This window comes from Macrosteles quadrilineatus, unplaced genomic scaffold (genome assembly GCF_028750875.1).
Source record: "Macrosteles quadrilineatus isolate MER2022 unplaced genomic scaffold, UCM_ALF_1.0 Scaffold_3__2_contigs__length_128488019, whole genome shotgun sequence".
NCBI classification, from domain to species: Eukaryota; Metazoa; Arthropoda; class Insecta; order Hemiptera; family Cicadellidae; genus Macrosteles; species Macrosteles quadrilineatus.
The window spans coordinates 16,193,627-16,306,704 of record NW_026542596.1 but is presented as its reverse complement, the minus strand read 5'-3'; the positions used below and the strand labels follow the sequence as shown (position 1 = coordinate 16,306,704).

General features: G+C 35.3%; 2 protein-coding genes across 6 annotated transcripts; both read right to left on the bottom strand.

The window, feature by feature from the left end:
* Positions 1-4,269: 4,269 nt before the first annotated feature.
* On the bottom strand, positions 4,270-25,238 carry LOC128989587 (pre-mRNA-processing factor 17-like). Its single transcript, XM_054411504.1, has 10 exons — positions 25,010-25,238; positions 22,067-22,283; positions 18,813-19,039; positions 18,391-18,487; positions 16,931-17,145; positions 16,046-16,154; positions 12,293-12,447; positions 9,341-9,474; positions 6,285-6,506; positions 4,270-4,502 (listed from the first exon to the last, which is right to left on the bottom strand). Exons 1-10 carry the CDS (start codon positions 25,157-25,159, stop codon positions 4,325-4,327), a joined length of 1,704 nt encoding a protein of 567 aa, XP_054267479.1. The 5' UTR covers positions 25,160-25,238; the 3' UTR covers positions 4,270-4,324.
* Positions 25,239-38,253: 13,015 nt separating this feature from the next.
* On the bottom strand, positions 38,254-103,329 carry LOC128988348 (CREB-binding protein-like). Of its 5 annotated transcripts, none has more exons than XM_054409556.1 (35): positions 102,800-103,329; positions 95,215-95,325; positions 89,467-89,708; positions 86,981-87,140; positions 86,346-86,480; positions 85,737-85,891; positions 84,855-85,023; positions 84,143-84,417; positions 83,037-83,232; positions 81,664-81,852; positions 80,945-81,108; positions 79,215-79,369; positions 77,971-78,088; positions 77,079-77,133; positions 71,892-72,068; positions 70,941-71,128; positions 70,244-70,546; positions 68,960-69,167; positions 68,223-68,333; positions 65,527-65,816; positions 64,947-65,104; positions 62,444-62,548; positions 59,782-59,916; positions 57,760-57,975; positions 55,627-55,887; positions 54,991-55,156; positions 51,469-51,636; positions 49,535-49,771; positions 48,350-48,580; positions 46,899-47,018; positions 46,327-46,533; positions 44,533-44,657; positions 43,867-44,020; positions 43,241-43,404; positions 38,254-40,284 (listed from the first exon to the last, which is right to left on the bottom strand). In XM_054409556.1, exons 1-35 carry the CDS (start codon positions 102,882-102,884, stop codon positions 39,393-39,395), a joined length of 6,825 nt encoding a protein of 2,274 aa, XP_054265531.1. In that variant the 5' UTR covers positions 102,885-103,329; the 3' UTR covers positions 38,254-39,392. The 5 variants fall into 5 exon arrangements, with proteins under 5 accessions (XP_054265531.1, XP_054265533.1, XP_054265532.1 ...); XM_054409558.1 differs by having other exon boundaries at positions 62,444-62,524; XM_054409557.1 differs by having other exon boundaries at positions 89,467-89,705.
* Positions 103,330-113,078: the final 9,749 nt, after the last annotated feature.

Genomic DNA, 113,078 nt, shown 5'->3' with positions numbered 1-113,078 from the left:
AATCCCAGACCACTTCCAAACATTTTTGGGTAGTAAGTACTTCATTTTGACAAGGTGGTCATTTCCGGCCACCATCTTAGATTCGCCATATTGGATAAAAAATATTTTTTTCAAATATAAAGGTGGAGTTGTGACCCATTATTTCGAATTAGATTTTTACCCTGATTACAATGCCACAACCCGTTTTTGAAAATCTTGATCAAAGTTATGAAGGCTTTTTATCACTTTTTTAGCCCATTTTAACACTGTGCATTAACAAACTAAGACCATAATCTCAAAATAATGCTAGATAAAGATAAGTATACACCACCAGTCATTATCGACATATTTTCACTTAGTTATGACGGATGTAATTTTTTCAGTCCGCATCTTGGATCCGCCATTTTGAAATGTGATAAATGATTTTAAATATGAAGGGGGTGTTGTGACCCATAATTTCGAATACCTTTTTTTAAGCTGAACTCAATGCCGCAATCCATTTTTTTTATCAGGTTTTCTTTATTAAATATTGAAATTTTTTGTTTAAAATGTCAATATTTCAAAATAAAAATATGAAAATGAAAATGAAAAAAACGGATCTTGGAATTGAGTTTAGCTTATAAAAGTAATTTGAAATGATGGATCACAACACCCACTTCATATTTTAAAAAATTTATCACATTTCAAAATGGCGGAACCAAGATGGCGGCCGAAAAATTACATCCGTCATATCCAAGTGAAAATAAGTCGAAAATGAGTGGTGGTGTATAATTATCTTTATCTAGCACTATTTTAAAATTAGGGTCTTAGTTTGTTAATACAGAATGTTAAAATGGGTGAAAATAAAGTTATAAAAAGCCCTCATGTGTAACTTTGGAATTAATCAAGATAAAAAAAGCGGTTTGTGGCATTGTAATCAGGGTAAAAATCCAATCAAGAATCAAGAGTTTTATTGTCATTGACCTTTCTTTGTACAAAGGAATAGACATAGTCAAAACACATACAAAACATTCCAAATTAACAAATAGAATACAAAGTTTTACAAAATACTTAGTTGATTAAAATACGACATATCTAGAGAATATGGATCATGTAGATACACATCAAAATTCAATATCAACTTTTGTTTTTAGAAATTCATGGATGCCATAGAAAGGATTACTTATCAACCATTCACATAATTTAGATTTGAATATCTTAAAGGATACAGTTCTGGCCGAATCAGGTAATTCGAAGTAATGGGTCAAAAACCCACCTTTACTTTTTAAAAACATATTTTGCACCCAATATGGCGAATCCAAGATGGCAACCGGAAATGACCACCTTGTCAAAATGAAATTTAGTTATTTCATCCTATGCTATTAACGTTTGGTCAAAAACACTTTTTATTCTCCCCATAGTAGTAAACCTAAGCTCTCGTTAAATCTAATGTTATTTAAATTCAGAATAAATATGCCTTATTTATGGAAATATGTTTGTAAAAAAGTAATCAGACAAGTTGAAATTCGCTTAGTCTGCAGGTTTGCTGCGGCGGGGGTATTTACAACTGGTGTTTAAGTCATAATAATAATACATGTATACTGTGCTTGTTTGAATTTACTCAATTTTCTCTGTTTCCGAATTTTAACCCATTGGGGGAGGAATTGAATTAATGCGCTGCCTGCAGCACCCTCTGTCGGCAATTAATTTTACCAAATTTATAGACTTTTATTCTAATAGGTAATAAATTAATAATTCCTTCGCCATTTTGTTCTCAGTAAAATTGTCTACAAATAGTGAGCAGTACTGAAACGGCCTAGACAACATAAATGTTGCCCTGGTCGAGTCACACCTCAGGTATGGTCTGGTGGTCTGGGGAAGTACAAAAAGAGTCCACTTATCCACCAAAAAAGAGCTATAAAATGTCTAGCAGACCTTAAATATCAAGGAAGCGGCCGTGATGCATTTAAGGAACTAAAAATCCTCACACCGACATAAAAAAAAAATAAATAAATAAAATAAAAAATCTAAAATAAAAATCATTGTCTAAAATGTAATGAATTTTATTAAGTGTTTCTCTGGTACACCAGCTTTTCAGAACAACTTTCGTCATTATTGCTAAATATCTTATTCAACTATTTGGCCGTTATACACTTGGACAATAATTACAATTTTTTTAAAAACATATCTTTAAGTTTTTCTTTAAATGTTTTTCTAGATGCAACAACCATCAGGCCGTTGGGTAGACCATTGTACAACGAGGGGCCAAAATATGAGAAGCTCTTCCTCCCTCAAACCTCATCGCGAAGAGAAAGCCTCTCGCGTAAATAGTCGGGCTCACAAAGAGACAATACTCGGTTGCTCATGCAGCACGTCAACAACCTGCATATGGCTTCAACGGGAAGCAGACTAGCTACTTCTCGAAAGGGAGAGACATGATCAATTTTTTTCAAATAGAAAAATGTAACGGATTGTGGAGTTTTGCAGACGTTGCACCCGATACATGTCTTCCCGAGAAATGTTGTTGCCATATGCAGGGAAGCAGTAGTATAATACTGACAGTATTAGTGACTGCAGGAGCTGAAGTTTTGCAGCCTGATTGCATCACTTTACATCCGTGAGGCAATTCTCCATGCCATCTCCACAAATCAATCAAGAAACAGAGACATTCACCATCACAATACACGGAATGCCTCAAGCTTTACAATACCACCTCACCATCTAAGTTTCTTTGAAAAGAAGCCATCCTACAAAGAGGCCCGGTATTTCAACAACCTACCAGAACAACTTAGAAATGAACAAACTCACCGTTTCAAGAACCAATTAACAACATGGCTGCAAGAAAGGCCATTCTACTCAGAAAAAAAATCCTTGACAACCAGCTTTTACAACACATTAATTTCACAAATTTTATTTATTATTCTGACGCATGTACTGTTCTCAATGAACATGTCAATAAAGATTATTGTCTATTGTCTATTCCCATGTTATACTTATGGAAATTAGTGTAAACTGTTGTAGTTTGCTTGTTTATGGATGGATAGATGTTGATAAATCATGGTGAATTTATTTATTTTATACTTAGCTATTAATATTAAAAAAAAAAAAAAACGTTATTACCCTCTCTGTAGCAACAAACATAAATATTTGTTAAACCTAATGTAATTCAAATAGATTTAAATGGGTGTCAAATCAGGCAAATGGGAATTCGCTTAGTTTGCAGGTTTGCTGCGGCTGGGGTATTAAATAATACTGCCAAACACTAGACCATCAATTAAAAATGTTAAATGTCCTGTACTAAAATCCATACAAAGTTATACAAATTGTTAAAATAGTTAGAATCTAATATTGACAGCATGTTGTGGGTGCTAATATCGCATATATTTACAGCTAACACCACAGCTCTCAATTAAAAAAGTTTTTTTTAACGTTTTGAGTTGTTTCCAAAAGTAACAAATCAATGTATGGTTTTTAAAAAAGCTAATATTACTTATAGTCGACAGATTTTGTTTGAAAAGACAAATAATCGTTGTATGAGTATATCAGGACAAATTTGAACTAGTTTTTAAATTTTGTACTGTATGTACACATTTCTTTGGAAATCAACATTTGTCGATTATGGAACTCTTTGAACACATCCCTCAACTTCCATTTAGTTTGATTTATTAAAGTAAAGCTAGTAGTCCTACTAAATTTTATCTTTCTGAATGAACAATAGATTAATGTAACAATAGATGAATACAGTTGGCGTATTATTGGGTAGAATTTAGAGGACAGAACTTCTTTCCATGAGTCCCAGGTTGACACCCTGCCAATCTACAATAGCTTTAAGCTATTTGACAAAGCCCAGCTGTTTGGTCTCACATCTAAAGCTACAGCTCCACCTGTATTGAAGATCAATAAGGAAAGGTTTCTAAGGTAAGGAGAACCTTCTCTGCATTGTACAAGCACAAAGGTGTGTGAAAATCCTGAGTTCTAAACTACGACATTAGCTTGAATTTTTTAGTCAGGAAATAACAAAACTCAGTAACCTACCTAATTAACTTTAAACCTACCAAAATTTGCTTGTAGTAACCCACCTTATAAGTTAGTTATATCAGTGAGTCGACGTTTAATAATATCAAAAGAAATAACGAGTTGGACTTATTCCATTTTTCTTGAGGACCTAATTACTGAACTACAAAGGCTTATGAATGTGTGGTAAATTAAAATTGTGACATTTGATATAAAATAAGGAAGGTCTAGCAAATTGAGGGAAAACTATGTAAAAGAAATAACACAAATTTACTCTAGGTAATCTTTATACGGCAATAAATTGTATAAATTATTTATTAAAAACTATATACAAAATGTCTGTTGGGTTAGTTTAGTCCCAGTATTTGATGAGACCGTCCCAGCCCGCTGTGGCTAGCTTGCTGGGCTCGTGAGGATGCCAAAGAACAGATATACAGACGTTGTCATGTGCCTTCCATTTGCTGAACAGTTTGGTTGTCTTCCAGTCCCACACGTAGGTCTTGCCATCAGCATCTCCTGACACTATGTAGCTGTAACAATCCAAGCAATAGACAGGTCTAACAGTTGTAACTTACGTAAAACAAGCTTAGTTAAAGTATGAAGAGTTTTTTTGGGAAACCAGGCTTACAAAAAAAGGAAAGTGTCAATTTTGGTACAAGAAACATAAACACTCTACACAAAAATTTGAATATTTCATTGTAAACTGACAGCACTTTCAACCAAAGAAGATTTGTGTTAAAGAAAACAGGATGTCTAAGACATTAAAACATCTTTCTACCCGACACAAATATTCTGTCAGTGAAGCAGTGCTCCGAAACCTGTCAAGGTACAGTTCCGGAACCTCATTTTCTACAAATCGAGCACTGCAGTGAAGTATTATAACTTTTGTTTGCTTCTAGTGTCAGGATTACAGTTGCCAATTTTGTCATATTTTGACTGAGCAAAACGCAAAAATTCAAAACGCACCTGTGGGAGGAGGTTTAGAATAAGGGCTAGTTAATAGCTATAAATGAAAAGAATATACAGGTAATGTAATTTTATTTTGTAAAACAACTTATTATTACCTTGGAAAAATTTATTTTTTCTCGTCAAAACAATGCCATAGTTTACCTTGATTTTTAAGTATTTTGTTAAGGATAGGTTTTAATTAAATTAGTCAAACCTAACATTAAAAACTCTGGCCCAAAGCCATTTTTTACAAAAACCTCATAACCTTAAAGACCCAGTTTTCACGTTACGTTCTAATTGTTTTCTGTCCTATTCTTTTTTCCTATCAATGTTTCCTTTTAAATTTGTATGTACGAAAAATACTTCTAAATGTCTGGTTAAACAATTTACACCTTTAGCCAAGAGAAATCCACATTTCCTTTTTCTTTTCTATCAATCTAGGCCTAGCCCCCAAATGCCTTTCCTGCAAACCACCAGTATCAGGTTGTCATAATTACATGAGGCCTAAAATCACCCTAATGCATCAAGGAGACCACAATACTGGTTACTAAATCCTACAAAAGAAAGCATCCAGAACTATCTGGTAAATTAAACACAACAGCCAACACTATTTTATCACACTACCCCTATCTCATTGAAATTACACTAGTTATATATTGAGTAGACTCTGTTGTTAATGAAGCAAACAAACTGCAGGATGACCTAGCCAAGATAAAATTAATGAAACTTTCTCAACTCCGTGTTAGCCAGATTTAAAAGGTAGGCTTCACAGCCACTTTTTGTCAAACTACACATAGACCTAACCACTGTTCTTTTTTACGCGAAAAGCCACTTAATCAATCTTATCCACCCCAGTTGGTCAACTTCCAAGACTATCGAAAATCCCAAAGGCACTCTGCAGTGCAGACCTAACACATATTTTAAAACCAAGGAAAACCTTCACAAATCTAGTCGGAGCTGAATCCAGCTTATTTTTCAAAGGTCTAACATTCACCCCAGTGCCGAGATCGTTTTACTCTTGGGAAAGATGTTTTCACGTTTGGTAGAAACCTAAGGCTGGCTGAAACACTACAATTCACAACTACCGTAACTCAAACATCAAACCATTACACTAAACCTGAACACAATTTTCTTCCAATGTATGGCAACTAAAGCCAGGATGGAATCTTCCCCATTCAGGCAAACCTTTTCCAAAAAAATCTTTCAACCCTAGGCTCTTAAGCCCATACACAATAACCTTGTTACATGATAATTCAAGCCTAACCTGTACTTATAAAATATTTTTGTGTACTAGATTTGGATATGGAATTATATCTTTCCCCTTTAATATTACCATCACTGCAACAACCCTCATGTTTCACTACCTCATATCAGGAGAGAAGTCTAGAGAGCAGGCATATCCAGCGACCATGTGACCTGTAAATGTCTTCTTGCGGTTAAGTTTGAACCGGTTGAGAGCTGAGAATATGACAATCTTGTTGTCCATGCTCTGACATGCCAGCCACTTGTGGTTGGGTGACGGAGTGACAGCAGGCATGGAGTGCATGCTGGGATCCGCTATGTACTTCATGTCCACTGGGATGTCCCTGAAAAAAATTATTATATCATCAGAAATCCAGAGGTCTTTAACAGACCTAAAAACCACGTGTTGCAAACAACTATGGGTCTGTAGTTCCTAATATTTTTGGGTTGGGTTCTGCCAACATCAGGCCCGGTCTGGCTCCATTGGAGGCCCTCGGCTAGATAGTGATTTGAGGCCCCCCACCAGAAATAAAACTAGGACCATGGGGTCCTCTCACCACGGCAACAATAGTTAGCCTATGTTTGCTGCATGCCGCAGGTGGATAAAAAGGGTTTAAATGCTTAAAATTTTTTTATATTTTGGATTAAACTAATAATTGCAAAATGACCATAAATTGAAAATCTTTGTATTTATAAATCTAATTCTAAGGTATCAATCAATTTAAATTTGATATAAAATTTTCTCGTATTTCTATTCACCTCTATAGCTGCAACAAAATTTAAAGGCATATTATTAAAATTGTTTAAGTATTCAATTCAAAAATAAGACCAAAACCTAGTTCTTGGAGTTTTTGCCATACTGTTTATCACACATTTTACTCCATAGTTGTACCTCAGCAAAAAAGACAAACAGACAAACAGAAACAATCAAAAGTATTTTAAGTTAAGGCTTACAAAAATCTTCTGATGTTCTGCATACCTGTTTGCAACTTCTCAATTGTTAGCAGAATCGGAACTGAAACCAGCTAACCATAAGTTAAAACTTTTTGACTTTAATTTGTTTTTATTTCGAGGATTTCCTATCTTTTTTTTCTTTTACTTGTGCCACTTGGGCACACACGTTTAATTTATAAACTGATTTAAGTGTTAGTACTCTTTCAAACAATACGTCATAATCCTCTACGTAGTAGGAATGACTGGAATAAAACCACACATCGGTGATTGAAACTATTCGTAAGCACCATACTCGACTTTTTGGTATTGAGGCTGACTGGTCGAATGAAATCAGCTGTAGATCAACTGACGTATAAGAATTGGGAAGAGTTTTTAGGGATATATAAAATGTAATTGTATGTATTTTTATTGATTTAAAAAATATAAAATTGCCAAATCACTGTGTTTTTTTATACTCATGATAGTTAATGCCTATAATAAAATTTGTTTTAAAAACCAGGTAACAAATAAATAGGAATATTTGTTTTACTGAGAGACATTAGGCCTGAAAAATGTAAAACTTGTCAGTCATGTAATAAACTATAAATTTCAAAATTAATTGTAAATGTTGTCATTCCATTACGTTTTATACCAAAGTAATAAAATATTAATGCAAACGACAACAAACAATAGGAATCATGCGCAAAAACTCCAACGTTTAAAGTAAAATTATAATCGATCATTTAACTTGCAATGACAGAAACTACTGAAACCACTGTGCCGATTGAACGCCACCAGTTGTTGTAGTGGAATTCACACAGTTTTTTATTCGACAGAAAAAACAACTGGTTTTAAAAACAACCGATTGAATAGTCGATAGTTTTGTTCCAGTCGGTTGTCTCGTCACTACTAGTACAAGCGCTAAGCTGTCTGCTTGAGTCCAGATACTAGACTCAATTGCACAATGCAGACGCGCCTGCACGGCAATATCGCGTCACTATCACCATTGACTAAATAGTTTTATATAGTCAATGTTACCACGTAGCGCTGGCCGCTGAGCTGTTTCGAACGGTGCGGTGCGGTGAGGTGAGATCGGGGACTAGACTATCTCTAGTACTAAACCCTTAACTGTAATACAATAATAAACATGTTATTGTTTATTAAAAATTGTTTTTGCAAGACTACGTCGCTGTGAAACAGTAAAACAAAATAATTTTTCGTAATAAAAAACATTGTTGACTTGATTTTTTGGCTCTTGGAGGCCCCCTTGAGCCGGAGGCCCTCGGCGATCGCCGACCAGCCGGCCTGGCCAGACCGGGCCTGGCCAACATTTGGCTAGACAGATCGGTTTGGACTGGAAACAATCTTCTCCAAGATGGTCGATCGAAAAGTGACAATATGCTGCGATCAAGTGTGATATTCAGGATTTTCCCTGATCATGAGAAGATGATGTTACCGTGATCGTAGAAAATGGCATATCGTCACTTTTCCGCGGCTGAAGATGTTCACAAATTCACCGCGATATAAGGAAGATCATGTACAATATTATGTAGACAATAGACAATTCCTTTATTACAATTTCAAAAACGAATAAAGATATTTGAATTGAATTGAATTGAATTTACTAATCTATCTATGTAAAGGTGTATTAAAGTAATTTATTTGTATCATATCAAATGTGTTACAGTTTCTAAAAAGAAAAAAACTAAACCAAAATGAATGTTTGGATAGATTCCTGAATGCTCTACCAAAAATGCCTTCACATTATTGTCAGAAGTCTTCATCCCGTTTGTACATTGAGCCTACATTTGAGTCAATGACTCACTTGTATGATACTTACAAAAAACATTGTCACACTGAAGAGATAAAAGAGGGCAAACCGGAGGGTTCGTTAATTTTGAGTAGACATTCCTTTGACAGTTCTTTTCATAAGAAGAATCCCTCCATTTTTCAACTTAAAAAGGACAAGTGCGATGTTTGCGCTTCATATGAAGTTGGAAACGTCACAGAAGAAACCTACCAAGTCCATATCAAGATAAAAAATGATGCCAGACAAGAAAAAGAATCCGACAAAAGAAAAGCCAAGGATAAAGAGGTGTATGCGTTTACATCTGACGTAGAGGCCGTCAAGGTGGCACCTTTTCTAAAAGCAAGTGTGCTTTACTATAAAACAAAGCTCGTGGTGCACAACTTTACCATGTGTAATCTTGGTACAAAAGAAGTGAAATGAAAATAACTATCTTACCATTCCCAGACTCTGAGACTCTTGTCATCGGAGGTGGTGACAAATCTTCTGTTCTCATCTACAAAGGTAATGGAGTTGACTGCTCCAAGATGCCTGTCATACTCCTGGACAATCTCACCACTGCGGGTGTCCCACTGAAACAACACTAGTTGTCAAAATGGTTTTGTTTTGAAAAGACAACTTTTTTTTACATAACAAAATCTAAATAAAAAATTAAGTTGTGGAAGAAAACCAGATATTGAAGGCTGACTAACCATGCTTGTAAAATGAAATATGAATCTCATTCATAGGTCTACCTCTAAAACTTTGTTTTTAATAATAACAACAAAAGGCTATCCAGTTTTATAAATTATCCATATTTTACTTCGCTAGCCTATTTTTCCACTCTCCACGCTATCATCGTATCATGATCATAAACTCCAGTAGTCTGGCCATGAAGATAAGCTTTGGATACATATCTTGTAATCAAAAAGCAATTCACTGTGACAGGGTGTCTACTACATTCTGGATAAAAAATTCATGGACAATTCCCGTACATTTAAGGACACTTTGCCGTAACCTTTGTCGGTGTCATTAGGCCTACCGAATAATTTTGATTTGTCAAACTGTATTAATCTTGTTATTCACTGTAGTTGCACCAGAGAAAAAGTAAACAATAATAGATAAGAGTTAAAAATTTCAAAATAGAAATTTATTGAAAGTTAACAAACATAGGCCTACCTATACTTTAGGTAAAGCTTTTATAGTGTAACAGAGAAATGCAATCATTGTCTCCTGCGATAGCGACAAATATCTCCATCGGTCACGTAAACTTCATAACATAGCTTATCCGATCCAGGCGGATTAATTTGGCATGATTCGCCCTGGCACAACGTTAGGTTCTCGACTACTTTTGAAAAAAAAAATCTTTAATGCATATTGTTGCTCAGTTCTTAGTAAAAAATCAAGGTATGGTAAGCGGCTACCAATAAGCAATAAGCACAGAGTAAGATTATTGTATTTTCATTTGCAAAGTTAATATCGACACATAGCAGTCATTAGTTGTTTATCTTGGGCTCAATTACATTTTCTTAATATATTTTACAGCTCTTTCAAGAATCAAAATACCCAGGCCTAGACCTAATTATTTAGGAGGGCCTATATAAACTGAGTAATAAACAATGAGGTTATAATAGCAGCAAAGTCCCTATCATCATTCTAGTTCATAATATTTAGATTGCTTAAAGCATACAACTCAATAAATAAATATATGGGAAACAAAAAACATTGAAACCTGAATAGCCAACAATATAAGACAAAGATACAGAAAATGCAATGGCATAATTTGAAACCAAGCAGGCCTACATAGTGATAAAACATTAATGCAAACAACATTGCTTGTGGTTTTGTCAATTGAAAGATAAAATATCCATAAAAAAGGGGTTAACTTACAAAATAAGACTGTAGATTATTTACATGTTTAATATGAAGCCATAAACAGTTTTATGGCACTAGGCAATGGCCGCGGCAAATTGAATCTTCAAGCCTAAAGTACGAGTAAGAAGTGAAATTTAACAGCCATTATAAAGCTATTATTTTCACGATAAAATAGGTTTGGGATCTAATAATAATTACCCTAGTAATAAAAAAAGAAGTTGTAAAGGAATAAAAGTGATACAACTTTTATGAGCTAGCTGCTGAGTCAACAGTTCTTGGAAGTACTTGACTTGACACTTGATTGTCGTGATAAAGATTAATGGGTTTGAGATTGCTAATGGGATTTTTATTGCATAATTACTCTAGTAATAAATTATGAAAATGTAAACAAACATCTGATAAACCTTTTATGTGCTCCTAACCAACTAGCGATCAATAAAATTATGGCCCATTAAAAATTTAAGGACATAGTCTGGCATTTAAGGACAATTCCCGTACATTTCATGGCCAGTAAAAAATTAAGTACAATTCCCGGTTTTCCTGGATTTCCCGGTTGGTAGACACCCTGTGTGACCTTACCTAGGACGCGGAAGGGGATTCAATGGTTTAAAAAGTTTGTAAAACACACAGCGAGCGTACATGACAGCTACAGAGCTGCAATTTGTGTCATTCTGGTCACAAGTGATGCCAGTAAGTGGGGTGAGGAGCCTCTTTGTGGCATACAAGCAAACTATGGATTAATACATAAAACCGGCCTTACTTAAACCGCCCCTAATTTCAATATATCTATATATAATAGGCAAGCATGTTTCTTTCAAACCTTTTTTTCTAATCTCGTGTGCATCACAGGAAAAGTCTATGCATACTGCTAGAAAGATATTTTCCTGGGGATGTGCAAAATCCCTTTATAAATTAAAATAGGCTCAAAAATAAGCACAATAAATTAATTTAAAATTTTAAAAATTAACATTGGCCTTGTGGGTTGTCATGCTGGTGACAAAATAAAATAACAACAAAATATATACAGAAAATAAAAACAAATGGAAGAAATTCCAATCACATATTTTATTACAGTGTGGGGTGAAAATAGAGAAGTCTGTACATTACATATTTTTGGTTGAGTTTTCGACCACTGCAAGGAGTGGTTATGAATAGTTTGTTTAAAATGCAAACTACTGTACTTGTTTTGTGATCAAATAAATACTAACAATGGCTTAAACAATGTCGGTTTGGTATTTGTTCTTGTGCCATGTGTAAACTGTGACATAACTTATTCTGGTAACACATTAAGAAGTGGTTTCTTTAGTTAGACTGACTTTTGTTAGACTATGGTGAATTGTAATAACATCCAAAACATATATAGAAAGTTTCACCACATGCTACTCTAATTGTTAAGGATTGTCTGACAAAGTAAGTTTTACCTATTATTTGTAAGTACTGTAAACACAATCCTGGTGTTATAAAAATTAATTCTACAAGATTACTATTGTCTAAGCCTAGTAAGTCTAGTTTTAGCCATCACCATAATGAACTTACGCAAATAATCTTTTTGTCCGATGTTCCCGCTACAAAGAGATGTTGTTTATCTTCGTCAGGATTGAATTTGACACAATACGGTATCTTGCGGCTGGTGAAACGAGAGATACATTCTCCTGTTTCAGTATCCCATAACTTGATGTACCGATCATATGCTGCATGCACAAAAAAGGAATATTGAAATCTTGGTGAGGTATCCACACTTCAATACTGTACATCCACTGCAGACGGCAGATGACATTTTAAATTAATAAATTGAATTAATTTAATGTAAAAGTAAATATGTAACTGCTAAAGTTAACTTGACATTTCAACCAGAACCAAGTTGAAGATATTTAGTAGCAACGTCAAGTCTGTGTTGCTATATGGGTGTGAGACTTGGAAGGTATCTTCATCTTTGACACAAAAGCTCCAAGTTTTCATCAACAGATGTTTGAGAAAAATACTGAAGATCTACTGGCCGGAGGTTATTTCAAACAGAGAGCTGTGGAAAGCTACAGATGAAGAACCTGTAGATACAGATTAAAAAACGCAAGTGGCGATGGATTGGACACACTCTTCGTAAAGATCCAGATGCTGTAGAGAGGCAGGCCTTGAACTGGAATCCCCAGGGGCATAGACGAAGAGGAAGGCCTCGAATGACCTGGAGAAGAACTATAGAAGAAGAAATAAGAGATGCAGGGAAAAACTGGAGGGAAGTGAGAGCCTTGGCTGCCAACCGAGTCCGATGGCGTTGTTTCGTGGAGGCCCTATGCTCCGTGCAGGAGTGAAAGGAGATAAGTCAAGTCAAGTAAGTCAAAGTTAACTTAGGGGAGTTTTACTGAAAAAAATAGATGGACTGCATAGTAAGAGATTATCGATAGATACATTTTACTTTGCGTAGCTCAAAACTTCAATTGAACTCCTCATGATTCCCAAGGAGATTTTTGTTAAGGGATGGTGTTTAGCTACTGTAACTTACCTGAGAACGCTAAAAGTCCAAGGGCTAATAGATAGGCCTACACAATATAAGGTCTCTGAAGAGAATTCTCTTCAATCCACTCTCTGAAGAAGTACTATTTTATGACAAAATATCAATGTTATCAGGCTGGGCGCAGACTGATCCAGCATTTCTCCTGAAGCAAAATGTTGCACAACGAATTGCTTGAAGCATTTTGTTTCTTTGCTTCTCCAGTGTGCGGGAGGTTCAAGCATAATTCAGAATTTGGTTTCAAGCAAAATTAAGAAAAATAAATATCATTTTTACTGGTCATCTGCTATAGTATTGTTTGAACATGTGTGACGAGGAAGTCAACATAGCTATTGTTGTATGCCAGTTTTTGCAAAATGCTGGACTAAATAGAAAGAAAACATTGGGTTCGCCCAATCAATCTGATGATGACAGTAAGGCTTTCCTCTTGAAATTAAATCAGATTCAGGGAAATTTTACAATTATTGTCGAATAATTGCTATACTATTTTATTAGAAGAGTTTTAAATACCGTAAGGGATATTGTAAGAAATTATCATTAGATAATGTTGTGATGGTTATATAAAATGAACTGAGTAACCATAAAATTTCTTAATTATTTTACTACTTTGCATGGGCTGTGAGACTACCAAAAAGGTAGCAAGAAAAAATAAACAACATTGTTCAATGGAAATTCAAAATATAATTGTTGAGTTATAACGAAACTTCAAAATTCATTTTTCAAAGAAGAGTTATTTTTTAAACAACAAACGGTCAATTGGATATTAAAAGCCACAAAGCTTTACCATACAGGGTTAGGCAAAAGTCTGGAACATCCCAGTTAACTTTTTAACGTGTTGCAGTAGGAAAACCAAACTTGGCACATATTTACAACATAATAAATTGTACTTTTTCATCCAAGTTACAACTTTGCCCCAGCCCCCAAAATGAGGTATTTTAGGGGCAGCCCCAAATTTTCAAATGTACCTATCATGTGACCCCTCATTTTAAAGGGTTTATTGAGATAAATTGAATGGCTCAAACTAGAGGTCAATATCACATCCCTAATCAAAATGGCAGCCATTTTAATTATTTAAGATGAGCAAGTCTTAAGCATAAAGTCTTGACACCCCCAGTTAACTTTAAAAAATTAATATTTTAATACTGACCAAAAGGTGAATTCTCTTTTTTTATAAAGGCATGCTGAGTTTAGTTTTCCTGCTATAACCTGTTAAAAAGTTAATAGGGGATATTTAAAAATGACTGCCATTTTGATTAGGGGTGCAATATTGACCTCTAGTTTGCCCCATTTAATTTTTTTTAGAAACCCTTTAAAATGATAGGCCACATGATAGGTGTTTACATTTGAAAATTTGGGGCTGCCCCCAAAATACCCCATTTTGGGGACTGGGTACAAGTTCTAACTTTAAAGGAAAAAGTGCATTTTTTTATGTTGTAAACATGTGCCAAGTTAGGTTTTCCCACAGCCACACGTTATTAAGTTAACTGGGGGTGTCCAGACTTTATCTTGCTTGCTCATCATAAATTAAAATGGCTGCCATTTTGATTAGGGGTGCGATATTGACCTCTGGTTTGCGCCATTCAATTTCTCTTGATAAACCCTTTAAAATGAGGGGTCACATGATCATGATAGGTGTTTACATTTGAAAATTTGAAGCTGCCCCCAAAATACCCCATTTTGGGGGCTGAGGCAAAGTTGTAACTTTGATGAAAAAGTGCAATTTCTTACGTTGTAAATATGTGCCGAGTTTGGTTTTAGTACTGCAACGCATTAAACAGTTAACTGGGGGGTTCCAGACTTTTGCCTAACCCTGTAGATAAAACTTGTGTTGGTTAGTCTATGGCCTTACTAGCTAGAAGGGATTTGGCGCATGCGCAGAACGTTTTGCTCCTTGAAACATCAAACATCGTGCTGTATGGGATCCATTCTTCGAGCGGCTGCTCAAATGTTTCAAGGTGTTGCGAGACGCCTCGTTTGATCAGTGTGCGGCCTCCCATTGAAATACATGGGGCGCTCGTACCCAGCTAAACATTTTGCCTCGCAACACTTGCGTCAGGTGAAATGCTGCATCAGTGTGCGACCGGCCTAAGTAACCATAAGTGTGTTATCTATTATCCCCTGAACTGGGACCGTGTTGTCGTCATGTAATCCAGCTACCTGGAGGTCAAGAATTTTGGATATTTATAGGCATGATCTGTAGATGTGATACTCTCTGGTGTAGATTAACAAACTAGTGAGCACTACGACTATAGGCACTAGGCCCTACTATCCTGATTATTAGACCAAAATTGGTAAATTCCAAGACAAAAATGTAGTTCGATTCCACTATAAACTAGTCAGTAAAAAAAGTATAAAAAGTATAAAAGAACTCTTAATTTTTTCATGTAAGCTAGCTAAACCTATTTGTTTTGTTGGTAAATCATAAATTTTGTAAACAAGTCAATTCATATACTTAACATTTTACAAAATATATGTTGAAAATGGTTGAATTTGAAACAATACGGTATATTGCGACTGGTGAAACGAGAGATACATTCTCCTGTTTCAGTATCCCATAACTTGAATGATGTACCGATCATATGCTGCATGCACAAAAAAGGAATATGGAAATATTGTTGAGGTATTTCAATACTGAGGCTTCAAAAAGTGAAGCCGTTTTTTATGTAGGCCTACTAATAATATTCATTTTCATTTTAACTCCCAAAATTGTTTAAATTTACTAATTTTTTTTCATTTATGAATTTGACCCAAACATATTCTCGTCATTATAATTTTCCACTCACCTGCTGAGAGGAACTGTGTGCCAGGATTGTTGAAGGCAATGTCTCTGACAGCCTGACGGTGGCCGTAGTAAGTCCTCACACACCGTCGGTCTTTATAAACTTCCCACAGCTAAAAGGAAGTATAGGCTGTTATTTTATTTGCAGCTTATAGAAAACTTTTAATACCGTACACCATTGAAATCTAACCGAATCATTGAACCCAGGGAGTTTTCATAGATTGACAATTTGTTTTTTCCTCCACTTTATAAACAAAAAAAAAAAAAAAAAAAAAAAATGAAACCCGTTTTTTAGGTGGATATACACATAGTAAGAACAGTTAAAAAGTAGAGAAATGCCTTATTCAAAGGAAAAATGCAGAAAGAATTTACTTGTCTTGTCAATACCTTTTATTTAACACTAGGCCTGAGTGAGAACGTATCCAAACCCTTTATCTATGCGACTGATTCCTGGCTGGAGAAACAATCCTTTAGACTGCTCCGCCATTGATCAGGCTACAGTCTACCACACTAAAAGACATACTCAACCCCGAGCGTAGTAGTTCAAAAGTTGACTAACAAGTTTCAGCACAAGTCGGGTAAAGCTTTCAACCATTTTCCGAATGTCCCGAGTTCAAATCCCATCAATCACAAATGGATTTTATCCATATAATAATGCCGCAACGTTTTAGGTCTAGCCTGAATTATTGAGTATGACAGTTCCAAGCTAGATACCAAGCTGTGTCCTATGTGAAGGAAGAACATAACACCCCAACAGGGTTTTTAAATAAATAGCTTTTTAGGCTGGTAGATATTCTTTCAGAACCTGATATTTATATCAACAATGTAACACATGGTGTAAAATACTGGAAACACTTCAATGTATGACGTTGTGATATGACAGTTGTACCTTGACCCTACAATCCATACTGCAAGACAGCAGCAAGTGAGCAGAGTGGGGGAACCAGCGGATGGCAGAGATTCCCTTGGTATGTCCCTGCCAGGTGTGAATGTGAGATTTGGGCAAGAAGCATCTATCTGGAGGTGTCTCTGACTTGAGGTTAACACCGACGTCCTGAGGAGGATGTATAAACGAGCGACCTTGGTAGTCTGTACTGTCCTTGACTGCAACATAGTGGCACCAACGTTAAACATTTGTATATTACAATGGTATATTTTTTCACTAGAACCTGGGAGTGAGCTGGTCTAAAAGCGACTTGGGTCCCTGAGGTTCCACGTTCAAATCACGCCAATCACTAATGGATCTAAGTGATAAGGCCTAGCCTGTTTGAAGTAATATGATAATGTCAAACAGTTCTGGACTAGATCACACGTCCTAGGATGTGAAGGTGGGACTAAAGAAGACTCCTTTAGATACAAACTTAAACTTGACAACAAAATTAAGCGGTTTTTTATTTAGGCCTACTGATAATATTCATTTTAACTCCCAAAATTGTTTTCATCTTTGTTTCTGCTAATATAAACCCACGCCGACGATGATCCCCACATGGCCGCGGGAGATGATTACCATTTTGACACAATCACGGGAGGCGATTACTATGTCCAAACGACCGCGGGGAAGGTATAATGATGCCTTCACGGCCACGAGGGGTGTTCAGTATTTTATCGCGATCGCGCAAGACGATAATAATGCCCCCACAATTGCGGGAAAAGATCAGAATTTTGCCTCATTTACTGTGACGTTGATGATCTCCACAAGACCGCGAGCAATGATTACCATTTTGCCGCAATCGCGGGAGGCAATTATTATGATGCAAGGGATTATCAGTTTTAACGCGATCGTATGCAAATACAACCACAAAATATTTTACTTTTCAATATTTTGGCGTCCCCAAAAAAGCCAATTGCCTCGTGTCCTAGGCACTTGCCTACTAAATTTAAATAAAAATGTGATTAATCTTTTATTTAGAACTATTTGCTTCCTCTAAATAAGCTAAAAAGGTTAACAAAAGAGAACATGTTCAGCTGATGTTCTCGACTTTCAGCTTATTTTTAATAATTCACACTGGATCAATCTCTTCCCAAAAAACAATACGACTTAAGTAATGCAAACACCATGGAACCAGTAAAAAGATTCGAACTAGCCTAAATTTCTATTATTAAATACATTTAAGTTTTGTAACAAAGGCATTGAAAATCGAGGAGTGGGAAAGAATTTTTAAAAACCACTGCTGTCTATATTTTTTTATCCGATTTTCCAGTTAGGCCTACAAAGAGATGTTGTTTTTAGCAATTTGTCAAGTGTATATACGTGATATCTTAAGAATAAAGTTTTTTGTTAGAAACCTAACTACTGTATTCAATCTTAAAACCTATTCCAGAATTCACTGCAATTTTAATCCTACTTACTGTGTAAAACGGTTTTCTCCTCCAAAGGTTTATCATCAGATTGCTTCCCGCGTTTCTGTTTCTTGGCCAAATACTCCTCTAGCTCCTCAGCTTCAGCCTGGAATTAATAGCCTACTTTGAATCTGAACCAACTCCCAAAGAACACTTGAATTGTAGAATGATGAAACTAAGTCTTTAACTAAGTTTAGAGTGACTATTTTATTGAGGTCTAGCAGTTTATGTTTTTGTTCTTTATCCTTTTTTTACAAGTTGCAGTTTTGCTCGATTTTCAGCAACGGGTTATCTAGTATCATTAAATATAAATAGTACATGCTTGGATAAATATTTTAAAGGCATTAGTTAAAATTGACTAAGTATGAAATTACTCTTGTTAATATTAGAGTCATCCCTGCAAAGTTGGTTATCAATCAAAGTTGTTTTACCTCATTAGGTTTCATAACTCGCTGCTCATCTTTAAAACCACCCCAAGGACCAAGAAATCCCTCAATGTCTCCTGGATCATCATTTTTCTTTCGTTTTCTCTTGTCCAATGGTCTTTTGGTTGTCGCCTCAAACACAGTCTTCATCGATGTCTCCTCTGCTGCGAGCGTGGCCCCAACAATAGTTTTACCTTCATTTTCATTGTCAACAGTGGGGTCAATAGCATAACCTGAAATATCAAATATTATATTTTGGAGATTTTTTTTGTCAGCTAAACAATATTTTGAATAAAGATTCTGTTCATTCACAAACACTTATTAATTTCTTGGTTTCTTTTTAAGTAATTAACCCTGAACTACTAAAATGTAACTAAGAAATATATTATTTGTAAATATTTTACGGTGCTTGTTCTGTTCTCAATGAACATCAATAAACTATATATCTTCTATTTTCTACAATGGTGCTTGGTGGAAGGAGGAAACTGCATGAATTTGTAAGTGTTTGAAACAAGTTTAAAAATATTTAAATGACACCTAATTTTCTTTTTAGGGAAATCAAATCAGACAATAAGGACTATAAATCTTAATTTTAATTAGAATTTTATATATTTTTAGCGAATTTCCCATATAACTTAGGAAGTTAGCTATTACTGTAGGTCTCGTGGTAAGACTTGGTACAAAGTTACAGGGCATAAAACTATATTTTAACACATATTCAGTGATCCAATAACTCTTCAGGGGGACGGCCCACAAGGAGTCGGAAGAAAATCTTAAATGGAAGCATAGGTCAATATGCACATCAAATTAAAGGTCTTCTTTAGTAGAATACAATGCCGCAAACCGCACTTCAAAAGGTTGATCCTGCGCAAAATGGCAGATGTTCAAAGATTTCTTGAATCCGCCATTTTGAATCTTTGAACGACTGCCATTTTTTACTCAGGCATTCTTTTGAGCTTGAATTTACGGCATCGTAATCTACTAGTGAAGACCTTTAATTTGATGTGCATATCGACCTATGCTTACGTTAACAATTTTCTTCCGATTCCTAGGGCTGTGCCCCCTGAGGATAAAGCGTATAATAGCAATGTAAATTAAATGAATCTTTGAACAACTGTCATTTTGTGCAGGGTCAACCTTTTGAAGTGCGGTTTGTGGCATTGTATTCTACTAAAGAAGACCTTTAATTTGATGTGCATATTGACCTATGCTTCCATTTAAGATTTTCTTCCGACTCCTTGTGGGCCGTCCCCCTGAAGAGTTATTGGATCACTGAATATGTGTTAAAATAGAGTTTTATGCCCCGTAACTTTGTACCAAGTATTGTAGCTCTATCTGCATTATTTTTTAAAATATTTAACCGTCCAGGGACTTTTTTACCACCCTGTATATGTAACTGTATTGAAAAAGTTTTCATAATTTATATACGTGTATATATACATATATATATATATATATATTCTCCAAAAAAAAAAAAAAAAAAAAAGACAAAAAAATCTCATTTTTTGGAGAAAAGCTGGCTTTTATCAAAATTAATATGTTATGGTCCTTACAATTCTAAAAAAATAGTACAACACCCCATTGCTGTAACAATTATGGATCAAAAGTTATTGCAACTTTTGTGATTTTTAACTATAAAATATCATATTTACTCTCACCGCTTACCCATGATAAAGGTTGTTGACAAGCTTATGGAAGAAAGTATGTGTCAGAATGCTGATGCCGGTTATTAAATATTGCATTATTTTTAAGCATATTATGTAAATTTCATTAAGTTCAAAGGACATACAACCAAACTATATTTTAAAAGCTCATTTTATTTCTTTAATGTACAGTTATTTATAGGTGTCTTACATAAACTATTAAAAACAATAAAATAAAACTGTAAAACAATTATTTAAAAATTAATTTTTGTGTTACAGAGCCTAGCCTACTGAAATTGGAGTTTATTCCAAATAAACCTTTCTTTATTTTTAATGTTAAAAACGAAATCTATAACTTTTAACCATAGTGATAAGTTACTTGTTCTATGAATAACACTTTTCAATGTCAAGAAATTGTCCTTTGTCATTATGCATAGGGCAAATTGTGCTTCATCAAACGTTACAGAAAACAGTATTCAGCAACTAATCCTAAATCGGCTTTTTAATTTAAACATGTTGAAAATTGTAAAGTAAAGTAACACGTAGGCCTACTTGGCTATGTAACAATTAGCTATAGTAGGCTTACAAGGACTGAACAGATATATTCCTAATTATTGAACTTGGTATGCATATTAATCCAATAGCATAGCCTTGACAAGAGCTGTTAGCAGGAGCAAACTATGCTATTTTTTCAATTAAAGTTTAATGTTCAAGTATATGGAGATTTTTTTTGTTACAATTATTATGTTGTCTAGGCATATCTGAAATCTCATCAGGTAATTTCCTCTTCTTTAATTTAGTAAACCTTTGAAAAATCTTTGTAATCCAACCAAGGAAGGGCTTGTGATGATGAACCACAATCAACAGCTGAAGCAAAGGTTGATAGACCAGCTTTCTCATTATTTTAAGATTTGGTGTTGGTTTCCATTAAATCCAAGTTGAAAATATCGATAAAATAAAGAAACTAAATTGATTACCAATTTCCCTGTCAATCACTTGCAAGCATTCAATAGTTTCTCTTGTCACCGGTAACACTATTACATCGTCTGCATCTAGCGATTTTATTTTATCTAACAGTTAGTAATCATAGAGTAGCAAATGAAGGAAATAGGAGCCAAAAATGTGGATAACACTCAAATAATGGCCTCCATGTCCACACTCACACAACGTTGTAATAGGTAATAAAACGGCTGCGACCAGCTGTATGAAGCCAAGAAAGTAGGCCTAATTTTCTTGAAAATCTCAATTTGAAAGAGGTTGTTTTACGTAAGGTTGTGATAAAAATCACTATCTCAATCAATGTTAATGTAAGGAGAAAAGTAGCTAAAATTATGCTACAACTACTTTAAAAACGTAGCTAGCTACAGCTAAAGCTACAAAATCTTAAAAGTGTCGTAGCTACAGCGAATGCTACAAAAAAAGTGGCGCGCTACTTCCCAACACTGGGCAGTCGATACAAACACTGCTGCCACGGCCCGGCCTCAATGACTGCCTGCTAAGTGTTATTTTTGCATATCCTCTCTTTAACAAATTGTTTAAGAAACACATTTTACGCATAAAAGCAAAAAAGTCATATTCATAAAGCTATATTCATCAATATTGGATACTGTAACTCACCATAGCTACTAAACGTTCTTCTTTGGTTTTCGAACTGGAATTCACTAATATGAGCTTTTTCTACAAATCCAGAAAGTGTGTTTTTCTGTGCTCTTTGTTGTTGAGTCAAAAAAGGGTTCTCTGGCCCCAATTCAGGAGCAAAAAGTTCTTCATACTTGAGATTTTTAGTAAGTTCCTTTGTAGTGACATCTACAAACTTCATGCTATCAGATGGACCCTAGGAAACATGAAACATGTTTAAAGAAGTTCAACAATAAGGAATAAGATTTTTATTAGTAACACAAAGTTGATAAATAAAGATGAAGGTAGGTCCAATAACAAAATTAGGTTTTGAGTTGCTGATCTATCAGGCTCCTCTTTAGGCGGATACTTGGGAAATAAAACACCTGAATTAAATCATTGCCTCTTGCAATTTATGATGTGATTTCATAAAAATGAATGAATGTAATAAATATATGTACAACATTGAGTAAATAAACAAAAAACCGGGGCTTCCTGAAAGATTCACCATGGCCCTAATGTTCTACCACTGCATCCAAACCATAGAAAAAAGTGGCCCAACAGACGTCGTCCTGTCCTATTGTGTTTTATGAAATCCTCTTTCATTTTCAAGATGAGCTCGTTCGCATTGCTCAATCACGTCCTGATTGAAGTTTGTTTGCTACGCTTACTCACCTTTGGGCCGCCAGCTAAAATCTCCTCTTTTTTATACATTACCAAATGGCAACCCTAATCAATTCTAATATCCAAGTTAAGATCTTATGGCGTTATGGATCCTTTGTTATCATGGTTGTGAAGCTATATCTGGAAGACAATCAACAGTCAGATTTGTAAATAACTTTTCTGATCCTTTCAATGTGATATCAGGAGTTCTACAGGGCTCCCTTCTGGGTCCCTACTTGTTTAATTTATTTATGAACGATATTGGTGAGGCGATTGAGTGCAAGTTTTTTTTGTTTGCAGATGACATTAAGCGGTTTCATGCGCTGAACGTTTCGGAAGAGTAACGTACTGCAACGCTCTCTTGATAAGGTCAGTATATGGTGCAATAATAACATGATGCAACTTAATGCTAATAAATGCATGGCTATTTCGTTCTACCGGAGAGATTCCTGTGTTAATATAATAACGCATAATTAATTATGAAATTCAAGGTTATGGTGTTCCACGCTGTGAGACTGTCAAGGATCTTGGTGTCCTACTTAACTCATCTCTTACTCCTGATGACCAAATAGAAGCTATCTGCAGACGAACTAGCAGACTTTTGGGGCTGTTATGGCAAGGTGCGTCCAGTTGTCTTCTATACAAAAGTCTATTACGACCTACCTTTGAATACGCATCAGTGGTGTGGAAGCCCTTTTACAAAAACCACCTCATAAGATTGGAAAGGATACAGAGAAGATTCATTAGGTTGGTTGGAGTTAAAATGGGTCTTAGATATCTTGAGGTCCTTGTTGCTGACTTAATGAAGCACTTTGATCTTCTACCTCTGGAAGTTTGTTTCAACTATGCTGACTTGATTTTCCTCTTCACACTTCTCAATGGTTCTATTGACTGTCCGAATCTTTTGAGTAAAATCAACCTTAGAACACCAGGTCACACTGACATAAGTTACTACATAGTTATTACATAAGTTGTCAGTCTTTGTTAATCCTTTTTAATTAGTTTATCTGCCCTTGTTAACTCTTCATTGTTTTTTTGTTTTTTTAGTACCGTAACTCCTACATAGGTATGTCAAGTCTTTTGTCTCCACATCTGAATTAGTATTTTGTTATCAACTTCCTTTTTGTCTATTCTTGTACATCTAGACTGTTAGGGCCTATCTATGTTTGTTATATTCGCTTTATGCTACCAGATGTTCATAGTTTATCCTACCAACATTTTGTAAAGTAGCATAAGCTGTCAGTCTTTGTTATTCTTAACTTATTTAGGCCTACTAATTATTACCTGTCCTTGTTAACTCTTCATTGTTAATTTTTGTAACTTCTATCTCAAGTCTACACAACTGAATCTAGCCATTTGTTATTAACTTCCTTTTGTCTAATCTTGTACATCTAGACTGTTCAGTTATGCTTTCCACCACCTTGTATACAGCACATAGTATTACCCCTATTGACATTGCCGTTAATAAATTAGGAAATAAATTGAACATAAGTTAGTTAGGGTTTTAAACTCTTTGTACACAGAGAGTCGGATAGGCGTATTATAGAAGTTTTACCCGGGCAATTATCTTACCAAAATATGTCAGTGGTGATTAGTTTTATTGAAAACCCCTAAAACTTAATCAGATATGATAACTTAGGCCTAAGTTACCTACTTAACATTTAAACTAAATGTGTGATCGATTAAAAAATCATAATATTTCAAGCGTTATACCCCTTGGGCCTTGACATAGGGTAACTTACCGGTAACTGAATTTGAACTTAACACAGATAAATAAAGGTGTCTTGCTAGCCTAGTGGTTAGCACCTCGAAATAGGGTGCGAGAGGGATAGTGTTGATTCCCGGCACACCCAAAAACCATATGAATTGAGACCGCTTGCCCTACAAGTGTTTGAAAACCTCCGATAGTGCAATACCTCCCTTGCACGATGTGGAAAATTCCACAGGTTGTTGCAAACAACATTCAATTTAATATAATTTTGAGTACGGTAAAAATAAACCATGGGTGTGGAGCTTTGGATGCAAGAAACACTAGGGGTAGCGTACAGTTTCTTAACTGGGCTACACTAATATCGATTGAAACTATCGAATTGAAAATATTGATTAATAATCAATATTTTTAAGTAGACCTATACAGTAGACCGAAAGTGTCATAACCTAACCTTTACTAACCAAACTTGCTGATAATGAAAAAAATCTCATGAAGGTTTACTAATCCATTCAATAGTTCAAATTGATATTAGCATAGCTCAGTTAAGAAACTGTTCACTAATTTCTTACCATTGGAGTAACATCTGGTGCTGCACAAACATTACTAAGTGCAATTTTTGCAATAGTTTTCCCATCGTCCAAAGGTTTCAAATGAGCAGTAGTAGCATTTTCATCAAAATCAGAATCACCACTATCACTATATTGTTGAATTTGAAGCATTATTATTATTATAAAATCACGACAACCAAAAGTGTAGGGCAATACGGTTCTAGTCAAAATATTTGTAAACAACTAACGATTAACGTAACGAACATAACCTACAAACAACTAGAATGATGACCAATGAACCAGTGTTTCCATCCGCAAGAAAAAAATATCCCTGGGCCAACGTCAAAAAATCCCTAGTTATCCCTAGTCCGTGTTCTAATAATCCCTCCAATTATCCCTCTCCATCAAATCTAGATAACTTATTATTTTTGCAGCAATACCAATGGATATCATGTATAGCCACCTAAAATATGGTAACTGGTGATATTATTCTTCAATATCCAAAATTATTTATAAAGTAATACTATATAAAAAACATTTTTGCACCACTAAAACCGCGGCCATCTTTAACTCCAGGCAGGCCACGGCCTGAGAATTGGCAACGTTGCAAGTACCGTAGTATTGTTTAGCGCCAGACGTCCCATAAGTTAACATGGAAATAAAACATAATATAGAATCGAAAACCAAAACAATATAAATTGAAAATCTATTTCTGTACATTCAATGTGGAGTCAACATTTCCATAGCTCCGTAACCAAGCTTTCGTATTCTTAAAAAAATACATAAATAACATTAGTTTAGCGTTCTCCAAACAAACACCTTTTACAACACTATTCTTGCAACGGCCACTTCGAAGGCCGCGGCCTCCGGCCTGGAATTAAAGGTAGCCGTGATTAAAAACTGTCTATGTGGTACAAAACAAGATTATTAACATGGCCACCATGCCTTGGTGAAAAGGTTACACCAAGTTACTTACTAACCAAAAAACATCACAGGAATCACCGGTAAACAAAATCAAAACGAAAACAAACATTCGACATTGGCACAGGGCACAGGGCTACTAACAGAAGTAGAAGAAACATACAGTAATCTAGATCCGCCATTCCATTCCACCGACCAACTCCAGTCCTTCGCTTGTTTCGTGCAGTGTTGGCTGTTACTCTTCCCCTTGTGTGTTCCGACTTTGAAACACTACGTCACTACCACTACCTACAACCATGGATAAAACATCCTCCTTGAGGAGTATCTTTTATCTATGCTACACCGATAGCATAATCAATTTGTTACCAAAACCTAGGGAAAAAGTAGTACCTATAATCAATTCAATGTGTTATCAATACCTTGCAAAATTAGCCAAAATATGTCCTTAACGTTGTTGAAATACAGCCATAATGTATTATTTTATCAATATTTCAATTTTATAATGTCAAAGGCCTGAAATCCCTAGAAAATCTAAAAAATCCTCCAATTTCACTGATTATCCCTAGTTATCCCTCAATCCCTTTTCAATCCCTCGAAGGCCCTAAATATCCCTAGAAAGGGATTTTTATCCCTCAAATGGAAACACTGCAATGAACTAAACCTGAACCTGAACTGAGCAACTTAATGAACTGAACGAACATCGGGAGTTCCGTGTTTCCATTTGAGGGATAAAAATCCCTTTCTAGGGATATTTAGGGCCTTCGAGGGATTGAAAAGGGATTGAGGGATAACTAGGGATAATCAGCGAAATTGAAGGATTTTTTAGATTTTCTAGGGATTTTAGGCCTTTACCATTATAAAATTGAAATATTGATAAAATAATACATATGGCTGTATTTCAACAACTTTAATGACCTATTTTGGCTAATTTTGCAAGGCTAATTTTTCAAAGTAAGAGTAACAGCCAACACTGCACGAAACAAGCAAAGGACTGGAGTCGGTCGGTGGAATGGAATGGAGGATCTAGATTACTGTATTTATTAAATACAGTATTGTACTATGTACTGTGTATTTAGATTACTGTATTATTGTGGTTGTGTTTGTTGTAGCCATGTGCCCTGTGTCAATGTCGAATGTTTGTTTTCGTTTTGATTTTGTTTGCCGGTGATTTCTGTGATGTTTTTTTGGTTAGTAAGTAACTTGGTGTTTAACCTTTTCACCAAGGCATGGTGGCAATGTTTGAAAAAGACTATTAAGTTTGAAATTTAGGACACTTGAGGAATATTTTTGAAACAATTTTAAATACTTATAAATGAACATTATTAGTTTCTAAAATTAATAACTATTTGTTTCATTTTTTAGTTAATTAATCTTGTTTTGTACCACATAGACAGTTTAACGTCTATTTAGTGAGTCGGTGGCTCAGTCGGTAGCGTCGCGGACTTCGGGCCCAAGGCAGCGATGTCGTGGGTTTGGATCCTGGTCACTGCCGATAACATTATATCAGTACAGTTCACCTTTGTACTGTACTGGCTCACTCCTTGCTTTGCTGTTAACGATCCACGCACGGGCGCTTAGTCTATGTGGACGGGCAAATGCAAGGTTAAAGAGGCCGCCAACCTATTAAAAAAAAAAAAATCACGGCCACCTATCATTCCAGGCCGGAGGCCGCAGCCTTCGAAATGGCAACGTTGCAAGTATAGTGTTGTAAAAGGTGTTTGTTTGGAGAACGCTAAGCTAATGATATTTATGTATTTTTTAAGAATACGAAAGCTTGGTTACTGGGCTATGAAAATGTTGACTCCACATCGATTGTACAGAAATAGATTTTCAATTTATATTGTTTTGGTTTTCGATTATATATTATGTTTTAATTCCATGTTAACTTATGGGACGTCTGGTGCTAAACAATACTGCGGTACTTGCAACGTTGGAAAAATGTGGTACGGATTCCACTATAAACTGTATGTCCCTTAGTTGCCATTAGCTGTATGGGCTATTAATTAACAGCTGTGTCTAAGGAACATGTCGGCCTTAGTCACTAACAAGACTACAAGATCGCGCCACTCATCCTACACTCATCCTTCACTCATATTTGGGTTAAAATACGTGGCGTCCCCCATCTTAAATAATTGATATTGATATTGATATTGCCAATTCTACCAGGCCGCGGCCTGCCTGGGGCCCATTTCATAATAATCTACAAGTTACAAGTTACAACTTGTAACTTGTAATTTCCATTAGATTTACATTGGGCGATCAGCTGATTTACTAATAATATTAGTTTGTACTTTATTATGAAATGGGCCCCTGGAGTTAAAGATGGCCGTGGTTTTAATGGTGCAAAAATGTTTTTTGTATAGTATTACTTTATAAATAATATGGGATATTGAAGAATAATATCACCAGTTACCATATTTTAGGTGGCTATACATGATCCATTGGTATTGCTGCAAAAATAATAAGTTATCTTGATTTGATGAAGAGGGATAATTGGAGGGATTATTAGAACATGGACTAGGGATAACTAGGGATTTTTTGACGTTGGCCCAGGGATATTTTTTTCTTGCGGATGGAAACACTGTAAGTGACTGAACTGAACAGAACAGTCGAACAACGAACAGACGACGAGACCGTCCATCGCCATCGCCATCCATCATAGCCACCTTTAATACATAGAGTGTGATTTCATAAAAATGAATAAATATGTATGTACAACATTGAGTAAATAAACAAAAAACCGGGGCTTCCTGAAAGATTTACACTGATGGGCACCACGGGTGGTGCAAGGTTTAGGGCACAGAAAACAAAAACCCAACTTAAGTTAAAGGGAAACCAAAAATAAATTACATGTTTTTTAATGAATGAACTAAGCAGATGAAACAGCTGATCTTTAGCAGTAATAAACATCATCTCATCCACAGATGGGCCTACTCAAATCCTAGTCTTTGCTGGCCACCTCATTACCAAAAATTTCAGATGACGATAACACAGAGTTTGCATAGATTTGTACAGTACTTTTCTTTTAAAGGGAACATTCATTATTTTTTTTATACATCGATATTTTATTTTATGATCCGATATATCGATATTACCGAATTGAAATATATCAGCTGACAACTACGATAAATAAATAGGGATTGTTCCAACAAACAATTAAAATATATAAGTTTGAAATGAAACTGTTCTAAACTAAGTTAACCTAACTTAACTAACCAAACTCGCTGTAACATTTCGAAATTCCGTTTGATATTCACCACATGCGTTATTATCAAACTGTTATTCTGTTATCAAACGGAATTTTGAAACTGTTCGGCAAGTTTGTTTGGTTATGCTAGGACAGTTTAGAACAGTTTCATTTCATAATCAATATACAGAATGACCCACGGTATGTATCTCAAATTGATTACAGAAGAACGGCTTAACGTACAATGATGAAATAAAATTACGTCCCGCTAAATCAACCCCAAGGAAAAACGTAAAAATATTTTCAACTTTTTTCCGAAACAGAGTGTGCCAAAACTGAAGGTCACTACAGTATAGTTAGAATCTTGGAATTTTCAAATGTAAACATATGTCATGTTATACATCATTTTAAAGGTATTTAACCCTTCACAGTCGAATGGCGAGTATAGGTCGACGCCCACAATTTTTCCGACTACTCAAAAATGGTGACCTAGACTAAAAAAAAAATCAAAATTTCTAAAATTAAAAAGTTTATTTTTGCAGTCGAATGGCGAATATAGGTCACCGGGCGCCATTTTCCCGACTGCTCAAATGACAAACTTTACTCGGTGAAAAATTCGACCTCAAAGGGTTTTAATAGACAAACATTTTGGCAAAAACAGAAATGAATTATCTTTTTACGTTTCAAAATGGCGGCAGTTTATTTGGAAAAAATCAATGTTTTTAATACTCTGTGTTTCCTATACCAATACACTTAGCCCTTATCCGGTTGAATTTTCTTACTCGTTATGAAATTAGCTTTACTGTGATATGCTACAAGTAACAACTTTTTTAAATAGTAAAAATAAAAAATTTTTTTTTGAAAATTTGCGAATACCTATTGTTCAAAATTTTCAAATACAGTGTAGAACTTCGATGGTTCGACACTTTGTGGACTTAAAAGGGGTGTCAAACTATAGGGAGTAAATGGATTCTAATATACAGGAAACTAAAAACATATGTGTCTTAGATATCACCCAAATTTATTAAATACTAAAAAGCTTAACGATTTCACTGTTCATGAGTTTTTTTTTTTTTTTAAGAGGTTGGCGGCCTCTTTTAACCTTTGCATTTGCCCGTCCACATTTTTTTTTTTTTTTTTTTTTTTTTTTTTTTATTTACTTTACAATCTGTTCTATTATATACGGAACAATAAGTAAATACTATGTAATACGAAAAATTGACTTTGGAACATTAAAAATAGCTGTTAAGCACTCTCAACAACAAATTTTTCAATAAAAACACTTTACAAAAATCTGTAGGGCAGGTCCAGAATTGATGGCCTCTTAAGCCTGTAAATTGTATCCATGTTGTTTAATAAGTTAAGAGCTAAATGATTTTGATGAGATTCCAATTTCGTAATATATCGTTCACTCATGGTCATGATTTCGTCCTTAACTGTAGGCATCTTAAGGTCTTGATGTAGTGTTCTATTGCTGACATACCATGGTGCATTTGTTATCTTCCTCAGCATTGTCGATTGGTATCTTTCGAGAATTTCTATATTAGAAGTACTCGCTGAGCCCCATAGTTGCACTCCATATGTCCAGATTGGTTTCAATATAGTTTTATATAGCAATAATTTATTTTCTAGACTAAGTTTTGATTTTCTTCCGATGAGCCAATTTAACTGATTAGATTTTAAATTTAGTTGTTGCCATTTTCTCCAAATGTGTGTTTTCCAAGTTAACTTCCTATCTAAATGGATACCTAAGTATTTAACCTCAGTTACTTCGGGAAGTTGGGTGTTGTTTATTGTGACAGGAGGACAAGAATTTTGATTTAGAGTAAAAGAAATGTGGACAGATTTAGTTTCATTAATTTTGAACCTCCATGTCTTAAACCAATCAGTAATTATGTTCAGATTTTGCTGTAAATTTAGAGAAGCTTGAAATGGATCATGATGAACAGACAAAACCGCAGTATCATCCGCAAATGTAGCAATTTCTACCAACTCATTTTCTGGGAGATCTGCTGTGTAGAGAATATACAAAAACGGCCCGAGGACACTTCCTTGAGGAATCCCAGATTCAATTGGACGTAGGTTAGTGAGGACGTCTTGATATTTAATTTGGAAAGTCCTGTTTTGAAGGTAGGATTTTAAAATGCTATAAATTGAATGGGATAAAAACTTTTTTACTTTATATAACAAGCCAACATGCCACACCTTATCGAATGCCTGGCTAACATCCAAGAAGGCAGCTGAACAAAACTTTTTATCTTCCATACATTGACGTATCACGTCAACAACTCGGTGAACCTGTTCTATGGTATACTGTGTTTCTGTCTGAAACCAAACTGATGTGCAGGAATCACATCTTCGCCAATAAGTTCTTGTATTCTTTTCAGAAGAAGTTTTTCAAATAACTTAGACATTATTGGTAAAAGACTTATGGGTCGGTAAGAACTTACCTGGTCAAGAGGCTTCCCAGGTTTCGGAATGACTATCAATTGTGCTCTTTTGAAATGATCTGGTACATATTCAAGTTTTAACATTGTATTAAATAAAATAGTCAAAAACATTATTCCTTTTCGTGGGAGCTCTTTAAGTATTTTACCAGTTATGAGGTCGTAACCTGGAGCCTTGTCAGAATGAAGATTGTTGGTGATAATTGATTTTAGTTCTGATGGTTTGAACTTCTGCAATGGGAAGTCAAGTTGTAGCGGAGCATCCAAATATTCAAGTATCTCTTCCTCGTTGTTTACTGCCGCATTTGGTTTGAACACATTCTCAAAGTATTGAGCAAAGGCTTCAGACTTCTCTGTGTTACATTTTGCCCAGCTCCCATCAGATTTTAAAATAGGTGAAATTCGAATCTTTGGGCGCTTCATTCGCTTCGTAGCTTTCCAGAGGGAATAATCCGTAGCTTCGGAAGGTGATAGAGATTGGGTGTAATTCTCAAACCAGCGATTTTTTACATCATATAACAGTCGCTTCAAATTTCGAGATGCACTATTAAAATTTGCTTTATCGACTGGATTCCTGCTATTTTGCCAGATTCTTCTCAACCTTCTTTTTTCCGCAATCTTCTTTTTAACAAAAATAGGGTAACTTAATCCAGGTTTCAACAAATAAGGAAGGACAGGGGTTGATGATCTCACAGAATTTTGAATACAAGTTATAAATAAGCCAATGGCGTCTTCTAAATTTTGATTGCTTTGTAATTGAACTTTTAAGTTTAAATTTTTGTTTACTTCTTGACGAAAAAGGTCCCAATTAGTGCCCTTGTTGTATAACCGTTCAGTTGCTTTTTGATGAAAGACTTGCGTGCTGATTTGCAATATTATCGGTGAATGGTCAGAGGATAGGTCGAGACTTGATTGGATATTAGTGTAGTTTTGATTAATACCTTTTGATATGAAGAAGTCCAATAAATCAGGAGTTTTCCTCATATCGGTCGGCACATAGACCACGAATACTAGAAAAATACAAACAATAACAAAATGACGTTGTTGGCCCAATTCCTCTTCTAATAGCATTGAACATATGTTTTGGCAGTTCCATTTAAGCAATGTTAAATCATGTTTATTTTCGGGCCAAAAATGTCATTTGTTTATGTTTATGATCCATACCGGTATTTTTCTAAGATTCGTGACATAGACTAAGCGCTCGTGCGTGGTGCGTGGATCGTTTACAGCAAAGCAAAGAGTGAGCCTATACAGTACAAAGGTGAACTGTACTGATACATTTTAGTGGCAGTGACCATTAGGATCCGAACCCACGACATCCCTGCCTTGGGCCCGAAGTCCGCGACGCTACCGACTGAGCCACCGACTCACTAAATAGACGTTAAACTGTCTATGTGGTACAAAACAAGATTAATTAACTAAAAAATGAAACAAATAGTTATTAATTTTAGAAACTAATAATGTTCATTTATAAGTATTTAAAATTGTTTCAAAAATATTCCTCAAGTGTCCTAAATTTCAAACTTAATAGTCTTTTTCAAACATTGCCACCATGCCTTGGTGAAAAGGTTAAACACCAAGTTACTTACTAACCTTTCATCCTTGTACGTTAAGCTGTTTTTCCGTAATCAATTTGAAACACCTTACATGGGACACCCTGTATGTTATATTTGCCTAAACAAGATCAGTATATGTAATTTAAATGCGTTTGAAGACATTGAAACATAAGAAATATGGATGGTAAGATTAAGGAACACAAAAATGTCGGTACTTACTTAACTTATACTACTTATGTTATATTGAATTTTTTACCTTATCTACCAAAATTGAATGAATATATGGTTTATTCCAAAAAACCATTGGCTACAAACTGTGATTATAAACTAAAATAAAATATATTAGATAGAGACTTTTGTCACTAAAAATACATACGAGTTTTAATAAAGCCAAAATATATAACACAATAAAATAAAGGGACATAGGCAGGAGACATAGGCAGTGCTACCTGTGCGTCTGAGTTGCTGTCAAATAGAAAAAATAAAAATTATTGAATTTTGGAATGACAATTAAAAAAGACAATAGGTCGTTATTATTATTATTATTATTGAAATAAGTAAATGTATTTCCATAACCACACAGTGCTGGTAAGATAGCGCTTTATAGATTTCCGTGGTGGCCAGGAGAGAGAGAGAGAGAGAGAGAGAGAGAGAGAGTGTGCGTTTCGTGTGTAATGGTGGTAGTGAAGAGAGTGGAGAGTGATGAGTGGATTGTAGGGTAAAGAGTTGAGTGGAGTGGCGAGTGGTAAATTCGACTGCGGACAGTCCAATCCAAACAAAGTGCCGAGGTCAGTCAGTGCAAAGGTCGGATCAAGTGCGCCGGTAGTCCGCCGTGATAATAGAATCGGCCTCGTCGATATTTAAACTGAATAGGAAATCATTGACGAGGAATTTAAATACCTTTAATGAGTCACAATCAAAAAATTGAAATCCCTAAAAATGTTGCATATGTTACGATAGACTAAGTGTGAAACATAGTATAAATTAGTCATAGAAAAGGGTCGCCGGAATGTTATCCCCCTGGAATTTCACCCCCTGGGCAAAGCTGACGTCACTATGACGTAGTAACCTGAGTGGCCAAAAGTTTGTTCGCGGCCGGAATTTTACCCCCGCGGATTTGGAAGTCTAATGAAAATAGTCAGAGCGTGATTAATTAGATTAGCGATAAAAACCGGAAATTTACCCCCTGTCCATATAACTAGCGTTTAGGCAACTGAAGATGTACGGGCCGGATTTTTACCCCCGGAATTTTACCCCCTGGCTGATTTTAGAAATTGAATGATTGATTTTCTTATTTCTGTTTTTAATTAATTGTAAACATTTCATTATTTAGTAGCCTATCTTTATTTATTTATATTTTGTAATCTCAACTAAGTAACTTAAACAGAATTCGCTGTTTTATTTTGATCATATTAACCAACAGTTGGCTTCAAAGATCGAATCCTGACACTTGAATCTCAAAATTAATATTAAAACCCTGTTTAATTAGTTAATGTTACTTATAAATTAAGATAGGCTACTTAATAATAAAATGTTTACCAATAAATTAAAACTGAATGACGATAATTAATCATTCTCACTAATTTATCTGGCCAGGGGGTAAAATTCCGGGGGGTAAAATTCCAGGGGTAAAAATCCGGGCCGTACATTCTAGGTTTTTATAATTTGATGTGTTCTGATTAAACTCACAACCGTGAAAATATATGTTTAATTCCGCGTTTAATCCATCGAGTTGATGTCGCGAAACTCAAAAGTTCGCAGCCGGAATTTTACCCCCTGGTTTGTGACGTCACGTTTGTCCAGGGGGTAAAATTCCAGGGGGATAAAAATCCGCTACCCCATAGAAAAAGTATAATTCACTTGAATTGTGGTGGTTCCAACTCTAGCCGATTCTCAAGACAGCTGGGCTGTTTTGATTTCTCAGGATCAATCGAGTAATTTTTTATTAGGTCAGAAATATGGACACAAGACTACTCAGTCTTGGATAACATTAGTTTTTATGTAGTGTTGCAAATCACCAGGCATAGAAACTAGTTTACATTACTTAAAATACCCCCGCCGCTTATCTGATGTAATATTTCATTTCATTCATTCATTATTCTGTATATAGTTTCTTAAAATGTTAACTTTTGTTTATACACCTTTGTTATTAATCACTCCTCAGAAAGTCATCCAGATATATGATGATAAGGCTGGCCTAGTATTCATTTATACAATTCCATTAATCTATGTTCAAATAATCATTAATAATATCCATATTCCATAGCCTATGTATACAAAGCCCACAACTTTAGTTATTTATTAAATATGTAAGAGAATTGCAATACATCAACATTTCTTATAATATAATTTCAAAATTAGTTCTTATGGAATCAAAAATAAGTAAGCAGTGATCCATGTGTTCAACAATAGACCCATGTGAACATTCAAATTGAAGAAGACTGGGAGAGAAGGGAAGCCATAGTTGAAAGTTGAAACTGTTAAAAGGAGTCCAGATTTCTAAGTTAAATTATTTAATTTCATCAAGAAAAACCAGTTTATATCAAAGTTATATTACAGTCAACCTCAAGAGGACTAACTCCATTATTTTTCAAAATTAAGTATAAATATAAACGGATGGTGTTTTTGTCCTCTAGGGACCTCAAAACGAAAAATTAAATCGGTTCCGGGTCCAGGTCTTACCATGAGTACTACGGTAATAGATTATATTCCCTATATCGGAAATTCGCTAAAAGTCCCAAAGTGACAATTGCAATTCGGAGGAGATTTAGGTTAGCAAATATACACAAATAGATCGTAATTGCTTAAATATTTATTTAAAAAAAATTCTTCAAATTTCTAACAGCTAATGAGACAAGAGTAGCTTCTATATACACACTTCGGCCTCCACTCTGTGACACTTTAACAAAAATAATAAACGGAAAGCTACATTCTCCATTTGTGTGACAATCACACTTTAAATACATTTATATTATGTACATTTTCACGTCAAGTAATCATACACTATACATTGAGCGCTTATGTATAACTAGATACAATATTTACACTGAACCTATCTCCAACTTACTCTTAGTATTATGGAGTTGGACCTTAAATCTCTAACTACTAGCTTAGAATTTGGTTTTTGGAAAACACAGTCACCGTCTTTAACTTTATAATAACAGTCCTCTTTGTATGTAATTGCACCGAGACTTGCAAATCAAAACTAAAAAAAAAACACTTCTACCGTTGAAATAAAACATGATTTAATTATATAACGTTTGAAACAGAAAATTGCAACTTTAAAAAAATTGTGTTTGAAATGAACACCATAAAAAATCAAAATATTAAAGTGATAACCATTTTACTTTATTTAGCACGTTGACAGGTAGTTAATAAATACAAATTGGTTGAGAGAAGTAACCATTTCGAAATTTACCAAAAAAACCTCAAATGGTTTCCAATATTCATAAAACTTCATCTTTGTTCCACACACAATATTTGTTTTACCACCCTAATTTTTTTTTACTTCGATCATATTTAAACAATATTGCTAACTAGTAAAACATTATAGTATAGTTTTGTAAATTTAGTTTAAGTACCTATGGTTTAAATGTTTGTAATGCAATTGTTGGGAAATCTCTTTAAACTTTAAGCAAAGGAGGGTTTTTTAAGGGACAGAGATATTAATACTGTATAAAGTGTACAAAATAGATAACATCCCCTATTTTTCAACAAAAATAATCTTTGATTGATACTTATTTATACTTTTTGAGAAATAACTATATGACAAATTAGTTTTTCATTTAAGGAGAGTTTTAAAATTTAATACCATACGTGCAGTAGCATTTTACTATATCTTACAGAACTGGGTTTGGGTATGAACTACATGATGCAGAAAGGGGCCATGCTCATAAAAAGGCACATTTTACGAGAACACTCGCTCTGTTCATACTGTAGTTATAAAGGTTTTTTGCGTTAAGACCTAAAATTACCTAACTCGACAGTTTGATTTCATGGCTGGCCTAGTATCAAATTAGAAACTTGATGTGATGTTAAAAATGAATTCATTATAGTACCAGTTATTCAACAGATTGAATCAACTTTTTTATATTAGTTATTTGTATGAAAACTATTTAAGGCCTCCCGTTTGGAAATATTAAAATCAAAAATATCTTACATTGAAACATGTTAACCGCTTTCATATTTTACCATTGACTCTATGAAACTAGGGTAAACCATCGATCTCGATGGGGTAAACATTCCATTTATATGAAACAGCTGTGGCCATTCTAATATTTTTTTGCTATTCAAATATAACAAAGTTGAATGAGCCTCTCATAGAAAGCTGCTGTCAAAATAACTTTCTCAGATATTGTTACTACACAGTAAGTTGACAGATAGTGATTGCAAAAATAACTAGTAATTGGCAGCAACACACTCTATCAGAGGCTCAATAATTCAACTGTGTTTATTTGATTCTAAAATCTGACCACAGCTTTAACATGGGAACGGAATGTATAGCGCCACCCACTGTTTAAGTTTTATACTTTTCTGTTGCTGAATCATAAACCCACAATTTTGGGGGACAGGACTGGGACATGAGGTCTAAACGGGGTCGTATAAGAAAACATTTTATTTACAAAAGGTCGTCGTTGTGACATAATTTTTAAATTTCCCTCGACTATACATTGATTCAATTTTGTTTACATAATTTACAGAAATAAATCTAGTGGTGTTCGATCGTCGACAATTTAATTGTAAAAGGAACAATAACTTAATACAAAAATATATATATAAATCATTATTTTATCATCGTTAATGTTAGGGACGTTGGAAATGACATCAGCTAATATTACAGACTTAATAATATAACAACAAAATAAAAAATTGTCCACATTTAAAATTATAAACAAAATAAAATACAATAAGTTAATAACAACAACTATGAAACTAATGATTTGATCCATGGACATATCCTCGTACCATCGCTCGTCTCATTTTAATACTGTAACACATCTCTGAGGAGGTCTTTGGAATTTCATCTACCTAACAATCTTATCACATTTGGCAGAAAACATGCAAATCCAAATAGGATAGAGCGTGTAATATTACTCTGATAGTAAAAATATCTTCTCACTTGTATTCACACATTTTATGTTTGAATCTAGTGTTTATAATGGCTAATGGATCGAGTTTGAAAGGGAAAATTGTAGTCAGATTAAGATGAAATTCCAAACTGAAAAGGGAGTAACAAATAAAATAACAATAAATATACCTAAAAAATTTAATAGTAAGAGATAATTCACAAAAGCAAAGCTTTTGAAGAAATTCTCTCTAAGCGAGTAGAGAGGAACTAGTACCCAATGTACATGGCTGGAGACAACCTATTTGTTTGTATTATATATAAAAATATCATTACACGATCTGTTGAAAAATCTGTCTATCGGAGATCTTAATCTGAACTCGATTCACTCACTTAGTCATGTATAAAAACTATGATTAATCCAATATGAATGAAGTAACAAAACAGTACCTACAAATACATAGTTCACAGAAGAAGTAGAAGAAAGATAATTTTAACAAATGAGTTGTCATCTTAGAGTAACAAATCCATTCCAATCCTTTTTACACATAACCATGAACACAGCCTAACTTGTGAGACAAGTTAAAGACAAATTTTATGAACAACAATCATTTATTTTTATCTTAGATATCCATATATTTATATATGTGTTTTTATCAATGTATACTAGTCATTTATCGAACAATAATACATTTATATACACGTAAAACATTTTCTATTACTATATTTACACAGCGGCACCTTTTTGTTTACAAAAGATGTAATAATTGTATTAAGTCTATATATAAAAAGAGGATTTAAGTGTTACTTTTCTTTACAATAAAGGTTTAACGATGTACATACAAATATTTTATTTCGTGTAGTTGAAATATTCTCACATTTGTGTCGTAAAAAGAGACTAAAACAAAAACAACAATACACAAGACACAAAAGAGACTAAAAACGGCCATCGATAGTCAACATTCCTTTAACAAAATGTTTCACATCTTTATTTTTGGTCAAATTATAAAGTTCAATAAATAAAGCACGAGCGGATCATAGGGACGCTATACACATTCGCCACCCGGCACTATTTAACTTATGTACACCTACACTAACAGAATAATAATACTATAATCGACAACAATCACAACATTTTTACATAACACAGGATAGGAAGATTGCTTTGTTTATCGACAAGGAAAATGTCCTTTTAAGTACACATTAAAAACTAAAAAGCCGCACTGTACTACAAATTTTCCACATATTTAGTCAACTGATCCTGAGGCGTAAGATCGTCGGGCTGTGGGGGTGCTGGGGGCGGCAGTCCGGTGGCGGAGGAGCCTAGTTGTGATAACATCATCTCACTGGGTCCACCGAGGTCGTGGTGAGGCGAGGGCACCGGCTGGTTGCGAGGTGACTGTACTGGCCGAGGCGAGGGGTTGGGTTGAGGCGACCGTATAGGTGGGGGCGACCTGACAGACATGAGTTGTTGTTGCGACATACCAGGAGGACCCATCATGCCCTGGGGCGACTGGACTGGACTAGGGTTGGGTTTGACAGGGTACTGGTCAGGGAAGCCTTGCGAGTAACTTCTCATTGGTAACCGTTGCTGCTGAGGCGTATAGCCCCCAGGGAACTGCTGAGTTGGCTGTTGTTGTTGTTGCTGCTGCTGTTGTTGTTGCTGTTGTCTCTGTTGGATAGCCAGAATCTGCTGCTGCTTGTACCAGTTGGGTTGTTGTTGCATCATCTGAGGGTTCTGTTGAGGCATCTGCATGTGCAGCCTGTTCTGTTGTGGGTTCTGCTGCTGAGTCATCATGTGCTGAAGCTGCTGGGTCGGCGCCTGAGGTACGTTCACCACGTTCTGCTGCTGCTGTTGCTGCTGCATCTGGAAGTTTTGCCTCTGTTTGATAAAGGCTGCCATCAGCTGAGGGTTGCTCTTGAGGATCTGCAGTATCTGCTGCTGCTGTTCCGGAGTGTTGGGTGATCGTAGAGTGTGCAGCAGTTGTTGAAGCGCCTGTTTGCTCTGGGGGTTAGGTCCTGGCTGAGAGAGTCGCATTGCCCCCACGATGGGTCCTTGCGCCCCGGGCTGAGGGTTAGGTTGCCTCAGCCCTGCATTGCCCACATTGGCTGTTTGGTATCTGGAAATATCAGGCACATTAACAAACTGGAAGTCGTGAGTAGGTGAAAACCAAATTTTTAAAATTATACGTTTCAATTAATTGTAATTTACACATTTTACCATCCACAACAAATTAGTTTCTTACAACCTACGTACCATTTTAGAGTGTCCAGCCGATCTGGAATAGTATGTGAATTTTGATGACCGGGAGAATATCTGTGAATTGTACATGAATTTTGTAAAGAACAAGGGTATCTAAATGAATTAATAACATCCAATAAATGCGCACAAAATTGCGATCGCGGAAAACTATAACGAAAAACAAACGTTGCCATGATCACAAGAAATTATCATGGGTGTTGCCGCAATGACGGGATATCATTATGAATTTGCCATGATTGCAAGACGATCTCAGATGTAGCAGCCATCGCTACATCGGGATCGTTGTATATAACCATCGATCACAGATGTCCGACACCTTTAAGAGTTTCTGCGATGACGGAAAATAATAATCAAGGATAATGCTTCGATCGCGGAAAATCATATTGGATGTTGTGCATTTGTGTGTGTTGGCGAAAGAGCTCAAAACTGTTGAGCTTACATTGTGCACAAATTTTGATCAAACTCAAGGTTCAATATTTTGAGTCTACTAGCGTCCTTTCTTTGACCCCTCATCATCTGGCCCCCACTACTTTGTCGGCTTCTTTAATGTGATTTCTCAATATATTATTTTCTCATCTTTGACATTATGACACTGAAATACAACACAACCAAGTTCAAACTACCTACGTTGAACATTTCGACAATTCTTTTTTTAACACAACCGGTACCAAACAGAACATTGACAAGTTCCACGCTTGTTTATGAAACGATGTGTGATTTTTATACAGGTTTGATTGAAATAACAATTTAAAGATATAACCCAAGTAGACCAAAGTTCACAGCAAAGAAGTAGGCATTTCAAAGATAAGTTATATAATTCTTTAGAAAAGATTGGGCCTTAATAAAACCCCATTTCAGTTAAATGTCAAAACATCAGTGTTCCTGACTTGGGGGGTTTGCTATAAAAAAATATAAAATACACACCAAAACCCTAAACTAAAAAAAACCCATTGTAAAAAAAAACAAAACATTTTTCCATGTGGAACTTGTTTATGGATCCCATATTCTGTAATACTTTATAACCTCTAAGTTTAACAATTTAGAAAGTTAATTTGAGCAACACCAAATTACACTCATCTAATAATACGACAATGAATAACTTCAAAAGTTCAATAACATTATATTGATAAAATGTCCAATCTAATACATGTTTACAATATTTACATGATAAGGAAGAACAACAGTTAGTAAGTATTACTAAACAAAATTCACTTATTGAGCATCAAATTCAGCAAATCAGTCAACATAATACGATTCTCCAGAAGATTCACTTGAGAAAGTGTAGTCATTCAGATCTATCGAGATTACCTACAAGGGGAAAAATATTATAACTTTTAAAGGAATAGAAAAATAATAATTCTAGGTAAGTACACTAGCGATAGGAATTTGGGTGTAAAAATGCTAAAAGTCTCTAATTTTGGCAAGAATATTTGGTTGTTTTCTTTGAAATTATTAAAGGAAAAAGCTTAATTTCAGTGAGGGATTGTTTAGTAATATCAAAAACTCATTAGCAAGCATATTTGGTTATTGATTCTTGGAAAACAACGTTTTTTATCACAAAACTGTTTATTCTGCTTGTGCAGTTTTCAAAAACCATTTAGACTAGTGTACATGTTGCTCGAATTCGAGCAATTGCAAAGTATTACAGGAGTTTTTCAAAACGAATAACAGTCATATTTACAATGAGTTTAAAAGAGTCAACTCAAAGATTACTGGTGTGTAACTCAGACCATGTCTATCTTCGTTATTGATAAACCTAAAGCATTCCGGCCGGTTTTCTCCTTCTGAAAATGCCTCGCTGTACAGGCAACACAGGTCATTGATAGAGGGTCAATTGAGAACAAAAAGTCGTTTTGGGGTAGTGTTAGGGTGCAAAGCTCTCTCAAAACACTTAATGCTTTTTACCATGCGGTTGGCATTCTGGGTTATAGTAGTATGTTTTCTGTGCTATTACGCGCCACTGTTCTGTAGCTATTCTGTTATCACGATTACGCCTCCTGTCTACGTTTGGTTGTCGTCGCGACGGAGGCATTTAAAAGAAAAATAACAAATAAACAAATTATAGCTACACAAAACAAAGATAAATGCACAAATTTAAGTTACAACCATACTAACACGATTTGTCTTGGGGGTTATGTTTACACAAACTCAAATAGTAAATAAATGTAATCAATGCGTTTCATTGAATTTAAAAATAAAATAACAGCAATTAAATTATACAGCTGATCAAAATGTAAACAATTATGTTCTTCATAAGGATAACATGGGAACTTTCAAAGCCACTGGGGCAGAGCCTTAGGGACTTTTACAAAAATGTAAGGCCAGTTTGCAAATCTACGCGACACGCTCTTTCCAATGAGACGTCAATGGATAAAACCGGTTAAGAAATGGAGGAGGAGTTCAACCGACAAAGTTTCATGTAGCGTATTAATTATATAGATATGATCCATACTACAATTTCACTATTTTAAAGATCAAAACCTAGAGACAACAAAAGAAATTTCTAAAAGATTTGTAAAATAGTTTTTTTAATGACATAGAAGTTGTTCTTATTGGAAAATAACTTGAAATGAAGTAAAACAGTAAACAAATTTTTAGTATATGTCTCAATATATACCAAATAATCGGCCCCTTCCTACGAATCAAAATTTTGATCACCACTGAATCGAATGGCGTTTCGAAGCATAGAATTGAATCGGAATTTCGATTCATCGCACACCCCTAATGTTATCTAAACCTGCATGGCTCCCTCTTTTTAGGTTAGTAGGGATTTTACTTTACTATTCTGTAATGTGTATAATAGTTTAGTTTACCTGTTCTGTTGCCACTGGTCCATGGAGAGAAGCGGGGTTGGTCCTGGCCCTGGCCCTCTCTGTAGCTGTGGAGGAGGCATCACTTGAGGTACAGACTGAGGCACTTTGCCTACATAGCCTACAGCAGCGTGAGGTGCTTGTTGTCTGGCCGCCTCCTCCTGCACCTATCACAACACCCATCATACTCACTCAGTGTACACAGGCAGTAAAAAGTGATTGTAAATTCTGGTAATTTGGTAAATTGTAATGCAATTTTAAGCACATAAATTCTAAAAACTTTTTTTGTTTGGAAGTAATTACAAAAAAATCTAAACGTCACTGCTGAAATCATCCTTATTCACTTAACAGTAAAAGGGCTGTTTTCTAACGTTAGAGCTAACTTAGGGTTACACAAGAAGTGAAAACAAAGGCCAAGTACAAACAAGAGCAGGCAGGGATCTGAAGGGTGACATGTCATTTTCGGGTACAGTCGTGGATGGCAGGGTTATCTCAACCCAACCGCTATAGTGTAGAGTCATGCCGCATGGAATGAGGGAAGGTCGGATAATTGATACTACTGTAGGCCTACTAAGAGACCCAAACCTCCACATCTTACAGGGTTTGTTTAGGATTGATTGGACACACACCTGTTTGACAACTTGCAGTACGTTGGCAGGAGGAGTCTGAGTGCCAGGCTTGAGGCCGATGCCAGGCTGGTGTTGAGGTGAAGGTGCCGGCAGAGCTGGCATCACCACTGTCTGCTGAGCGCCTGGACTGACTGCACTCGACCCCATCACAGACCTGGTGTGTGTAGACAATAAGTAAGGCCAATGTCGACACCAAGTACTCTTGCAATCTCAATATTGCATACCAGTCTGTTTCAGTTTTATATTGGTTTGCTAATAATAAAAAGAGCTTGCTTATATACGCTATACATTAGAACAGGCTGAGAAAAAACCCATTTCTATTCTAGATGTCTTGTCCTGGAACATTTTTACTAGTTCTACATTATTCGGGCAGCACTTATAGGGTCAGTAATTTTCAACATCTACAATATTTATTCTTTGGTTGCCAAACAAACTACAGTGGAGTCCCGTTAGTCCGAAATGGTTGGGACCGGACCCATTTTGGATTACCAAATATTTAGGATTAAACTTTTTTTTTTTTAAAGTAAAAAATAAAAAATTTGTCTTAGGACAAATTTACACAAGTAATACAAAAATTAAAAGGACCAATTTACTTCGAAACTATGACACACTGGAAGAGCAAGTGTAAATGGTTAAAGGAGCATTCCCATGACACTCATTACATACCCTCTAGTATTCATGACAGCCATTCGCCTACGCAGCAGCTGCGCTTGCTGCAATCTCGCCTGTAATTGTTGCTGCTTCATCTTGTACTTGATGTTCTGACAGAACGGCACCGGGCATTTGGTCTCCTGGACAAACAACAAATTTTATTAGTTCTTCTAATATTATACTAAACTGAACAAAGCAATCTAAGAAGTCAGTACAATTTGTACTTACTTACTCTTACTCTCAGGGCCATGCATATCTAAGAAGATATTTGGCCGCACCAACAAAGCCTCTCCATCTTGCTCTATCCTCTGAATCCTCCTCAATTGCTCCTAGTTGCTCCATGTCTTTCTTTACTTGGCTCCACCATTTTTGTTTTGGCCTTCCTCTCGGTCGTCTTCCTTTGGGATTTCTTAGTCAAACTAATTTTAACTTATTTTGCTCCTCTCTTCGTAAAACATGTCCAGCCCATCTAACTCTTCTACACTTAAATTCACACACCACATCTGGATCTCTGTAGAGTTCTCTCAGTTCTCTGTTGTGTCTCTTCCTCCATTCACCACCTTCATTAATTGGTCCATAGATTTTTCTTAAAATCTTATTTTCAAATGTGATTAACTTCTTTTCTTCTTTTTTATTTGGTTTCCATGTTTCAGCTCCGTATAATAATACTGGGCTGATTATTGTCTTATAAATTCTAACTTTGGTGTTTTTTGACAGTAACTTAGAGAACATCAGTACAATTTGTACCAGCATTAATTAATTATTCTTTTAGCTTTATCCATATTTCACATTCGATTAAGCTGAGTTGACATCATTTTGATAGGCCTAATTTGCTTAACTTATGTAATTCCCTCTTTTTCCTAATAGCTATTATAATGGCTTTTGTTAGCCAGCTTTTTGTTTTATCTCCTTGATCTTTGTCTTTACCAAGGGAAATGCCAATTCAAAATTATACATAAGAACATTTTTATAAGCAGTGTTAGGATCAAAGATTTTAGCGCAGTATAATGGTTCACAATTTTCATTACTAATTGAATCTTGAAATTTTAACATGTTTCATGTTTTCTTTTTTAAAACATCACTTTTTGGTCTCAGTTTTGTTTTTATACTCTATAAATTATATATGTTGATAAAATCTGATAAGTGTGGTCAAAGATGTCAGTATCTACAACTAAAGTTTGAAAACTGTCTAAAGCTACATTAGTAAACACATTTTCAACACAGGTTTTAGAAACACGAGTAATCCTAGGAGGTTGTAAAACAGTGACAAACAGGCTGTAAGATTCTATCAGGAATTTGAAATGCACTGTGTGAGGTCCTTTTTTGAACAAATAAAAAAAAAATCTCCAGATAGAAATATACTGTACTTAGAATTTTTTTGTAACAATATGAGAACGCAAGGAATTTAGAATACTAAGGAATTTCTTTAAAGTAGTTGTTGTATCATTGTGTGGTGGTCTGTACATACACACAATCTAGGTTTAGCTAGTGAGGCTTCAACTGCACAACACTCCAAAACCTAATTTTGCATATGTCATGTTTTTCCGTGGCTTCAATTGTACTGTAAGACAGTATGCAGACACCGCCTTATGTTTGATTTTCTCTAATAAATTTAGGAGAAAGCTTGTAGTTTGCTAATGTTTCCATAATAAATGCATTGGGATTGTGATTATTTAACCAGTGCTCAGAAATTCAAACAAATATTGGTTTGATTTGCATTGATTGAAATAATAAAATTTAATTATCCGATTAAAAAAAAAAAAAAAATAAGGAAGAAACTGTGTTATAGCTTGATATCAGTTTACTTACTTGACAATACTTGGCGTGGTAGCAACAGAGTGCAATGAGCTGTTTGCAGATAGGACAGTCTCCGTTGGCCTTGCGTTTGCAGATCTTGGTGTGCTGCACCACCCGCTTCATCTTCTGACAGCTGGGCAGACGACAGTTGGCATCCCGACACTGACATGCATGCACCAGTGACTGGATACACCTCTGTATGGACAACTTCCGCGCCTCCTATCAACCAACACAGTTTGTTTAAGACTGAGCTGATCTTTAAAAAAGAGGGTAGTGGGTTCTTTAAATCTAGCATTTGCCTGTTGTCATGAGGATGTAGAACGTATTAAATAAAGCAAAGGGTGTGCCAGTACAGTACAAGATTGGACTGTACTGATATATTTAAGTGGCGGTACCAGGCACTTGCCTTAGTTTTGTGGTCAGACTTTACTGACTCACCCACCTCGATTGGAATACCTTGAACAGAATCAATTGAGCCAATCTCAATTGATAAATCTTTGTTATTCTATTTTAAAGATACATTTCTTAGATGAATCTCAGGATGACATTTATTTATTTACTTATTTTAACGTGATGACATTTACCTGTGGGTTTGCTTGTTTCTGGTCTGCAGGTGATGATCCGTCGTCCAGATCCAAGCCCAACTTTTCCATCTTGTGAGGATGTCCATCCTTGCCGTAACATGTTATACACAAATCAAAGTCCTGCAACAAATTAAGCGAGTTAACAAAGATACTTGGAATATTTTACAATTCTAATGTTATGTAGAAAAAAGACATTCAAACTTAGTCTTACAGAAACTTTTTCTACCAAGGTGGATTTCCTACTAGCCAATTACAAATTAAGCATGTGTCTAATAAAAATCTCAAATTAAAAAAAAAAAAAAAAAAAAAAAAAACGGTATCAGCAATCTGACACATACTTTCTTCCATAAGCGTGTCAACAACCTTTATCATGGGTAAGCGGTGGGAGTAAGAAACTATGATATTTTATAGGGGAAAATCACATTAGTTGCAATAACTTTTGAACCATAATTGTTACAGCAATGGGGAGTTGCACTATTTTGTTTAGAATTATAAGGACCATAACACATTAATTGATAATCAAAACCAGCTTTTTCCTAAAATCCTATCTTTTGTTATTTTATGGGGTTTTATGGTAAAATAACATAAGTTACAATAACTTTGGAACCGTAATTGTTACGGAAATGGGATTTGTACAATTTTGTTCCAAATTTAATGGACTTTTATCAAAATCGTTTGGGCCATTTTCGAGAAAAACAGATTTTTCTGTTATTTTTTATGGGTTTTTATGGGGAAACCACTATAAAAAAATATAAATTAAAAAAAAATGCCTGCAGATACCATGGATTAGTACTGACATACCAAATTTCTTCAAAATCGGACTACAGGTATAGTCTGTAGCTCTGTACACATTTACACATCCACACACACACAGACATCACTTCGTATTAAAAACCACTTTTGGGTTCAGGGGGACCCAAAACGGATATATCCACTCAAACTCAAAAATTTTGATGAAAACAATACTTTCTCCATATACTATGTATAAGGGGAGAAAGTAAAAAGCCAATTTAAATGTGAGATTTTACCACTGAAATAAGACAATTTCAAAGGGCAAGACAATATGGATTGGTAATTTCCATTTATAGCTCTGTTTGAATCTACTCATTCTCGCCCCTACTAATTGAAGTGCATTTCAGATCTCTTTAGCATTTGCTTGTCTTGACTTTTCCAAAATTCAGCATCTCCCACCTTCAATCATCGTAATCCTTACTTATAGAGTACAAGGACTTAAAAACATCTCTATTTCCACCTCAAACATTCTTTTGGGGAAAAACTGTCACCACTGATGAAATATTCTAACTTTTGTGTATGATGTAAAGTTGTTGTGATTCTCAGATTAAATTAATCTTAACTATCCCCAATCATTTATTTTATATAACATCTGAGACTACTAGGGTGAAATCATTTTTCACCAGAAAGCTGTAAAAAAAAACCCCAAATAAACATACATCACAGATAGTGCAGTGGTAACGGGTCTCAACGTGTAGCTTGCAATTGTTGCATGTGTAGACAAAGCGGTCTTGACCCTGGTTGTGTAACTCATAAAGCATCGCCATTGACGAGTATTTCGCCCTTCGTAATGAGGAGAACTCGTAATGCCTCTCTCGCGCCATAGTGAGAAAAGCATCACGCCCGTCCATCAGATCACAATTGATGAATGGGTCAGGGTCTTGGATTGGCTGAAAAATAATGCACGTTTCAATTTTATTGAAATGATCTGTTGTATGTTTTAAATATAACGATCAAATAAATATTGTCTATTATCTATATAGCTGATTTCATATTCTATTGACTACTGTACTTAATTGAATAGAACTTCAGTGAAGCCACTTGACTTGTTTATTGAGAATAGAATGACTAAAATTTTAGAGACCATGAGTTGTATACAAGTTGCAAAAGTACATAAATTTATAAAATACTATTTCACCTTTTCAATCGATGATTCTAGTTATGGGAAATTAAAAATTAAATCAACCGTTCTTAATTATTTTAAATGTGTGGTTCTGATTAAATCTGAGACTGCATTGTTTAGTAGAGACACCCTGATAATGTATCACAAACAAAACAACTACAAGATTGAACGGTTAACTAGTAATGTGTCGGTTCCAAAAGACAGTTCTTGGTTCCAACTTTTCACCTCAGGAAATAACCAGGACCGAGAACCTTTTTTTGAGAGTGTGTTTGTCTGACAGTTCCATCAACTACTTTGTATTTTTTAGTTCTTAAAAAGATTTGTTGTATATTGTTATTTTAATGTTAATTACCACCCTCTTATACAATGATAAAATATGTGTTGATACTTGTCGGTAGTCGTACACACTAGACAACTTGTCCTCGGACATTCGATCAAACTGAATCCGTTTTTCAGATAACCTCGCACCTCTATTCTAAACTATTATCAAGAGGTAGAAGTACTGCTACCAACAGAAGCATTTGTAATTTTTAAATAAACTCAGGGGTTTAAATTAAATTTTAGTGTATGTAAATTTTACCAATCCTCCACAATTTTTCTCATTTTTTAAATAGTTTTTATTGGAATATTGGATCCGGGTACCAAGAACCCTTTTCAGGTAAGAACCGAAGCGTTAAAACATGGAACGAACACATCACTAGATTTAACATATAATCATTACCTGTAAACTGGCTGCAGACTGTGCTGAATGAAGCCTTATAACAAAAAATACTTCTTTGTGCTTCTCCATTGTGGCAAAGATTTTTGCAGACAAATCATTTCCAGTCTGAGGCGTGTTTGATTTTTTGCTATTGCTTTTCCTTTGGTTCGCTTTAGACTTGTTTGACTTCTTGGCTTTTTTCTGTCCTTTCTTTTTACCATCCGCTCCAACTTCACTGTCCTCTGATATTGACAAGTACTGCAAAAGAACAACGTCATGTTTTAGCAGGTTTAAACAGAGTTTTCACAATGTTTCTTACCTGCATACTATCATTCTGCTACTGTATGTGTGTACTTATATTGTGTACAACACGGGTATTAGGTTGGTATTAGGTTTTTATTCTTACAATATCTGTGTTAAGAACTACTTTACTGTTCTGTGGGTATTTATTAAAGTACACTCTCGTCTCGATTATCTCAGCCCCAGTAATCCGAGGTAGTTTAGAGCCTGAATATAAATCGGCCGGAATACAACATTTACATTATGAACGTTTGATTATTAAAAATAACATCGTACTTTAGAAATAATTAATACAGGAAGGTATTATTTTAACACTGGTCTGCAATAACCCAAAAAAAAGTCTAGAAATTTTGAGAAATTTTAAACCTTGTTCTTCGAGACGAGATTTTATTTTAATCAAGATTTTTTTCAAGACGAAAGAAAAAAACTGGTTAAAAACGCCTGCAGAAAGTCAATGCAATACACACAATACAGGAGCGCGTTGTTGCGTTCCCTTTGAGAAGGCGTTCTTTTAATTAGTTCTTAACATGTGAAAATTGGCTTTAATTGTTTTATAATTTGTTGTTTTGACATCTTTAATGATGAGAAGTTTTGTTAAGGTGTAAGCAGTGTGAGACATGTTTTACTACTGTTAACATAGACAAAACAAGTCACTCAAAAATCATTCTAAATATTAACACAAGACAAATTTGTTACTTGGTACTTGAACTACTTGTACTTGTACTTAAACTACTTACATGTACTTTATTACTTGAACTAATAAGACTACTGATAAATTTTTTAATTTTCAGAGTTGAACTATATCCTAACTGATATCACCATGTTTTCTATGCGTAAGAGTTATTTTTAATAAGGTAGGCCTAATTAATATATATATATATTTGTTTATACTGACGTTTAAAAAAAAAAAGATTTAATTTCATTGTTGATGTTAGCCTCCGGATTACGTTGAATATAAAAATTGGTGTAAGTACCTGCTTCTTGTAATCCAAAATGTTGTTGCTATGACGCAACTAGTTTCAACTTCTCACGAAATCATCTTCGGGCGTCCAGGGGATGTCAAGACACTTCATCAGAAGGTCGTCAATACACACATTATACGTTCATACACGAACATGGTCACGGATACGAACACAAACATTGAAACAAAAAAGTACAATTCAACGAGTGAAAAGCTAAAAAATGGTAACACCAGTGAGGATGATGCGTCACGACCGGATGGATGTAGGGTCTAGACTCATACCATGTTCGTGTATGAAAGTATAATGTGTGTATTGATGACCTTCTGATGAAGTGATTTGACATCCCCGGGACGCCCGAAGATGACTTCGTGAGAAGTTGAAACTAGTTGCGTCACAGCAACAACATTTTGGATTACAAAAAGCAGGTATTTACACCAAAAGATTAAAAATATTCATGCCTATTATTTTTTTTTTTTTTATTCAACCAGTCATCTGTCATAAATCAGTAGGTATTTAATGTAACAATGTAACAAAATCAGGTTAAAATGTCAAACATGCATTTCCAATTATGTATGAGAAGGGAAATCCCGTCTAAAAATTTTATGAGAAATAAAAAATGCTGTCTCATCTTGAACTATTTAAATCCAATCTCGTCCATCCCTAAGCATTAGAATGTCACTCATATTTACTCACAGCATTGGCTGCGGCCTCAGCTGCCTCAGCTTGTTTCCTCTTCTCTTCCTCCTCCTGGTCTAACTCCTTGATGCTCTCCTCCAGGACATTAGGCCAGAAGTCACCCTCAAAGTAAGGCAGTTCAGCTGCACTACTCAACTTGTCTTCCATTGCTTGCTTTAGAATATCCTGCAATAAAAAAAAAAACATAAGCACACTAGCAGTTGCCCGTCGGCTTTGCCTGACATCATTTTTTTTTTGTGTTAATACTTTCAACTTGCTCAGGTTGTGACTTTGAATCAATTTTCTGTCAAGTAAGAGCTATTAAGGATTAAATCCATTTGTATGTATCCTAATCGCCTAAGCTTTATAAACATAGGGACTACTGAAGTCAAACTAAGGGAGAACTTCTTCATTTATAAAATTAACGTTATTTTACCAGGAGGTTCTAAGTACTCTCTCTGGAACAACCTAAATAATGTTTTTACCAGAAATTTCTGAATTGTAACTTTTAACAAAAACAATCAACATTTTATAACAGTTTGGCTAATAATTACAGGTAATAGTAAAATAAAATTTTATAATATAAAATTTGCAATGTTTTGTTTTGGTTACAGGTTTTGTTTGGTACGTATTTAGGAAGAAATTGCATGAACAATTTCTCTTTAAATGTAATGAAGTGCTTACTTTAACCACTAGTACAGTGTAATCCAAGCGCATTTTATCGATTTATGTATTTTATTATGTTATATTGTAATGAAATAGAAAGTTTGATAATCGTGGTTGAATGGCAAATGCCTTGTTTTGAGGCATAAACATGAGGAAAAAGTAATTGTTCAAAGTTTTGACTTAAAACAGATTTTACTCGATAACCGTTTGAGGTACTTAAGAACGTTAAATAAAAAAATTTTTAGATAGATATCTACAATTTTTAATAATCGTTAGATAATTCCACACTAACGATTATTCATCAGATTTAAGATCCAAACATTGGTTCAGCTTATACAGACCAAAATATAAAGAAATAGTAGAATTTCACCAGAAATCACTTTACCCCCCCCCCCCCCCCCAAACGCACCTTAAATTTTGAATTTTGTAAAACCTCGTCATATTGCACATCTACACCATACAGGGTCCTCCTATACCAAATTTGATAGATCTAGGTTGTACGTTTTGAGATATAGTGGTCATCTGTCAGTGAGTGGTATTTGCCATTTATTATATTTTATAATAAGCACTTCTTATAGTAAGAGTCAACATTATTACCAAATAAAAAAAAGATTGGGTTAAAAATCAAATTCTTGACGGTTAAAAACACACAATCAAATTATATGAGTGTCATGCCAGTATTGTTTATAATTAATTTGCTAAAAATGTGTCACATAAGACATAAGACATAAGACATATTTTATTTACACAATACGTTCTTTATAAAGTACATTTCATACATAAGAACAGGTGTTTCGTCATAGTGATGTATTATATAGTAAAATTAATAGTTAAAATAATTAAAATAAACTCATGTAGGATATCAGATAATTTTTATCTACATTATAGGGTTCTCCGAAAATTCGTCAAGTGAATAGTAGGCTTTCTCAATTATTTTATCTTTTATTTTATCTTTGAATTGAGTAGCATTTAAATTTTTAAGATACAGGGGTAATTCATTGTACAATCTAAGTCCCATATATTGAGGGCTGTTCCTAAAAGTCGTCAATTTGTGATGTGGTAATCTGAAATTATATTTATTCCTTGTATTATAATTATGTGTAAATTTGACTGCATCTGACAAATTTTCCTTAGTGTTATGTATCCAATTTAGAATTTCATTTATGTATAATCCAAAAATGGTGTGAATTCTAAGATTTTTAAACAGGTTTTTACATGATTTTCTCCTTCTTGATTTGGTTAAGATTCTAATAATTTTTTTCTGTAAAATTAGTAGGGATTTGACTTCTGTTGACACTCCCCACAGTATGATTCCATACCTCAAGATGGATTCAACGTATCCATAGTAAACTGTGATACATGTATCCTGAGGTACACAGTTTATCAGGTGAAAGAAAGCAAAAGAAATAGATCTTAGTTTGCCTTTCATCTTATCTATGTGAATCTTCCAATTAATATGAGTATCAAGCAATACACCCAAAAATCTATAAGATTCTACTAAATTTGGAATTTTATCAAGAATTACATTGTTTTTTAAAGAAAATTTAATTATATGAGTTTTGTCAATATTCAGCTTTAAACCATTATCTGTAAACCAATTTTTCATACAATCCAAAGTGTTTTCTATTGATACAATTAAGCTATTTACTGAATCCTCTCTTATGATTGCTGTTGTATCATCAGCAAATAAGATTAAATCTCTGCCAATAGCTTTTGGAAGGTCATTAATAAAGATCAGGAAAAACAGAGGGCCCAATATTGACCCTTGAGGTACACCATAATTAGATAAATTCCAGTTTGACATATGTTTCACACCGTTTTTGGTCACTATTGTTCTATACTTTCTGTTCTGTAAATAAAAGTCTAATAAAGAAAAACTTTTACCCTTTATACCGTAGTCTTTTAATTTAGAAAGCAAAATTGAATGATCCACACAGTCAAAGGCCTTAGACAGGTCACAGAAAACACCAGCAGTAGTTTCAGACCTGTCCAAAGCCCCTGTAACATCATTGATAAATTCAATCAGTGCACTGTTGGTGCTGAATGTCTTTCTAAACCCAAACTGTTTTTCATAAAACAAATCATTGCTGTTAAAATAGTTTACTAGCCGGAAATTGATAACTTTTTCAAATATCTTTGAAAAATTACTTAAAACAGATATTGGGCGGTAGTTATTTATATCGGTTCTAGCCCCTTTTTTGTATATCGGAGTAATATGAGAGTATTTCAATTTTTCCGGGAAAATACCACATTCAAAACATTTATTAATTATATCTGAGAGGGGTTCAGCAATTTTATTTGCTACTGCTTTGATGAGTGAAATGGGAACTTCATCCCAACCCACCGATGTCTTATTTTTCAAAGAAAATATTATTTTTAAAATTTCATTTTTGTTGGTTGGTTCAAAGTTGTACAGTGAACACCCCTTTATATCCACAGATATTTTCATATTTGGATGGACACCCTTTACAATAGGATTTGGCAATTTGTCTTTATGCAACATCATGTAAGCAATAGCTGTGAAAATTTGGAGTTTCAATTTTGTTTAAATTTGGATCAGGTAGAGATGGATTAAATTAAATTTAGCTAAGATAAAAGACAATGGCTCATTCAATAATTATTATCTTCTTTTGTAACACAAAATTCTTTTTTTGTGTTACATCTGGATCATAAAGATCCATAGATGGGTTGTTTGCTTAAGTATACAAAAATGAAAGGCAAAACAGGTTATAACGATAATTTGTTGTATTAATTTACAAATTAAATACCATTTAAATACTGTAAATGCAACCAAGCCATTCAACACAAGATCATATTTCATTTGAAAACGGGAGTGTTTTATACCAGATAAGATATCAATAGATCATTGCTTACCTTATAATCTAAAACTATCCTCTCGATAATTCCCTTGTCCAGCATCTTCTTGTACCATTCTTGTAATCGCTTTGGCTTTGGTATTTTTTGCTCCTGGGGATGGCAGTGGAAAATGTAGTCGTCACCTTCTGAAGGTGGACAAGCCCAGATGTGTGCCATCGTGTATCTGTTTGGCACATATTTACAGGTTAGTACACAAATAAAACTAGAATACCAAGTAATCACATTCCATTGCATATATTGTGTTTTTAGGGTGCAAACTGTTAAGTACTCAGTGTAATTTCCTGTTTTACTGTAAGAGTGGAATAAGTAGAATTAGCAGCAGTTGTGTGACTAAATGTTTTTTTGTCAGTTGAACTTTAAATGCTCCCCAAAGTTGTATATTGTGTTTAGTGTTAGTGTATTAAGTTCATAGGCCTACTTCATTTTGTAACATTTTTTTAATAAACTCCTTTTGCACATTGGACATAAAGTTTAAAGTAGACCTCAATTTGATATCAACAAGGAAAAAGAGTACTGTGGCCTTTTTTAATTTGAGGCCAAGACAGGTGAGGGTAGCCTAAAACTTTGACAACACATTGCAGCTTGTAATTCTTGTAATCCAGAAAAAAGAGAAAAAAAAAACTAAATAATTACCCAAGTTGTTTGACATAGTCCAGATAGCCGAGTAAGATCTCATGGTAAACAGCAGTCCTGAACTGCCTCGGCCTGAAGAAGTGAACTGAGTCCAGGTATGCGATGTACACCCGCCTCGTGTTGGGGTTGGGACACTCGGAGCCATATTCCTGCACGTGCATGCCAAAGAAGCAAACGTCTGTGCCGTCGATGTCTTCAAAGGCAAACAAAGCTTTCGCCCTGTATGGGAACTGTTCTGGCAGATCACCGTTTTCCACAAACCTAAAAAGATCACACAGAATTAGTAACCCTATAATGTAATTGCTAAAAAATAGGTGAAAAAGAATAAATTGTATTGGACACACAAACACCTGCCACAAAACTCTTTTTTTCTAGAGTATACTGTAACATATCTCTATATGTTTCTCTAAGACCACAAACTCTAATGTTATTATAAAATGAAATTAATCACCTTGCATAATACCTAGGTCTACGGCATTTGATTGGTCACAAAGTCAGTTACGTAGGTATTTAAACTTCAGATTGGATTTTGAGTCTGTTAGATAGGTACTCAACAAAAGAGGTTTAGACTATTGACTCTACTGTTACAGGGTGCATACTAATTTTTAAAAGTGAAATTCCAGGTTTTTTTTGGATTTTCCTGGCTTTTTAAAGTTTTTCCAGGTTCCCCCGTGAATGATTCCAACGTGAACATTATATTAATTTCTGCGTAAATGTTTTGTTTTTTGTTCCACTTAAACTATAACCAATTTAAGACTTGAAGCTTAAGTATCCATCAATATACATAACATTTGTATATTTCTAATTGTCCCATTTAAAAAGTGAGCTAGTGTTTAAAAAATTATAAGCCTTATTATAGAGATCATTTTCATTATCATCATTACTTAGGCCACAAAAACAACGTTTCTCTCGATAGCAGCAAATTCAATTCAATTCAAAAAAATTTACTCATCCAAATCTTAAATTAATTACAAAATCCCAAGTGCCATGCACGCGCGGGATAAAAAACATACATTTTTATTAATACTGACTAAAACAATTTATTTTCTTGTTTCTGGCAGCAAACAGTTCATTTTTCCTTCTTTATCACTTTTACAGAACAGTACGTAGACATTTCCTCTTGCAACAGTTTTAATTATATAAATAATACTTATGTTAAAAATAAATAAACTAGAATATATTTAATAAAAACAAGCTATTTTTTAAGACAATAAATTCTACATGCAAATCCTGCATAATCCTTAATATTATCTCTGTTGTTCACAAAAACATTATAATCAGCAGCAAAATCCTGAATATCTTCCACAGTCGTGTGGTCACCTCCCATGGTGACGGAAACGTCTTCCGCGATTGCGTCAAAATTATGAAAATCTTCCGGGGCCGAGTAGACATCATCGTCATCTCCCGCGGTCATGGAAACGTCATCTTCCGCAGTCGCGGCAAAATCACGAAAATCTTCTGGGGCCGTGTAGATATCATCATTAAATCCCGCGGTTAAATCAATCGTTGTGGTCCGCGATTGCGCAAATATTTTCCCTGGCCGTGTAGACGTCATCGTCATCTCCCGTGGTCACGGAAACGTCATCGTCCGCAATCGCAGCAAAATCACGAAAATCTTCCGCGGCTATGTAAATATCATCATTGAATCCCGTATGTCACGGAAACGTCATCATCGTCATAAATATTTCCTGAGGCCATGTAGACGTCATAGTCGGCTCCCACGTTCACGGAAACATCACGCTGGCAAAAATCATTAACGTTACCCGCAGCCGTGTACACGTCATTATCGTCTTTCGCGGTCACGGAAACGTTTTCCTTGTCTCCTGCGATTGTGGCAAAATCATGAAAATCTTCTGCGGCCGCGTAGACGTCATCTTTGCCTCCCTCGGTCACGGAAACGTCATCATATTCTATCAACTTCCCAGACGCGTTATACGATTGCAATCTTCTTCTGGGGCTAAAATATTAATCCCGGAATCGCTCCAAAAATCCCTGCTTTTCCCGGTTTTTTCCAGGTCCCTTCATTCAAGGTTTTTTCCCGGTTGGTATACACCCTGTGTTAAATGTAAAATGAATAATATTGATTTGCCTACGAATGGATTGTTTAGGTACTCTGATTGTTTAGGTACTCACTTGTTCCTCATACCGGGCTTCACCTCCACTATTTTGTCTGAGCTGGCAACCACCCTGATGGCCACTTCCCCAGCTCCTGCCTCTTTCTTCTTCAAGAAATTATTTACTCTTGTCTCTATATAAGTGCCCAATTTTGTCACTGGTAATCTTTTGGCGTTAAATTTGTTATCTTTTCGTTTTTGTGATTTCTTTTTAAGGCAATTTTCACAAGCAAACCTGAAAAAAACTTGTTAATGAACATATATATCTCTTTAATTTACAGCATGAGTATGAATAAAATAATACAACATATTATTTTATGAGATGATACAGGCAACAAAAAGTAAAGTGCTAGATAATAGATAGGCCTTTAAAAAAAAAACAGAGATTTTTACTTTTTCAAATGATGTTGAGATAAAATACAACAGTTCTCGAGATAAGCATGCATTTTTTGTACTTTAAAAATTATACTCATTGATAGTATCACACCAAAAAAACAAAATGGTACTTAGGTTTGCTGCTACTGGGAACATATTGAGGTGTGTTTTTTTATTGCAATGTTGATAGCTTCGTATTAAATAAACATTTCCTAATTTGGTTAAAATATATCCATAAACAACTAAGCAAACTACAACAGTTTATTTATTCCCCATAAGAATAACATGGGAATTTGAAATTTACAATTTTGTAAATTATCTCTGTAACCACTGGGCATACAACAACGCTTCAATATACAAAATTATTTGTTATTTTAAGCTGAACAAAATGGTTTGGGGAGAAATTATAAAATGTTTGTTTTAGGGTCAAAAATGGAAAAATCAATTTTTAACCCATAAAACTCCGTTCCCAAAGTCCCAACCTAATAACCTGTGTAAGTATCATCATTGAATCCCGTGTGTCACGGAAACGTCATAGGCGTCGTCCACCATCACGGCAAAATCATAAATATTTCCCCCGGCCGTGTAAGACGTCATAGTCGGCTCCCACGTTCACGGAAACATCACATTAAACAATAAAGAAATCCATAATATTCTTAATGTTGAAACTTGTAAACCTGCATTTATTCGAACGAGTTCGTGAACCAGCATGATCGGACTGTGGGAACGGGGGTTTTATGGGGTAAAAATTGGTTTTTCTCATTATGTAGAGCTTAAAAAAACTAATCATTTAGTGTATTGAAGCGTTATTATGCGCCTAATGGTTACGGAGAAAATATAAAAAATATTTAAATTTGAAATTCCCATGTAATTGTTATGGAGAATAAGTAAACTGTTGTTGTTTGATGTTTAAGAGTATATTTTGATCACATTTGGAAAATGCATTTATTTCAAACTAAACTATAATTATTTTACAAAAAAACCTCCCTGTTGCAGCAAACTTAAGAGTACTGGTTAAACTAATGATATTTAAATAGAGAATAAATGGATATTGTTAAGGAGTCATTTTAGTTTAAATCCAATTAGGCAAATGGAAATTTGCTTAGTCTGCAGGTTTGCTGCGGCAGGGGTATTATTATATAGATGTGTTAAAAATATGTCTCAGATTTAAGAACCACAAAAACTTACTGAAACTGCTGACATTTTAAGTCATTATTATTAGGTACCCAATAAATAGCGAAATAGCCATCAATGTCATAACAAGAAAACTTATTTATTACAACTTGTATTTTATTCCTCAAAAATTGTATAACTTAGCTGAATTGAAATTTGCATTATGGTATTCTCAACACCTTTTTTAAGCAATTTTGAAATGTTTTATTTATTCATAAGAAGTTAAAAGAGAGTCACATATTCATGTTATTATGTCAGAGTCAGGAGTCCAATTTCTTTCAGTATTGATTATGTTATAAAAATGTTATTAAAAAACAGGCCTACCTGTATATTTTTGGAATATTAACCAGGCAAGTAAAAACACATTTAGGTTTTAGAATCAGGGTTCAATTTTTTTAGTTTTGGATCCATGATTTAAAATTCCTGGTTTTGACCATCACTTAGGTTTATTATTACTGTATTACAGTACCAAAACTAACTGATTACAGCTTACCCTTGTGGCCAGATAGCCTCCATGTGTAAACAGCAGATCTGATGCACTTTGCGGCCACAGTCCGAACACTCCACAAACGGCTCCAGCTCCAAGTGATCGTTCTTCATCTCTTTAAACTGGTCCTTTTTGATTACACTATAACAACAAATTGTCAGACAAAATAATCACTAGGACCTAAAATTACTCTTTTTAGCATAGTTTTAACGACAAAAGTAATATAGAAGTTGGAAAATGAACAAGGTTTGAACAAAAGATTTTAACCCATGTGATTAACTATATTTTTGACAAAAACTGTAAAAATATTAAAATATATTAAATAAAAATTGTATAAACAAATTTTAGTTTAAAAATTTTAAAGAAAAAAAAACACCTGCTGAAAGTCAATGCAATACAGGAGCGTGTTGATTTTCCGTATCCTTTGCGAAGGCGTTTTTATTTAATTATTAATTCTTTACATGGAAATATTGCTTCAATCGTTATAGGATTTTTTTGACATAGCAAATGATGAGAAGTTTTGTTAGTGTAGGCAGTGTGAGACATAGCCAAAATAAGTCACTCCAAAACCATTCTTAAAATAACACAAGACTTAAAAATTGTTACTTGGTACTAAACTATGTTTTTAGGAAAAAGCATTTAGCTTGGATTAAATAAATAAATATAGGATGGAGAGGACACAGCTAACTCACCTGATGAAAGGTTGCAGATGAGTCAAAGAACACATAAAATCACACACATAATTTACTTAATATTTCGCCTCTTTCAGAGGCTTCTTCAGAAGTAGGCCTAGATGGTAGTAGCCCTTTGGTTGTTTTGTAACTACCATCTAGGCCTACTTCTGAAGAAGCCTCTGAAAGAGGCGAAATATTAAGTAAATTATGTGTGTGATTTTATGTGTTCTTTGACTCATCTGCAACCTTTCATCAGGTGAGTTAGCTGTGTCCTCTCCATCCTATATTTATTTATTGGTACTAAACTAGTAATACTGTTGTTTTAGACTTATTTTTCAAAGTTGAACTATATATTAACTGATATCTCCATGTTTTCTATGCCGAAGAGTTATTTTTAATCAGTTAGGCCGTATTAATTTTTTTTTCATACTGGTGTTTTTATTAATGTTTTTTAATAAAATATTTTAAATATTTTTGTCTATTATTATTAATTTTGTATTTAACCAGTCTGTTATGAATCAGTAGGTATTTTAAAAATGTTTTTCAAAATCAGGTTAAAATGTGGAACGTGCATTTCCTGTCATGTAAGAGAAGGGAAATCCCGTCTCGATCTTGTCTCAAAATTTTATGAGAAATAAAAAATCCCGTCTCGTCTCAAACTAAAAATCCATATCTCGTCCATTCCTAATTTTTAGTGTTCCAGCAAAGTTGGGATGACAGATTGATGTATAATTGAAAGTAAATAAATATAACGTGAGAAATACACAAAGAAACAGTAGAGCATTACAAAGCATTATTATCACTTGAATGTATATTTATTTAATAATTCACTTTAGGCAAAAGATAATACCTTGAATTTTTTAAATTGAATTTATTTGATCCTAGTTAAGTTTAATATTCGTACAGTATGGTAACTTTTCAAACAAATAGAAGCTATGTTAGAAGTATTATTTTTAAATGAAGAAGGAGAGATAGTTAAGACTAAAAGCTATTTGATGATTTTTCTAACAAAGTTTTTTCAATACTTGAAGTTTAAAATATGTAAAAACTGGATATTTTCAGTAAAGCATATTTTTCAGGAGGTTTGCAAAGTGTTCTGTTTTGAGCAAAAAGACACGGAATAATTGTAAAATATTTATTGTATTCTATAAATATTGACATTGAATTATTGTTGATAAAATAAAAGGATTACCTTATCTAACCTAACCACAGTTGGAACTGTGGTTGCCTAATGATAAGGAAATCCTTTATTTTATCAAAAATATATTCCAACCAAGGGTCAAAATAAATAACATTGAATTGTGTGATAGAGACCCATGGAACAATACCATATTGTATTACAGATCTGTAGCATAATACAGCAAGAGGTTAGTTAAAAAATCCATATATAAATCCCAAAGTACGGTACCCATGAACTTTTGAAAAAACTACAAGTCACACCCCAATAAACCATATAGGTACTTAAAATGCTCATAATGACAAGAAACCTTGCGCAAAACCATCCATTATTTCATAAATTACCCTTTAACACGTTCACTGCTAATGACGCACTTGTGCGTCATAAGTATATTAGCAGATATATAATACATGATGTATATAATTACATAATATATTTTAATCCACAATTTATAGTATACAATTTTTTTAATTAAAGATATATTGTCACTCAATTAACATGATCATGTTAATGTTTATGTTTTTTAGCCATTTATAAAAGTATTACATATCATTAGCAGTGAATGTGTTAAGGTCGTAATTCCTTTCAGAAGGGAACTTTCCATTTACCTAATGTTAAAAATACTTCAGCTGTACTTATTTGTTTGTATTACTTTATTCTGTCTTGTTTATTTCAGCTTAACTTAACCAATCAATAGTTTGATGAAGTCAAACGGGCTGAAGCCCATGGGTAACAGCTAGTAAGTTATAATGCTTACAAATAAAAACAGTTAATTTTTTGCCCTACTTTCTGTGTTATTCTGGTCGGCAATACTTACGTCTGTGGCTGGGTGGGATCGTCTCCCAAGGTGACAGTGTCTCCGGGTATGTCGTTGAAGCACTTCTGGCAGAAAGTGTATCTATCCGACACAACACCGTAGCTTCTTTAGTACCAACCAAGCAAGAAACAGAAAAATATGTAAGCAATTGGGGTAGTGCGAGGTGCAGAACATGGTGCAGTCAGACAAACAGGTCAGCTCTTACATCAACAATGAAAAGTTGGGCATTCAATACAAATGAATGAATGGAAGAAATTGTAATTATTATAATTTTAATGTCAAAGAAAGATTGAAACACGGATTAAACTTAGATTTTGTCATCTACCTAATAAAGGTAGGCTATACCATACTCTACATTAACCCTAGGACTGCCCTGACCTGATTTATGCCAAACTGCTTGGTGCCATTGCAATTTTGACCATTTTGCAGAGTTGTTTTTGACAATTCGCTAGCCTTAACTACTGTTGATAACCTAGTCATATTTATACTTGTTTTTTTAAGAAAAAGAAGGAAATTTAGAATAACATAAAATAAGAGGAATTCCTTGTTTTCCTATTTTTTAAAATTATTTTTAAAAGTAGAGACCTAGCATTTTTACAACAATTTTTTTTACGGACAATCTAAGATATACAAAATGTAGGCAATTTATTTCCCTACGTGGAAATGTGATTGATTTGCATAAGATTTTTTTTTAAGTACAGAAATTGGGGAAAATCAACAAAATTGCGCTGTAGATTTGAAAAATAAAAGTAAAATCAGAAGTATAGCACTTATATACTTAAATTGTTATATTTCTCATTTATTCAGAATAATGTCATATTGTACAATATAATAACTTTTTTATGACTTTATGTGATTAAAAAACAAAATTTTGGTTTTGCAGAAAACAAAAATTAGTCATTCAAAGTTAGAGTTGGCCAGTTGATAAAACAGCTGATTTCAAAAATTAGTTTTTCAGACTTCCTAACACCGTATTACAAAGTTTTCTTTATGAAAATAAAGTAAAACTCATGTTCATTCCAATGTTACAAACCGCTTTCTGTTTGGGCCAAAATAAAGATTTCACAAATTTATTACAAGAAAACATGTTTTACAAGATTTTGTCGATCGCGACTCGAGAATTTTTCGCACGCTAAATTTCGTTCAAATTATAATAGCAGTTATATTGATCTGTTACAGACTACGAAGTTTGTTTATATATGAAAATTAAAGTTTAGAATCTCCTCTTTTCAACGGTATTAAAATTATTACGCTTCTGGATCATTTTCATTGTGTAATAAGTGTTAAGAAAAAAAAATCCATACCGCCTTTAACAGCGGTTGGACATTGGCACACACATGTTATCGGCGGAAGGCAGTTCTAGGGTTAAAAAACAATTTACAGGATGTTTGATAAAGTACCGTACCCAACAACTTTGTTAGCTTGAAGAACAAGTCAACTATTTCATGACAGGCATTGTTTAATAACAGGTGATAAGGTATAAATCTTTGTTTAATTATTCATTTTGTCAAAATTAATATTTATTTAATGAAAATTGAGTGGTGGAGAGGGTAACTACGATTGTTGATCCCTAAAATAAATGTTGGAAAGGAACACAATTTATTTTTTGACAAATTCCCAAGATCAAAATCAAATTTAGCAGCCTTAACTCTAAGGAATGTGGCCCATAAATATTTTACCCAAGGCACATGAAAAAAGAACACATTTTCTAAGAAATCTCAATTAAACCTAATCAGCAAAAATGAAAATAAACCGGATGTATTAATTAAGGTATATGATGATGTCCAAACCAAAACTTTTAGTGAAACAAATAAAGCCAATAAAAAGACAAAGTTGTAGTACTTTTTGAAACACCTTTACTTGAGGTTTACCATAAGATTACGTTTTGAGGGATGAAGAGCTGACCAATAAAATCACACATGCATAAACTTGACCAATCATTCGTCACACTCTAACACTGCCAAGCAAGGTTAACAGGTGTGTGATTATGACAACTTTGGTTGAAATGCAAGTGAGAATCTTACTAACTAGACACACTATTTTTTTTGCTATCAATGACAAGTTACAACAATATTTTCAACATACTATTAAGTCAGTTGGAAACTGCTAACACATTATAAAATGAAACTAAAAAATAATAAATGTTTTAAGTATTAGCTATGAGACTGTAGGAAATTGTACTAAAATGCCGTATTTTATATTTTAGTTATCTTTTAAGTTTCCAAAAGTGACTAAGTTCACCAAACACACACTGAGTTCTCTATCCCCTTTTGTTCAAAATTCAAGAGAAAAAAAATTTAAAAAAAATCAAGAAGCTTAACAGAGTCGATAAAAGGATAATCTACAGTACCTCCTAAAGAAGTCCTAAATTAGGTCAAAATATGACAGTAATATTTCATAACCTTTTTTTAGTGTTCATTAGCTCCTAGACTAAATTTTCCAAGGTAGGCTCTACTGTATCTGAACCCTGTCCTTTTATAAACATGATTCATGCAACACTAACCTGTTCTGATAGCTGTAGTATTTGGCATCTCTTGGGATGGTACACAGCTGTTTGCCGTAACAGCATAAAACTTGAGGGTTGAACGTATATTTTCGGCCACAACAGTAGCCTAAAGCTTGCATCACAGGGTCTATCTCCACTTCAAACACTTCGGATAACTATAAACAAAGTAATCAAAAGTTAGGAGGATATATATTTGGAGAGCTAAGACATAAGTTACAGGTTTAAACCAATTTGCCAAGTTTTTCAATGAGTAAATTTTACGATTGATTAGACCATTTCAACTATAAAACCATCAGAGTATGCTGAAATCCCTTAATGTAAATAAGCCAGCTTCAATAAGAGGGGCAATTTCAGGTTTAAAGTATTTAAAAAAGAGGTTTCTAATTTTTTCTATCTGTGTTCGATTTGTGTCTGATTTTTTATATCTAATGACAACATGTTAAGTTTACAACTACTTAAATGTAAGTAAGGCTTATAAACTCAAAAATTAAATTAGACCATCTAAAATGTTATTTGATATAAAAATTGGTTTTAAGCAACCCTTGCGACTCAACTTACATCATAGTCAGGCACACACCTTTGTACAATATCTATAGACGCGGGAGCTCTTCCTATTGTAGAGCCAGGCGTTGTCGAACATGAGCCAGACATCATCCACGTACTCCCACGGGTCTGAGTATTGGCCTGTGTCCAGCTTACGCTTAATAGTGCTCAGGTCCATTGGCCGCTTGACAATCTCAAAGTACTCTGGGATGCCGAGAGACTGTGGGTCTACAGGCTGACGGAACGGCAAAGACTCTGGGTCCTGACGGTACAGCTTCTCCAGCGTAGGCATCAGAGCCTGTCTAAGCTCATCAGGTTTGAACACTGCAACATAACATGTTTGGTTCTAAAACTCGTACCTGAGTTAAACATCAACAATAGATTAATAGGGCTACTATATATATATATATATATATATATATATATATATATATATATATATATAATAGCAATTACCCGGCGCGTGTTGCTGCGCTAACAACTATTATTTTAAATGGTAATTTGTTCTTTAGGATATATAATAAAAATGTATACCAAAAACAAAAATATAATATTTATTTTACTTGATTACCAGTCGATAAACAATGTTTTTTGTTTTACAATATTATCCAACAGCCACAACAAAATTTTTTACACTCCAAACTTCTTGCATTTACTACTTCCTTCACAAAAAAAAACAAGTGTAGGTTTAATGCTGCAGCCAACAAGTAGGCTAGGCCAATTTTTTATTAGGCCTAATACTAATAACTAGGTGAAACCCGTCGAAATCGACGGTTACTTTCAAGGCTTACGCTAATTCATCTAACTGCGATAAATTGAGTGATATTATACATATTTGAGCAATTAGTTTTGTTTAAAGAGTAATAAGTGTAAAAACAATAATGATATTAGCGTTAGTTACCAAATATGATAATTTAATGAATAAAATATTTCCCATACCGTACGTCATAGGAGTTATTATTAATATGTTAACTGGTATCTCTTCTTTTGGAAGAACCTTTAGATGGCATTAAAATAGTATTGGTGGATCTTTTGTAGTTAAAAACTTCCGCAATTTCATTAGTGTAATAAAGATTAATCTATGATTTTATTTAGAAAAAATATCTGTTTATGAGAAGACATGTTCTAACTTCAAAGGGAGGTCAATCCGTTACAGTGCAAGTTTGATTTTTCCTTCGTCACGTCGTGTCAGTTCATATCGTACTTCTGTGCCAATGAGTAACCCTCTAGCATAGTTTTGAGAAATTGGTTGTGGGGTTAATGTTAAAGCTAATAAGACACTTCTGCACTTGTATTATTTTGTATTGTATTATTGCAGCACATGACATGATACAGAAGAAAATTAATTTTAAAATCAGAAAATAACATTGCAAATACTTCTTTTGGACAATTCAGTAACTCCCAATTAATGTGTGTTGTTTAAAATACAACTAAAAAATTAACAGCTGTTTCATTAAGAAGTATTATCCACATGACCAAAATGTAAACAAATCTGTGGAGGGATCTATAAAGGCTTCTGGGACAGAGCCCTAAGGGAATTTACTTCGTTTTTCTTTTGATAACTCATATACAGACCAAGACATTTCTTTGGGCACCTCTACCAAATTTCTAAGCCCAGCCATTCTCTCAAATTAGTGGAGACAAAGTTTCCGAATAACTATTTAGATTCCCCCATGTTAATTATATGGGAGAAAACCCAACTTTGAAGGAAGATCCTGCCCAAACTAATAAAGATTAAAAAAAAATAAAAACACTTTGCAAAACTACAGACCAGGGCCATTTTTTTTACACTTTTATCATTAAAATCGGTCCAAAAATGAGGGAGGAGTTCTGTTTACCAAAATCGGCTTAGCGTATTATATATATAGGCCTAGAAGATTTGTAATCATATAACTTAAAAGATTTGGTGAATACTTAAACTACCTATTTAGGCATAGGCCTACTTTAAGCACAACTACTCGACTCGACTCGACACTCAAGTTTTTACTCAAATTGAAATATCACTACTCGCCCACCCATACATTTTTCTGTTTGCAAAATGGTTGAATTTACTTCAAGATTAGTAATTAGGTAATGCTTTGCAAAGTTTTATTTAATAGTAAGATAATTTTTTTATACACACAATTGAATAAACTGTCATTGAGTTTTGGAATGTCTTTAGGTTTGTCCAATGTAATAATTGTCACAATCACTGCTTATACATTTCAGATCTGTCGTAAACCTTTGTTCTAAAGTTTGTTAGAGGCTTTTCCACAGCTGAGTTTTACCATAGATAAAACATACTCCCTTAGTAGATTTCTCATCCTTATGGAACAGCTGAAGACAATTTTATTGTTAGTTCTGTACGGTTTATGTAGAGGTCGTGTTTTGTTTACAATTTGTTTCCCGTTATTACAACCATTTAAAACCTCGTTTAACCAAATTATACGATCTAATCATAAACAATAACTTGTCCCCTAGTTATATAACCAAACAGTAAAGCACAAATCAAGAAATTAACCCTAAAATAATAGAAACAAAGTTACGTCGACACTAGCGCCCATGTGTCACGTACATGAACTAGACACGAAAAACGTGCTTCAAAATTTACAATGGGATGAGAAGTCTACTTGTGTTGGTTAGTCTATGGTTTTACTAGAGCCACTATTGCTAATAATTCCTTAAATTACCACATAAATTAATGAGACACACACATATTTAAATAACACAGTAAAATGTAATACTACTTACGGCACTTTTTCTTTTTGTCACTTCCTTGCACTATAGGCTCGATGGGAACTGGTGGTTTGATATCTGCTTCTGTTTTAGGAGATCTAGGCTCCTCTTTGATTGAAACTTCTTCTGTAATGTTAATTAAAATTAGCACTCTAGTGAATGAGAGGCATAGAGCTGCAAGTTTAATTCATCTACTTTAAAACATGATTGTAGTGAAGCATGCTAACTACTGAAATCTCTTCTATATTATGATATAGTCAAGTCTCAATTTAAAGAAATAAATATTTCAAATAATTTTTACTCCCCTGAAAAACCTGTCCAAGTAATAAATACTAACTCAAATAATTTAGTAATTATATATTCAAAGGTTTTTCTCTTCTTGTCAAATTTAATCACGAATTACTTCAATAGCCCAGGACAACCTGCATATCAAATGACAAATAAGAAAGACATTTTTTCAAGAGGTAAGAGGTCTTTTAACTTTGAATTTACCCGTTCACATGGACGAATCATGTTAAATTCATCTATTAAAAGGAGGGCTTAGACGGTACAGAACAAGAATAAACTATGCTAATAAATTTGAGGTAACAACACCAGGGTGCAAACCCTAGACATGGTTGACATAGTTCCACAGTGCAATTAGTTACCAGTTGAGCTACCAACTCACCCAAAATAATCAATGGTTATACTGCTATTTCATGGCAGACCTTTCCCTACTAACTGGCATCTACTGTTAGATTGACAGTACTTACCTTTGATTGTGTCGTGGTCCATTGGCTCAGTCTTGATTTCTTGTTTGATCTGTTTCCCTCCACAGTCAAAGTTAGGCATGCCCTTGCCTCCTCCCTCGCCACCGTGACGAGATTCACCCTCATCATCCCCTTCGTCCCTCTCACCTTTGGAGCCAACTTGATTCAGTTTTCCCTTATTTTGGTTTGAACTCGGGGGTGAATCTTCATCCTGAGAAAAACCATAAATGAGTATAACAAGAAATAATTATAATTTAAAATATCCCAACATTTAAAAAAATAGATTGTCTATTTTTAGGTGGACGTAATCGGTTGGGTGGATGGACAGCTGAGTTGGTCACGCACGGTCTTTTGCAGATCAACTTGGATAAATCTCACGTTGGTTGTTCCTGCAACCAGTGTGGTCAGTGATACTGGGCAACAGACATAAAGACCCTGAGCGGGACCGGCCCGTCAAATTTAGTTAGTTTTTATGTCTACTTTTCAACAATACGCAGTGAACTTCATTAAAAATAAAAAATCTGAATGGTGGGAAGAACCTAACATGGTTTCATAACACTAAAAATAGTAGTGATGGCTGTTTAGCGATGTAATTTTATCATTATTTGTTGTTTTTTCTCTAAACTGAAACAGCTGCCGTGAGTTTGTTTGTATTGGGAATGGCAAATTGCTTTGAAGTTGATTGCTGTGCTAATGAATTGTTCAAAAATGGGTTATGATCACCGTTTTGAGTTTTTTTTTTATGTTCTCCGTTACCAATAACCGTACAAAAACACTTTGATATACTATATTATTTGTTTTTTTAAGCTCAAAAGGTCTAGAGAGAAACTGGGAAACATTGTGTTTTAAGTGCCTAAAATGAGAAAAAACAATTTTTACCCCATAAAGCCCCCTAAGAAACCCCATTCCCATGGTCTGATCACGCTGATTCGCAAACTCATGATGCAATTGGCAATACAATGTGACCGGATAGTTCCAGACAGTGCTGCTATCTGTGAGTGTTTCAGCAAACAACGTTGACTCTTGTCGTAACACAGCACATCACCGCACGTCATTTGTTATTCGTCAGACTGAAATATTTTAAAGCTTAACAAGTTCACTCGACTCTGCGTCGCACTAGGGATACGCCTGGTGGCTTAAGCCAATGGTGGGCGCAGCGAACAAGTTAAATGAATTTATAACAGGTATCGGTATCGAGTGCAGAATCGAGAATCGAAACCAAAGTTCTGGAATCGGAAACGGGTTTGGAATCGACCCATCACTAATCTAACAACGCAAAATACGTACCCGTGTGAGTGCAGCAGTGATTGCAGCCATCTGACTTGTATATGAACTGGAGCTTGTGGTGGAAGTTGTTCTAGCAAACTGTGACGTGGTGGTGGTGTTGGCGGGACTGAGTGACGGGGAAGGGATTGTGGGAGGTCCTGAGGTGGGAGGTAAGGGTGAGGAAGTGGGGGGAGGAGTGACACACGAGGGTTGTGAAACCATCACTCCTCCACTACTGGCTGACGTGTTGTTGGGTGATGAGAACGGAGGTAGAGGGAATGCCGGGGAAGTCTGCGGTGCGCTGAGCCTCGCCTGCTGCTGAAACTGATCATCATATATTATAAAATAGACAATGTTCTTTATTTAGAACTAAAAGCTCCTATAAAGCAAAGTTTTCTTTCTCTGATTCACTTGTAGATTGGAAGGGCTTTACAACTCAGCAACCTAGTTTTATGTTTATTTTTTAATCACAGCAGTTAAAGTAGCTTGATCAACAAATATTTTCCAAATCTATTTTGAATTTCAAAAATGTAATAGCAAGCAGGTCAGTGATATCAATCAATTATTCAGTATGTATTTTAAAAAGTTATATTAATGCAGAAGTAAAATGGAGTGAGATTGTCTATGGAGCTCTATTACCATGACCAGATGTTATATTTAATTTTAAGCTGACAGTATAATTGATTAAAACCCCAATTCTCAAGGACCTTCTGCTTACCTGATGGTTGGTGGTGGAGAATTGACTAGTAGAAGAGACAGGGGTGGGAGCCTGAGAGGGGGTGGGGCTAGGACCTGGAGGGCCCACTACCATACCAGGGGTGGAAGGACCAGTCTGTGAGGTGGGCTGTGTGTTGTTAAATGGCATTCGGGGTCCACTCAGGTGTCCACTCAACATACCTCCACCCACTGCAACAGTTGAAAACTAAATAAATAACCGTTGCTACAAGTATTCTTTATGTCAAACTTCACTGGTGGGATTAGACTCCTTACAAACTGAAGGTTTTTTTATTTGACATTGTTTGATGCATCATTTGCAAGTAGTCTACCCCCGGATATGGCCCAAAACACGTGATAGGTCAATCACCTATATACCTATATATGTATGATTTCCAGCCTGCCGTTCCCGCCAGCTGACGTAACCTCACTTGTATACGTAGGAGTTGCCAGCTGATCATGTGACGCCCTGTATACGTAGTTATTTATATTAAATTAATTATTAAACCTGTAAATTGAAGTTGTCATTTACCACTATAAACACTGTACCTGTAACTGACGTCGTAGCTCAATGGCTAAGACAATAATCCGTCACCTAAGAGGCCAGGGTTCAATTGCCAGTCAAGGCACACTTTTTATCCATAGTTTAATAGAAATATCTACATATGTTGGCGGGAACAGCTGGCAGACGACAGCTCCTACGTATACAAGTGAGGTTACGTCAGCTGGCGGGAAAGCATACATATTCAGGTGATTTACCTGTCGTGTTTTGGGCCATATCCGGGGGTAGACTACTTTTGCAATCTATATCTTTCTCACAGTTGATATTAGGATAAAATAAACACCTTTTATGAGAGTCAGGGTGTTAGCAACAATCCCAGTTTGTTTCAACTGGAAATAGTTGACCAAATCACTGTAGGATAGAGACACATTTATTGGATTGTTGTGAGTTTACCTGGAGAGTGAGAGGGTAAGTGTTGTGAAGTGACTGGTCGTGTAGGGACACATCCTGCACCTGGCCTCATCTGAGGTTGTGTTGCCACCTGCTGTTGCTGCTGCTGCGCTGGCTGGCTCTGTACCTGCGCTGCAGCCTGCTGCATTTGCTGTTCTTTCCTCTTTTGTCTTTTCTCCTCTGTGAAACAGTAAAAATGTAGTGTTAACTATCACATGTTTGTTGCGCTAGCAAAAGAAACACTTGGTACCTGGTAGTGATGTGTCGAATACGAATCTTGAACCCACTTAATCCAAAAAAAAATTCAAATTTGAGATTTGATAAACAAGATTAGAATCTCGGGCACGCCGACAGAATAGGCCTGAACGGCTCTGACTTGCCGCCAGCTCTATAATAACGTGTAGCAGTGTCTGTCTACGCATTAGCTACGGAAGAAAGCCAAACTTAAGTCTCAAAACTCAAGGCCATGGCTTGAATTACGTCCTAGTCGAATATTGATTGTATTTTATATAAGGATGGGCTAATACTAGAATTTCTCGACACTGATTTTGTTATATTACTCACGATTTTCAATACCGATTCCAGGCGATAAAAAAAAAAAAAAAACACATTTAAATCAAAATAATAATTTAATATAGCCTAATAAAAATTGATAAAAATAGCCCCGCTGCAGCAAATCTGCCGACTAAGCGAATTTCCATTTGTCTGGAATGATTTTCAATTAATCTATTAAATTAGTATTTATGTTTAACAGATACTAGGTTAGCTACTCCAGGGGAACTAATAAAGTGTGTTTTTTTATTAAAATATAGCTTAGTATGAAATAAATAAATCCGCCAAGTTTGATCAAAATATATCCATAAACAAGCCAACAACATTTTACAATATTCTCCATAACCAATCACTACTCATACAAAAACACTTTGATATACAAAATTATTTTTTTTTTAGTTCTTTAAAAAGGTATAGAGAAAAATTGATAAATATTGTGTTTTAAGGGGAAAAAATTAAAAAAACCCATTTTTACCCCGTTAAACCCCGTTCCCATGGTCCGATCATGCTGGTTCGTGAACTCATTCAAGTTTATCCCGCCTTACACCTTCAAACCATATTTTATCAAAATCGGACAAAAATTACTCAAGTTATCATCTGGACGAACACATATATATCCTACTAATATTATAAATGAGAAAGTTTGGATGTATGGATGTATGGATGGATGTATGGATGTATGGATGTATGTTTGTGACAAGTGAACGCGAGAAATACTGGTCGGATTGGGCTGAAATTTGGCATGATGATAGCTCACATTCCCGATTAACATATAGGCATATTCTTATTTCAAAAATCCTTTCGGGCTCCGCCCCAGTGGCTCTGGAGTTTCCCATGTTAACCTTATGAGAAATGAAATTATTGAATCTTAACAGCTGTTTCAATTAAACAAGTTGGTTCTGTTCTGTGATGTTCAATAGCATTTAAGTTACAAAAATTACCAACAGGGTGCAGCACTATTTCTTTTACATTTATGACAACAGCTAATTTGCAACCAAAAGGTGAGTGAGCGTAGCGAACGAACTTCAACCTGGAGGCGAGTTAGCGTAGCGAACGAGCTAACCTGAAGGCAAGTGAGCGCAGCGAACGAGCTCCAACCTAAAGGTGAGTGAGCGTAGCGAACGAGCTCCAACCTAAAGGTGAGTGAGCGTAGCGAACGAGCTCCAACCTAAAGGTGAGTGAGCGTAGCGAACAAACTTCAACCAGGACGTGATTGAGCCATGCGAACGAGATAATCTTGAAAATTAAGAAGTTAAACGGGGCAAAGCCCGCGGGTTACAGCTAGTATCTCTATATATAGATAATAAACATATATATATGCATATATAAAAATTTGAACGAATGGTGTTTTTGGCCTCTGGGGACATCAAAATGAAAAAGTAAATCGGTCACGGACCTAGGTCTTACCATGAGACCTACGGTAATAGCTACTTCCCTATAGAGAAATTTGCTAAAAAACATATCCATAAAAACATAGACAACATGGAGAAAAATTGATAAATATTGTGTTTTAAGGGAAAAAGTGAGAAAACCCCGTTTTTACCCCGTTCTCATGGTCCAATCATGCTGGTTCGTGAACTCATTCAAGTTTATCCCACTTTACACCTTCAAACCATTTTTTATCAAAATCGGACAAAAATTGTTAAGTTATCATCTGGACGGACACATATATATTATTATCTCTATATATAGATAGTAAATACATGCATATATAAAAATTCGAACGGATGGTTTTTTTTTTCCTCTGGGGACATCAAAATAAAAAAGTAAATCGGTCACGGACCTAGGTCTTACCATGAGACCTACGGTAATAGCTACTTCCCTATAGAGAAATTTGCTAAAAAACATATCCATAAAAACATAGACAACATGGAGAAAAATTGATAAATATTGTGTTTTAAGGGAAAAAGTGAGAAAACCCTGTTTTTACCCCGTTAAACCCCGTTCTCATGGTCCAATCATGCTGGTTCGTGAACTCATTCAAGTTTATCCCACTTTACACCTTCAAACCATTTTTTATCAAAATCGGACAAAAATTGTTAAGTTATCATCTGGACGGACACATATTATTATTATTATTATTATTATCTCTATATATAGATAGTAAATACATGCATATATAAAAATTCGAACGGATGGTTTTTTTTTTTGCCTCTGGGGACGTCAAAATGAAAAAGTAAATCGGTTTCGGGCCTAGGTCTTACCATGAGACCTACGGTAATAGCTACTTCCCTATAGAGAAATTTGCTAAAAAACATATCCATAAAAACATGGACAACGTTTGCAGGTAAAAAGTTGGGAATACCAAATAGTGACGATGGGCTGGGCAGTAAAATGTCTCATATTTTTAAGACGGAAGTTGCCAAGGTCAATGTTATGCTGTTCTAATCAGGGAACCGCTCTTGCTTTTTACGAAACGTAATAGTCTTAGACTGAAAACATCCAAGCGCTTTTATCATAGCGAGTTTCGACTGAGCTAGAAATTATACAACTGTAGGTAGCACTGGCACGGCAACTCTGCTAGAAAATCGAGCCGCTGTAAAATATTGTTATGTTGGTACCTAGAAGAATCAACCAGCTCATTGGCTCTTGGCTTTATTACAATCCCCTTGTTCAGTACTATTAACCCTAGTACATATGGCTACCAACGTCTCTCAATTCTTTCATTCAGCTACGTTCGGTTGTAGCTCTAGATCAGTCATCAGTGCGAGAAACTATTGCTAACATTGCCGGTATTGACTTTAACCTTGACGGCAATAAATTTGTCTGCGTTCGTGTAGCAATGGCGGATATAACTGTACTGTAAACATAGACAGACGACACCACAATTTATGTGATGACGCAATACGATTCCCAATCGACGCTCGTGTGTGGATTGATGTTTATATTTAAAATTGTATTAACTGTGTAAACTATTGATTAACAAATTTAAAAATAACAAGTACCTTACAAATACCATAAATAATGCTATTTAAAATGTTATTAACCGAGTATACAATTGATCAAAGAATTTAAAAATAACAAGTGAGTGTACCTTACATCTACCATTTAAATAATCCAATTATGAATTTTGCCATCCAAATAAAGTATACCGACCATTCGATCTAGGTTAATTGGTTTTAAAAGATGTAACTGATTAGTCGACGGTTATTTTTTCCCCGTATCAAAAGTAATTACGTAACTTTTCATTGCAAAGAACAGTCATTTATGGTAATTATTTAATTCTTAAATGCTTTCTTCCTACTCAATTCTTGTTTATTAATCACCATATAAAAAATTTGCAATTATTTTTGGGACTCGAGATTTCATTTTTTCGGATTCAGATTCGAGATTCAAAATTCCTGGATTTGACAATCACTACCACACCAATAGCTGGTGACATTGTCAAAATGAAATCTGTGAAATTGGTTCAATTATTTTACATTTTAAGTTTTAAGGTAGTTAATTCCCTTAGATACCGTAGAGAAATGTTTTCCTTCTATACAGTTGTATAGTAGCTATCAAGTGTAAAGGACTGTTCACACCGGCGTAGCCAGACGTATTAATACTTTTTTGAAATACGTAGCTGACGTAGCTCTTAATGTAATTCATAGAGAGTGTTCACACCGGCGTATTAATACGTGAGCTACGGAAGCTACGGCGCTGCCGCTACGCCGGCTAGCTACGCGTAGCTCGCATAGCCGAATACGCGCATGCGCACTAGCATACCGGGCTGTCACCGCCACCCTCCCTCCACCTTATAATTAATTTATTAGTGGTAAATGTTGGACTATAACACAAAAATTCATTATTACTTTAAAAAATCATTAAATCGCATTAATCTATCACATTCAAATTCGACTATAACCATTCTACAGTATAACATAACAATATGACAACTGTATATGATCAATATAATACTTCATTATACGAGTACCTAATGTCCACAATTTTGTTTTTTGTTTATGCTTGCAAATCTCCTTATAAAAACAATGACTATCTTAATATGGTATATTATTCACTATTGCTCATATAGTGGGTTGACATTTATGAAACATTATAATGAATTATGTCTAGACATAGGCCTACGTCTTACTTACACAACATACTATTTTATTATGCAATCCATATGGATGAGCAAAATTATTGCATGTTCTCCAGTAATACTTTTTTGTATATTATAATATAGCGCAAATGTTATAGTCTACTATATACGGCCAAAAATTACAGTGAAATATTTTTGTCAACATTAACACATAAATCAACCGACTTTTCAGGGTACTATAAAAGCTGCAAGTAAACCGTAGCAATCTTCACTGAAATTCATGAAACAGTAATAAAAATAAACAATAAATTAGCAAATATCAACGAATATAAAATAATATAGTAAAATAAACAAACAACTGCCGGCTACGTAGCCGTCAGACGTAGCTGCGGTGTGAACAGTGCACTGGCGACGTATTAATACACAGAATACGTCTGCAGACGTCTGGCTACGCCGGTGTGAACAGGCCTTAAGTGTATCAAGTTTGAAGAAATTAAACTACTATTTGAATGAAAACCAAAGGCGTGTTTTATTTAATGGTAGTATAAATGTTTTAAACAGCTAATCAACCGAGAAGTAATTTTACTTATTATTATATTTAAGCTCAGACTTACCAAGTTCCTTTTGAATTTTGTAGATCTTTTCAGCCAACAAATGGTAATATTCGGACTGAAAAAAAATAATAATAATTAGAAAAAATATTTCAACCTTATACAACCAAATTCTTTGCAATTAAAAAAACATAGGCAACACTAAATAGAGCAAAGATATATTGAGGCTTTTATTTATTATGGATATGAATGGCTTCGGAAATTTTAATCCCCTCTTATCATTGGCAACAAAGAAGTACTGTACAATTAATACAGGAACAAGTACTGAATAAACACATTTCAATCAATTTATAATGTATACACTAAACTAACTAAACACAATAACAATCTGTCGGAACATCCCACCTGTAAAATCTATTTCTATATTTCAAGTTTACATTTATTACATTTACAATTGATTGATTATAGCCTCCTTACAAGTAAATGAAAAATTGAGTGAAATAAAGAAATTTAAGAGCTAGTCGACCAGAGCTGAGAGATTGATAAGAATGATCTTCCATAAAAGTCTATAGTATCAGAACAAGACTCGCTATGATACATGCTTGGGACCAATTCAAGCATCTGCACCACAACATTGAAATAAACAATATGTGTAACAACAAAAATTTGTAAAAACTTAAAAACACCCAGTCAATACTCTTATGCATGTCTATACACAATGGAGAGTTATTTGATGGAGTGGCTGGCATAATTTAACTATCATGAAAAAAATCTCAAAATTATTTAGCTTAACATTTTTAGTGTTTTAACAACCCTTGATGTTGCTTACTTTATCCAAAACTCACAAGATTTGTATGTTTGACAACCGTAATAAGAAAAGTTTAAAGTCTACTTTCAGGGTATATACATAGTTATGAATAATAATTTATTTTTTGGATGTCTGAAACCAACTTACCCTTGAGTTGGCCATTTCATACATGTCTCCCTCCACTTTTCTTGCATAGGCTACGAGGTTGTGCATACGTTTGTCCCTCATGGCATTGGGATCTGGTGTTGGAAATATTGCTTGCACACTAGAAAAAAATCAAATTAATACAAAATACATTCAAGCAAGCCAATCTTCATTAGCTTCAAGGTCAAGCTATCCGCTTGCACTGACAGAGTGACTATAAACAAAATGACTGGGACGGGTGGCGTCGTCCTGTAATCCAGCTACTAGGAGGTCACGAATTGTGGATAATTATAGGGATGCACTGTGGATGCGATGCTCCCTGGTATGGATTAACGTCCGCACTAGTGAGTACTACGACTATCCGCAGTACTATCCTAATAATTAGACCAATTTGTTAATTACGAGGAAAAAATGTGGTTCGGATTCCACAATAAACTGTAGGTCCCTTAGTTGCCATTAGCTGTATGGGCTATTAATTAACAGCTGTGTCTAAGGAACATGTCGGCCTTAGTCACTAACAAGACTACAAGATGGCGCCACTCATCCTTCACTCATATTTGGGTTTAAATACGCACATAGTGGCGTCCCCATATTAAATAACTGATAATTGATAATTGACAATCTTGCACTGTAATACACAATGCCACAAACACAAACCCGAACTCAAACAGACAATGTGGAGTAAAAATGACAGCTGTTCAAAGATTCATTGAATTTGCAATGCTTATTATACTGTAGCTGTGTTATGTGATTTCCTGTGCCCGCTAGAAGTTGGAAGAAATATTTCGCTTTCACATCCATCACTCACTTTAATTCTAACCACATTCATCTTTTCATCTCCAAAAAATTAAATCGAAACTCTTTTTTCAACAACACCACTGTTAATCAATTAAGGCCAAAAAAAGATTATAGCAACCCAGCAGACGAGGCAGAGTTAAGTCTGTGTCTATTGATACCACTGATTCCAGAGACCTAATTAACAATTAAACTAGCAAAGAAAATTATAATTATATTCTGTTTACGTTTTTAGTTCTTCTATCATTCAACATTAAGTTTACATTTACCTTAAATTTGTTTCTTTGTATATTCTCATGTTACTTAATGTTTGTTAAATAATTAACTTAAAAAACAGATCATATACATATAGGCTACCTAATAACCATTCTCATCATGCAGTGATTTTATGTAATAAATCAATCATTCATTCTATTCATTTGACTGTGTATATATAATACAGTGATACTTACAGTTTGTGGACCAAGTGGTTTCTGAGATCAGTTGTGACTGACTGATGCCACTCCTTAGTTCCGGGGACTGGAGTTGCAGTGACCTGGCCGGAACCGGCTAGTCCCACTCCCACCGGTAGTTGTAGGCTGGCTAGCTGATTGTCTACTGTGCCTAGCTGCTGGGACAGATACAACCATTAGTAGATGTAATAGTGAAATAAGCTGTAGGTTACGAATAAGTGAGGACAAATGACAAAGATGTAGTAACACACTTCAGATGTTGGTTGGTAGGCGTCTAATCCTACAATAGGGTCATTTAATTTAATCCGCTCACTGGAACAATATTCCAGAAAAAACAACAATGAAATAAGTGGCATCCCTCAAACTCCAAATGAAGATGTGGTTAAGTTGGTGAAAGACGTTGGAGCTGCTCTAGGGAATCAACATCCAGGAAGGTGACATATCGATTGCACACCATGTTCCATCCTTCAAAAAAGAACTTGCAGCCGCTTATCGTACAGTTCTCCAGGACATCTCATGAAACCTTGCTGAAAAGCTTGAAGGAGAAGAAGAAGATGACAGCCAAGGAAATCCATGCCGCCTTCCCAGCCCAGAACGTCTATCTATATTTAAAGAACTGTGGCTATCCCCAATCTATTTTTAATAAGGCCCTAAACAAAGTAAATAACTCCAGAGAATTGGAACCCACCACTGAGGAAAAACCCATAACTACTGTTTGTATACTAATGTTAAAAATGTCTCTGAAAAATTAAGGCGCATAAATTCAAAATACAAAATTCATACAGTTTTCAAAAGTAAAGATACACTTCGTAGATGTCTCACCAAACTAAAACCTGAAAATGAACAGCAAAACACGAAAAATATTGTCTATAAAATTCCTTGTTCATGTGGTAGAAACTACGTAGGGCAAACGTCAAGGCCAGTGACGGTGAGGATTAATGAACACATTAAAAAGGTTAAAAATAAAGATAGGTATGGCTCGAGAATCTGTGAACATGCATTAGAGACAAATCATACAGTAAAATGGGATTCCAGCAAAATTCTATACAAAGAACCGGATTGGAGGAAACGGAACATGGCAGAGTCGCTATTTATGGCTATTGAAGACGAGCCTCTATCACGACCATCGGTGGATAGTACTGTTTATTTATGTTGAATATTACAACCCAACTCATCTAGTCTGGATTAGTGATGGACCATCATAAGTTTTTATAATTTACATATGCACTTGTTTACTAAATATAATTTAGTGTTGTGTTGTGTTGTTTGTAAGATAATAAAAGAGTTTACAACAAACTTTCTTTCATTAACTTTAATTTCACCAACAATTTACAAGTAATTAAAGAAGAACTAGAACAGCTGAGAGACAATGCCAAGGATGTCAAAGGCTTATCTACGATAACCAGTATGTCCACCGACCCCCCTGCCCTCCCACCCTCCACAGGAACAGCTGATCCGGCACCGGCAGTCGTGGTTAGGCGTTCAGCTCGTGTACGCGAGAAAAATAAAGTTTTATTTCCCTGAGGAAGCGGGACGTTGTTTTGGTTCCGCGAAACGTCGGACAAATCCAAGGACGATTTTTTATGTGCGTGTTGTGTGTCTTCGTGTATTACATTTTGAAGAGTCCTGGATTAATAAATAAGGTGAGTGAAGCCCACAAGCTGATCAATACAGTAAAATAGCATTGTAAAAAATGGCCTATCAACTAGTTATGGTGAATGAAGACTTACATTATTACTGGATGAATCAGGGTTGTTGAGGCCAAACAGAGCGTTCTGCATGTTGGCCACATTCTGCTGGATGGATGCAGCAGTCTGGGCTGCGGCTGTGGGGACCGCGTTGTCCAATGATACGTTGGGAGCCACCACTGATGACTGAGATCCCACAACGCCTCCTGTGTCACAATCCAATACAAACTTTACATAGGCTCTTCGGTATCACTTCTACTACACAGACAAAAATTAAGGTACCGGTAGGTTTAGATCAATCCTGAATTGAAAAACTGGTTAATTTAATTGACCTTTCCTAGAAATTTGGAATTTTTCAGTATGGACTAGTAAGTATCTAGCCCAGTAAATCCAGTAGTAAAATGTGACTTTAACGACCTCTTTGTAGAGAATTATGTTCTTTTATCACCTGAGGATGACACCATTGCCGGGTTGAAACCGATTGTCGCTCATCGGTGACGAGATCACACTGACAGATTAAATGGAATTTTAACCTCTAGTATTAATTTGGAATGGACGAGATTAAATCCTGAGTGTACATTCTTGCAGATAGCAATAATGACATAAAAATCAATTTGCCGTCTTCGTTTCACTGTTCCATAAAAATCCAATAATGTGTAAAATTTTTTTGGGACTGTAAATATAAAATTAAATCTATTTACCTATTTAGTTTGATAGAATGCGAGACAAATAACTATAAAAAAAGTAGCAGTTTTGCTTACCTGGTTGCTGGTTGGATAGCACGTTTGCTTGTGAGGGTACTGGCAGTCTTGGCCGCACCTGCGCAGCACCTGCGCCTCCCATCAGCTGTCCAGTGGTAGGTGGACATTGGATGCCTAGGGCGTCGTAGGCCCGCCTCATGTCCGAGGGTGAGGGGTTAGGTAGAGCTGTGGCTCCCTGCTGTGCAACTACTGTAAACACCATTGTGGTATTAGTCCCAGAATAAGCTAGTTGATCTCTTAACCTTTCAAAAACCTCCTTATCAGCCACTTGGCTTTCCTTAAGAATATTTGAATATAATAAAGTACAAACACTTTCCCTTTGTAGCTCTCCGTTCCTCATTTTTTCTGCCTGTAGGTCTTTCTTGACATGTCTTAGATTTCCTGGACACCCTACTTCTTACTGGATCAAATACATTAGACATCACTTTGAATTTGAGAGTTTTCATCTTCATTCACTATTAGTTTGGCTTTGTCGATATTTCTACTTTTCACCCTTTCTTTGTTTCAGAACAACCCGAAAACAGTTAGATTTGTTAAAAATGCTGTAGAGCTAGACTGTTACATTTAAATTAGCCTACATTTAGAAATTTAGAAATTATATTTACTTTTCAGTTAATTGTTAATTTGTCTGACTTATAGCAAAATACACATATTTTTATTACCTCTTGAATTTGAGAGGTTTCATCTTAATTTGATGACCCCAACGTGATTTTAAACATCAAAATGTCAAACGGGGAACCATCAGTAGGTAGACAAGTCAAGATTCCCCCTTTCTAGCACTCAGATCCAGAACTGTGATCACAGTTAAGACAAGACTAAATTTTATCACATCCGGGTCACCAAACAAAGATGAAAACTCTCAAATTCAAGAGGTGATAAAAATGTTTGTATTTTATAAGTCAAACAAATGAATAATTAACTGAAAATTAAATATATGTGAAATATTTTCATGTGAAATGTGCTCATGTGAAATAAAAATTAATAAACAGGTAGTCAGGAGCTACTACAGTGAACATAGGCAGTAAAAGTAACAGCAGAATATTAGTGTAAACAATTTAACAACAAGGATTTATCTAAACTATTACTATCAAGTTCTTGTACTTTTTCTACAACTGAAAACTGGTATTCTCAGCCTAAAAAAATCTGAAAATATAACATCTTGAGAAAAACTTTCAAGGATAACTAAGGTGGCAAAAGATAAATAACATAAAAGAAAACAAATATTTTGAGGAACTCTACATTGTGCTGGTCAACTCAAGCAAGATTCATTCAAGCGAGAGGATACCAGTTTGGAAACCAAAAGAAATATTAGTGATTTCAAAAGTATTGAAAGACAAAATATCCCAAGTGAATGAAAAAATATATATATTTACCATTGGGATTGTTTCGGTTCTTATCAGCTTGTTTAAGAGGCAGACAGACAGGACAGTCAGCTCTCATGCAATGTTTCCAATGAGAGATGATTTGTCTGGACGACGAGCAATGAGGAACAGAGCAAGACTTGCCTGCCTGACAGGTCGTCATGTGATTCAGCACATTCTTCATTGTCATGCAGTGCGGCAAAGTACACTGTAAATATACAATATAGAGGTACAGGGATCAATTTATGATGGTAAACATACAGCATAAAACTTACAAGAGAAAGAATAGGACAATACTATGAACAACTGACGTTCTGCAACACGGAACAGAAAGGCATAGGCTTTAAGGTTTTTTTTATAACAGGCTAACCTGAATGGAAAGTACACTGTGGCATAGAACAAACAATGATTTATTTCACTGTCACTGACTGTATTAATTGACAACCAAGGAAGGTTTAAGAAGTAAGATGTCTTGAGATCCAATCATCTGAAACCATTCTACCCTTATCTTACTCGGTTGAAATTGTAGTACATAGTGTATTGATTTTCGAGTTTGTTGTGCAACGATCTCTTTCCCATTTAGGTATGGCTGCCTAATTAACAACTGGACAGAGAATATATGTTTTTCCCACTCGTAAAAGTTTAGCTTCCCTTATCTAACATGTAATAAATACATGTAAACTTGTATAATAGATTTACATATTATAAAAGTTAAAAGATTGTATCTTGAATTTACCTTTAATGACCGATTATTAAAACAAAATTAGCTTACTAATCTGAACACCCCCAATCCCCAATCATTTTGGATAATCAACTCTGAAAAATAAGTTACTATGCTTAAAATGTAATTGATGTAATATTATAAGAAATGTGATTGTATTAAGATGATTATTTTGTTATGTTATATGACATGTCCTAGCTCTTTATAAAAAGACCAATGGAATGAATTATTCTTATTCTGCTGTAATTTTCTTGACATGCATCACTGATTTTTGTCGAATGCACTCACTTAAAAAAAGGTAAACTGAAAGACCACTTATAGCTAATAGCATATCTTGTGTTACATTGACTAAGGGAGAGCTGCACACTCTGTAAGTGGCTACAGCTGATCTACAGACCTGCCAAGCCTCTCCATTAGACTGACTCTCACGTCGTTGACACTTGTGTGCGTGCAGTAGCAACACCAACTGTTGTTGGATCAGTTTCCTCTTCTCTGGGTCGGCAGTGGATGTGGAGGGTGTTGTGGTGGTTGTAGATTGAGACTGAGGAGTCGCAGCCTGTGTGGGCCCCGGCTGACCCCCTGTGGGGCCCCCACTCTGGGGCTGGGCTGGGGACGGAGCGGGAGGCTGAGCTTGTTGAGCCATGCCTCCTTCACTGTTCACCACACCTCCGCCTGAACAACACATTTGTTCAAATCAATAATGTAAACCTACACACATTGTACTATCTTAAACTATAAAAATATTTAGGGAATATTTGTTTAAACAGGTAAAGAACTGCTCAATTAGCTAGGAATTGTGAAATTGGTAAATTTAAAGAAGTGTTTACAAGGAAAATAGTAAAAATGTTAACATTATGGTTCCTTCATTTGCTACTGTATATAGAAACCAATAACTATTTACCTGCAAAGGTTCCATCTTCATACTTTGCAAGATATCCCCGCTCAAGCCGGAGGAGTTTAAGGAATGTGAATAGACACATTAGAAAGGTTCACAATCAACCTTTGGGTACATTTTCTGCCTGCTTGGTGCATGAAGTTTTGCATTTACCAGGAACAAAACAAACACAGACGGACATACATAAAAAATAAAATAAATATACATCACATACCAATCGCATTGCCAGCTGTACCGAAGCGGTTGGCCTGCATTGCCAGATTGTTGGCAAGGCCGCGTTGCTGAGGAGTGACCACAGCTACCCCCACTCCTCTGTTGTAGTTGTACTGAGGTCCAGCACCCATACCTCCAGGCATCTGGCCCATAGCAGCCATGTTGGGCCCCTATCCAACACAGTAACACTTGAGAATACTGTAATGTTCAAGTTTTCAGTTTCTGAAATTGACTAATAGCAACCCTGCAAACTTAATTACACAGGGAGTCCATCGTCCCATCAAAAGGGCAATTTACTTGTTTGTACCTACTAGTACATTAAAAAGCATCAAAAATACCTAAATTAACTCCAATTCCAGAAGAGTAAAATGTACTTGAAAACTTGTTTAAACTATAAAAGTTAAGACGATTAAACATACAAATTGACCAAAAAAAAAAAAAAAAAAACAACAAAAAAACAGAACAAGTACAGTAGACTCCTATTAGGTACGGTTAGGTAAGGTCTGCTATTAGGTTCAAAACGAGTTGGACATTCTGAGTTTGGTGAAGAATCAGCCATAATTTATAGTAGAACTGATTACCGGACACGGACGGTTCAGAAAACATTTGCAACAAATTGGATTGTGCACCACTATGCAGGAAATGCGGCAGGTCAGAGGAAACTACTGATCACCTGCTCTTTGACTGTGAGGAGCTCACTAGAGGTGTGCGGATATCCGAAAAATCGGGTCGGATTCGGTTCGGTTCGGATATCCGTAACCGAACCGAGCCCAAATTCGATATCCGACACTATCCGTTATATATCCGACTTTTTCGCTATAAGTCATCATCAATATTAAACGTACTATTATTTTCCTGGTCTGGACACCCTGTAAAAGCTTACCTGTATTCTGGGTTGGCCCACACTGATGGCGTGGACCTGGTGTGGACTCTGCCCTCTGTTGACCAGGTGTGTCTGCTGCTGCATCACTCCCACGCGAGCTGCCATCATTGGTCCGTTCTGTAGACCCTGGTTGGGAACCCCGTGATGCATGATTCCTGTTAACAGACAATCTGTGTCAGAAACTCTTTGTTAGAAGTTCTCTGTAGTCGGTATACTTTCCAATGACACCAAAAACATGTCAATCGGTTCAGTAGTTTCGGAGGAGTAATTGTCACAAAAAACCTGCTTGCAAATTAAATAAGTATAGATTTAATAACGAATGTGAGCTAAGGAACTTGGAATTATTTATATTTGCTGACTTCAAAGTATTTCAAATAAACTATAATGTGCCACTCTTTACAACCTTCAACTCAGTCGAGTTTTGCATCATAATTAATCTCACTTTTTAGATTAGGTATTGAGTACAATGTTGCGAAGTATCGAGTATCGGCAATTCTTCGATACTAGTATTAAAGGTATCGAGGTATAAGGAATCGGAATCGGCCCATTCCTAGTAAAAATCAAGTAGATACTTTAACAATAAACACCCCAAATTTACTGGTCACTAACCTTGAGGATTAGCGTTGGGACCACCAGCTAACATGGTGGTGGGAAGATTCTGCTTGTTTTGGCTGTTAGTTACTACAATGCCTCCACCTGCCATGCCTCCCATCGAGTTCACTGGTGGACTCGTCATTATCATGTCTGAAATCACATTCTCATAAATAACTGATTGAGTTCAAATATCAAGCTAGATATTAAAACACAACCTTACTAGATTAAATTAAATAAACATGAGGGAGAGTGATCTCGCCTGAGAGCAGTAGCTCCAGATTAATTTAAACAAATGAGAGCAATAAAAAACAGATAAATTGAAAATTTAAAGCTATTAATTCAATAATGCTACAGATGCCTAACAGTTAGGAATGTATTTTAATTGGACTTGCAACCACGGAGACAATACAGTAATTCACACTACCGTACACACACCCTCTACACACACACAATCAGAATCAACAAAACCAAACAGAAGGCACAATAGTCTCCAAAGCTTAATCCCTATGGTCGCAGTGACAATATATAGTTTTAACAATTTGTCTTATTTCAAGTTCTATCTAACCATCTGATTAATTTATAAATTTAAAATTTGTGATAGTTGATGTGAGTTAAGGGTTTTAATTAGGTTAGTATAACGAGTTACATACTGGCTGGAGGCACGTTGTTGAGACCAACTCCCATACTGCTGGGCATGACCATGGGGTCTCCTTTGCTGACAGACACGTTGGGTGGGGACTGCATGGTGGCGGGGTTGGCCTTTAGCCCTCCGCCCAGCCCCAGTGACTGACCCTGTTTGTTCAGCAACATCTGCAACACAATTACTCTCAGTACGATTGTACCATCTATGTACCATCTATTGTACCAGTGAGGACGACTATCTACAATCAAGGTCACTCTATTAAAATGCAAGATATAACAACCATTGTTACATTTTTGTCCATCATGGTTAATTTAGCAAGTTTACCCACAAACATTATTGGATAGAATACATAACTGAATCAACCCAGCGAGAGTTTTGATAGTTCAGACTCCTTAGTGACCAAGAAGCACACAATCTAAGATGTTGTGTATTAAAATACATTTTAAAATATAATTGTAACGTTATAATTTACATTAGAAACGTACTATTACAATATGTTTGGCAAATCCGCTATGCCGTATTAAAGAAAAATGTCAAATTATTGAGCAACATCTGATAATAGTCGTCGTGAGGGTAGAGGTAACATTTATGAAATTGAGTATAAATTACTACCAATAGGTGTCAGACCCTTTTTCTAACTATACTCGATCGCCCATCACCAACTCTGCTGAATAAATGTGATTGGAAATACTTATTCAGAGTAAAAAAAAAACCCTTGAACTAATGCCAGGTTATTGAATGTTCAATTCAATTCAATTCAAACATTTTTATTTCATGCAACATCATTGTTGTGAACTTTATTGAATATGTTTTCACTTCATTGATTTTCCTTTTGATCTAACTGTTATATTTTTTCTAAACTACGGTACTGTGTTTTGTTTTATCACATGTTAAATATTTTGTATTGAATTAATTTAATTGTTTAGACAAACACATGCAACAAAGAATAATAAAATATTAGTGCTTTAACAAGGAAAAAAAATAAAGTGATTAAGATGAAGAAAAAAATGTGTGAAATAATGGGGTGTTTAACTAACAGAAATATTTAGGACATTTTCAGGAAATATCTGGAGTTTGTCAACAGCTTGTGTGTGTTTCAGCACAGACAATAGACCATTACAGACCGCTTACTGATGACTGTTAGATAATATTTTTAAATATAACCACTGATCTGGGGCGCTACCTACTGATTCATGTTTAAACTACGTCCTCACACGCGCCGTTTTCTGCTGACCAGGGATACTAACAGTTGCAGATGACAGTAAAGTACGAGCAACATGGCGGTTGGCATGGCAAGTGACCTACACACGCGCGCAGTTATGCATACACAGTCACACTGTAGTGGTACACAATGATAAACCGCTATCACTGAGTTTTTTTTTGACACCCATCCGTTCGGACGAAGACTTATAATTAAGTTGAGCACTTTTAATAGTAAATATTAAGGCCCATGAAAACTTAGGTGCACAAATTATATGCCATTGTTTTATTTTTATGAATAAATCAAAATCCATTGAATACTTTTGCATTAAATTTAAATGCTGAAAATCCAATTGATTTAATTTACAGTGATTTAAAAATACAAAAAGGTGTATGATTTGTGCGCCATAATGTTCATGGACATACTAATTGACACAAATGAAGACAGAAATAAATTTTGTTTCCAAGTGTAACATTTGTAGTGGTTTAAGATTGTTCTTACGAAACACAATTATGAAATTTCAATTGTATAACAAATACACAGACAACATTTGTTTTGTATAGTTATAAAACAAATAACACTACTCAACTGCACGATCGTACAACAACAGGGATACGTGGTCGTGGTTACTAAAATAATACTGAATTGTTTTTTACATTCGTGATGGAAAATATCCGCAATAAACCTTTGAACAACATTAACTCACCATCACCAACAATGAACTTCAAAAAAAAAAAAAAAAAAAAAAAAAAAAAACTGAAAGATTTGATTTCTATCTTTGTAGCTAACAACGATAAATAAACAAGAGTAGTCTATTCTATTTTTATAAAAAGAACGTGAAAAGCTCAGATGTGCACCAGCGCGCCGAGGAGATAATAGTAAACTAAAGAGTCACCAACATTCTGGTTGTGACTGTAACGGAATCAAGTTATATAAGTAAAAAATAAGTTTTTTTACATTTATTTTTGGTAAGCTACAGAGAGTTGCTTCAACATATATTTTTCCTAACAATTTTCTAGAAGAATTTGAATCAGTTCTTTGCCCCCCCCAAGAGGCCTGCGCCTCGGTTGCATTGGTGTTAGTTACGCCACTGCACTGGGCGCTGCAATATTTTTGGGACATGTCAACGCCAGTGCTACAACACATACAGGTCTTGAACTAAGTTAATCCAAGTGCAACTCCAGATAGCGCGGTCGGTAATTGGTCTATAGACTGTGGTTTCAGCACTTCTATAATATAGTGATTATCTGTTAGTTTAATTCTTACTAAAGGTCAACATAAAATAATGTTACCTGCTGCATCAGTTGATGTTGCAATTGCTGAGAGGCTACCATGTGCCTCTGCTGCATGGGGGCTCCGTCCTGGTCCAGGGCCCCATTCTGCATGTTGCCAGGGCCCGGGCCTGTGGCGGGGGGCTTAGATGTGGGGGCGTCTGCCACCGAGCTCCATGATGATGACCCAGTCAAATCCCCCAGCAAATCATCAGGCAGGTCATTTTCAATATTGAACATGTCGTTGTTGGTGAAGATATCTGCTGTAATTAGATTTCAGAGTTAGTTTGAATAATTTTTTCACTTTTAAACTTGTGGCCTCATAATGTGATAAATATTTGAGGATTTGAAAAAAGGCTTATGAAAACTAGATATATTGTACCGAATATATTTTCTACCATATATTTGGCACAGTAGACTAATAATTGACTGCATGGGATTAAAACTCTTCTACTCATCATCAACTTCCACTGCAGTTATAATAATAACATATTGGTGACATGATTTCATTAGAACTCGAAACAGTGATCATCACAATGGTAAAAGACGAGGATTACAACAAAAGTACGGTAAGTTTACTAACATGTACCACCAGACAAAAATATTTTAAAGACATCAGGACCACTCAAAAAGATTTTCTTAAGAAGACCCGATCTTTAAAAAAGTAGATTTTTGAATAAGTTGGAACCATATCTAGCTAGTAAACATTTAGAAATACAAAGCAGAGTAAATCCAGCCAGCAGAAGTGTTTATGCCTAATAAATATTTATGATCAATACTCTTGACTGTCCTGACAAAACTAAAATTTACACAAATATAAACATGACCAATTCTCTCCAATGGTTCCAAAACATGGACTTTAGACAAAGGTGCTGAGAAAAAGTTAGAGACATTTGAAAATGAAGTAAAATCTTTTGCCTAACAAAAAGAAAAGTGAATAGAGAATCTAACAAAACTATGATATCTGTATCAAGCACCAGTCCTAGTAGCTAAAGTAGGAGAGCACAGACATATGAGATGTACCAGACATGTAGTATGAAGGGAGCTGAAACAACTGAAAAAGGAAACCTAGATGAATGAAGACTAATTGAAGAGGCGGAAAGTTAAAGAAACCAAAGACACAAGATTGTTGAGAGCTGATGACTAAGAGACATAGGATTGGACGAGATGGAGGCAGTTAATTGAAGAGGTAAAAAGATTATAAGCAAAAACATTCGACCTTTCGTTTCCAAATTTTTTTGAAATCAATTCAAATTCAGCCATTTTATTCAAGTTAAAGTAGCTTCATTAGTGTTAAGAGTCAAGCAAATCCACCCTGGTAATACACATAAGTATGACCTTCCACCTGGCCTATATGACTCAGTGTCTTAGTTTGAATTGGGGATGGCATATTGGAAACAGACCATACAGACACAAATACAAATCTTGGTCAATGAAAAGTGACTATACCCTCGCCACTGATATTTGGCAGTGTGCAAAACAGAAAGGAGAAAAAAAGAGGATGTAGGTGAAACAGATATACAGTACCCTAGAGTGGTTGGTGCTAATGCCTGTAAAACAAGTTTCTCACTGAAAACAATGCAAGTGTTTTAGAAAATGCTGAGATATTTAAGATCCTACTCACGCTAGTTTCAATATAAGCCCAGTTTACACAACCTGTTCCCGTTCAAGGTCCCGACCGCCCTGTCGCCTGGACGAAAGAGCGTTCTATCATGACCCGTATTCTGTGCCCAATCTGAGTTCAGTGCGTTGCTGTCCTTCGTTGAAAAACATCATTTTTAGCTAAAAAGCTGTTTTTTAGTTTTCTTAGTGTAATGTAATAATATTCCATATATTTATCGAAGCGGCAAGTTGTTGGAGTAGCATTAACTGTGTTGGCAGTGTGCAAAACAGAAAGGAGGAAAAAGAGGATATAGGTGAAACAGATATATCCTACAGTACCTCCAAAGACCTGTATTAAGTCATGCAAGACTTATGGACGTTTAGGATGCTGAAGGCCTTCAGAATTTCTTACATATGAAACTGATTTTCACAATACCGTACATGGTGACCTTAAATAAATATAATAGAACAGTTATGTGAAAAAAGGTGAAGAATTTTGACTTTTTACGTCCCGTTCCTAGCGGAAGTGCCCTATCCCCACTTTACCTCACTAAATCCGATGGAAATCTCTCCCGACCTCCCTACCTGGTCGCCAGCCAAATTGTGACCAGGAGCACGAGTTTACACAATCGGATTTCAGGGCCGACGTCGATCGGGCACGATTTAGGGTCCCGAGATTGGGTTGTGTAAACCGAGCTATAGATGTAGTGTGGTAGTAATAGTTAGCAACCTAATTGTATTTACAACGTGGTTTTTCCCAAAACTGTTACCCTTAATACACTTTCATAACTAAAGATGTGTCATCAGTTATGTTTACAAATTCGGTTAGTTGGAATTAACATTGTAATATTGATTTCAGCTAAATCACTTACTTAGCCAAACACAAAACTGTTACTCTTTTGTAGAAGACTTAATCACAATCTAACTACTTCAGACTGCCACAAATATGATCTAATATGTTTATAAGCTGAATTATATGTTTTTTATATGGAAGAACAACACACTATAGATGGACTGCCCCACAAAGATCATTCTTACTGACAGTGTCACTGACTATTGACAATGTTGTTGGACGTTGGTTCATCTCTTTGTTTACCTTTTATCCTGGATCACAAACAAAACTACCTCGACAGCTGGTCCAATATATCTTAATATCCATACTAAAACAGTTATTCATTTCCTTCATAATGTAGTTGTTTTTCTAAACCACGTTAGCTAATCAATAAAAGGTTACATTACCTGCAGACTGCCTTGTGGGTTTTGTTAATCCAGTAGGATTACGTACGTTTCGGCAAATATATTGCCATCATCAGATCCCAGAACTTGAAGGTTAAAATCTTGATTTTTCGACACACATGGTCACGTCAAAGTTTAAAATAGAACACATACACAAAACGAACATTAAATACATGTAGGCCTACTATTATTAGTAGGCCTACATGTATTTAATGTTCGTTTTGTGTATGTGTTCTATTTTAAACTTTGACGTGACCATGTGTGTCGAAAAATCAAGATTTTAACCTTCAAGTTCTGGGATCTGATGATGGCAATATATTTGCCGAAACGTACGTAATCCTACTGGATTAACAAAACCCACAAGGCAGTCTGCAGGTAATGTAACCTTTTATTGATTAGTTATTCATTTCTTCTAATTCAAGAGGATATAGTAGGAGAAATTAAAGATTAAATCCTTTTCTTTTTAATATTGTGACTTCTAGGGGAAATAAATAAAAAGGTGTTGCGTGTATATTTAAGTTCTCCAATAAGATATGGTCACTGCAGAGAAAAATAATTACAATCTGATACTAGTGCCGGCCCAACCACTATTTTGGTTGAGCAACGCCAGTATTGTTGTTGTAGCCATTACCAACAGAAGATAAAATTTGCCAAGTAGTATCAGTTGCATTAGATTAGGGACTTGATTGTTTTAGTCTGAATTGTCAACCTTTATTAAAATCAATCCCCAGTTGATGGATGTGCATAGAAGTGAAATATGAGTGGAAGTCCCTTCGTTTCTTAAACACGCCGATCTGCAAGTAAAATTACTTTAACTTTAGTCCCTATTTAGTACAAAATAAAGAAGACAGTGCTAAGGTCAGATTTGCACAAGCCTGCTATATCAGCACAGGCCTTAGTTGGAATTTGTTTGCAAGTTTTGGAAGACTATTCAATTTTGTATTAAAAATACTATTTGAATACAAAATTATATTGTTTTAAAGATTATTTTGAATTGGCCTGGTTTAGGCCTAATGATTTAATTGCACAAAAAAGTTACTTACATTTTCAACCTTTATTCCAGATTTTCAATTCACAAAATTATAAAAATGGTGTGTAGGCCCTACGTCAAAATATAATTGACTCGTTTTATTGAAATGCTCAAATTCCCAATTAACGGTAGGCCTACATGTAAGGTAATCCGAAGTAGCCTATTTCAAACAGTGGGATTGGTATCATTTTACTCTTGGATTTTACTGCAAACATTAATTCGGTGAAACATATGGCCTACTTTTCAATATAGTAAAAAAGAACAACTACAATCTCAAAACAATTATACACAAAAGCTGTGATGCTACTGAGAAGAAGCCTCCAAACACACAGTACGGTAAAAGAAACAAATCAAAACATATATTAAGCATAACCAAAGAAAAACACATTTAAGAATTAAAGGAAATATTGACGAAGCTACGCAGCTGCTATATCCATGCTAACGGAGAAGCATGCCAAAATCAGTTTCATAAAAACAATATTTGTTTGGTTTACACCAACATCTCTAATTAAACGAAAAGATAAAAAAATATAAAGAATTCATCAACTATCATAACTAACATTTCCCCAGATGAGCTGAAATAAATCATATCCGGGTAGTGCATTTAACTGTACTGTATGGAAACCATCAGAATTAAAAGAAGTCTTGTGGGGATTTCAGTTGACAGTTTGTTGGTAGCCTTATGATTAGAGTATAGGCCTATCCATTCAGAATACCTGTTTTGTTTATCATTCATTTTCGGAAACCATACGGACAGGACGATGACATTTTTAGAGATGGCCCTAATTAAAATATGCCTACGTTAGAACTTTTGCATTTGTTTGACCTAACCGTTTACCAAACCAGTAACATACAAGTGTCTTGCACATCATTACTTTGTAAAATCCATATGACTTGTGTGACTAAAATCATTACAAAATGGAAAGTTGAAATTTGACAACACTATATTTTTTTAAGTTAACTGATCACACTTTATATTTTATACAAAATGGGAAATGGATTAATTTGTTCAAACTAACTAAAGTGAAACAATGTTTTCTGATTTAGATAAATTAGTATAACGATTAAGAGGAAGTCTGTGAATCTAATGTACTGTAAATTACTACGAGTTGTAGGTCAACTAAGGAATAAAAAAAGTGTAAGTTTCTGCTGTAGCCTATACTAAGAGTAGTCGTTAGAGCAAAGTATAGACCTATATTTGCCAGAGAACGACTGAACAAAACTAAATTGTTCAAATTTGTTTTACAAATCATCGTATAAAATTGCTAATTAAATATAACACAGTAACTTAATTCACAATGTCAGGATCAATGATGTTGAGCTGAAAGATAATTAGTTGTTGATTAGGTTGTTAATAAACTCGTTTCACCTAGGCCTACTGCAGCGAGTAGGCCTACCATAAACATATGTACACTGTGTTGGAAAAGTTGAGTTTTAGTCAAATTAGTATTTTAATCTACAGATTGTAAGTTAGCCAACAGCACAGAGGGAGAAGATATTGTAACATTGTAAGTAGACCTAAAATCATTACAAGGGTGATTTTCAATTAGCCTAAATGAATATTGATTATAAATACAAATGAATTAGACCTACCCTACTTAAAATAATTTCATATTATCATACATTTAAAAGGCACAAGACTGTTAGATTAATCAATTTGGATGACTATTTTTTAGACAAAACGTCCTAAATTGCATATTTACGTTTAGTTAAAATTAAAAGTCTTTGGTTATTTAATAAAATCATAACTTTTAGTTCCATTTTTACCATCCATTTTTTGAAGTAGCCTAGACAAGAACTGAAGTGCCTTCTTGAAACATGTCGTTAGCCGTTACTTAAGTCAATATATTTAAGCTAATCAATTGATTTTCTTTGAGTGTTAAGATATGAATAGTGTTTACTTCTCCTGGTTGTGTTCCATTGTTGAGGTTGCTGCTGTAGGGGGCCTCCACCACTTGCCAGACCAGACGAAGTTAAGCCGTAGTTGGTGTAAGCATGATGTGCCGACAGCGCTATCACCCCAAAATAAACAAAACACTCCATCAAAAAAGAAAACCATCAACCAAAACTAAAATGCCTCTTGGACTGATTAGTTGCATTACAAATTACCATCCGTAATCAGCATTCTACTCAAATAAATATTGTGTTAAATAGCCTTCTGTTATAAGTTCTTCTGTTTCTACATTTACAAAAATTAGGTAGGTACCAAAACCTGATTAGAAACTAAAATTATTAAGAGTATAAAAAGTTATTTGTACAAATGAGCATGATTTCAAACTCATAGATCTTTAATGGTGTTTTTAAAAATGGTCTTTTGTTTGGGTCATTAAGAAATTCTATTAGTCTACCTACATCTTCTAACAGAACAAAATATTGTGTTAAAATAATGAAAATTAACGTGTACTTAATCAAATCACTTACTAATTAGGATAACAAAAAAATTTTTAGTAACTTGAATCTTTAGTTAAACTTAAAAATGCTACTCTTCCTTAACTTAAAATTCTTGATAGGCTATTTTGTTACGTCTTAAACTTCTCTAATTAATAGTCAATTTTCTTTGTTTTAAAACACATTACAAAGATGGAAGGGCCAACCAAAAATATCTTGCATTAGGCTTTAACTAGAGTCATATCAATTTTAAAATGAGGTTTTTTATCAACGTTAAAAGCAAACTTGAAATAATTAAGTAGTTTACCATAACATTCCAATTTCACATAAATTAACTCAATTGGTCCTAGTCTTATTAAGAAAATGCTCAGATTATGAAAATAAGTAGGCTTTACTAGCTTAGACATATAAAGCATCAGATTTCAGATTGATCAATGTTGAAAATAAAACCAAAAGATTAATGATCATGCAGCATGCAGTTACGTATAAGTTAAGTTATGCCATGCGAAGATGAGCTTTAGCTGCAGCTTTTTAAGTTAACCTAGGCCTTCCCCACAAAAAAGTCAAGTTTTAAACCTGATAATGATAACTAGACTAACTTAAAGGGCATTAGGGGCCTATAGTTCCTAGGAACTTCTCGATAGGAAGGTTAAATTAGGTGTTTTAGGTAAGCTTTAGCTTTGATATATCCTAAATTAGCAGCTTTTAAAAGCTTGAAACAGTTTTTGTTGTGCCCTGGTAACTTAAATTAAGCATAAGTTATCCAATTTAGCCTATAAATGATGGCAAAGATCAAAGTAGGATCAAAGATCCTATATATGACTCATTAATTAATTGGCAGAAAATCTGTAATTTTAGGTAGGCCGATATCAACTTATGGCCATACTCATGGCCATACTTGACCATGATCACAGGCAGTGCGGGTTCAGGGTGCAAGTCTAGACTACGAGGGGGCACCTACACCCTGAACCTGCAGCCGCGCAGTGATCACTTAGATGTAAACTTATGGCCATAACTTACAGTAGGCCTACCGGTAGGTTATTATTTGTTCGTAAAAGTAAGTTATTAGGTTAAGATACGTGTTCTGAGGACTTTTTGACGACCTCCTAGAAGCGATATTACACGTCTAAACTCAAGGCTTGACAATGACAACTTAAACTTAAGTGTCAAAATTAGTCACTATTATGACAACCAAGAATTACGATGGCAACAAAGTATTTTAACCTCTAGAAAAACTTATTTAGTTAATTTACTAAGTAATCTGAAGGCAACATCCTCAAAAATGAAGTAGGCAGCTGCTTAAGTGTCTTCCTCATCATAAAGGTAAATAACCTAGAAGTTACCTACTGAGAAGCTGAGGTCTGAGAGCAGGCCTAACTTATTTAAATTACCTATGGCTATAAAGGAGGAGCATGAGTGCTGCCATCTTAATCTGTAGGCCTAGGCTATAGTTTCATTACAAACATTCAGATAGCCAAGCTTAAGTTATGAAGCTTTGCAGACAATAAGTTACAATACTTAATGCTATTAAAATAAGTTATTTGAATGAGAATTAACTGAATTAAGTATAACTTAATTAATCTAGACGTCAGGTAGACTATTAAGTTAACTTCTAACTTAATAGCCAATCTTAGTAGTTAACTTTAGGATCTAACTTTAACTAACTTACCTACATTTAGGCCTCCCGGTAACTAAAAGTTAATTAACTTATTGTACGGTAGCACAGAAAACATATTTCTATAACCCAGAATGCCAACCGCATGGTAAAAAGCATTAAGTGTTTTGAGAGAGCTTTGCCTGTCAATCGTAGGCAGCGCCACCAGCGTTGCCATGCACTCAGCATAGCAACGCTGGTGGCGCTGCCTACGATTGACAGGCAAAGCTCTCTCAAAACACTTAATGCTTTTTACCATGCGGTTGGCATTCTGGGTTATAGTAGTATGTTTTCTGTGACGGTAGGCTAATCTAGGGATAGCTTCATTTTTTCTCATAGCTTATAGGCTAGGCCCTAAGGTAGGCCTACTTAACTTAAGTTAAAATGTAAGCATTAAAATTCTTAACTCTATAACTTAGGCCCATGTTTGGTTGCTAACTTACTAGAGAGTGTGGTTCGTCAACAAAATGGGTTTCAAACCATTTAAACGCCAATCTGTCTTAAAGTTGTAAACCCACTTCAAAATTCAAGTAGGTAACCTAAATCTGTAACTTAAGTTAGCGTCATTTATTCCATGAAAAATGTGTGAACCTTGTCATAATGACACAGTAGGCCTAACTCAAATTAGCCAAGATGAGTTATAATCTTACGAGAACAATTATTTAGGCCCTTTAACCCTAGGACTGCCCTGATAGTTTGGATGAATGTCCCTGTCATTTTTGCGATTTCGCAAGGGGGTTTTTAACAAATTTGCAGTGTCTAAATTACTTACGATAACCTAGTCATATACATAGCCTACTCATTTTGTCAACAAAAAGGAGATTTTGAATAAAATAAATAGGATGCCTATAAAAATCCCTTAGGGTAGGCCTACGGTAGTTCTTTTCTACAGTTAAAAAACCAATATTTTTGATAAATTGTTTAGAGAAATTTCAAAAGTAGAGTGTAGAGTCCTGGTATTTTCCTAAAAAATAATTAACAAAAAATCCAGGATATACAAAAAGTACCTAGCATTTTATTTCCCTACGTGGAAATAATTTAGGCCTAGGTTTGATTAAAAAAAAAAAAAAAAAAAAAATTATACCCCATATAAGTTAAGTGAAATAAATATGTAAAATTGGTAAATATCGATAAATGGAGGATTTCTATTAATTATTATTTTTTATCCATGTTTTTGCCTACTGGATTGATAAAGAGTAATAATAATAATAGGTTTAATACCTTATTTACGTCTTCAATCCAAAATAGTCTTTTTATGTTACTATAGTTTCGGAGCTAACAGCTCCATTGTCAAATCTTCTTGTCTTGTTAAATTACTGTGAATAGCATTGGTCATAGTTGAAGATCACATGTAGACATACACTCACACACGAAACATTAATATATACAAGTAACATTGAAAATTTGTATTTTGGCCGGCCCAAACAACAATTATTAAGTTAGCGTAGTGGTTGTACAGACCGGTACACTGACTGAATGCTAAATTGAGTGCTAAGGTTGAGTCAGTCAGTGTACCGGTCCGTACAACCACTATGCTAATCATTTTTAGGCCGGCCAAAATACAAATTTTTAATGTTACTTTCTAGGCTATAGGCTATATTAATGTTTTGTGTGTGAGTATAGCTTATGTCTAGGGGAAGGTGTTGTACCTAGGACCTATTTTACCTTTTTATTTTTTTATTTTGATATGACACATTAAAACACAATAAATGTTAGTGAAAAGTAGCCCCGAGTTAAACGTGGCCCTGGATCATGCCGCAAATTAACATTCGTAGTGTTGTTATCAGTGTACTTTTAGCAAGACGACATCAATCACAACAGAGAATATGGTGGATCCATCCAATATTAAGTAAGAGAAAGACTGAAGGGATGTTCCCCACATTGCATAGCAAACTAAATTAGCTAGGATAGTGAAATCCTGCAGACAGGAGCTTCTGCTGCCCTTGCTTCACGTAATTCAATTATCACTCACACAAGGTAATTTCCCATCGAACATGAAGACAACGAAGATCTCTCCCCTACACAAAAAAAGAACTCGACTTGACATTGGGAACTATCGACCAATATCTTTGATTCCAACCTTTTCGAAGATCCTGGAGAAGATTGTCTTAAAGAGGCTATTAGAACATCTTTTCTCTAATCAACTCTTGACAGAGAGACAACATGGTTTCGTCAAGGGAAAATCCACAACCACGGCACACTTATTGACTTCGTAGAGTCTGTCATTGATGATATAGACAGTGGTAATAACGTTGTCGGCATTTTTGTTGACATGAGTAAGGCGTTTGACTGCCTGAGCCATGACTTGATCATCTCAAAGCTTAGCTCCTTGGGAGTATGTGGAACGGCTCTTGGTTGGTTTACTCAGTATCTGAAGGGTCGAACGCAGCTAGTCGAACTCAGCCACTCCAGGAATAGGACTATCACCACCGTTAGATCTGAAGTACGCCCAGTGTCCAGAGGAGTTCCACAGGGGTCAGTCCTGGGACCGGTGCTTTATATCTTATCGACGAACGACCTTCCAGATACCACCGAACCCTTCAGTAAAGCTATAATGTATGCAGATGACACTGTCTTGCTTTCTTCAAACTCACCGATCAACAACGTAGAAGTCAATGCCTACATTGGTTTGAGCCTAGCTGCGGAGTACTGCGACAATCATGACCTTGTTTTCAACGCTTCAAAAACCAAGCTAGTTTCATTCAGCAACAGGAAAAGTTTCGTCTGCTGTATTCCCGACATTGACTCTGTTAGCTCTGTAAGACATCTAGGTGTCATCATTGACGAACATCTCGCTTGGGACGAAAACATTGAAGCACTCTGCCATAAGCTAAGCACCGCAATTTTTGCACTGAGAAGAACAATGGCTGTGAGCACAGAAGAGGCGGCACTAACAGCATACTATGCCCTTCTTGAGAGTATTCTCTGTTATGGCATTGTGGTGTGGGGTGGATCGTCGGCACAGAACCTTAACAGAGTTCTAATCATGAAAAAGAGGGTTGTTCGAACCCTGACTGGCATTGAGACAACAGATAGTTGCAGACCAGAGTTTAGGAGGTTAAAAATCCTGACCGTAGTCAACCTCTTCATACTACGGACTCTTACCATTGTCCACTCTTCCCGGGCCTGTCGTCATCAGGAGGTGCACTCATACAACACAAGATGAAGAAATGATTACAACCTTCCTGCTCACAACACAAGGCTCTATGAAGAGAAACCCTCATACATGCGTGCCAAGTTTTTTAACGTCCTTCCCGTCCACTTAAAGTCTCTTCAACCCAGAAAACTGAAGAAAGAACTAAAGTGCTAGCTGTTACATAGACCATTTTATAGTCTGGATGAGTATTTGTCTTGGCAAGAACTTGAATAAATCATGTCTTCACTGCAAGAACTCTGATCAACAATTTTTTATTCTTAAAAAATAACAATTTGTATTGACTTTTATATAACAACTGCACAACTGTATTGACGCCCTTCCAATCATAAAGATTGCAAATAAAAAGTATTCTTACATCTTGTGGTCGAAACTCGACCAAAAATATGTAATGTAAACTTACTCACTTCTCTAAGTTATTTTCACCCCACACTGTAAATAAAACATGTGATTGGAGTTTCTTCTATTTGTTTTGATTTTCTGTTAATATTTTGTTGTTATTTCGTCACCAGCATGGCAACGCACAAGATCCATGTTAATTTTTTCAAATTTTTAAACTCATTTTTTGTGCTTATCTTTGAGCCTATTTAAATTTATAAAGGGATTCTGCACACCTACAGGAAAATAGCTTTCTAACAGTAAGTTATGCGTAGATTTACCCCACAATGCATACGAGCTGAGAAAAAAGGTTTTAAAGAAACATGCTTGCCTATTAATAGCCTATATAGATAGATTAAAAGTTGAATACCTATACTTACTTTTTCCTTATAAAAACTTGTTTTAGTTTTCTTGTCAAAAGGACACATTCAATTCCAACTTGAACACATTAGGATAGACCTCTGGTGGCTAAAGCATTTAAACTAAGGGTACAAGTTCTCCCTATACTCAACAGATAGGCTAGTGCCAGAATGAACATAGGTCCAAGGTACATATAGGTCCAAGGTACAACACCTTCCCCTACATGTGATCTTCAACTATGACCAATGCTATTCACAGTAATTTAACAAGAAAAGAAGATTTGACAATGGAGCTGTTAGCCTCGAAACTATAGTAGGCCTAATCATAAAAAGACTACTTTGGATTGAAGATGTAAATAAGGTAACTTATTTAACCTATTATTATTACTTATTATTATTTCTCAAGTTGTCTGACATTAAGCTTAGGCTATTTAAGTTAGGCCTAATCTTCTTGATACGAAAATAAACTGAAGAACAAAATCTAATGTAGGCTATAACTTATTGGTACCAACCACATCCAGTTTGACGTAAAATTACTGACGGTAAGTTAACTTACGATTTTTTGAACATGAGTATGAATTGACGCACCAAACCTCAAATCGTCTCGCGCCTAAATTGTCATTCTAATTGTAGCCTACAGTAACGAAAATTAAATCTGTTAATGCTAAGTTAAGTTATAAGGTTCGTTTAACTTAAGTACTTAACTTAGACTAACTTAATGAAAATGAAAGCTTGGAACCTCATCTTTAGAATGGTATCAAACTTAACTTATTTGGTTTGCAATAAATTAATTTTAAATTAGTTATAAGGTAAGCTGTTAAAAAGTTACACTAAGTTAAGCTATATGACGATCTCCGTCATATGGGAGTTCTGGAAGCACGTACACAAGACAAAAATCGTCATAAACTTATTGCCAGTCCTAGGGCTAAAACAATCCTTACACTTTTAAGTTAAGGAACCTTGATTTTAAACAAACGTTTGTTCCAAAAAGTGTGGCCTAAAACTTATAAAGGCTAACTTCAGTTATGTTTCAGAGTAGCCTAAGGGACAATTTTTCAGGGTGTTGTAGGCTAGGCTATTTGCTTCGGACGGTTTTACATTTCAGCCTTGGACTAGGCCTTGAGCCTTTTAGTTACCTACTAATAGAGAACAAAGTGTGCAATGTGCAAAGAGTGTAGGCCTACGCCTTTTTATTTAACTTAATAAGGCTAACTTTAGTTTAGCCTTACCATATGAATAGGTCTATGAAGCCTTACTAGGCTAACTTATTCTTACTAACATGAAGATAACCTCATTTGAAAAAGAAGGTTAAACCTAAAAACCTAAATATTTAAATATTTAGTAATTTTATGACCTGTCAATAATGAAACACTTTAATATGATCTGCCTAATTAAACCAATTTCGGTTTTGAGAGAAAAAGAGACGTCCAGACATTTTGTTATTGTTAGGTAGGCCTAGCTTATTGTCATCGAATTGATGAAAATATTAATTATTTCGACATGCAGTGGATTTATTTGGAAATATTTAACAATTTAATTTAAAAAATACTCACCAGACGAATCTGAAGTCCCCTGAAACGGATCCGTCAATTTCGGCCGCTTATTTGGCGGCCCGTCCGTGACAAGATGATCGGCCATATCTCCCCTGTTTACAAAGCCGTACCTACTTTGCCTGGACTGAGTACTCGTATTTAATAAAAATTATAATTCGTACATGATTTTAGTCGCATCCAACGGCTGGTGCATAAATTTAAAATATCTGTGCCATAAGTCCGATATTTAAAATATCCCTCAAGGCACATAATAATAACGCAAAATCAACCATCGGGCATAATGAAGACCCAAGCTGGCCGATGAGCTTACACTGTTCCTCTCTCCATCTTCCGTCGAAACTCACACAATGATCGCAATGTATATCACGCACAGTTTCTCACTTTGAAACGCACTATGATAAACAATTACTTTTTAGAATTGAACTACAGACAAAATATCACTAAAACAACTTCATAAATAATCATTAATTGGACAAAAATTACCGATAATTTGAAGAATAATATCCAAATTTCAACTCACTCTCGGATAGTCAAAATGGCGGCTGTTGATGAAAAGTTTTTCTACGCTTGTCAGAAAATATCCGACTACAAATGAGAATTCCACACTCCCATTGGCCAAGTGAGACCACGTGACCAAAAGAAGCGATGCCATTGGCGTCTTGCTTTGCCGAAGTAAAGTCCTGACGTCATAGACACAACGAAGATGCACGAAGTGTAATTGCTCCAGCGGCAGAGCTAGAGTGGTGGAAATTGGTAATCCAGAATAAAATAATTATTATATAAAAATCCTAGTTATAATAAAACTGTAATTATTTCTACTATTCAATTTTTTCATCCACATATTAATTTTATCCTAGGTATATAATCCTTTTTTTCAACACCCCAAATGCAGCAATTTAGTGTCACATATTTTACTTGGCTAATTTTTACAAATAAAAATATTAAAATTAATTAGTAACTAACACAAACGGTATGGTATAAAAATTATTACCTAATGAACTAATATCACAGTGGAATATGCTAGGTTCAAAAATTAAATATTGCTAGACTTTTTTATCACATAAGTTTATTAAATTGGTCAAAATTTAAAAGTGTACCTAATGACTTAATAAACACTGCTCAGTGATACTCTTACCAGTAATTATTTTTAGGAATTAAAATTTAAATGTCTTTATGACAATCTAATTAAACTTAAAAATTTAATTGAAAACGTTAATTAATTTACATTTAATTGTGAAATATTAATTACAATAATAAAATGTATAGAAAATCAAAATATATAAATTTAGCAAAGCATAAAACTATACCTTCACTAGCAGTTTTTATTAGGTACTGAAACTCCAACTAAGTTTTATCATGATTGTATTTTGAGAACATGTTTCTGTCAAAATTTTTAAAAAGTCTCAAAAGATTCAAAAGGTTTTCTTCAGCAGCACCCTGAAAAGGGGTACACAAACTATTTAATGCATACAAAACATACTTACGTAGTTGTTTTGAATCTTTCTTATACAATTAAAAAAATTTGGTTTTACTTTTCTGAGTTCGTTTGGCTCTTCTACCCGACCGATTTTCATGATTGAGGTCTTACATCGAAGGTATGCACGCACAGATTTCACAACAAGCATCGGCATATATTTATCTACTATTACTCGGGCAAAAAAAATAAAGTTGATTTATTTTTTTAATTCTTACTTCAATTTTAGATGCATCTCACCAGTTATAATTTTATATAATCCCTATATATTTTTGACTAAGAACCTTCAGTGAAATGCCGGCTTTCATTTATGCTATTATAATTATTCAAATCGGAGGAGTTTCAAGCAAACGCAAAGTGAAAAACCAACATAAAAATTATTTTTTAGAAGGTTTTTCTATTATAGTTTTTCTATTATTAAAAATCAATAGCTCCATAGTATTGTTTATATGTTTATTTATATATGTTTTAGACTCAAAATAATCAGTAAATTATATAACTTAGGCTTTAATTTGAGCTATTGATCCTTTGAATAAGTTAAGTTCAAGATACTGAATTACTGAATCAAAAATCATAGATTTGGTTATTTCTCGGACATGATATTTATGTCAATGCTGCAGAGCAGGATGGGTCCTCAAGTGATATTTAAACAAATGCAGTTAAATACAGAGAAAGCAATAGCATACCAAGAGATGGACTCAAAATATAACATATAGGTATACAAAATATTACCTAGCATGGGTGTCCATCTAACTTTTCAATAAGAGGAGCTGGTAAATCTGGGAGGTATGAAAAAATACCCCCAAGTAAAGAGGAGGATCCGTAGAAGGGGGGTCCTTCCCCAGAAAATGTTTGAAATTTAGGTACAAAATTGTTGATTTTGTACCTATAATCGCTTTGTCAATTTATTGTTTTTTTCCATAGTTTTAAAATTTTAACTTTTATAACGCTTTTTTACTGCACGATCTGAAAAAAATGCTTCAGCCTCCCAGCGTAAGTACCACCTTCTCTGGTGGACTATGGACCACCATGGCTCAGCCTCCCTCTACAGGATTGGCCCTCAATGCAATTCGTACCTATGGACCTCTCATCGTCCGATGAGCTCAAGAATACTCCGCTAGTCGTCTTAGCTGCCGACCGACAGAAGGACTGGGACATTCTGACAAAGTTCTCGTCGTGGGACAAACTTAAGCGCATCTTCGCCCTAATTCTGCGCTTCGTACACAACTGTCGTAGCGCCAATTACCTCAAGTTATCTCTCCCCACCCGAGATCAACGCGGCTCGTCAGAAGATCTTTGGACTTGTCCAACGATCTGCTTTCTCTAATGACTTGACCTTACTCAAAAATAAGCGTGATTGTTCTACTCAACTCCAACGTCTAAGACCCTACATCGATTCTGACGGCCTTATCCGCGTTGGCGGGAGTCTAGAAAACTCCAACCTCCCTTTTGACTCTTGTCATCCGATACTCCTACCGAAGAAACACCACGTAATGAACCTCCTTATCGACCACTACCATGTGACTCATCTCCACGCTGGTCCACAGCTAACTCAAGCTCTATTGGCTAAAAGCGTTTGGATCCTCAGTGCACGGACTGTTATACGTTCACGGATCTTCAAGTGCTTCAAGGCTAAGCCACGTAAGAATAAGACTCCCTTGATTGGTGATCTCCCTCTCCTACAGGTTACTCCTGCCTATCTGTTTCTCTCTGTTGGAATAGACTATTGTGGATCTCTTACGGCTAAAGTGTTGAATCTCCGTTTTGCCAAACATATCAGAGTGTACCTGTGCATTTTTGTGTGCATGGTGACAAAGGCTGTACACATCGAGGTTGCAACCGATCTCACCACAAATGGTTTTCTAGCCCCACTCACCCAATTTGTATCCCGCCGAGGACTTTGCGCGGATATATATTCCGACTGTGGTACAAACTTTGTGGGTGCCGATGCCGGTCTTTAAAGTATCATCAAATAAAACACTTCACTTTCAGCCAAACAAGAAATCAACCAAAGAGGTATTAACTTCCACTTCAATCCCCCTGCTGCCCCACACCAAGGTGGATTATGGGAGGCAGCAGTCAAAAGTGCTAAATACCACTTCAAACATGTTATGGGAGACACAGTTCTCACTCTACCAGAACTCATCACCTTAGCCACCCAAGTGGAGGCAATGTTGAATTCCAGGCCTCTCACCCCTCTCTCTGGTGATCCTGCTGATCTAGCTGCTCTCACACCAAGACATTTTTTGATCGGGGCTCCCTTAGCTTCAGTTCCAGCGCCTGATCTGGCAGAAACCCCCATGAATAGACTAAAACACTACCACCTGGTACAATCTCTCCAGCAACGTCTATGGAAGCGTTTAAGTATTGAATTTCTCCACATGCTTCAACAACGATCAAAGTGGTCAAAGGAGCAGGAAAATCTTAAGGTTGGGGGAGCCCTGATTTAGTTAAGTTTTCTGATTTTGTGATTTGTCAAGTATGGTTGTTTTTTTGAAGCCAACGTTGCTTCAAGGCGGCCGGTATGTTTAGTCAATAAGAGATATTAATTACTATTAGTTTAATTATAATAATTTCTGACCAACAAGTCAATAGTTTTATGTTTAATATTTTCGTAAAGTAGGCTAGTTTTATCTGAGTGAGGCAGACAGAGATAGACGAAGCTTAGTCTGAGTCACTTCCGGCTAGCATCGTATGATGTTCCCCCCCCCTGCCCAAACTTGTGTACCTGCACTCACAGGAAAGCTCAGTTCTTGCTCGATTTCATTAGTTGCCGGTATAGCTATAACAGCGTAATCGCTTTTCTCTCTCTCTCGTTTTGTTCACGGTTCTCCCATGAGCGTTTTGGATTAATTGTCTCTTTATAACTCTTTCTCTTGTGTATTTTTGTCACGTATAAGATTAAAGAATTTTAATACTCTTAACTCAGTGCTCATAGTCCCTTGTTTTATTCTAAAGTAATCCCCTCAGTGCTCCACTCTCCGAGACTTTTTTTGTACGTGTTCGTAGGCAGGTCCTCAGGACATTTCTACATGGATGTATCGTTAACGGTCGACCGCGACAGAAGATAGTGAAAGACATTCGTTTACGTTGAACTCTCAATTCAAGATCAAGATCCATCTCTCCCTAGTGTAGTGACATCTCCCGCTGTGCAACACCCCAGCTTGGACATCACGCCTTTCCCCTCTCCTTAAAGAACAATGGAAATTGAATTGGTGAGTGACTTTCTTTTCATTATTCATTCAATTAAAGTGTTCTCAAACTCTTTGGTTCCCGACCTAATCGTGTGGTCCTTCGATTAATACACATTTTTAACCCTCTAGTTTGTAATTGTCATATTTTATCCTCCCACTGAACAGTGTACATAGGTCTTTAACATTTATTTGAATATTAGTTATTTATTTTAAGTCTGTAAAATGTATTCCACTGTCCACTCTACTCATACACACACACACACACACCCCGGCAACTCCCCTCCCTCATATTCTTCTCAAAATCATACGATGCCTACGTCATATGGCGTGATCCATCTCTATTTTTTCCCTCTCATGGAAAACTCAAAATTTTCCCCACTACGATTTTATTCAGTTAGCGTCAAAAACCTTCCTCGATCGGACGTATGTGCCACGCTGTTTTTCTGGCAATCTCGGTTTTTTTACCACATCGTGGTGAAGTTTTCTCATATTAAAACCTCTTTTTTCGTGCATCAGTGATTAATAATACCTCATTCCCCCTTAAAAGTGTGTGTAGTGCATCAGAACTTCCAGATCTTGTTGTGTGTCCCTCAGTATGGTGAGCTCACCCACCCCCCATTCAGCCTGCTACCTTCTAGTGTTGGATTCTCTTACTGAAAGGTATGTGCGACTATTTACTCATAACTCTTATTAACTCCCATATCAAACAAGTATTATTGCTTTTATTGTAATGTTTCGACTTTCTACAATGTTTTGAAAGAGGGCCACTAGAGCCTGATGAGGCCCCAGAGGAGAGCAAAACCTGACCATGTTAAGCGTCGGCGTAGAGTCTACGTCACCCCTGGCTGCCATTTGGACACCCTGGCCACCTCTCCGCCCTGCTTCATTGTCCCTCTGGTGTGCTACGCCTGAACCGCCCATAAACAGCTGTCTACCGCGAAGTTATTTGGCTATTTGTATTATTATATTTATCGTTGCCGCATCATAGACTAAGGGACTCTATAATTCACTTGTTATTAATTTGTTAATTTTAAGAATATCCTTTATCTTCTGTTATTTAGTTTTTCTTTGAGGGCCCCTGACTAGTTAATTAATTGTTACAAGTTTTAAAGTTTTATCAATCCTTAATTGTTGTTATTGTTTTTGTTTAGAAAGTTTATTACAGCTAATATGATGCATCTGTCTGGACAGTGAAAGGGACAGTCCCGTCAACAGCAGTCATAATTAATTTAGCTATTTTGCAAAGGGAAGTTAAATTTATCTTTATTTACTGTAGGATAAGATTGTACCTTTAGATGAATCATACTAAATACTTTGTACTGAGAAATTTGTAATACAAATGACTCTATATGCCGCAAGGATTATACATCAAGCTGTGTGAATTTGTTAATAGTGTGAGAGTAATCAACACATAACATCACACACACGTCTTTTGTGTCCTTTAGTGACAACCACTATCTGGGCTGGCCAGGGCGATCTACTGGGTTCAATCATTCCTTCCAAGAGCAGTCTTTCAATTTCATTGTTTATAAACATGCTGTATTCTTTGGACCTAACGATGGGACTTAATCGCAATAGGCCTAACATCATCAGTTAGACTAGCTGGGCAGGCGGTACTTTGGTACTAAGTAGGTTACACACAATTTACAGGTAGACGTTCTTCACCAAACTTTAACTCCATGGTAGGGTGTTGACGAAGAATATCATGCCCCATCACATCAGCACACAAGTTCATTAGAATTAAGAGTTTTGCTTATGGATATTTGGGTTTGTTATATTTTGTAAATAATTATATATTTAAACAATGGCTTGAGTGTAGATGAAATATGACTGGTTTATTCCATCAATATTCCATACCATTGGCATTTTTTAACGTTTTGAAAGGGAAGGTCAACCCTAGCTTTGATGCTATCTAACATCGACCTTTCAGCGAATTTCCCAAGGGAATAAACTATTATTGTAGGTCTCATGGTAAGACCTGGACCCGGGACCGATTTCCTTTTTTTTTGCAGTCCCCAAAGGCCAAAAATACCATCAGTTCAAATTCATAAATATATGTATATGTTTTAGTTAGTACGATAACTCAAGCAAAAATTATCTTTATCCATCATTGCCTCCAGGATTGATTATTGACAATATAAATGTTAACATACCTCACGACATCAATCCTAAAATTAGTCTATGGCGACCAGTTTTGAAACAGCAGTGGTTTCATTGTCGAGCCTGTTTTTCTCGACAATGAAACCACTGATGTTTCGAAACTAGTCGCCATAGACTAATTTTAGGATTGATGACGTGAGGTATGTTAACCTATTTATATTAATAATTAATATTATGATTTTGATTAAATTTGGTACAAACGTTAACGTGTAAACCTACATTATTCAGTTCGTACAGTACAGTTTGCGAACCAGCATGATTGGACTATGGAACCGGGGTTTTATGGGGTAGAAATAAGATTTTCCCATTTTTGACCCTAAAACCATAAGATTTTGCAATTTATTTCCAAACCATTTTGTAGAGCTTAAAAAAACCAAATAATTAAGTATATTGAAAGCATTGTCATGCACTTAATCATTAAGGAGAAGATTGAAAAGAACTGCAATTTTAAAATTCCCTCTTATGGAGAATAAGTAAACTTGTTGTAGTTTGCTTGTTTATGAACAAACTTTGATCAAATTTGGAAAATTGATGTATTGCATGACAGTGGTAGTAGTTAATATGTTAATAACTGTTGTGAATAACTTAACCTTTTTAGAAAATAAGGCTTTAATAAACTTAAATTGTTACATAGCTGGAAAGGTAAACAAATCTCTAATGCAAACAACAAGTAAATAAATACTTCAGTTGATTACTAAGAACAAGAACAGTAATTCATAACATTCTCCCCCTCAAAATTTAAACAATGTAATCAGCGAGGTAACTTGGTGGTTTTCTTGATCTTTTCGGCCTTTCTAGAGGTTGGTTTTCTTCAGAGTCTTGTTCAGGAATGAAGTTCGGTTGATAATCATCATTTGGTTGATAATCATGGTCTTGGATATCAAATGGAGTGACATTCTGTTCTGGATTGACATTTGGTTCTGGATTAATGCTCGGCTCTGGAATGACATGTGGTTGTGATTCATCTATCACTAGTTGAGGATTTTCTTTTAGCATTGGAAGGACTTGGTTTTCTAGTAGACTTACATCCCCCCTTGGAGATAGGTGCTTGAGGGATACAGTTGACTTTCTTCCATCATTGTGTTTAACCAAGGCATAATGAGGGTTAGCTCTACTTGCTCAACTAAAGGATCAAATTTTGATGGCCGAACATTTCTTTTTAAGAATATCGGTCCTGGTTTCATGAGCCAAGCTGGCAGTGAGGTGCCATTGAGGGATCGCCGAGGATGAATGAAAAACCTTTCATGTGGCGCACTGTTAGTCGAAGTGCACAAAAGAGATCTTATGGAGTGCAATGCATCATTGAGTACAACTTCCCATTGTTCTACCTTTAGTGACCTGGACTTCAGAGCTAACAAAATTGCTTTCCACAATGTCCCATTGAACTTTTCAACTTGGCCATTTCCTGCTGGATTATATGGAGTCGTTTGACTGGTGGCTATTCCTCTTCCATGAAGGTAGTCTCTGAGTTCTTTTGAAAGAAAAGATGTCCCTCTGTCTGAATGAATGTAGTTTGGCATTCCAAATATTGAAAATAGATTTTCTAAACAGCAAACTACTGTGCTTGAGGACATATCACGGCAGGGATATGCGAAAGGGAAGCGTGAATATTCATCGATTATAGTCAATAAATATTGATTACGTGTGCAAGATCGCAAAGGACACTTAAAATCTACATTTAGTCGCTCAAAAGGTTTTGTGGCCTTGATAAGGTGAGCATTTGTATTTTTGTAGAAACGAGGTTTAATCTCTGCACACATTGGGCATTTGTTTGTCATTGATTTAACATCCTCAACCGAGTAAGGGAGGTTTTAGCGAATTTCCCTATAGGGAAGTAGCTATTTACTTTTTACCCAGTGGTACATCCTAGTGAAACCAGGGTGGCAGAGTGACTGGTGAAGTGCAAAAAGCTTGTCATCACAATTTTTTGTTTGTGACAGCTCCACAAACGCCTGAAACTGCATCTGCGGTGACGTTTTCTTTTCCTGGTCTGTACTGTATGTCAAAAGAATAAGGTGACAACTCAAGACGCCATCTAGTGATTTTCTCTTTCTTTATTTTACTGGTATGCCGACTGTTGAACACAAACGACAAAGCCTGTTGAATGACGTTTTTCACAATCAGTCAATGTTTTTGATAATAAAGCGACAGGTCTACCCTTTTGACTTAACGTGGCAGCGATAGCGAAGTCAGATGCATCTGTTTCCACAACTAATGGAGAAAGATCATCAATCACGGTGAGAATTGATTTTCCTATGTCTTGTTTAATTTCCTGAACAATTTAATTTCCTGCTGGCAAAGATGAGGGCAATGTAGGAAAAGATTTACAATCAATCAGAGGCCGAACCTTGCTTGAGAACTTGGGAACCCACTTTGAGTAGTGAGAAAATATTCCTAATGCACGTTTTAATTGGAGATGCATTAACTGGCAATGGCAAATCTAACAAGGGTTTCAGACGCTCTGGATCTGCTTGCATAGACTGGTAGCGAATTTGATATCCTAAGATTGATATTATGTCTTGAGAAGATTTGCTCTTCTCATTGTTTAGAGTAATATTATATTTCTTAGCTACCTTTAAGAATTTATTCAGCCCTTCATCATGTTCTGACTGAGTTTTTCCGACTACGGTTATGTCATCAATGAAAGCCCACACCCCTTCTAGTTCTTCAGTGGAAATAATCTTATCAATCGTGCGCTGAAAAGCAGACACACCATTTGTCACACCAAATGGAACCCTACAGAACTGATAAAGTTTTCCTGCTGCCTCAAATGCTGTGAAGCATTTTTCATATTCCGATATTGGTATTTGATGGTAAGCCTCCTTTAAATCTATAGTAACACTTTATTTTCTGCTATTTTACTAGCTATGTTTTCAATACCTATTAGGCAAGGGGTAGGCATCTAATAGGGTAAACTTATTTATAGTTTGACTATAACTTCAGCATGTTTTTGGTTGACAATTTGGGATTGTGATTCTCTGTCATGACAATTCTTTATTTTCCTGTTTACTAAAGAGCGAAGTTGGTTACGTGAGTTTGAGTCTTTAATAAATTTTATGGCTGCTTCAGCATTAATAAGTTTTTCAAAGATTGAGTGTTTTGTTTGTTTGGGTATACTGTATTTAAAACCTTTCTCAAGTAGTTTAATTTTGTTGTCTTCAAACATTATGTCTGTATAATTGACTACTCTAGGGTAGAACTTAAAATCTACCTTTAAATTTACAGTAGGGGATTTTTGTGTAATCATTAGCTGGTTTGACTTTTGTTCTTGTTGCTTTTTCTTTTTAATTACTTTTGGAGCAGTTCTGTTTTCAATTTTCGTTAGTAAACTATTTAGTTGAAGAGGGTGGATTGAGTTGGCTATTTCAAGGTATTTTTTATACATTAGTGTTCAACATATTTTTCTTAGCATACAATGATTTCATTTCCATTTTAATCCATGATTTCTCAG

Coding starts and splice junctions, on each gene's coding strand:
- LOC128988348 (XM_054409556.1), bottom strand. CDS start 102,884: ATGGCCGATCATCTTGTCACGGACGGGCCGCCAAATAAGCGGCCGAAA. Junction 72,069..77,078: donor CAAAATTCAAAAGGAACTTG/GTAAGTCTGAGC, acceptor ACTGTTTCACAG/AGGAGAAAAGACAAAAGAGG. Junction 65,105..65,526: donor TCTATAGATATTGTACAAAG/GTGTGTGCCTGA, acceptor CTTTGTTTATAG/TTATCCGAAGTGTTTGAAGT.
- LOC128989587 (XM_054411504.1), bottom strand. CDS start 25,159: ATGCTTCAAATTCAACAATATAGTGATAGTGGTGATTCTGATTTTGAT. Junction 18,488..18,812: donor GAGTTATGAAACCTAATGAG/GTAAAACAACTT, acceptor TATTAATTCCAG/GCTGAAGCTGAGGAGCTAGA. Junction 12,448..16,045: donor CACACAGTTCCTCTCAGCAG/GTGAGTGGAAAA, acceptor TTGTGCATGCAG/CATATGATCGGTACATCAAG.